A 144,179-nucleotide genomic window follows, 5' to 3' on the forward strand; every position below is an offset into this window, starting at 1 on the left:
CACAGAGAAACTTTGGCTTCGAAAGAAATGAGTTTTGGTTTGAATATTGTGTTAACTACAGTTATAACCGTAGTAAATTATATAAAAATGAGACCCCTGAAATCGAGAATCTTTTCCGCACTTTGTGAAGACATGGGTTCAGTACATTCAGCGTTACTATTTTATTGCGAGGCAAGATGGTCATCACGTGGGAAATTTTTGCAACGTGTTTATGAATTAAGAGAAGAAATCGCCATTTCCTAGAAGAAGAAAACAGACAGGAGACCGAGAATTTTCGCGATAGTTTATTTGTGATGAAATTGAGGTACTTGGTCGACATATTCGAGAACTGAGACTGGCTATTTCTAATATTAAGCCTTCGAAAAACTTTGCTCTGCAAGACAGGCCCTAGGAAATCACTAATAATTATTAAATTTGTTTTTAATTTAGTATATTTTGATTAAGTAAGTTCTTTTACTTCAATAAGTTATTAAATATGTCGAAATGTATTTTGTTTTCTATGTGTATGTGTAGTTTCCTTTCAGTCATAATATTTTCTCTTTTTCTCTTTTAAATAATATTTTCTCTTGGATATTCTCGCGCCCCCCTAGGGGGTCGCGCCCCACAGGTTGAGAATCACTGTTCTACATATTACATACCCAAAAAGGGATTAAATTTATTTACTGAATTATATTTCCTCGTGCTGTCGAATTTCAGTTTTGTGTCGACATAATAAAATCAAACTGTATTGATACCGATTCGCATTTGAGGACTATTTATATCAATGTGGAATCTCTTTGAAAACTTGACAAATGCACTTACAGCTTCTTCAAATTTTAACTACCTATAATAAATGCATCCACAACAAAAAAAAAAGCATATCTGCATTTTCCATCGAAAATTTATAAATTTCAATTTTTTAAAAAAGTCAATTTAGGTTTCATAAATACAATCATAATAATTTTTTTCTTTCAAAAATGATATTGACAAAATACCTGTCTAAAAGTACTCACCAATCTTCTCTTCGCTTCTGTTTTCAATATAAAAAAAAAAAAATTAAGCCTCAAATAAAAAGTATGTACATGAATTCTGTTATATTTTAACCCTTTAAAGGACCATTTTTTTCCAGTCATATTATGTTAAAATATTTTTAGGCTTGAAATTAGAATAAGAAAAGGGATTCATTTAGCTTATTAGATAAATTTAATTTGATTAATTTATTAATTTTGTTAATTAATAATTAAGTAACAAATAAAGACACACCATTTTGTCTGAGATAAAGAACTGACGCATCTAATTTTCTGATTTACTAAAAAAATTTGTCAGAACTTATGCCAACCTACATAATTTCATACAAAGATTGATAAATTTGGTGGCCTAGAAAGCGGCCCTAGAAAGGGTTAACAGATTCAGTTAAGTCTTAATTTAATGATTTTTTGTCTTTTTAATTAGTCGTAATGTCTTTTTAGATTTAGAATTCACAAAAAAATGTTTTCTTTGTATGATAAAGTTAAACATCATTGTTTCTATTTTAATACTATGACTCACTAATCCTAGATAATTGAAAGTTATGCATCTATGATAACTTTTAATTGCTGCTTAAATCACACAACATCATTGTTAACTTGTTTGCACCAAATATCTCACAGTTTTATGCATTATTGAATTCAGATTGTGAGCCTTACCGATCCTTATAAGTCACCAGTCAATAAAAAATATGACTCCTGATCCATATGGAAAATATGGAACTATATTTCTTAAATTATGTCTTCCGATCTCAAATGGGCCATGAAAGCCTACAGATTGAATACTTGTATCCATTTCTTTAATATATACACTTAAAAATAGTTTTAAAAAACTCATCTTGATTTGGAAAACTTTTCTATAGTTTTGCAGAATAATATGTTCAGGGTGAAGTTTACTATCATATATAAATGATTATCACTGTGATAACTGATAGTAGTTATGTGCGGATTATTTCGCTTATGGATTCAGTTCGATAAATCAATTTAATAATTATCTTTTTTATAAAATTTCAATTGTGCTTATTGTTAATTAATTAATTACTGTTTGTTTTATTTTCCTATTAATAGAATGTCATATTCAAATGCAAAAACACTGGCCAAATAAACAAGGTAAGGCTTACATAGTTTATGTGGGAAAATATGCCAAAATGATTTAATAAAAAAAACAAAATTTTATAGAAACATGAGTTTACTTCGAAAATACGGGTTAAAAAAAAAAGACATCGGCAAAGTTACTGTTTTCTTCCTGATACCTGGCGTCTCTTCTTTGCTACCATCTTTCCTCCTTTAAAGAACATCTTGTCCACTTGTTACTTTCAAAATTAATCCATGATGAATATCTGTAATTCGGTATCTTACCAGAGATTTATTTCCTTTCACAAATGAAAACAATTTCTTTCGCTGTTAAATACTTCCAAACATGGAAATAATTTCATATGGTAATTTTCGCATGTTTTTTTAAACTTAGCTGACAAATATTTGTGAAATTCAGTCATTTAAATTTACTGAATACTGAAACATGAACAACGCTATATTTTGATTACTTCCATTTTCAAATTTGCGAATTATTCCATTATTGACTCCTAAAATCAGGGCTGAATAACTCCCTAGGGACCCCACAACACTAGGGCACCCCTAAAATTTTGAAATATTTTTTGCAATATTTTCTGATTAATTTTATTTTATACTTTAATTTAATTTACAAGGCGCCATGCACTCCAATTAACTCAAATACAAATCAGTATAGAATAAAGTCATTTATTCTATAATGAAAGAAAGCATTAACATTATCTTTATATATGTAAAGAAAACATTATCTTTATATATTTAATTATTGTCGATTACAAATTATATATTATTCTGTTTACAAACTTTGAAAAAATATCTTTCAATATATTTTTAAAAAAATTCCGATTCTATAATTATATCATGTTTAATCTTAAAGCAATCTATCTGTTAAATGCCTCAAATTTCTTTTAATAAAAACTCAAAAAATGAGTTGAGCTATTGCTATATATTATAATTAATTTCGTCTACATTTCCCAAGGAAGGAGAAAAAACAATAAGTACAAATGTTAATGGTATCTAAAAACATATAATATTAATAATATGGAGTTTTCCGGCAATATCAGAAATAACAGAATATGTAACACATATTAAAATATAATCATTGAATAAATAGACAACAAAATTCTTAGAACAATAAATAAATGAAACTATTCATTCTGAACAAAGTATTTATAAAGAAAACATAGAAACATTCAATGAAAACTGAAGTTATATGAACTGAAATCTAGAAAATAATAATCGATTAGCAACATCAAATTTTCCAGTAAAAAAACATAAAAGACAGGAATTCTTCTATATTAGTTTCCTGAAGCTAAAATTTAAATTGATCAACGACAGTGAAGCGATTATTTAATTAAATAATACACTAGCAGTTTTCTACCAGTCCTTCCAGTTTCAAAGACACCGATCGATCGATTTTTAAAAATAGCTTTTCAAAAATAGAAAATGGAATACACGTGCTTTTCCCAGGGAGAGGCAAATCCCCACGCTTTAAAAATTTTGTATTTATAATGCAGTAGAATACGATACGTTTTATCGATTTAATTTTAAGCTGCTATCAATGGTGGATTAGGTCTAAATGTCTTCGCTGTCAGAAAGCAATGGTGGTCCACTCATATCTACATTGCTATCGTTTAGTTTTTACAAAGAGTAGATAAAATTTTTAAAAGATATACGAATTGGAAGAAAAGTTACTAATATAATTTTTGCGATTTTGTATCAATTAATAATCTAATTATATAAATAAAAATGAAACTTAGAAATATTTTGTACGATTTAGAAATCCATATATTTTCAAAAACTTCGGTCGCAAATACTGTGAAGCATAAGAAAGATTTTAGTTAATGTTTTGTAACAATTAATGAAACTGCTCTTTTTTTATTTAATTAATTAAATTTCCATACAGTGAATTCATTAATGTATCTTCCATTATGAATTCTAGAAGAATGTAAATAATCTTTCTTTTTCTTCACATCTACGAGATTTGAAAGATGCTTGTTGCGAATAATATTTACAATAAATAATAACATTAACAATTTTTTTTAATTAATATAAGAGAAGGTTGTATGAAATAATTACACATTTTTTAAAATCGTCAGTTTGCATAATAACATTTTTCAAATAAAAATATTATATATACTTTTAAAAAATATGTATTTGCTTGTGAATTTGCATTTCGACAGACGTTATTGTTAAATATATTTTTAATTACATGCATAAGAAATTTGCTTTACGCATTCTGCAACAATTGGTCTGATGTAATAATTATAACCTAAAGGGAAACTTTTAAAATAATTATGTAGTTAATTTTTTATTAATAAACTAATCGCCTTTAGCGACCAACTAGTTCACCGTAAACATTACTTATGTTCAATTTCGATTTAATCTCTTATACATTGTTTGAGATTTTAGGATTACTTCAATACAGCATTTTCAAGTGTCAAGTCATGTTTCAATTTGATAATTAATCCCCATGGCAATTAAAACTATGTTATTTTAATAGCCTCATGTCTTGTGTGTATTTCTATCCTAATGGAGTCGAGCAACATAACACCTTTGTGGCATAAGTATCTGGGTTTAAAAAAGCAAGTGTATGCCAAATTGCTCATCGTCTTTTGCGAAGTTATTAAAAAAATTTAAAAATTGCCAAAATTCTGGAAAAATTTGATCGAAAATTATGTTAGTATCAATGAAGATATTAAAAAAATAGTGTAAAAATTAATTTTGTGCTTTAATATTTTTGAAAGTTATCGGGGGGAAAACGGCAAATTCTCAAGTAATTTTTTATTAATTAAATTTCTGATTAAAATTTCAAAGAAAAAAAAATCGCTTCTAGATGCATACTCTCATTTTTTCTATGTATAAGTCAAATGCTGATTTAGGTCACAAAATCCATCATGTAGAATGCTTACACATCACAAGCATACATTCTTCTTTATTATTAGTAGAGATAGAAAAGATATGAAAATATTTTTTATCTCGAACATTGCCGGTGTATGAGCTACTAAGTAATATAGCAAATTAATTATATATAATAATAATGTATTTTAGATTTCGTTCTTTCAAATATTTAAACATCAATTTTAATTTTAAAAAACATACTTATGAAAATTTTGTGCGTGTTCTTAAAAATTTTTCTAAAAAAGTAACTTTTAATTCAAATTACAAAATCATACCCAGTTTTTTCCAAATTGATATAGGATAATAAAAAGAAAAATTAATTGAAAAAATTAAAAAATAAATTGCCTAAAATATGTCAAAATTCTTAAAAATTAAATATTTTTTAATTTAAAAAATGATATATTCCATTTTAAAGCGTTTTTTAAAGGTGACGTATTTATATTTTGAAACATATGCATAAAAAATTTCATTACTTAAAGTAAATAATTCGCAAAAATGTTAATAGCGTGCTAAATTTCACTGCAATTGGGATGCAATCAATACCTCCTGACGAAAATATGAAGTACGAAGCATATAGTACGAAGGTTTTCCGTAGCAGATAGTATATGATAGATCTCAGATTTAATCGGGTTTCGAACTCTTGGTCCTGTAAACGAAGTGTTTTCTTTAAATATGAAATGTACGCATCATCTAAAATACAATTCCTGCATAAATTTTGCACCAACTCGTTATTTTGACCTCATAATACGCAGGTAGTGGTTATAAGTTGTCCTTTTTATGTCATTTTACTTCGTTTAATTTATAATAATGAATTAAATAGGAATGCAATAAAAAAGTGATAGAAAAATTGCTTAAAGTATGTTAGCTACAACTTTTATTAAGTACTGTTAGTATTTTCACGCAATTATTTTCAGAAATAATTAGAGTAAAGCTAAATTTCATTCCATTGATAATCATTGCATGAAGAGCACTTTTATAAAATCCTCAAAGCTTCTCGCAATCCTTGGAACTTCTTCTCCTCTCCTTTCCGCTAGATATTTTTAAAAATACAAAATATTACTATTTATGGAGTTGCCATGATATCTGTAACTAAAGTTTGGGTTGGGTTTCATTCGTCTAAGGCACGTGTCGCACGTGTCTGCCTCAAATAACACACTCAGGTAATGCCCCAAACATAGAACGCGCTCAGCTTGATAATCAAAGACAAATATTTATTTATAACATATGTAAGGATATGTGTATTAAGCTGCAGAAAAAAATATGTAAAATTCTAATAGAGCTCAGAAGTAACGTCTTTTTATGGTAAACGTCAAAAAACCAATTGAAAAAAATTATACTTTGAATTTTTTATTTTGCTTAAAAGGCTTCAATTTTGTAAAATACGTTTTAAAAAATACCGGTTTGAATCAAAACTAGCAAAAGCATTCAAAATCGCATAAAAATAATTTTATTTTGTTTTATATCATATTTGTATTTCCTCAGTGAAACCACTTTAGAGATGCAGATTTAATATTCATAATCCCATTAATCTACATTACATCTTGCGATCCCGTTACATCTACTTGATTCACAAATATCATGATCAATTATCCAAATCTTAGTATCGTAATTATCACTACTCGCTAAGATTGAGCAATAGGGTCAAAATCAAAAACTGATTTTGAAAAAAAAAATCCTTTTTAAATCAAAAATTGATCAATTTCAATTCTTCAATCTTTAAAAAAAACAATTTTAAATTAAAAATTGATTAATTTCAATTTTTAATCTTTTAAAAAAATCAATTTTAAACCACAAATTGATTTTTTATTAAAACATTTTTTGAATAACAAAAAAAATCCATTATTTTTTATGTCTCAGTACTGCGAAGATGTTGCCAAGTGGTAAGTATGATGAGGAAAAAAAATTTAAAAAATGATTGATTTTTTTTATGAATTTTAATCCAGCATGGGGATTAAAAATCATAAAAAGCAGCAAAAATCGACTATTTATTATCAATTATTAAAATTCAAAATTTTCTCCTTTTGCTTATTATAACATTGACTGTTAAGTATTCAATTTTTTAAGAGTAATAAAAGTTTATTTATTAAAATTGGTCTATAAACTTATTCAAAGTACATAAAGCGCGAAATTACTTCAATACGTAATTTTTCGTTTCTGAATCATCACCATTACCTTAATTCAGTAACAATTATCATCTTGTCGTTGAATTACAATAATTCGACGTGTGTACATAGCAAAAAGTTAATTGAGTCTAAAAAATATCAACTTGATTTAGGTTTTTTGTTTATAGAAACAAATTGTAAAATTAAGTTTCAAAATACGTGTATCATTTGTTAACAACGAACAAAAGGCAAGAATACAGAAAATGACAAAATTAAGAGATTTCTAAGAAAACATTTTAGTTGTTAAAAATTCTCCATGCCTTTACATTTTTTTATGCATTTTATTCTTTCTTTTCGCCAGATGATACTAACTCGGACATTAAGAGCAAAAGCTTCGTTTCTGGAATCAGATTCATAAACTGTTAATTACTTACTGATCAATGATATCCTTTGGATTTTTGAGGGCCGGGTTATATGTAATGGAGCCTCTTTCTTCAAGCTAAAATTATTTTTTTTATATAGTTTGTGAATGTGGTTTCTCAACAAAAAAGAAAAAATTGGGGGTAAATGGGAAATTGAGAATATCAATGAATGAAAAAACAAGTTATTTAAAACTGTAACGGGACAACTTGTCCTAATATTGTTTTGTGTATTATGTCCTTTAATGTTTCATTAAAAAGATTTAAATCATTTAAGCTTCTTTCCTTAAGAGTTTTGTTTTTCCCTAGCAGGAATAGTTCTTGGCGCCAACGGTAACTAGTTTTGTTTAAAGTTACAAAAATGGCGCCCATCTTGGGGCCTGAATGATTTTCCCCACTGAAAACATCCATGTTTAGACTCCAGAGCAGAGGCTCGTTTTCCTTTTTAGGTTATTATTGCAAATTCATCCTGCAATTTTCGTAATATATATATATATATATATATATATATATATATATATATATATATATATATATATATATATATATATATATATATATATATATATATATATATAAACACTGTTTTCATTCAAGTAATTTTTCATTTTAATAATATAAAATTCTATACCGTATCGACGTCAATCCTGACATATATAAAATTATGAATATTTGTTGTTGAAGAATTAGTATAAATAGTATTGATACTTTATGTAATTTTGTATTTATAAGCATTTATAAAAATAGAAATAACCAGTGTTTTCATTAAATATTTTCGAACGGAAGTGGCAGGTGAAATTATTTCTGTTTTATGTCTACTTTTTTTTTTTTTTTCCTTCTTCTTCTTCTTCTTCTTTTTCTTCTTTCTCGAGCAAATAAATTTTTTTTATAGAGAATAAAACTCTGCAAGTGTTCACCGGAAATAAAAAGGATTCTTTTCATTTGAGAATTAAGTATATCAGTCGTATTAAATTAAAACTAATCATTTATATTCAAGAAGTGCTGCAAGAGTTTTTGTTTTTAGAAGAAAAAGTACGAATGCATATTCAGGAATTGTGAAATTTTATTTTTGCTTGTATATGTATTTTTTCAGATGGATTTCTAACGTTTTGAAAAGAAGAATTTTATTTCTTTGTAATTAAAAAATATTCTACTGTTGTATTTTATTGCATAAATATAGTATTTTAAATATTTCTATTATGGTATTATTCACATGGTATTATTATCACATCTATAATTTTAGTGCAAATAAATATGAAATTTAGTTGAAATCTTATTTAAATAAAAGGAAATTTCATTACTTTCTAATAATAAAATTTGAGATTGCATTCTTATTTTATTGTCGTAAATTAGAAGTTATAACTATTTTATTGATATTCAGTGAAAGCTTGTATTTAAATTTTGTCTTGTCAACTAGTGAATACATATTGTTACAAATCTGTGATGCTGCTTTCCAGCATAGTTGGTTCCATCATCAGAAAGACTGTTTTACAGTCATCTGTATTGGACGGAGTCCGGGTGTCACGTCGGAGGTCCCAGAGCTTGGCGACGAATTTGGCGACTTTGGCGCCAAAATAGATTATACCCGAAACATCGAGAATTTTCCCGATCCGTCCATTGGGAACCGAGATACGCCCCGAAAGTTCCTGATTGGTTTAGAGGTTTCTAGCCCCGCCTCCTGAGACCTATAAAAGGAGGCAGTCTGCAGCTGCCGTAGTAGTAGTCGGAATCGACGGGGAAGAACGAGTCTTCCAGAGATTAGCAGAGCAGCGACGGAGTCAAGCTAGTGCTGTCTGCAGTAGAGTGTTGTTGTGTGCACGTCTCGGCTGAAGATAATTGTCTTCTCTATGCTGTATATAGCTGTCGTCTTTGTGCTGTCCTGTGTGTCTTCGTGTAAATAAACGTCGTTGTGTTTTTTTCTACTGCCGCCTGCTGATTGAGCGTTCTCCACACCATATAACTTCCACTATCCAAATGAACCCGGAAATTTCGTAACAATATATACATATTCTGTGATTCTATAAAGTGTTTGGTATCATTTCCTTCTTGCAATTGATTCGCAATATGAAATGAAAATGTGGTTAAGTGTAAATACATTTTTATATTAGGAGAAAACATTGTGTAAATATATACATTTTTGCTTATCAATTATAACTTTGTAATTGACTGCATCGTAAAAGAACTCTTATAATAATTTAAAGACATTTGGTGCCTCAAGATAAGAACTCATTTATACTCCCTCTCTGGTTCCACTTTGATTCATTTAGACCATGGCCTTCCTGGCTCCAATCACCAGTGTGAAGTGTCTGAACTTACATTTCTTCGTTTGTAACTTCATGAGTAGTTTCGGAGGACAGTTTGAATCATACCTCTTATTTTCATTTTAGTTATTATTCAGCAGAATAACTGGAAAGGTGAAGAAGTTTAGGAAGTATAACTTAATTTTTTTGTTTTGCTTTCAAGAATATAAAATATCTTTTTTTCCCCATACTTTTGAAATAAAGGATAGCAAAAGCTAGAAAAGTTTTTAAAAAAAATCTCAATGTTATATATAGTTAATATATTGCATAATATCGGAAAGTTATATGTAGAAGATATCATGCAAGAAGTTTAGCTTAACTTTATTGTGTTCATCTACATAAGTTGAATAACCTATCTCAGAAATTGAAACGGCTGACGAGATTTCGAAGAATAGAATAATTGCCCCAATAGTGAGAAATCATAAATGTGGAGAATTAAACAACTTATGAAAAACAATGACTCCAACTTATAGTTTTAATTTTTCAATGATCCATAATTTGATTTTAAATCAAGAAAATGTTCCCAAAGGACAAGTTAATAGGGATGACGAATATTTTACGACCGGTTATTACGTAACCAATATCAAAAAGTCACAAATACCAGTGATCAATACTTTTCAAAGAGGGGTGTGATTCAAATCCTTGATACGATCTTACTGGTGATATTCCGATTACAGGTCTTGGATCACGATAGAAAGTAACAATCAATACGATTTGTCCAATGGAAGCTCTCGAACAAAACAGAAAAGGAGAAATCTGTGAATGGGTTAAAAAGTGAACGGACTGGTTATTCTTGGAATTATCGTATCATTGAATTGCATATCACTGAAATTTATCAGAGTGGTGACTTCACTGGAAAGTGCGAAGTCACCGCTCCACTTTATGGGAGTGACCTTGACTTTCCGATATTGTCATTTGATGATGCACTATTCCATAAAGATCATTTTTAATTGCTTGTGACATGATGGTGATTGCATAGATTCTGTTTACTGCTGGCGCTATCTATTGGTAGAATAGAGAACTAAAGTAAACATTTTAAAAAAATGACATATATATTTAATCCAAATTTTTTCAGAAAATGGTTTACTCCAATAAAGAAATTAAATAAATAGTTATTAATTAAAATTAATAAATTTTATGTTTAATACTAATTAATAATTTTTAATTAATAATATGATTGAGATAACAGATATTTGGGACATATATTTAAAAATAACAACAGCAAAATTATTTGTTATTCAAAAAATCTTGGATTATGCATCTCTACAAGTTAAAGGATTTAGAAAAACGTTGTGACTCTAGCTGGTTTTAAAACAAAATTGGCTTATTAGATTGGCTTTGTGCTAATAAATTGGCTTTTGTGCTAATAGGACAAAGTATTAATTACAGAGCATTTACATTTTTTTTTGTCCTCAACCTTTTGATTTGATTGGTATTTCCGTTTAGCCACAAGCTCTAAAATTTATAACCGCCTTTCTTACGAAAGCAAAAAACAAACAAACAAAAAAAAAACAAAACACTGTAACCCTGAGTGACCAACTTTATTAAAACGGCTATGATTATATCATGGGGTATAAAAGATTTCGAGAAGGGAAGTTTTGAATATATAGGTACGAAAAATTTGTTACATTTTAGTTGTCACTTTCATATAAAATTACTTCGTTTATAGCAGAGGTGGCGGTAGAGATTTGCCGACTGGGGGGCAAGACAAATCCGATAGGGGGGCAAGCACAATATCTTTAATTTAGCTTCAAAATAACTCATAATAATTAATTTTACATTTAATTAAAGAAAATCAAGTATTATTTAATTCTTTTTTATTCAAATGCTGATCCTTTTTTCATTGTTAAAACTTTATAAAAGTATTTGTAAAAAAACAGGTTCTCAGTTTCTTCTCAGACTCTTGAGATTTAATTTCTCTGCGATCTAATTTTAGAAAAAATATAGTCATATTCCATTCTAGAATGTACTATATAGATAGAAACACAGATAGTACCAGAATGACGTGTCATGCTAAATGGACAAATGCATACTCTTACTATTTTATATCAGAAGCTATATAAAATGAATGTCGAAACAAAAAGTTTTATAAAAGCAACTGTTTTAGAAATCCAGAATAATAAATAAAAAATCTTCGATGTTTTCTCCAAAAACCGATTTTTCTGCTTAGTCCCCTACCTAAAATATTTGTAAAGTGAGGATTGCAACAACCAGCAAGAATTAAGATGTGTTCCGAATCCGAGGAAAATAAGTGCGCGAACTCAACAAAAATTCACTATAGTTTAGAGATGCATAATCCACGATTTTTTGAATAACAAATAATATTGCTATTGTTATTTTTAAATATGCGTTCCAAATATCTGTTATTTAAATCATATTATTAATTAAAAATTATTAAATATAAAATAATATTAAATATAAAATTTATTAATTGAAATTAATACTTAATTTACTAATTTGATTAAAGTGTGATTGAATTAATTTATCTGTTTGAGCTTACTTCTTAAGTTTTATTTTTTTTCTCAAAACTATTTATTTAATTTATTTATTAGAGTGAACCATTTTCTGGCAAAGATGAGTTAAAAATATATGTCAATTCTTTAAAATGTTTACTTTAGTCCTATATTCTAACAATAGATGGCGCCAGCAGTAAACAGAGTACATGTAATCAAAGTCAATCATGTCACGAGCAATTAAAAATGATCTGTATGGAATAGCGCATCATCAAATACAAATATCGGTCACTCCCGTAAAGTGGAGCGGTGACTTCGCACTTTCCAGTGAAGCCTCGCACTTTCCGATGAAATTACCGCTCCTATAAATTTCAGTGATATGCAATTCAATGATAAGATACGATAATTCCAATAACCGGTCCGTTCACTTTTCAATCCAATCACAGATTTCTTTCGAGAGCTTCCATTGGACAGATCGTATCGATTGTTACTTTCTATCGTGAGCCAAAACCTGCAATCGAAATATCATCAGTAAGATCGTATCAAGGATTCGAATCACACCCCTCTTTGAAAAGTATTGATCACTTGTATTTGTGACTTTTTGATATTGATTACGTAATAACCGCTCTGAAAATATTCGTCATCCCTACTATAGTTCGGACACGAACAATACAGAATGCAGAAAAGATACAACATGTTGTTTTTTAAGAAGGCTGGAGAAAATATTTTGTAAATATATGTACAAACTTACTATTTTATGTAAGATATGAAAAATATTCTTATGAAAAATGGACTGTTTAAACGTTAGATCCCTCTTGTATTTATTTTTTATATATATTTAAGCCTAAAAAAACCAATACATTTTATTTGAAAAAAAATTAGATCTTGAATTCACCTATCTTTATTTTTATTTATGCACTTTCTGACTATTCTATGTACTATTAAGTACTTTCTTAATTCGAAGTTATTACAAGCTAATATTCTTACCAAAAGGTGAGTTTTATCCCCTCAGTTGCATGAATAGTTTTTTTTTTAACCCCTTCATATACAATGGCGAGTCTAACTCGCGTATGGAATTATTTAATTTTTAATTTTAAATCTGCTATTAAGTGAAAGTATTAAGTAATTTAAAACCCTAAAATCACTTGAAAGCGCATCATTACCTCAAATGCCCTTATATTTTTCAGGGGATTAAGATAACGACAATTGCCCCAAATAAGATCTGCCATCTAATTAAGAAATTAAGCAAATTCGTATATCAAGGGGTTAATGTGTTATTTATGAATATTCTAAGAATAACTATTTTAATCATCTTTTTAACAAGACATCTTTATTCAAAGTCTATTAAAAATTTAGGAGCATCTGAAATTATATTCTTTTTGCCGATAATAGTAATTGGAAGAAAAGTATATATAAATGATACGTTCTCCGATTACATAGTCATAATATTGAATGCAGAGCCTTAAGCATTTAGGTAGTAAATCATTTTTTAAAAAAATTAGTGCATACTTGGATATCTTTTTTAGTTAGCTAAAAAGCTACCATACCAAAAATATTTTTTTGCCGTCAACTGCAGTCGGTAATATTTCTTTAGTGTAGCATGATAAATTAGATTACAAAAGAAAACAGATGTTTTATTGTAAAATGGATTTAATTTACAATTATACAATTTACTTACTCCAGTGATTTACAATGAATTCACATAATTTGGTTACAGCAAAATAACTCTTCTTAGCATGCATATTGCAGGTTTTTACTCCCGGTAGTAAGTCTATTGGCACGCTGCCAAAAGTGACGGAGTTGTCCTACCGAGGTTATAAAACGAAATCGCAGTTTGTTATCGTTATCATAACGTGTTAATCATTCTGTCACAGAGTGGGCCGATTCATTAGTATTCGTTCTTTGTTTCAAGAGGAAAGAAGGATTAACGATTGTCAGCGAGTGATTCACTTTGAAGAAAACTCTTACAGGCCTTATTTTTATTTATTTTCTTATTTAACCTCTTTAAGAAAATTTGTTATAATTTTTTTCGTTTACTTAAAACTGTTGTTTTTAAAATAGTGCTAATTAGGGTTAATAGTAAACGTGCTAATTAGGGTTAATAGTAAACGAGGAGTTTGATTAGTGTTATTTGATATTTTGTTTTTTCATGTAATAAGTGTATCTAAATTTAATTCCATAGCCTTAAATATTTATTTCTCATTGATTGTTTGTCATATTTTTCTGTTTAATTATAGTGTTAATTAGGGTTAAATTGTGAGAGGAATTTTACTAGTACTTTTGTCATTTTATTTATTGTCATTCATAAATTTTTTTGAGTACATTGTATAGAAATGTTTTTTAGTGACTAGTTATTTATTGTCTTACAGTAGAAAGTGTATCATTCATGTGGTAGCTAGTAGAATTTGGAAATATCTCAGTATTGTATTGACTTTGCTCTATTTGATCTTGGATTAGCTTATCTGTGTGCATATTATTCAGATGTTTATTGCTATTAGTCATTTGTTATAAGGAAATCAGTTTAGAATATATAACTGTGTCACAATGAATATTCTTTTGATTGGAGATTCGATGATTAAACGCTTGGAAGCGCATTTATCTGAGGATTTGGATGTTATTTTTCACCGAGGAACAACCATTGAGAGGTTAACCAGTAGAATTTCTAAAATAAAGAATGATGGATTGATTGGATTTTAGTGCATGTGGGCACCAATAACATATCAGTTGATAGTGTAGAAATAATACTTCAAAAGTATAGGTCACTGGCTAATGAGATTTTACGAGTCAATCCAAAGGCAAGAATTATTTTCTCCAGTATCATTCCTAGAGATTTTAATTACTTTGAAAATGATTACTGGAAAACTGTTGAACATATAAAAATCTTAAACCATAAGATTGAAGCTGTAAATAAAGCATTAGAAAGGTTGTGCTATAATGAAGATGCTTTTATCTTTTGCAGTTCTAACAAGCCATCCTGGTCTGGTTTCCTGGGAAAAGATGGTTTACATCCTAATAAAAGTGGTGATCTTCGCTTGGCCAATTATTTCTGTAGGTTTTTAAAGAAATGCATTTCTTCAGATAATGCAACTCGAAAGGTATGTATGAATATTATTGTTTATATGCAATTTATAATAATATATATTTTTTAAGTACTGATGAAAGTTGGAAAAATATTTGTATTTATTTTGACTTTTGTTTAACTTTTGTAGAGGAAAAATTGCCAGTTGATCACCTCGGGATATATTTTGGATTCTTTGGAGTTTCCTCCATTGCCTTCCTGTGATCAGCCTTCATTTTTATCATCATGGCCACAGCATTCTGGTTCTGCTGTGCCTTGTAGCGAGGTACCAACTTTTGTTGACCCAGTTCCTTCATATGTTTTTTCTTTTCCATCAGCTTCTCAAAAGGTATGTGTGTGTATATATATAAATGCATCTGTTATCTGATTATTTTTTATAATTTATATTGATATTTTTAATGTCCAGAGTTATTTTAAAAGATCTGTTATTCATTTTTCTTATATAATTTTCATAGGATCAAAAATGCCAATCAATTGCTCCTAAATTCATTTTGGATTCTACTGAGTTTCCTGCATTGTCTTCCTCAAGGCAATCTTCATTTTTATCATCTAGGTCTAAACATCCTGCTTCTTGGCCTTTGGCACGGCCATCTGTTTCAGCTTGTGCAGTCTCAACCGCTTCTTGCTCTCTTCCACCCTCTCCGCCTGTGCCTCACTCTCTTCCACCCTCTCCGCCTGTGCCTCACTCTCTTCCAGCCTCTCCGCCTGTGCCTCACTCTCTTCCAGCCTCTCCGCCTGTGCCTCCTACTCTCTTCCAGCCTCTCTGCCTGTGCCTCCTACTCTCCCAGCCTCTCTGCCTGTGCCTCCTACTCTCCCAGCCTCTCTGCCTGTGCCTCCTACTCTCCCAGCCTCTCTGCCTGTGCCTCCTACTCTCCCAGCCTCTCTGAATGTGCCTCCTACTCTCCCAGCCTCTCTGCCTGTGCCTCCTACTCTCCCAGCCTCTCTGCCTGTGCCTCCTACTCTCCCAGCCTCTCTGCCTGTGCCTCCTACTCTCCCAGTCTCTCTGCCTGTGCCTCCTACTCTCCCAGCCTCTCTGCCTGTGCCTCCTACTCTCCCAGCCTCTCTGCCTGTGCCTCCTACTGGTCATGTTCAATTTCTTGTACCTATTGTTTCTTATATGCCTATGGTTCAGTTCTTGCCATTTCATTCTGTTGCTGTGTCCTATCCTCCATTTTATGTACCTGTTGTTCCACCATTTCTACCTGCTGCTGTTTCCTCTCTTCCAACATGCAGTCAGTCAGTTGTTGCATGCACTCTGCCAACCCACTCTGAACCAAAACCTGCTTGCACATCCCCAGTCCACTCTAAACCAAAACCTGCTTGCACATCCCCAGTCCACTGTAAACCAGAACCTGCTCGCACATCTCCAGTCCACTCTGAACCAGAACCTGCTCACACATCTCCAGTCCACTCTGAACCAGGAGCTCCTCGCACATCTCCAGTCCACTCTGAACCAGGAGCTCCTCGCATTTCGCCACTCCTCGCCACTGGCAGATTGTTTTTCCACCTCATGTAAAACAAATAGATGATTTTAATTGTGGTGTTTATATTAGTTACTATGTGTATCAAAAATTAAACAATTTATCATTGACTGAAAATTTTGATATAGTTGCTTTTAGAGCATTAATGTTTGTACAAATAACTGCAGGCTTAAATTTTTAAAATGCTAGTTTCGTTTTGAATACACATTTTCAGCATTGTATGCTCACTACATTTCTTTAAGTAATTTTTAAAAAATGGGGAATTGAACTGTACACCATTAACTTTAACTTTAAATTTTAAATTAATAAAATTCCCAATGGTTGGTTTTAGGTGATTGTCTAAACATTTTCTGGCTTTCATTTAAGCTCTTAACTTTTAGGAAAATTCCTTGTTTATTTCAGTTTCAGTAACAATCAAATGCGAATTATCAATGTTGCATTGGGGTAAGAATGGAGAACCTGACTTCCTGGTAAGTATATGAAATTTAAATCTGTAATATAAATTAAAAGATTATGATGTGAATTCTAGATATTGAGATGTGTGCTTTGAAGGGTTTAAAAAATTGTTAACTATTCATGTTTTTGCTTATATTATTAAAAATCCCATTTTATTTATTTTGTTTTCTAATAAAGGAATAACATTCCCAATGGTTAGGTTTAAGTGATTGTCTAGATATTTTCTAGCTTTCTCTTAAGCTTTTAACTTTTAGGAAAGTTCCTTTTAATATTTTACATTCAGCTGAAGTAATCAATTCTGCATTGAAATTGAAATGGAGAACTAATTTTCATGGATGTTCAAGAACCTTTCAGATATGCAAAGCTTTATTTAATGTAAGCTGAAATGTACTGTAAATTTTTTTGAGTAATAGGAAATGAAAATTCAATTAAAAGTGTTTTTCATATGCATCTGAAATAATCCTCTTATAGGAATTAAAAATGTTGCATTTTTTTTATTATTATTTATAAACTTATTAATTAACAGCTAACTTAAAAGCCTTATTCACTTTGTTAATCTTATTTCTAGATATTTTTTTTTGTTGCTGTCTTTGTTTTTGGCAATAACCTTTGAATATTACTACAACATAAAATAATTGTTTTCAATCTTCAGTCAGTTTTTAAATAATTTAAACATGTGTTTCAACAATATGTTTGTGTACATACATACACACACACATACAAGCCATATAACATGCAAAAATGCATTATGCTTGTATGAAAAAAAAAATGATCTTTCTATGTTTTGTTATCATGTTAACAAAAGCTGAAATTAATAGGTTAACTCTCACAAAAAAACTAAATCTAGGAAAATGTAATTCTTAACATGTATCTATGAAATAAAATATGAAACATATTTTTTAGAAGAACAAATGCAAGAAAAGGATTTCTGTAACTTAAAATATCTTTTATTAATTTGATAGTTATAGTCAGCTCAATGCCTTTGGAGTTTTCTTTGACCTATTAATGTTTATGATTGCAATATAAATATTTACTGATATATAAACTGAGATTTTATGATTTGAAATGATAATGTTTTAGAACTCTAAATATTAATGTATAATCAGAATTTGATCATTGTAAAATCAAGTACATGTAAATCAAGTATAAATGCCAAAAGGTGTGATTTTATTCATCTAAATTTAGTAATAAATTAGCCAATAAAAAAATCATGTTGGAATTTAAAATTGTCAACTTTATTATTTATTTGATGTCTTTGCCAACATGGAGATTTGTCAGGATATTGGTTGTACTTAATTTCAATTATATCTCATATTTGACACTGTAGGTCAAATGATGTGGGCTGTAGAGAGTTAACACACATTCATTCATCTTTATTATTATTATAATAGATATTATTTTTTTAAAAAAAGGGATCAAAAGTGATAAATCTTGTGCTTCCTCCTTATCTGACAGTAAAATAATTTTAATAGTATGTAAATATATAATATATTAAATGAAAAAAAATGTTTACATCAAATGATACTTAGTTATATATTATAAAAGAAACAATAAAAAAAAAGAAAGAAATGTATCTTTATGATTATGAGAGGTGTCTTTTTTTTAAATTTAAAATCTATAAAATACTTTATTTAAAGATTTATATCAGTATATGTTTTGCTACCTGAAGTATGCAAGGAAGATTGGCAAAAAATCATTACTCCTCTTTTATTTCTGTATAATGTAACTAAGTTTATATGTCTGTACTATTCTAAATGGTATGGCATGAAATAAGAAAGGTGAAATATTAAGAGAAAACTTCTGCACACATGCTAACAAATAACAGAAATCCGACTTAATTTTAGAAAATATGTTCTCATAAGCACATCTATCAATAATTGTCTTGTAAAAATGTTTATATTAATAACATAAAATTTTAATAAAATCACTAAGAAAGAGACTACATATATATATATGTTCATTACTTTTTAATTTCTTTCAACACTCAGGATGAGAAACACCATTAAATAATATAGAACATTATTAGTAATAACAATTTTTGTGTATGGCAAAAGCAGTGGTAGTGATAATCATTACAATAATTTTATTTGCTTTGAATACCATTTTTGATGAGAATTTTTAGAAATATACAAGTATACATTTATCATACAAGTTTGTAATTATATTATTGAATGATTTTAGAAATTTGAGGGAAGAAAATGTGAAAAAAATTATTCATTTTTAAGCTATCACATATCTTATTCCTCAAAACAACAGTCTGAGCCACAGTAAATATGTTAATGGTCCAGTAGCCATAACACTATATAATAAAATTGTAAATAATACATTTTTACTGTAATTTTTAAAATTCATAATTAAACTCTTTTAACAGATCAAGTTCAGTAGAAACTGCATGGTATCAGAAATATACAGGGGGAAAAACATTTTAAGGCTGAGAGTTGTATATGGAATAAGTTTCAGGATTTAAAATCCTTGGAATCATAGTTTTATTCATTTCTTAAAATTTTTTCCATAGACATAGAATGTATATTTCGCAGACAGATTTGAAACTTGAAATATAAAATTATTTCCTTCTTCTGAAGTAATTGTAGACATGAGCAATTATTTTCGCTTGACATGAAATAAGTTCACTGTCAGATAGAGAATTACTGATATTCACCTTGTATCATTTTGAAATTAATACTATTCACAACTTATTTCCTGAAATAGGAATGAGGGTAGTTGAAGATTCCTCGTGCAAAGAAGGAAGCATTGATATCAGTTTGTCTTTCTTCTTTTATATGACATTTTTGAAATAGGCCAACATTTCCAGAAAGATTTTTTTTTTTTTTGTCTTCTATATAAACCTTATTTAATATGAGTTTGATATATTTGCTATAAAGAATGAGTGGAATTTATGATAGAGTTAATCACTTTACAATGCAATTGGAACAAGATTTTGTATAAATATTTCAAATAAATTATTGAATCCATGAATCAAGAATCCTTTTAATTAAATAAATGTTGGTTTGATGATACCTATAATTTGATGTCACCTAACTGATACTGATAATTTGATTTCAGCTAATTACATATTTCATTGTTTTTTATTATGTACAAGTTAAAATTTTTGAATGTTGATTCAAAAGAAATATTTCACCCTATGAGCCCTGCCCGCCCGATATCGCCCCATTCGATAGGCGCCTTCTTCAGGCGCCTATCGACTGGGGCGGTCAGGACTCATAGGATTAAAGCAGATTGTAGGCAAAACTGGTAATGCAAAATATCATATGTGCATATATGTATTGTAAAGTATAAGCATATAATTTAAACGCATCAAATATTTTAATAAATTTAACCTTGAAGTTATGACTAAGATAGTTGTGAAAGGATAAAACTACAGGGTTGTGTAAAAATATTTTTTTATGCAAAATAAAATTTTCTATTTATAAAGTCTACAATAGAATAAGAATTTCAGAAAAATAATTTTAATTTCAAAATTATCTTTATATAAGAATTTAAAACAGGGAACACATACTAATATTAACTGTTACTGAATAACTATTACTTAATTATTGCATAATTTAAGCAAACAAAATTAATTTATAACGCAAGAACTACTGAAAATTTCGGAATGGAATTTGACACTCACTTGTATATAAAGGCATATTGGGCCCAAAATTTTGAAAAATCTGTTTCCGTAATGGAAAAATTCCGTGATACTAACACTATGTTAATCATCTTTATTAATTACTTTTTCGCCCTATATAAACCTGTTTTCTTGAATAATTTTCATCGACACCAAATATAACATGAAAAGTCATAAACATCACGAAAACTCATATTTTTATTTTCAGAGGTCCGTATATGAAAGTAATGAGAAACCGTATACGCATTTTTGGAGATAATTTCTTCTAACGATTGAAACCAGAATTCGAATTATAACATAAAAAAGAAAGGATTACAATTTTAGTAATAAAATAATCTATCAATTTAATTTATTTAAATTGTTGCGACTTATTGCATTTATATGTATGTTAAAGTAAAGACATATAGTTAATTTCCTGATGGACTCAGCTCTAAATATGATACGTATCTATATTTTATGTGCTGAATCTTTCTATCACAATTCATCTATCTAGCTTTTTATGTTTTGAATTGTCGTGTTCACCTGCACCTTTCAGTAAAATCAATTTTATTTCCAGTCAATTCTATAATTTTTCAAGATTTTAATGTTATAGTAATACTTTTTATTACTTCAGTCATTTTATTTATTTTCAGGCACTTAGTGACTATACTAAATACATTTATTTTCGTACATATTTATTGCTATTTATTTTAATTAGGAGAAAATTTTCAAAATAATAACTAATCAAGTTTAATAAATTGTCATGCACTCAGTTTTTGAATTAGAAGTATGAATATTCTTTAAATTTTCTAAGCCTTGCTTGTGACAATTCTTTAGAATATTTATGCTATTTACATTCTCTCTCATCTTCTTTCATTTTCGTAGCTCTATTTTTATAAAGTTGGTGGGAAAATGACGGAAGAGCTGTATTTTTTATTACTTTATTGCTTAGTAAACAAAATTTTTCAACGTCTTCTAGTTTACCGACTAAAATTTTTAAAAACCAAAAATGTGAAAATTAAAATTCGCATCTTTGCAAATATTCTCTTCATAACCTGTCAAATGGAAAATGAAATTTTTTTCTGAAGAGACAAATATTTGCATGAAAGTCAATTTAAAGTATTAATTTAAAGTCTTATCAGTGGTTTTCAAGTATTACGATTTCTTCAAACTTCCACATCATATAAATGGAGATATTTTATTCTAATTCGAGGAATTTTGTCGATTTTCACTGTAATATTCATACTAATCAAAATATTTTTTTAAGTTGCAATCTTAACTTCAAAATAAAAAATAAAAAACGCAGCTAAACTTAATGTTAACAGAAATAGTCTCCCTGAAACTTTTTCATATACTCTCTAATAATGATGTTATCATCCCTCCTCCTACCACAAAAATGGACCTTAATAAAGGTCGTATACATCACGAGTATTCAAATTTTTATCTTCAGAGCCCCGTAAATGAGACCATTGTGCTTCTTAATACAGCTATGCAAACTGCGTATGTATTTTAGGAACGGTTTCTTCTACCGATTGTACCCCGAATCCCAATGTTTAGATATCTATCTCATTCGAAACCAAATCAGTCAAGGGGTTGACCGTCTGTTGTTCCATATATTAAAAATAGAATTTTCACAAGCACTCTATGAATTTGTGACAACAATTGTAGTTTTGTATAAAATTTTGTTTTCAATGGATTTTGGAAAAAATTCGTCTCAAACCCAAGTTTAGTTTTCGGTTTCTATTAACAGCATGCTATGGAGTAATCCTTCTAAAAAAACCGTCGAAAATCACTCGATAGATTCAGTAAAAACACTAAATTTACGCCAAAGATTTATATTTCATAACCGTTCTTTGCGAATATTATAATAAAAATACAAACCTTTATCCAAGATCCGCAATTTTATGTGGGAATAGGGAAAGTGATGACGCTCTTATTAAAACATAACGATGAAGTTTTGGGAAGATCACTCCAGCTGGCTTATTTAATTTCAAAATAAGATTTAATTTAAAAGAATGTTTTTTATTAGCCAGGGCCCTGTCTATATAGTTTACTAGTATTCTTAAGTCCAATACTCAGATTGTATTACAAACTTTCCATACTTTTACCTTTACTTTAAAATTACTTTTTACCCGATTATCTGAAAGACATTGTAATGTTTCCTTAGTAAATACCCCCCCCCCCATCCTCGTCCTCAAAAAAAGTCACAAATGTAAATGTCCTAATTTTGGAGTAACTCCGAAATACATTTTTTATATTTCGGAAGCAAAAACTTGGTTTTTAAAAATTATTGGAAAAAATAGAATATTTTGAAGTATTTATTTATTTGGAGAGTTTTAAAATATGTTGCAGATTACATTTTCATATGTTTACCTTCATTTTCAGCGTTATTTTAAACAAATATTGTAACAATCAGTAATTAATAAATGAAAATGTTTGATGTTTCTATTTAAAGAGTCAGTTACAAAACAAGTATTGAAATAATACATATAATTATTAGTATAATCAAAAATATTAATTTATTGTCATCGAAAGATATTGTTCTAAACTAATGGAGTTCGCTGAAATTTTTAGTTTAAAAAACTTTGTTTCTTGTCTATAAATAATTTAATGGATAAAACTTTATCAAAGTAGATGTTAAAAATATTAAATATTTTTGATTAAAAGTCGACATTCAATTGTTTCTTTGACGATCTATGCTTTTTTTTTTTTGCATGTGTTATTCATTAATTTTTTAAAAGAAATTATAAATTTAAGGAATTTATTTTTAGTTTCATTAAAAAGTTAAAATTAATTGACTATGAGTTATTTTATTGTTTGAATTAATCACATGATTATAAATTAAATTGGAAAAAACTGAGTATCAAAATTTCTATCTCGAATTAAATCATCGAAATCTTCTGCCCGGCGTGTAAAATTTCAATTTATTCTGACTTTCCAATTATTTTTTTAAAAGAAAAAAAAAGTCCTCATCAAATTCACAATAATATCACTCATCTATTTTCCTTAACTACTGTTGGCTTCATCTCGCTCTCCGGTATTTTTTTTTTTTTTTTTTTTTGTTAAAATAAGTATTATCTACTTAAGAAGTGACCTTTTTTTACTTTTTATAAAGATATATACGAACCCTCAATCCTTACGCATGCGCAGAAAAGAGGACAACTTCGTCACTTTTACTTATTATACGAACCCTCAAGCATAGCCACGCCTCCTCCAGGATGATTGACACGGACAACTTCGTCACCGGTCTGGATAGTTTTCCTACCGGGAGGGTCGTTCCATATTGCACATAAGTGTCAAAAGAAAACAGTGTTTTTTTTTTTATTTAGTTTAACCATTAACTAGATTTTAGTCAGGCAATTCTCATAGTGAAATGAATAAAATAAATTTATCAATTCGTTACCGAGGAAGTAACAATTATATGAATAAGATGATGATTAATTTTAGAACTTGGATTTGAATTATGATTTATGAATTATGGAAAACAACTCTATCGTCCTATTCATGAATAATATAAAAGCTTCAATTTCTCTAATAATTTCACTGGCGGGTAATCGAAGTGCCCGATGAAAACAATTATTTTTTCATAATCTATGATAAAATCTTAGCCAAAGGATAAAGATTAGTCGGAAAAAATGTGACGTCGTGTTAATTTCCCAGATTATTGACTATTCAGCTAAACATAGTATAAATTATATGCTGAATGAACATTATGACATTTAAATAAAATGACTGAGAATTGGGACTCGTCGACATCCCTTAGCATTGAATTCTTAGTCCACTGATCAAAATTTTTTGACAAAATGCGACATGTCTTATGTTTTATACACATGTCATCTTGTCGGTTATAGTGCCAAAAGTAGTGCAAATTAAAAGCTTGATGAACGACATTTGAATCAAATGTCTGAAAATCTGTCGATACATTCTTCGACATTCATCATATTTAGTTCATAGTGGGCCGCCCAAAAGTTATCGGCAGAATGCGGTATGTGAATCACCCGACGGAATAAATTGCCAAATCTAATGCAAATTATAAGGTAAGTGAACGACATTTCAATCAAATGTCTGAAAATCTGCAGATTTAACATCTTCAGCACTCACCGCATTGAGTTTAGTCGACCAACCAAAAATTGCTAGCAAAATGAGAATACCACCTTGTCAATATCTTATTCACTTGTTACCTTGTCGGTTATATTGCCTGCCCAAAGTAGTACAAATTATAAGCTTAATGAAAGACATTTGAATCAGATGTCTGAAAATCTGCGAACTTAACGTCTTTGACATCCATTGCATGCAGTTATTAGTTTGGTCTATCAAAAATTGTCCGTAAAATACGGCATATTATTGACCTACCGCCCTAACCGTTATTGACCTACCCCCACTTGATTTTGCCAAATATAGCCAAAACGCTGTAACCATTACTTGGATATTTTGATTGTTTACAATACATTAACTTTAAGGTGGATTTTAAATAATCATATTCTATAATGCTCAATTATCTACAACTATTATGAAATGGTGAACACTTTTGCCGACGAAACTGAATTTCTCGCCGACGGGGGGGGGCAAGAGGCTGCCGACAGGGGGACAATTGCCCCCCCCCTGCTGCCGCCGCCTCTGGTTTATAGTGCTTCGTCCTTCTATTTTTAACAATCTCAATGCAATTTGAATTTATTATTAAAAACTATTTCTGTAACAAAAACTAAAAGGGTTTGATGTTTTATGACACAAGACCAATAAAAACTAGATAAACAATATCAAGACTAGAAAATTGAAATCATTTTACCAGATATTCTGAAATTTTTGTTTTCTTGAATATCAAACGTTCAATACCAACCACTCTTTTTTATATTATTTTTCCATACAATACTTATTAATATAAAACTCACTGAAATATAATAAAATTATTTTGCTTTTTTAAAAAGGTAATGAAATGTGAAATGAAAATCTGAATAAAAGCTTATGATCGTTTAATCAGAAAAGATTTAAAACATTGCTGTTCTGAAACATTCATTTCGATTTTGCAGAAACATTTGTCTTTTAGTTTCTCTCTCTCTCTTTTTTTTAGAATTGTGAATTGACTTCTACTGATAATAATGCACACAATTTCCTTTTTATAATGGTCTAAGAAAAGGCGTAGCTAAAGTATGAGGCGCCCGGGTATAATATGATTTGTTCACTTCCAGGCTTCATCGATGATTTCTCAAGAATAGATGGTGTCATTAATTTTTACATCCCCCGTGACGTGATATTTCTTAATAGAAGGTGACATAAACGCTCTAATGATTTGTCTCCATGGTGGCTCCTAATCCTGGTGCCCAGGACACCCATATCCCCCTCTCCCTGTCTCCCAATCGCTACTCTATTGCTGAGCATTAAAAAAATACATTTTCAAAGTGACTGACATCGGCAAGTGAGTGGGAGAGGCTGATGATTCACGAACTATCATGCAATATGCATTGATCCAGACCTACATGACAAACTTTTTTTGAAAACTGGAGTCTCATACTAATCTCAATCATAAAAAAGTATTAAATTTTTTTCATTCTTTCAAAGAAAAAAGAAATAAAAGAATAACTTTATTTAATTTTCTAGCGTCATTTCAGTTAGATTTTTTTATTTTTTATTTTCCGAGGTGTCAAACTAGAGAATTGAAATCGGAAACCGTAACTGTTTACTAAAAAATAACAACCACTACACATCACTTAACAGTTTCTGTTTATGTCCGGGCAAAATATATTTTTTTTAATGTAGAAATGTTATATGTTAACTTTAAATAGAATGTGATTTAACTTTTCAGACATTTAATGCTCAATTTAATTTTTATGTTATGAAGTTGGTAAGATAGATATGAACGTGCTTAATCTCGCTGATTGCCCTCAAAAGTTTTTGGCTGTCATATTACTTCAGTGGTATTTTGAGCAATTTTATTGTAATCGAATTTAAGAGTAATACAGCCAGCCAGTGGTTTTCAATTAAATGGTTTGTTTCTTTGCTTTGTAATTATGAACCATTTCATTTAATAATTTGAAAGTATATTTTTCTTAGTTATTTTTAACTTCATATTAATAAAATGTGCAAATATTCTTTATCGAATTGTCAATTCTATTTAAAAATATCTTTTAAAAATTCGTGATATGAATTTTTGCTATAATTTCATCAATTCAATTTTACAATATTTTGCATAAATCCTTTTTATTTGCATACATGTACAATATTTAAATCAGAATCATAAAATAAAGTTTTACTTTTGAAGCACACTTTGTTTTCGGATTACTATTATTTATATGGTTAAATTTAAAAATATTTCAGTTGCATAATGATGAAATATTAAGAAATTCCATAATCCATCTTCTGAGCATTCAATGAAATGTATGTTTATATTTGTGAACATGCATTGTAATCAAATTAAAACACTGCTCAGTAATAAAATGAAGCAAAATTAAAATTTGCTGAAAGTAATTGCTTAATTGTAATCAAATTAAAACACTGCTCAGTAATAAAATGAAGCAAAATTAAAATTTGCTGAAAGTAATTGCTTAATTGTAATCAAATTAAAACACTACTCAGTAATAAAATGAAGCAAAATTAAAATTTACTGAAAGTTATTAATATACTTCAAATTATTTTAATATTTAGAATTTTTGAAGCAGAGTGATTGTATGATTTATTTATATGTTTTGATATGTTCATTGATATGCTTGTTGAATGAGGTCTTCTATATTTTTAAACGTATGATGTAACATTGAGGAAAAGATACCACTATATTCATGTTGCTCGTTTATGCCCTTTTAGTTTTGTTTTCTAATTTTATGAATATACTCTTGAAAGTTTGATTATAAAGGTGGTAGTTATAAAAATGTATTAATGAATGCTGATATAAAATATGTTTTGAGGAATATTTTGGCTAAAATATGCTAGCTAGTGATTTCTGATTAATATGCATATGTGTATATGGATTTTATGGGATGAAAGAAAAATCCTACTTTAGATTTTAATGAATAATTTGGATTGATAAAACATCAATATTTGATTGAACTTAAAAGTTACAAAAAAGACATAGAAATGTTTTATGATATAGAAAAGACATAGAATGTCAGTATGATATACTTTAATTCTGGAATAATATTTTTTGATGTCTAAGAACATTAGAAATTTTGATTCCACATAAGTTTTGCAAAGTTTTTGATCTTTAATTTATTTTAAATACTAAAAACTGAATATGCTTGTATGATCTAACATTCTTTGTAAATTGTTTGTCTAACATGTACTTATGATGGCAAGTGAATCAGACAGAATACTACATTGAGCTAATTGTGTGTAACTTGATTTTTTACCCAAATTTAGGCTTTAATAAGATTTTTAAAAAGATAAATTTTTGGAAGCAAAGTAGTCTGTATGATTTGTGCCTTCATATTGACTTAATATATATTAAATAAAAAGGCATTATTTTTATTCTAATTATATTTTGTAAAATATAATTTTAAATTCTAATTCATTTGGATAAATTCTTTGCCCAATCTTTTTTTTAAAGAAATTTTACTCTTTAAAATTGTAGAAATTTTTGATATCTTTTAAATAGTGAACACAGTTGAGGAAACTTGCTTTTCAAAGTATTTGCAATTAGTAGTTAGTGTTTCCTGAACAAAAATTATATGATTTTATTGCTTGAACAAAATTTGAATAATCTTTCTGCATGCCTTGAAGGTCAGTAGCAATAAAGTATAGAATTCAGTCTGTGCACAGATTATAGTTTTCTACTTTAGTGTAAAATATCTATTATTTTTTAAATTACATGCATTTTTTATTTTTACATTAATGCCATAATCATTCCATTTATTCATGATTAATTATGTTTAATTTTAATTTTGTTGGTGTTGAAGATTTTTGTCATTAACAAACTATTTTATTAAAAACTTTATAAAGTATTGATTTTTCTTTATTTTCAATTTTTGTGTGCATTTCATTGGTTTTTAATGTCATATCTTATCATTGAAATGAAAAATTTTGTTAAAAACTTCTGTGAGATAATTGTCCAGAAGATTTAATATCTATAATTAAAAACATTTAAAAGATGGAGCAAGTTGGTTACATTCATGCCTTGTAAAAATCTTGACATATTAAAAAAATGCTTTATATGTTTAAAAAAAAATCATGCACTTTGATGAATATTAATTTTTTTCTGTAAGTATAAATGTAAAGGCAATTTTAGTCCAAGAAAAATTTTCAGGGTATAATAATTTTGAATAATTAAATTTATTGTTTTGCAAAACAAATAAAAATCAGAAAGCAGCATGAATATTCAACAGCCTCTATATTTGTTAAATTTCCATAATAATATTTTGCAATCATATGTGGTGATAGTTATAATATCTACATATCAGCTTTATATAACTTTGCAAAGCCTAATACACTATTTTGAATTTATTATAGAATATGTTTATTTTTAATTTGAATTAAAAAAAAAATTTTCATCTCATTTTCCATCCAATAAAGATGGTCATTTTTTCTCTCCCTCTCATCATAGTTACTTCTTCTGACATCAATGATATTTCTTGAAAGTGAGAATATTATTGCATAAAATAAAAACAGAATAATTTTATCAAAGTTTAACTATCTATACTAATGATAACCTATTAATGGAAATAGTAAATACTTAAGGAAAGGTGAATACTGATACTTGCAGGTATATTTAGGGAGACACTTCAAAGGGAAAAAAAAAATTCCTCTGGTATATATATATATATGTTTGTGTGTGTAAGCATTATTTAATGTGAAGCAGAATGCAGTTACGAAGACAGTGAATAGACTTTCGATTTCGTGACCTCATTTTATTTCATCTTGGAGAAGCACACATTATTTAAAAGCAGGAGTGACGAGCAACACACACAACACAGAAAGAAATGAGAAAAAAGCTCTTGAATATTTTATCCCTGGTCTTATATAATCTGAGATATTGATAGGGAAAATATTTCTCCATAGTGCTTATATACAATGAGATTTCAATAGAGATTTTCGCTACATGTGCGAAAGAGGCAGGAAAAACACAGGGCTCTTTTAAAAAAGAATGTGCTTATTGGGCATTTTTCTTGCCCTTCACACGGAGTGTGGGAAAGTTAGGCTTTTAGCTGATTCAGCAATTTTACATAGCTTCTCTTGAATTAATTAAGTAGAGACAGTGGAATTGGATCAGGAAATAAGAGAATATTTTAGAATGAAGTTACTATGGGCTAAATTAAGATAAAACCTTGGAAATTAATTAAATTAAAATTAGAGTTAAAATATCATTATATATATATATATATATATATATATATATATATATATATATATATATATATATATAAATGAATAAAAATAATGAATAAAATTACTTTGCTGTCTGATTAATCTATATTTATATTGTTTTCGGTGGTAGGAAGAAAGCTGCTGTTTTCCATTTGGTAGGATCAGATTTTGAAAATATTCTGCTTCAAATCATAGTTCAGATATTAGAAAAATACCACCCTAAACCTTTTTATTATATTTTGCATATTGTGAAATAAATTATATCTTTTTATTCAAAATGATCAGAGAAATTATTGTTATGAAACATTTTTGAAACATGATATTTTGAATCTTATTAGCATTAGTATAAAACTAATTATTAATACTTAAGCTAGACTTCTCTGTAACCAGTCAATCATTTTAAAATGGTGGCATGATAAGAAGTTATGTCAACCAAAAATGATCATAATTAAGTTTGCTGTTTTCAAGGCATTTGCTTATTATTAGCGGCTTGAAAATTTGCTTCAAGATTTTTGCACATCCATTAAGATGGAAAAAAAGGAAAAACATGTCTAAAAATTACATCTACTAGGGAAGGGGGGTTATAAACATACAAAGTCTAATAAATTATATTAATGAAAATAATTATTTATGTGTCTAGGAAAACAATTACCAATAATATTTAAGAGATTTGTGGGACCATATTGTATAATATTAAGATGGAAATATGAATTTAAGTGCATGAGTTATATGTATGATCTCACAATAAAATGTATACTTGTTATGGATAGTTACCGTTTTAAAAAAAAAAGTCGTATACATCAAATCTTCTCTCTTGGAAACTTACATTTTTCACAAGAAAAATTATGCTGCTTATGATGGGAAAATATAATAATAAAAAAACAAAAATGTATCTGTCAAATCTTCTCTTTTGGAAACTTACATTTTTTATAAGAAAAAATTAAACTGATTATCATGGGAAAATATAATAATAAAAAAAAACATTTTAATTGAAATAATACCCTGGCTTGAGTTTACATTTGCAGTAGAATTAATGTAAGGAAAATTCATTTCCAGGTTTATTACCAAAACTTGTGAAATTTTCAGTTCCAAGCCAAATTCAATTCATTTCAAGCCCAATGTGCTTCTATTTTTAAAATTGCTTTTGTGAAAATATTAAAAAGGATAAATATAGAGATAAGTTAAATATAAAAATAGCCATAGTCTTCAGTTTATAATAGAAAACTATGATAGTTATTATTCTCAGTTTTTTTTTTTTTTTGACAGTCTAATATTTGCTGAGAGTTCATTAAATAGTGTATGCATTTTGAAAGACAGTTTCATGGGTAATTAATAATACATACCAAAGTTTCATGATCCTGTTAAAAAAAAATTGATTTTTTTTTCTCAGAGTTTTGAAGACGTGTTGCAATTTTTCATATTGATAATATAATTTCTTTTATAAAAAAATTCCAGTCTCTAGAGAGCCGAAATAATAAACCGAAACCAATTAAAACCGAAATAATAAACTTTCTGAATTAATAAAAAATTTCAGTAATAGTAAAATTTAAAATAATAAAAGCCAAAAATATGAATTTAGTCTTTCTTCTTGATAAGTTTATTCAGCTAAATTATTCAAATAAAGCTTGATATATGTGTGTGTTAGATTGCCTTTCTTTTTACATTTTATTTTTAAAATGTAAGCAGATTTTATTTTTATTGTGTGTGTGTATTTTATATTTAAGTATTACGTAAGTAAAACTTGAACCTTTTATATTTAAGTATTACGTAAGTAATCTCTAATTTTTATCAGTTCATATATGATAATATTTTTATTTAAGAGAGTATTTATGAAATGTGACTTATTTTCTTACTTGCTCGAATATAATTTTTATTAATAATAATTTTTTTTCCTTATTATATCACAGATCTAATACAATGTTTATAATTTTTGGCAATTTTTGGGATATTCCTTTCATTTAAAGTTTTGTTGTTTGATAATGTCCTAATTTTGCAACTTATGTTAAAGCAAAATCTGCATTCACTATTTAAATTATGTATCAATTATAACTAGAAATTTCTTTTAATTATTTTTTAACTTCTGTTGTATAGTAATAAGCACAAAAGTGAAGACTGTCACTCAGTTCTGATATATTTTGTTTGCAATGTTTTTGAAATATATTCACAAAGAAAAGCTTTACGGAAATTTGAGGATAAGCTAATGGTTTTTCTTATTCACATAGAGTAGAGAAATGAGCTTGTCACATTATAACTAGTCTTTGAAGTTATTAAGTAAGTGCTGGTCATTTTATATGTTGGGAATTCCCAAATTTCGTATGAAAGTAAGTAAAAAGATAAATATATGTAATTAATCCTTTCCCCCCCCATCTTACAAAGTTAAATCACTATAATTTTTACCATCTTGATTTAATATCCAGATTCCAGTGCACATTGCAAATTTACTTAGGTTACCAGCTGTTTCTTATTTTTCTACTTTAAATTAAGAGTATTTCAAAGTTATAAAAAGTCCCCTCACTAGTTTGATGTCTTCTTTTCTATTATTTTATGGTTCCAAGAGATATATGCAGTTTCATGCTGTATTGTTCACAATGCTTATAGGTTGGCCATGGCTGAATTTTCATTTAAGGAGTTAAATCTAATATTATTAGTTTCTCAAACTATTGTAGAGGTTGCAGTAAAGTTTTTTAATGCTTATTAGAAGGAATTTTTTTTTTTTCCTTCAAAAATTGGCAGTTACCGAAATTGGCAGCCCATTACATATATGTAAATGAACAAAGGCCATACATATTTTTGCAGCTACCTTGTTCTTTTTTTATTGCTTTCATCTCTTTCCTTCCTTCTTCCTTTTTTTTTTTTTTTACATTTCAGATTTTGTTCTAGATGTTTGATATGTGTATGTACAATTTCATTCATTGAAATTTCAACATTTATTCTTTGAAATATTTTATTTATGCTGCATGATTTTAAATAGCTTTATTTTATGACTTCTGATCTCAATTACATTAATTGCTATTCTGCTCATCATCTAAGACTAGAAGCAGATATATTTAGATAGTCCTAAGAGATAATTCTGAATCAAAATTTTAATCATTAATAGATGCATAGTTTTGTTGGAGCACTCATTTGCTCACTTATTTTTTAGTTTATCTCATATAGTTTTTTATATGATGCAGAATCCTTCCTACTTAAAAAAAGTACTCTTGTTTCCTAAGGTCCCCTTTCTTTTTTTTCTTTTCTTTCCAGGATTGAGTTGCCTTGCTCTTGAAAGATTTTGTTATTAATTATGTTTTTCTCACTGTTTTAATGGTTCCATAACTACTTTGTGACTTTGTAAAAACTGTTAGATTGCTCTTCAAGAACTGGTCTTACTGGATTAAGAAAAAAGTTAGATAAGCCAAAATTAAGATATAAGATATTGAAGTAAGAGATAAAACCAGTTGACATTTTAAAAATTAAGCATTATTCAAAAAAAAAAAAAAAAAAAAAAACTTCTGCTATTATTAATAAAAGTTAGTAATTTTATAGTGCACTTAATTTTTTAATAATTGATTTTTTCTTTTAGGTTTGGATTTATGTATGTGATACTCTTTCACAGATTGCTAATGATTTTACCTACAATTTTTATGTTTCATGAGCTGCTTCCTGCTTTGAATAGATAAGGATAACATTTTAGTCTGATATTCTATTGTCTTCATCAAGTAAGTAATATTTTGTATTAATTTTTGATCAGCACAATAAATATTATGCATTAATCTGAGAAATGTGTTAAATTCTGAAATAAGTCAATATATTTCTTTTATTATAATATAATAATAGCAATGCGAGGTAGTACTGTCCCTGGTGAATAACAATTTTTAGAAAATATTCCAAAAAGATTTATCAATATTTCAAAAACTGTTTTTTGCTTTATTTATTTTAGTTAAAAATTTTTTTTTTGTATTTGAAATTTTCTTGATTTGTTATTTATAATTTGTTTTGTATTCTTAGCAAATTTTCTTGACATATATTTTTTATTCTATTTATAGTTTAAAAATTTTAACATGGTTTGAATGATTTAATTGTCCTCCATTTTTTAAAATTTTATAAGAATCTGTGTAATTTGGAATGCATACTTTTATATTTGTGTTTTCTCTTCTCTTGATTTTCTCTGTTCAACTTTTCTAGCATTATTATTCTGCAATTAAATTTTTTTTTTTTTTGGAACTAAATACTTCAAGGTAAACTAACTTTTGTTATTGGCCCTTCTTAAACTAGCTTGATGGAAGCTGAAAATTGAAAACAGCATACATAAATTTTCTTCATAAAAATGTGCTATTTCTCTGGAATGATTTTATTGATTGTGATTTTTAATGTAAAAATGCAAAAAAAAAAAAAAAAAAGAAACCATCATAGAAGTGATTGCTATAAAATCACACTACCCAGGTGAGTAGTATTTTTCTGTTTTAATTAAGAAATGATCCCTTTCTCCATTAAAAATTTTAAACACTATATCAGCAGATTTTTATTTAAGGAAGAAATCCATTAAGCCATCTTTGAATTATCTTAATATTCTCTTGAATAAGATGTTTTAATTTAAAAATATTCTAAAGCAAGTTGTGTAGTTTTTGAAAAGCTAACTATTACAAGTTTTTTGAATTTCAACCAGAAAAAAATGTAATTGGATGATAATCACATAGCATGATTATTAAAATAGAATGACTTACTATAGCATAATTAGTGGATAATTTGCAGATTTTGCATTAAAAAAATAAATGAAAAGTTAATGTTAGAGCAAGGTTTGATTCAATATCATCAAATTATCAAAGAAAATATTATCTCTCATATTAAAAGATTTTAAATGCTCTTTGTGGCTTTCTCCTGTGTATATCTCCACAAGGCTTTGGAATTGAGCTTTTCGGATATTAATCCATTTCTCCATTAAAGGTTAAAATTTCCTTATGCTCTAGATCCTTAAATTGCATCCCAAGCTTATTCTGTGTTAATTTTTATGTACTCATTATTTGTACTTAGGAGTTATTCTGATATCATTGTTTGCTAGCTTTCTTGACCAATTTTGCATATTCAGATTCCATTATGCTCAAAAGGAAGAAATTTCTATCGAATTTTGTTAATCCTCTATGCATAATAATTATACAAATTGCATAATAGCCACTTTTACATGTATTTTCTATTCTCTTTTCAGTAAGCTGCCCATATTAACAGTGTAAAAAATATTTTAAGGCTCAAATAATTGTAATTTTTATTTGCCTTATTTATTTAATTTCAGAAGACACTAGTTTATTTTCTCAGTCATGGCTGATAATGGAATAGATGATATTACCTATTGTGAATGTATACAAATATTACTGAGAATGACCTAACTGATACATATCTTTCACTAGTCTCAAATGCATTAGAAACTTTTAAACATTGTTAGGAAAAGAATTTCTTCCTCATGTAACTGAAACAAATTAAAATAATCTTGAACTCTTGTACTTCTTTGTATGACTGATTTTGTTCTTAAGGAAGAAATATTTTTAAAACAAGACATAACTCTTAAATGCATACACATTGTTTTTAACATTTCATTATATATTTTTCTTTCCTTTCAGTTTAATTGCTCTCCCCCAATGTCATAAGTTTTCTTGGACATTTCATTTCTTTCTCAGACATTTCATTACATGCATTAATTAAAATGTTTCTTTTAAAATAAATTTTCTTTTCAGATATTCAAAATAATTAAAGAATTTTGGTTGAGTTGTAATTTTTCAAATTTGCTCTTGTTATCAGCTGCTTTGTTTCTATTTCAGGGTCAATGTGGTTTGAAACCTGAAAGATAAAAGATGACTTTAGAAGTTTTTTTCAAATGCAAATGAAAGATATTTTTTAAAATCATTGAATGCAGTTAAATCTCTTGCTTGATGATTCTAATTGATTCATGATTCACTCAAAGGACAGTGGGACTATTCCTAAATTTATTGGAACATTTCAGAGTTGGTTGTGTATTGTTTCAAATTTTCTACAAATATAGAAGACATTTACTTCAGTTTTAATTTTCTTGCAAAAAGTATGTGTTGGAGACAGTAATAAATGACACCTGAATAATTTTTTATTATGGAAAAGGTTTGAGTTTGAAAACGGGAGTGGATAACACCTTACTTTGGTTTTAAAAGAAACAGAATAGAATTTATCTGGAAAAAGATTTAGATGATTTAATTTTATCAATTATGGCTTTCTTCTTATTCTGATAGTTTAGTGAGAAAAATAATTAGATCTTTGGATAAAATTCAAGGGTGGAATTGATTGTATAGAATTGCTTTTGAATGCTCATTTGTTACTTAATTTTCTTCGATGCCTTTATTGCCTGGTGTCCGTATGAATCTGAACAAATGGATTTAGTTATTTGATTGAATCAAATAGTTTGCATTGAAGATGAATAATCCATGGAGAGTTGTGATTAAAATTTCTTTCAGTTGGAAAGATTACACAAAAGTGTTAAGTACTGTTCTTCCCTGTGAATTTAGGCTACAAAATTATCCAAGATTTCTCTTTGAAAAAAAGCTGTTGGGGCTGGAAATTGATCTGAAATTTTTTCGTGGATGAGAAATTTGTTCTTGTGTTCATACTTGGTGGAATCTGTTGCAGTCAGAATTTTTTTGATGAATTTCTTTGTAATCTTTAAATAAGACATTATTATCAGATAGTTTTTTTTTTTTTTTGAAATTATAATCTGATTGATGAAATTCACATTTCAAGTTTTTGCTATTTCTATTTGGAAGAAGATAAGGTTTCTGTTTTTGAAGGTTAATCTGTTTATAAAACCAAAAGGCGTGTCTTTAAAGTGACAGTGCGCTTTAGGCTTGGGATCTCTTCTCTTTCCTTGAGTATGAGAGTTAAAGAAGACTTTAATTCCATGGAGACATATTAAAAAAATGTTAACAAGAATGGGACATGTTAATATTTAATGAGGAAATCACATTTGGAATGTTCACTGAAAATCAGTAGTTTGAGTATTTGCCAGTTCTTATTTATATTGTATGGTGTTCCTGTCTTCTTTTTTTCTTTGTCCATGCAAAAATAAAGTTTCATATAATGATCATTGAACAGTGTACCATCTTAGTAGTAAAATAAAAAAAATACTCCCTCCTATATATTTTTAATATGTCTTTCATGATCTGATGATCTGTAATGAGATTGATTTTTTCTGTATACTTGTTTATAATATAAAATGATTTTGTAATTTTCAAAGAAAATGGCTGTTACTGAGAAACCAGCTTTTGATAAAAAGCTACTAGAGAATATACAAAATGATTTGAAAGTTCTGTCAATTGAGGCACGGAAGCGTCATCCACATCTGAAGGAAGTAAGTCATCACATCATGTTTAACATAGAAAATGCCTTTATTATCTTTGCCTCTCAGCTAAGTAACTAATTTTGAAGATGTTAATAGCTAAAAGAAAGCTTTGTTCAAAATTTTGACATCTTTATATTAAATTTTGACCTTTCCTCTTGACTATTTAAATTTTATTTAAATAATTTAAATTTACTAAATTTTAATTTAATTAGTACAAAAAGTCATTGACTGAATGTGTTCAGAAAAAAAATCTATTTCATGATTCCATTTGAAAATAACATTCTTAATAGAATTTTGTACAACTTTTGTATCTACAATGATTACCTAAAGTTTTAAATTTGATTTTTATGATTTGTGCTTTTAATATCTTATTAGCATTCTCATGTGTTAAATCTTTTTAATGTGTAAACAACATATAGCAAGATACAATGTTCAAAATAATAGCAAGAATTTGCTTAAAATTTGTAAATTCTAAATAACATTATGTAATGATCCTAATGAAATAAATAATAATAATAATTAAAAAAAATTCTCATCTCAAAAAATATTGTTACAGGAAATTCGATTAGTTAATTTTTATGACACTTGTATTTATCAAACCTTGAAATACTCTGCAAATCAAAAGCCCACTTATAATTAAACCTTTCCAAGATAATGAAAAATAAATAAGTAAAAGTTATGTAATTGAATTAATCTTACTTTTAGTTGAAACAAATGGCAGAAACTTTATTCTATTGTTATTAAATGAATTACAGCGATGCTTTGATCTGATACATATACCATTTATTGCATGAAACATGGTTGTTTAGTTTGATTTAAGCAAATATAGCTCATACATGATTTTCATCTGAGTCTTTAATAACTAAATTGTTATACACATTCATCTTTTTCTGTTTATATCAATCGATTGAATGACCAGCTGATGATAGTCTGCAGAAAACAAAGCAATATTGATGGCTGATATCATGTAAAATAATATATAGAATGCACTCAGAAAATAAATTTGTCTTTTTGCAATTAAATGTTTTCATCTGTTTGAATGTTTAACCCTTTCATTATAGGCAAAACTATAAATATTCACTATGCAAAATGCAAGAAAAAAAAAGTATATTAAAATATAAAATTATTGGATACATGTATCTTTGTTGGTGCCTGCCATATTTAATAATAAAATAAAAAATACAGATTGCTTATTGTTGACAGCTGGAGTTGTAAGCTTAAACATTGCAGTTTTATTGGAAATTCGATTATGCATCACTTGTACATAAAAATATTGCATTACTTACTGTATCTGTAACAAGTTCTTACGTTCGGTAGAATGAATATAAATAAAATTGCATTGTATATATTATGTATATAAATTTAAAATTACTATATTGAAATTAAATAAAATATTTCAGTTATTATCATCGAAGTTTTATCGGATTTTGGGAAAATTTGTGCAGATGTTTAGTGTTGTATATGTAGTTAATTAAATTTTGCAGGCTGCAGAATCTGGAATTGTTAAAATTCAAAATACTGTCTCAAAATATGATGACATACGTTTAGGTAAGTAACTATGTTTATTTTCCAAGAGTTTTTGCTTTTTTCTATTTTATTTTTATTAGTTTTCTTGTATATCTATGTAATACATTAAATATATTTGCTTTCTTAAAATTATTTTCTTACTACTTGAATTCAAACTTTATTCTTACTGGCTTTCAAACACTTCTCAAAGTATAATTTTTGTAATTTTAATGATCAAGTTGCAGTATTATGCAATGTAAAATAAATGCTTGCTAAGTTAAATTTCGGTAACACTTTGAATTTAGTAAACCTGTTTAAAAATTCAAAATTTTGATAAGCTTGTTTGAATCTAATATAAGTTTCAAATGCATTCCCGCCCTCTTTTTCTGATTAGTGTCTTTCTGTGGTAAGTGTGTCATTTGAGTTTCTGCTCATGGATTTAATAACAAAACTTTTGCTTAATCATGAAAAATAAAGCTGTAATTTAAAGAAAACTTATCTCCTGCTCATTTACCTGAAGTTTAATTATCATAATATGCATGTATGTATGTATGATTTACAAAATTCTCTTTATTACTTCCTAAATTGAGAGATAAAAACACTTTAATTTCTGAATCGTGCATACTTTTTTCATGATTTCTAATTTAATAGCTGTAACTTCACTGTCTTGAACCTCTTGTTTCCTTGATTTCGCTTTACATTTAAAGTGAATATTTTTCAGAATTGATAAAAATTTTGGATGCATCAACAACTGTATCTTTCTGCTTTAAATTTTTACTGGTGAATTTTGTACATAGCATTTTACTTCTTTTGTTTTTTGGTTGCTTCACAGATGGCATGTTATTTTATTTTCTGGGCAGTCCAGAATTATGATTTCTAATTTTTTTTAAGGTCAGAGATTCATCCTAACTGCTAAGAAGAAAATAAAGGATGATTAAACGGAAAATTTTCTTTTTTATTTATGATTTTTATAACATATATATTATTGTATTGTTATATTTTATAAAATTTAGATTGATATTTTGTCTTTGTGGACATTGATTGTTGGCTTTCCTTTATAATTATAAGATTTGTTTGTGCATAATGAGACAGAAATCAAGATTTATTTATGAGATATTTGAATCAGAATCACAATGAAAATTTTTCTATCAGTAAGAAATAATTTTAATAATTTATTGGCATTTTTGCTCATTTTCATTTTATAGGAAGTCTTGATTGTTTTAACTATTATGGATTGAGGATTACTTGTTTTTTAAAACAAAAATAGAATTCTATTTACAACGAATATTTTAGGATGAGGAAATAAATGGATTAAAGATTTACTAATAAGGCTATTCAATGTAAAATTCCTCAACTGCATTAATCAGTATATATGCTTAAGCTGATAAAATACTGTGATACAAACTTTTTTGTTTTATATATTTCTTAGTGTAATTAATAGATTTTGAAAAAACTTTTTTACTAGTGAACTTTTGAGCTATTTTACCTTCATTAATTTGTTCAGTGTTTTAACTAATCGCTATAGTGAAATGTTTATGAGTTTATGTTCTGAATTCAGTGAGGCATTTTTTTAGAGAATTAAGAATATGATTGAGACGTCCAATAAAGTTTTAAACTGAATTCTTGAACTTGAATGGTCAGAGCTAGAAAAATAGGTTTTATTGACAAACTAATATTTTAAAAAAAATCATACCTGCTTATTGAAGTCATATTAATCAGGGTTGTCAAAAGTTGTAATAAAGTGTCATAATTAGTGCATACATACTTTGAAAATTTCTGTTTATATGGAGTTCCACAATGTGTCCTTATCAACATCCAGATTTTTTTTTTACCTTTCTTATTATTTTTGTATGATTATTAATATGATGATTGTATTATATTTCTATGATTATTTAATAGGCATAGTTTGTGTTGAAATTTTTTAAATGTTTCAGAAAATAATTATTAAATAATTACAATTTTTTAAAAATATGTTAATCTGTTGCAATATAAATTTACTAGTCTAATGCACCTTATCACAACTTCTCTGCTTTTCTCTGTAGCTTTTCTGTCTGAGAGTCCTGAAATTCTGGAACCTTTCTTTATTGGTTGTGACACAAAGACTACAAAAATCGTACAGATGTCTTTAACTTCTATACAGCGATTAATTACTTTAGAAGCTGTCTCAGCAGTAAGTTAAAAACTTTCTTTCATCACATCTGGACAAAACAACTGTTTTTGCAATTGTTCATCTTGTACTGATTTGATTTAAATTGAAATTTTGTTTAAGGCATTGATTGCTTTTTTTTTATATTTGTCGTCCAAAAGTTTTTACTTATTTTGCTTCTCTTTTAATACCACAAATTGTCATCAAACTAGTTTTATAATGAAATTGTTATTAACTTTTATCTATTTTTTCATTATCCCATTGTGGTTCATGCGACTCAAAAGCACTTGCATTGCAACTAGTAAATCTTTCAACCACATTTCTCATCTTAGAATTTGAAATAATGAGAAAACCAGTAGCTTCTAGTCTGTTCTGTTTTTATGTGTTTGTAAATTCAATTTTGCAGGTGCGGGCCGAAAATAAGAAACGTATGAAATTTTAACTTAGAATTTATTTCATCGTAACAAACATAATTTGTACAAGGGAAAAACGATGATAAAACAGTGTTTACATTGCAGTACTAGAGCAATGTGACAGAAAAGTTTCCCTTCAGTGATTTTACTGTTAGATTCTGATAAGAATTTCTTTGACACATGTAGATTTAGGAAAAAGGATTTGAAACAAATATGTTGGTGTTAGGAATTTTTATTCCTTCATTCTGAGTGTGGGAAATGCATAGGTCATCAATTTTTTACAGCACATATTAAAATAATTAAATGAAAAAGTAGGATTCATGTCAGAAAATATGAGAATATTTTAGAAAAAATTTTGCTAATTTAAGATAAAAATCAGAAAATTAATTAAAATTTAAATTAGATTAAAAGTGCCATTACTCATATATAACATTTAAAAAAAATTCAAGCTGCAAGTTTACTTCATCTTTATGTGACCGTATCTCAAATCATAAGAGTAGATAGTTTCATGATTCTATACCAGTATTGCATCAAACCGAAAGTTAAAACTTTTTTGGATCTCTGTCTTTTGAATAGAAAATCAATGAAATTAAACCAGTATTTTCCTTCCATTATTTATTTTTATTTCCTAGAGTTTGGAAATTACTTCAGCTGGGTAACACAACTTTTGTATTCCAATTGGGTAGCTGAATCTAGTGGTGTAGTAAAGTGAAATGGCATCTGAGGCCAATTATTATATTTTCATCATATTGGGAGGATGAAGTAACTACTTTGATATTTTTTCTCAGTGATGTTTGTCCTGACTAGCATGCTAAACATTATGCCCCTTCACCCCTTGATTTTCATTTTGCAATATTACATAGTCAGTTTTGCACTATATAATTGGTGACAAATGAATTTTCTTTTTTTTATTGTTTAGACGGCTGCCAACAACATCATCACTTGTTTGTGGTCTTTAATGGAAAGTGGTACGGAGGAACTTAAATTGCTTCAAACTGTCACTCTTTTAATCACTACCAATTCAATTGTACAAGGAGAAACTCTGGCAAAGGTATATTGTTAAAATTTTTTAAATTTAAGCTGACAAATTATAAGTTTTATATAAAAGTATTCATCGATAATAGTACATTGTGAGTACTCTTTGAAACAATCTAATATTATATTTTTAAAACGTTTGAATGATCATATTAAAAAAAAAAAATGGTTTCATTTATACGTTTATGAAAACATCAATGGACAGCTTCTTTTTGAAATTATTTTAACACTGTTTGGCAAATTTTTTTTTATATGAATTCATTTTATGTTGCATTTTTGTTACTTGGTTTCTGTAATTTTTATCATATAAATAATTATCTTTTAAAATAATTTTCTGCTTACATCTTGTTTATATTCATTTTCAATTTACTCCAAACTTTTTAACTTACTCTTTTGAATCATACGCTCATATCATTTAGTTTGTTTTCTAGTCAGCAATTAATTAATTATTATTTATAACTTAATTGATATGCCGTATATTTACACACTTTTATTAATGTGACTTGTTTCATATTTGTAATAATGATATTCTGTAATCGATTGTTCACTCATTTCTTAATGTGCTGGAAATTTAGAAATTCTTGAACATGTATATGATGGAAATACATTACTATAATTTTGCAAAACTTAAATATTAATTAATAGTCCCTGGTTATAGATTAATTATATTTTGATTTTATATGAGTAGTTCCACTAGGTAATGAATATGGGAAAAGGCTACTTTCATGATTTCACAATATTTTTAATAAATAATTAGTGAATAAAGCCTAAAATGAAATTAAAAAATGCTTTTGAAACTTATAAAATATTTAACCTGTATTAAAATCAAGGTGCTCATTTTATAATGTATTTGCTTTGATTCACTAAGTCTTTATACTGTTTAGGTTATTTACATATCCAGAATTTTAACCTTGATATTTCTCTTTGTCACTGATTGATTACATTTTTCTTTGCTAAATTGTTTAGAGACTTATATTTTGAATGGAGATCAATATTTCAAAATCCTGTTTGATTGAAGGATATATGTTTCTTTTTTTAGGCAATTGTATTATGTTTCAGACTTCACTTTACTAAAAACAGTACTACAAATAATACAGCATCTGCAACTGTGCGTCAGCTGGTTTCTGCAGTTTTTGAAAGAATTATTGCTGAAGATTATTCACCACCAGATAGTAAGTAATGATAAATGTGATAAAATTTTCATGTTTTCTCATTTTTTATAAATAATTTTTTCACCAATCTCTCTTAGGACCTAATGCACAGTCTAATCTTCAACTTGAGGAATTGAAAGGAGGCAGTCGCATTCCACCAAAATCTTTACCTAACCATGCTGCCGATGGCTTTATGTTATTTCAAGTATGATATTATTTGTACTTTTTTTTGTTAACTTGCTCTTGTAAAGAAAAGAATTTGCATGATTTTATGTGAGAAATACTAGCCTTCTAAAAAATTATCATTGCAATGAATATGCATTCGGAATTATTTGCCTTTAAATTTTTTGTATTAAAATATTTTAGTGTTTTCTTCTTTGTAATAAATAGTTTTATAAGATATTTGAATGTTCTATTTCACCAGAATAAGTGAACCAGTGATTTACACCAAAAAATTTTTTAACCATCAGCTGTTGAATTGCACTTATTTCAGATCCTCGAGTATTTGATTATTTCACTAACAGAAATGTCAGTAAAACTATGGAAACTACTGAAATATCTATCATATACATATTTGGATTTTTTTGTGACATATAGCAGAATTCTGTAACATACTTAGTTTGTTTTTTTTAAATTTGATTTTGTGTTTACTGAATTCAATTTTTTTTATAGGATTTGGTACAGTTAGTAAATGCAGATCAACCATTTTGGTTAATAGGACTTACGGAAATGACTAGGACTTTTGGTTTAGAATTATTAGAATCTATTCTATCATCATTTCCAGAGGTTTTCTTCAAGGTAACAATTTTATTTTTGATTGTGCTTTGTCAGTATTTCTATTGAAATAATGCATTTTATGCACTTGTTCATATTTATTTATTTTTGAAAATTGGATTGAATTTATTAGATTTGAAGTAATATTTCTATAAATTTAATTTAATAAATTGATTATTAAATAAATGCCATTTTTTTCAAAATAACAGCAGCTAACAAATTTGTTAATTATTATTTTGTGTTGCAATTTCCATGTTAGGGAAAAAAAATATGTCCTTTCATTGAAAAAGTTATTAACATGTATACAGTTCCCAAGTTAATATTCTTAATTAGAATGAAAATATCAGAATTCATTTTATCTATCTATACTATATTTTTCTGAATTCAAACGTCCTTTAAGAACTATAATAGAATGTATTTCAAATTGTCGGATAAAGCATGTCATGAATAAGTTTTAAGCTTAATTTTTTTTGTAGTTTTATGAATTTATTATTTATTTTCTTGTGCAATTCTTCATTTTTTGTAATGTTAACTCGAATTCTTGGATTTTTTTTATTGCTTTGGGCTCATTATAATGATTTGCATATTACAAATTTTCCCATATTTTTACCCCTATTTTCAGGGTGTGTAGCATTATGAAAAGAAGCTTAAATTTGAAATTTTTTTTAAAGTCTTAAATGTGCTTAATTTTGAAATAAGGTCCTTAAAAAGGGCTTAATTATCTGGAGAAATGCAAACACAGTATCCCCCCCCCATATGTTGAACGCGATAACTTGAAAGTATAATTGTAAAGGCTGATTTATTATATGCCTAAAAAAAACGAGAAAAAAGTGACAATGTGGGAAAGGAATCCAGAGCGAATTAGATCCAGGGCTTCCAACACATATTAAGATAACGCTTAATAATTCTTTTATTTCGTTCCCTCATTCTTCATCGACATGCCATGCCGTTTATTAAAATACACGGGATAGTTATAAAGAATAGTTAATAAGGGCAGTACAAAAAATGTTCTGTTCCATACATGTTGCGGCTAGTAAAATGATCGGATTTTTTTTCAAAAAAATTTAATAGTAAAAATTTTTTAATGTTTGAGATATTGTTAAATTATGCCTGGTAAGTGTATGCTTAACCATTTATGAGTTGTAAAAGAAGAATACGCAAATTGGTCCTATCAAAGGTAAATAAGAATACAGCACGATGAAATTAGTGCGCGGAAGAGATTTATCGAACATGATAGAAGCTACTGTAAAAACACTTGCAGTGCAGCTTCTTTAATATGTTACACTTCGATCATCATTTTCATTAATATGCTGCTTTGGAGCAATCCCTTGCATGACTTAATAGAGGGATTTTAATGTACTATACTGAATTGTAATTAAATTCGGTATGAAATTATGTTAGTCGATCGGGTAAAATCTAGTATGATGAAGCCGCAAGTTTCCAATATGATCGTGATTTCTTTCACGGTGTATTTTTTAAATGATCCATCCATTTGAAATTTATTATTATTTGAAAGTAATTATTATTTGAAAATTATTAAATAATGCCGAAGATATCCTATACTTAGAAAATATGCAAGTTTATTTATAAATACATGTACAAAGATGCTTTTTTTTTTTTTTTGGCTAAAGTGCTTAAAAGTACTTAATTTTTACAGCAATTTCTCAATACGCACTCTGGTAATTTTTAAATCCTGACTGGTATTTTATACTTACAACTCCTAGTAATATCTATTTGTATTTGTATATTTTTGATGCTATTTTGATGTTGCTTATTTTTTTGCAGTATTCTGAATTCAATTTTTTATTGAAAGAAAGAGTGTGCCCTCTTATTATTAAATTGTTTTCTCCAAATATTAAATATCGCCAAGGAGGACAAAATGCTGGACCAGCAGCTACTGCATCTGATAAACCATACTTTCCTATTTCAATGCGATTACTACGTATCGTTTCTGTTTTAATTCAGAGATATTATAAGATGTTGGTAAGCAAAATAGATCTTTTAAATAATTTTTAATGTTTTTAAAGAAAATTTGTTAAATTGAAAGTATTGCCAGAAAAAACTTTTAAAAGATTTCATTTTCATTGTTTTAAAAACAGTGGGTTTATAAAGTTTTGATATCTGTTGAAAAATTAGAGACTTTATATGAATTAATAGAAAGAATGCTTATATAAAAATAATTTCTATTGTAAAAAAAGTTAATGCTGATTGAACTTGATACTTGTAAGATACAGAATGCAATTTATCAATCTGAAAATTTCTTATCTTTGTAACTTGAAAAAATTGCATTTGATTTTAAATGAAATAGAATAAAATCCTCTTTGTCAAAAATGCTTTTAAACATTCATCTGTATATTAAATTTAAAGTAATTCCCAAACACTTGTTAAAAACTTACAGATTGTATTGTTTTGCATTTATTGATAATTAAAAAATAAGTGAATTTTATATAAGTGCCACATATTTTTTCTTCTTTTTTGATGATTATTCTATGAATAAATAATTTTTAGAGACGAAAAATTTAACAAAAAATACAAGAAAAAATTAACTTTATTAATAATTACTTAATTGCAAAAAAATTATAAAAATGTATGTTATTCTTTCATTAAATAACAATTATCTGTCAATAAATATCAGCAGTCCGAGTAATAACTTCATTTGATTATTCTACTTCCAAAGTATAAACCTTGATAGATTCCCCCAATGCATGTGAATGGAAATTACAAGTGTTTTTGTGATTTTGATGTAAAGTTAATGAATTTCGATGTTTGCTATTTTTTTTATTGAAATATTTTGTGTTCAGTTTTAAAAAAACAAACAGGATTTACAAAAGTTTTAATACAGGACTTGTGAATTGTGATATATGTACAGTAAAACTTTCTTTTACAGGAATAATAATAGTAGAAGCAGAAAGTATTTTTGTTCTCTTCCCCCTTTCCCTACTCTCTTTCGCTTTCCAGTCCCCATACCATTTTTTTTAAACAATTGGAATCAACCCAGTGGCATAACCAGATCGTGACAGGCAGGTGCAATTATCAGAGGATGTAAAGTTTAGAATAACTTTATTGAAAAAAGTACTTTTTTCATTCTTATTTCTCAAAACTAAAATAAAATTTCTTGCAACAAAATGACATTTTCATTTTTCGATTTATTTATATATTTTCTCAAATGAAACTATTAATTAAATTCTTTACGCAAATATCGTTTCTGACATAGTCAAACGAGCCATGAACATTTTTGGAAACACTTTTCATTAATTAGTAAAGGCAAATATATCTCCATAATATAAGAGAATTATGCGAGTAGTAGGTGATAAACACGGTTAACTCGAACTTTATATAAATATGCTCGGAAGGTCGTATTTCTATTCACAAAACAAGGTAAACGATTGATGGTGTTTTCAAATGTCTGATAGATTGTTTAGAATTGATATAAATAGGATGAGAATAACCTGGAATAAAATTCATATATTATAGATATGCCAAGCATAAAAATTAAAAACAAAAAACTTTTGTGATTGAGGAAGCGCGGATAGAGTAACCAGCAATTAATGGGATATTTTTGCTACTTGTTAAGGTAGGAATGAATTTATTCGATTGTAAATTCTTATCTGAATTTCCAAGAAAGAATCCTTTACTCCTCCTTCCCATAATAGAGTGTTTAAAAACGTTTCTTTCAAAACCACCTGTGAGATGCGCCAATTTTAAAATATACTTCGAATTTATATCGAATTAATTTTAAGAAAATAGCTCGGCAATTATATCCACAGTCATTGAAAATATAAAAAATAGTGTAAAATACTAATTAAAATCTTTACTTTTATTATAACATTTACTAATAAAAAATTTAAAAAATGTTACTCTGAAATTAAATGAAGACATTGAGTTAATATACTGCATTAAACTATGAACCTGACACTAAACTTACACAAATGAAAATATTTCAAATTTTATGAAATTTATATTTTTCTGGAGTTAAATGAGATTATGTAATAGTATAGAAGTATAGATTATGTAATAGTATAATAGTATAGATTATGTAATTAGCATTGATTCATTAATTTTTCAATGCTAATTACTGTACATGTATAGTTAAAGATACCTTATTAATCTAACCTGAAATAAAAGTTATCTTAATGCTCAAAATGAAGTATTTTTTTAAAAAATTTTTAAGGTGATAGAGTTGGCAACTATCTATGTGTGAGATGATATTTTCACAAGTTATCACTAAAACCATTGAAATTTCACTTCATTTTTGATTATTTAAAACTAATTCTAGTGTCGAATAGTGCTTTGAAGTGCATGTTCCCATCTTTCAAACAAAATATATACATGTCAGGTTTGATGATTAATTTTTAACAGTTTGGTCTGCCATCACAGAAAAACGAGTGACACATTTCTGCTTTTAACATTAATAAATATGTATGTATACTAACATTAAATACAGACGGCTCTTTATCTGCAAGGCTTTATAAATGTTAAAAAAAAATTATAATTGTTTCCAAAGTTTTTAATGACATTTTGCATTCCTTGTTTAGGAAATATTTGATATATTAATAATTTAAACTACACACGCAAAAAAAGAGTTTGGTAAGAAATTTGAATCATTTTTTATGTGAAAATCTTGATGTATATAAAAATATATAATTAGTATGCATTCTTTTGGTCATGGCTGGAATGACTTTGCTGAAAGCTTCAGGTGCTGATGTCATTAGAGGCCCTCTCTGAAATAATCATATATAATGTATATTTCGATTTTTCAGTCATTACATTTTAAAACATAATTTCAATTGCTTTTACTCATTTTAATTATATTTTTGTTAACAATTGCCTTTTTAAGTTCTATATTATTTTTTAAAAATAATTTAATTAATATATATTTTACAAGCTGTTAGGCCGTATTAGTGAATTTTTTTTTTATGTATAATTATTTTGGGTTAACTTCTACTCCCATCCCAGCATGACATTTTTTGTTCTCAGGGATATGAAAATTGTAGCTTAAAAGATTGTGAGAGTCGCTATTCTGGTATTTGCTCTGGGAACCATTGTTTGGAAGTATGCCTCAGAACCAAGCTACGAAAGCAAACAAAATTAGTTTTTGTTATGAATAATTTATATGATTTTTGATATGGTGGTGTAATACAGGACATTATTTTTCTATTGTTTTTATTAAGTAATTTGTGTAAAACATTGTATTTTATATTTATGCTAATATACATTGAAATTGCTGAAAGTCAAGGTATACTTCTTTAATGTTGTATGGGACATTCTTCAACTTGGCAGAGGATGGTTGTTGCAATTTTTTTGAAGTCACATAAAGAAGTGCTCTATCTTGTTTTCTTAAGGACAACTGATAGTTCCAAGATTGTAGTAGATGGTAGATTTTGTACATAAATGACTCATTTAAGTCATAGGTGCTCTGCACAGAATTCATGCTTAGTGATAGTGAAAAATCATGTGTTGACACTTTTGAAAAAGATATCCTTGTCATGAACAGTATGGGCTTGGTGATTTGAAATGCTATAATCCTGGTACATTTCATTGTTATTTGTAAAGTTCCACCTTAAACGTTTTGAATTTTCAAAAGCCATTTTTTTTTGTAGTACTTGAAAGTTTAGTTTTTTATCCTTTAACTCGCTCCGAAATGCATTATATCGTCCGTATTTTTAATTTTTAATATTTTTAGAATTATTCGATAGTTCCACACGAATTTTTTTAAACAAACCTAGAGAATGGTGCGACATGTTTTTTTTTGTCACAGTTGAGTATAATGCAAAAAAAACCATGCAATATACCATTGCTGCTCAGTGAAATCCATAAGGGTATACAGATAATTGAAGCTAGGCTGGGGTGAATATGGTTATTTTCTGTAAATGATTGCTCAGGTTAATAAGATGGTCCAAACAATTTTGAAATCGCTGTTGCTTTCACAGTGTTTTTTTGATTCGTAACTTCATTGGATTTGCCTTTGCTACAATTTAGTCTAGCTGATTCTAACAGGTGGAAACAAGACTCTTATGCCCATATTTTTTCCAGTCATATAGAGTTCAGCGCAAGTGAATGTGAGCCCAAGTCAGCTCCTAACAATGGTGATCTGTTATGATAAAAGAAACTCGTTTCAATATTCGACTTCCAATTATCATTAATACCGCATCCCTTTGCTTAGATTTTTCTAGTTCAATATTCATTGAATATAGCTGTTTATTTAAGAATTGTCATTTGTTCATATGGATGCTTCTGCCTATGGTCTCAGTCTTTCAGTAGATCGGAACGGCCGCTAATTTATCACTTCTGAAAAGTAATGATTTTTTTTTGAGGACTTCTGTGTACACTCATAACACTAAGGAGAAGGAAATCTGAAATAACTTCTAAAATACAGTATCCATGTTTGGTACCCTTTACAATAATTCCACATTGAAAGTAGGATTAATTGAATATCCCATAAAATATAGTGTTTTCTGCATTTTATGGGATATTCAATTGTCTAACAAAGTAGGCTACTGTCCATTTCTTTATACTCTTTTCATGTGGTAAACTTGTAAGTTTGTGAATTTTCTTACTACTTAGACATGACATTTGATATTTAACTGCAGTTTCTAATATGCATAGCATAAAATATGCTTTCGCCAAACAATTAAGGATTATTTCTTTTTTAAAGGTGACAGAATGTGAAATATTTTTATCACTGGTAGTAAAATTTCTAGATGTTGACAAACCTCCTTGGCAGCGTGCTTTGGCCTTAGAAGTATTACATAAGATGTGCATTCAACCGGAACTTTTGAAGTAAATATTTTAATAATTTCCTTTTGTTGCCAGATTTTTTTGTGATTTTTTTTATACATTTGTATCATACTAATTATTTTTTTCCCCTTTTATATGTGGTGAATTGATTTTTTTTTAGAAAATTCCCAATATTTTAAACTGTGCAACATATTAAGTTATTTTTTTTTTGTTTCTTTTCTTAAATTATTAAAATTATGCCTTCTGATTTTTTTTTTGACATTGTTAAGTGTAATTTTTAAAATGGTGTTTTGAAATGTAATGGTATTTTTGTTCCATGTTAAAAAATTTGTATTTTATTATAAAAACAAGCGAAATTTGCTTTGTTTATCATACAAATGCACCACTGAGTCATTATTATTGCACAATTTAAAAGTTCTTTTGAACTTGCTGTGTTCTTATGCATAAATCAATGCACATAGAGAAAGCTGATAATTTTCTTATAGTGACATGATAAAGGGATGGTTTTAAAATGTAAACTAAAAATTAAGTTTTTCTGCAATTATAATACTTGTTCACCAATAGGTTAATATTTGTACTAAATTCTCTTGAGTAACATTGTGCTGCTTTATCTTCTATAGAGTTATTTATTGTAACACATATATAATTCTTAGCATTTTTATTCTGTTGCTTTATTTCAAAAGCAGGAGTAGTGTTAGCAGCAGAGCGACGGTTCCATCCTCCCTGATGAGGGTGAGGGGACTCTGTATAGAGGATGGGGTGTAATAATGACCCTCTTAAATTTTCACCAGATCTATATTTTTCTTCTAGTTGAATAGTCCATTGCTTAAATAGGGTGTATTATTGTCAAAATCTGTAGAGGATTTTTTTTAATGTAGAGATTGCTACTCTAATTGTTCTCATTTCAAAGAAAATAATTACTCTTGCCACTGATGTAGTTACTTTCAAATCATGGAATTTTGTTTCCTTAATTACAGGTTTTTTTAAAAATTTAACTCAATTTAAAAAAAAAAAAAAACCCTTAGAATTCAATGGCTAAATTATAAGTCTTTGAATTCAGTTGAGATAACATGCATTATTTTTATATCTCAACAACTTTTAAAAACGTTTTAACATTTTTCTTACTACACTCATTTCAAAGATTTTGCATATAAGAATATTAGAGTGTCTACAAATTTGTAGTGCAATTTTGCATCAATTCCCAGATATTCAATGGTACATTTCACATTACTAAAATAGAGCTGATAAATTTTAATAAAAATATTACAAAACGGTCATAATCAAAAGTATGCAAACTCGTTATGTTTAATTGTAAAATCTGATAAATCAGCTAATATGGATACAGGCCTACTGCAGTCCTTGAAAATCCTTTAAAACTGAATGAATTGTTATTATTTGTGAACGCGGGTCCCCGGGGAAGTACTTGATACCTCTTTTTACTTAATGTGTATTATTTACTTAGAAGTTTGTCAGAAGCAAGAGAAGAATGTATTTCCCATTTTTAGAGAATGAGAAGTAAAAATTACTAAGAAGTTTTGAAGAACCAGATGATTTATGACTTACAGAATAACTTCAAAATGCTTCAAATTATAGAGAATGCAGTTGCTGCTGAATAAGCAGTCAAAATGAGGAACAATTTGATATTATGTGTTGAAAACAGTACATTTATAACACAAGATTCTAAATCATATAAATTTGTTGCTAAATGCAACAAAGATCCTCCCAATCAAACAGAGGTTTCTCTTATCATTAGCCGAACTTTTCCTACAATTTTTATATTAATTTAAATAGACTATATACTTTTACAGTTTTTAGCTTGGTACATGAAAAAGATGGTTATTGGCTGTTTGAAAGCTTTCATTGTCAGGAAAATTAATGTTCTTAAAGGCCTGAAAACTGCAAAGAGCATTTTTTTTTAAAAAAAATTTCAAATAAAGATTCTTATTCTGGTATACTGATATCAGATAATTTTTAAATAAAAATAAGTTAAGGATTCTTTGGGAACAAAATACTAAAAAGACTTATTAATCAGAAGAAAAAAAGAAAAAAAAATCAGAAAAGCTGACAGCAGATTTGAAACATGAGTGTCCGAATTTTATATGTATCTTTATTCATAAAGTTTTGGATGAATTTTTCTCGACTATATACTTGCCAGATGTATGAATGTTTAGATTCAAGAAGAATAGCCAAACAAGCCCTGCAGTAGCAAGATGAAAGTTATTTTTTCTGTTTTTGAAAGAATTGCTTTCATCTTTTCACTTGCAAGAAAAAGAATGTGATTTTATTTTAAACATTCAGCAGCATTCAGAACAGCGTTGTGAATGCTGTGCCTTGCAATTCATAATTGGAGAAGTTTGAAATATGCGAAAGTCAAATTATTAAATTTTAGTCAAAATATTGAAAAAGTCACAAGTCTTACTAGAAAGTGTGGGAAATAAATAAGATTGGGATGATACAATCCCATGGCTAGATTATACTTGTAAGTGAGTTGTCTTTAAATAAAAATATTTAGTTTGAAAATATTACAGGAGAAATGTAAGAGGCAAAACATTTGGTTTCAACTGAATTGAAAAAAATGCTGTAGAGTGAAGAATTTTCAAATCACAAAGAACTTAAATATGTAGAAAAATGCACAAACGGAGATTACAACCTGAAAATGGTTAATTCATAAGAAAATACACACATGCAGAGATCTTGCCACCCCATTAGCTCCATTCCTGTTCAGAAATAATATTAAAAACTTATCTGCTTTAATCATTTTTGTCTTTAATGGATTATGCATTAACAGTTGCATTTCTTAAAATTTCATTATATAACTTCATTAGCATGGATAATTAAGTATTTTAAAATTCTCTGAACTTTTGTGGACATTCTGCTTATTATTAATTACCATTGAAGGAATTACATTTATAGGTTTAGAAAATCAGAATGATGAATGAAAAATACATTTCAGGATAAATTTATTTTGTTGTTACTATTATATATGTTATGCTGCATTTCAAGTGTATCAAAGATTGTTTATTTTTGCTGATAGTGTTCTTGAGAGAATAAATTTTATTCCTGACGATTTTTTTTAATATCATCAAATTTAGCGTTCATATAAAAGTAAATAAATAAAAAAATAAGCTGTGTTGTTTTGCATTTAGTTTTAAGAGAATGAGTAAATGAATTGTCATTTTACATTCGCCACATTTGATTGTACACATCAAATTTAGCATTCATATAAAAGTAAATAAAAAAATAAGATGTGTTGTTTTTCATTTTGTTTTAAGAGAATGAGTAAATGAATTGTTATTTTACATTCGCCACATTTGATTGTAGTATATGTTGTCCCATATTTTAGGGTTTCTATTTGGAAGTAACTAAATAAAAAGTATCAGTTACAAAATCATGCTGAAGATGCTTAGGATTTCTTACATACTGTTTGATAAGTTACTGTTGATATTGCTCTACTGTTTGATATTACAATGAGTAATTTTTACATTGGAATAGATTTACATCTAAGTTTAACTATTTTTTTGCCCTCTGTATAATGCTTTACTTTTCTTTGAATTATTATTTGATACATATTGCTTGGATGAAGTAGTGTAGCATTTAGTGCCCAAGGTATATTTCTTTAATAATTTTTTTATATTTGTACAATATATTTCCTTTAAAATCCAGAAAAGGATTGGAAAGATTTATATTTTAGTTTTGATCTATATTCAGTTAACTATGTAAGTACAGTAACAGAAAAAAAAAAAAAAAAGGAACCACTCATTTTTATTGTGCCTTCAATAATCATATATGAAAAATAAAAATGCGCTTTTTAAAGGTAGTATTTTATTCTAAAAGACACTGTTCCTAAAATGCTCTTAGAGGATTGTCTACATATTTAAAATAGTACAGACTTTGAAATTTTCTCTGGAAACACCGTATTTTGATATCATGTATAGATTCCCCTTGGAAAATTACCCAGAATGCAAATTTTTGTCAATACACCATTATGTCACAAGGTATTTAATATTTTCTATTAAAGGGTCGTTTCCATACTTAGATGTGTAAGATGCAGATATACTTTTGGGTGTCAGTTATAGAAGTTTTTAACGTTGCGACACTTTAAAAGCATCTGTAATGTTAAAATCTATTTATTAAAGTCGATTGCTACTTCATATATGACAGAAAGTGAAAAATTCTGGGTTAGTTCTTTTAGAAGTTGGTTCTTTTCTGCTAAGAAATATTCAAGAACATTAAAAGTTTTGCTTAAATTGCATTAAATTCTGAATCGCCATTACGCTGAAAGCATAAAAATGTAAAGTTAAGTTCTATGAGTGAAAGAAATAAAATTCAACTGTGTATTCTTAGTGTTTAAAATGAATATTAATTTTAGTGTTAAAAGTAATACTGACAGAGAGGGAGAAAAATATTAACTGATTTTTATTCTTTTTGTGTTTTATTCCTGCATTTATTTTATCAGTATATACTATTGCTATCATTATTGCTTACTACTCATAACATGAATGATACAAACTTTATTTTACTAGCATATGAAAAAAGAAGTGCATTTCATTCACAAATAAATGTAAATCAATTTTCTTTTATGTCTTACTAGCAATTTAGTGCTCTATGCAAATACTTTTTTGATTGCTAAAGATTTCATTATATGAAGACATGTATAGAGGATAAATACCTATTACAAACATGGAACACAAATAGCTGAGCATCACTCTAATGTTCATTCATTTATTCTACGTAGTTTTAATTTTCATTATTGTTGCACTTTTCTTCATCATTTATTTTGCTACTTATAATATGAAGACAAAGAAAGCAGGCATAATTTTAGGAATAATTGTTATATATATAATTATGAAAATTATTCTGCAAGATGTGTTTAAGAAGCATCCAGTTTTATAATCAAAAATTTATGTTGGAAATTTTATGATTAAATACAACAAAATTAATTCAATTTAATTGTTATTTATCAACTAAATATATTAAACGGAGTAATAAAATGCATAAAGAAAGTTACAAATTTCAATAATGTATCTGAATTTAATTTATCAAAAAAAGGTCATTAATATACATAATATTTAGACAATAGATATATGTTTAATTTTTACATTTGTACTTGAAAGTTTTTTTCTCTCAAAAGGATACAAGAACTGTCGGGAATAAATATAAGATACATTTTGAATTAAAAAAATTAATAATAAATATGTTACCTGGTAATGTCTTTTTGCCTGATTTTTTTAAATTCCATTTATAAATAATAATCCAATATATATATAATTCCATCCACATTATTGTAATAATTGCAGTTATAGCAGATTAACTTTATGAAATTTCAGACTTTTATAAGAAATATTGAGCTTATAAGCTAACATTAATAAATTTATACAAATATAAATGGCTGATTTCTTGTTACAAAGTATTTATTAAGAAATAAAATTCCCATTTTCGACAATTTCTAATATTCTCTTTGAGCTGACAAGTAAAAATTCTAGCATGCTTCATGGATTGAGTCTGTCTTCCACATTTAATAGTACTGACTATAAATAAAATGTTATGACATTTTTTTACTCTGATATCGTATTTTTTGCAACTGATGAAAATTTTTATATGCATTCTTACTTTACAACTACATGGAAAATGATATTTGTGTCAAGAAATATATGATCAGTAACTTTCAATTGTCAATTAAAATGCTGTCAACATTTTTAAATTTTTGAATGCTTCCTTGATTGCATCGCTTTAGAGGGAATACAGAAATCTTAATGCAGTGGAAAAACTACTCTGCGAAATGAGCTGAAACTTTGCATAACCCCATAAAATTGCCTTGTTCCTCGATTTATGTCTAAATTTAAATGCATTGCCATTTAAAAACCTCTAAACTCTTAATTTTGAATTTTTTCACATATTAAATATTATTTCTTAATGATAAATATATGTGTAAAATGTGTAGAATACCTTACATTTTCATAGAAAGAGTTAAAGTCTATGACTATAGTTTTTAAAATATAAATAAAATTCCAGAACTTTATTTTAGCATTAGAAAGTAGGTCAAAATTTTGATAGCTCATAATTTCAAAACGAATAGCCCTAGACGAATGAAATTTTGTTTCCAGGTAGAACTTGTGATGTAATTTTGAAACTTGATGAGGAAAACGAGTGTTGCCATTCGAAATTTTGAAGTTTGTTCTTATTTTAACATATAGATGACTCTTTGCGAAATTTTTACTTAAAAAAAGTCTTTAAGAATACGTAAATTTCTTTCGAATGATACTTTTGTTCATGATTGTACGATAAACAATATCAGAATAAAGCTTGTTCACTCCTTTTATTTTTTCCCACGACTATACTTCCATTTGTGTTTTATTTAAAATAATTAATATCCTTTTAACGTTTTACCGATTCTTTTTTTAGGTCATTTTGCCAATCATATGATATGAAGCCGCATAGCACTAAAATATTTAAAGATATTGTGAATGCTCTTGGGTCATATGTGCAGTCAATGTTTGTTGTTTCAAACACGAACAACCCTGTTCTCTCTTCAAGTTTGTCTAGTGGCTGTGGTGCACCACCTACAGCTGCTGTTCAGGGTCAGCCCCCAGCTTTACTGGCTGGAATGCCAGTTGGACCTGGCATTACTCCTCAAGCTGGATTTTTATATCGAGGTATTTGGCTATCTATCACCCCTATTCCAGCTGGAACTTGCAAGCCAGTATTGTAAGTAATTCAAATCATTATTTATGTATTTCATAAAATTTAAATTTTAAAAAGAGATATGATTATGTAGCAAACATTGTATCATCATCATTAAAGTATAACTCTTGCTGATAGCTTATTGCCTCTTTGAAAGACTGAGTTTTATTTGCATAGTAACTTTTACCAAAACTGTTAATAATTGTTATTATCAAATATCAAGATAATACCAGATGTCTGCAAATTCTTGACATATAGTGAACCATATTATAAATAAATATTTATGGGAAAAGTTTGATTAACTATTTCTGCATTTTCAGCAATTATAAGTATGAAATAAATAAAAAGCACTGATGATTAATATTTTCTTTATATTGTTAGAATAATTTTAAAAGATGTTGACTGAATAATTAACATATTTATTTGTTGAATAGAGTTCAATTCGGGTAACAGAACAGCTTCCAAAATACCAAATGTAGGCTATCTTAACAATTTATCCTCTTCATGTACCCAATAAATTCTTTATTTTGTATGTGATCATGTAAAAAAAAATCAGCAGTACATAGTATTCTTTCTGTCCTCACTTTTCATTCTATGCCATTTGTAAGAAACTATCTAAAAAAAATTAATGATTTACTGATTGATTTCAATTTATGAGCATTTATATCCAACATTATCAAAACATATTTTTATAGAAAAATGTAAAAATTGCATATTCTTATGCAAAATAAATTTCATTTGAAATTATTTAATTGAACAAAAATAAAGTAGGAGAAGAACGCTCTTCGTAGAGACTAGAATTAATACAAAAGTGGATTGTGTAAAATTAATATCTAAAATTAAATTTAGTATTAGATTCTTCAGGAATAATGTTTTTTAAAAAAATTGAAAAATCTTCATTTAATTATTAAGATTTGAAAAAGAAACTATTTGAAAGTAACTTTTGGAGTTTGAATATTTGTTTTAATTAAATATTCATTTAAAGTTTATGATCTACAAAAAGTTATGTTAATATTCTCCAAAAAGTTCCATTTTGAATATTATTGTTAATTTTAATAGTTTTGTATTAGTTTTAATCTTGTGTCCTAGTTTTAGATCAAGACTTTATATTCATTATGCCAGTTTACCAAATGTTTTAATTGCATTTTTTTTTTAGTTTAGAATTATTAGACAGACTAGAGGCACCTGGTGTTCCGGAAGGCTATGGGATTTCAGTGGCATATTCTTGTCTTCTTGATGTCATAAACAGTATTGGTTCAATTATATGCTATCCTAAAAAGACCGAATCTTTATTGACTAATGCGAATGATATTCTTCCTCAAAGCAATGAAGAGATTGTTTCAACAAATATCAAACCTCTAGTAGTTGCAGAACTAAGATCTGAAACTTCTGCATGTGATAAATTATGTGATAATGACTGTCCAACAGAGCTTTCAGAACAAATCATAAATTCAACATGGTGTGGACTTCTGGCAGCATTTACATTATTGATTGAAGCTAGGTAATTACTTTCATTACGAATTTTGCTAATATTAATTTTAATTATCATTAGCTTGTAAAACATCTATTTGCCCAAAAAATGATGTAATTTATGAATGTTGGGCAACATTATTTTGCCATTATACATTTTGTCTCATTGAGAATTTTTTAAATCATATTTTATAATTTCCCGCAGCAAAAAGTGCATTTATTACTTAAATTTTTTATATCTTATAACTTTAAATGTGCAATTCTTGTATATATATATATATATATATATAATATAAATGTATTTCGTGGATCTCGGGAACGATTCTATCGGTTTGGGGGAAATTTTATATTTAGGTAAGGTTTTAGTTTTTAAGGTGCCTTTCCTGGGGAAAACGCGATCACACACACACGCACGCAGACTTTTTTATAATTATTAGAGCCTTTTTCTATCTGCTCTCCTGCTAGAAATATCTTATTGCGCCATATTCTAAATTTTTGTGGTACTTGCATGATGTGAAGACCTGATTTCACCATGGTAAAACTAAGTTCAAAAATTTAAGTAATGATAGATAAACTCTAAAATGAATACAATAATATGGCAGTTGTTTCGAATAACATGTTAAACTAAGTGCATTCATTATTTTTTATTTCATTTAAATAATCAGTTCATATGTAGGTAAAATTAAAAAAATATTAATATATAATCAGTATGTGATTCGTGTCTAAATATTTTCTTCGATAAAACACAATTAAAAAAACTCTACCGAGTGAAGCTTGGTTTTCCAGGTACTACTACTTAAACATACAGTATGCGACTGAAGCGTGTTTTCAGTGTTTAGAAATTTAATGAAAAAGTATAATTTTAATTTGGTCATAATAATATACTTAATGAATGAAAGCTTTTCTTTTTTCTTTCATCTTAATATAGGACTGACAGTGAATATATTATTATGTTCTTGTCATTCGTAAATTATTATTGAGTGCGTAAACTATTTGTTTGGTGAGCAAATTAAAATTATGAGTAATTAAATATAATGACATTTTTTATTGACAAAAACATGTGTTTACTATAAGTTTTTTAATGTTTGTGCTTCGTCAATAACTGCATATATATTTATTTTATTACAGTACTGATGAAACAGCAACTGAAAATATCCTTAAAGCTATGCAGATTTACAGCAGCTTATGTGGTACTTTGAATATGACCATACCTCGAGATGCATTCATTACTGCTATGTGTAAAGCTTCACTTCCCCCACATTATACGTTAACTGTTCTTAACACCAATTTGCTCAAATCCGATAATAAAGGTGAGATTTCTAAAATTATTACTTTCGTTTTAAAAGTCAGTGAATTTCTAGAAATGAAGTTGATTGTATTTAGCAATATTTTAGCAGAAATGAAAAAACAACTAAACATGATTCCCATTGACATGACCCGCTTTCTTTTATTAGTGCTCTATTGATCTATACTAATTTGCACATATAGTGTATATTCTTTAGAGTATTGATAAGAAAATTCATTGAAGAATATATATTGCCGAGCTAGTTTTTCTAATTGAATTTAAATATAGTGAAGAAAAGGAGGCTTTACTCTTGATTTTAATAATTTATTAACAATGAGTCTCTATTGACTCCCCAATCTCATTGGGATCACCTGATATCTGAAACATGAATAATTAGAATATAACTTTATATTGGAAAGGAGAAGTTGGTTATCTTGGATTTTATGTGAAACTACTGTTGTGTTAAATAATTTGAAATAACAATTTGCTGATAAATAAGCATGAAATTTCTAATTTATTTGCAGAAATTAAGGAATTGATGTAGCATGAAACTACATAAAAGTTATATAGAAATTAATGCAAATAATTGCTTATATTTGAAAGATGTGATGTTAAACTTCAATTTGAGTAGTAATGAATCCAAGTTAATCTAGACACTTCCCTCCTTTGTTAATCTTAGGCAGTTAAGAGTTCTTTATTCTACTTGCTTTTTATCCTTGATGACATAATCCAAATATTTGCATCATTTTTGTATTAAGATTATTTATTTTATTTTCTCTTGAATTCTAAATTTACACAGATGTTTCTAGATATTTCTCTATTTTGTCAAATGTATCTTGACAAGTCAGTATCAATGTAACTGGGTACTACTTAGAATATAGCACTATAAATTTTGTTTATGTATCTTGAATGTCGAATATTTATTTTTGTACTGAACCTGACAAATATTCAAAACCAGATTACATAACCATTAGTTGAACTATTATATTTTTAAATCTAAATGAGCTGTTGAAGGATTAAATCAGCAACTTCTCATAATATCAACTTAAAAATAATATGGCTTTCAGAAATTGATTTGAATGATAATAATATTTGAAGTGACTGGTGAATACATTTGTCTTTCTGGATATTCTACAATAATAAAAGTTAAAGAAGCATGTAATGATGATTACAGATAATCTTGTTTTTAGTTCCAGATAAGTTCTAAACTAATGCGGTTGGATAAGAATTGAGGTTTTGTTTAAATAAAAAGTTGAAAGTAATTGTGTCTATGTTAATAAAATTATGCAATTTTTCATTCATGATTTGAAATATATATAACAACTCTGTTACAAAATTTTTACAACTTCAGCGATTCAGCGATTTCTGCAATACGTTTTTGATATTTCCGTCTTTCCCATACTGCTTCTTTATTAAAAGGACTATCTTCATTACTCAATTTCCATATAACATTTTCAGTGTCCAACATTCACTTTGTCACTTATTTCGTCTGAAAGCTTTAGATATTATCCAGGTTCTGTCTTTACTTCACCCTCGTATTGTTCTTTTTGCAGTTTCTGCAGACGAAAATTGTAACTTTCTAGGAGGACATAATATATTTTACATCTTTATAAATAGAGATGAAATTTTTCCTTAGATAGATTGTCATCCCTTAGATTGAGATAGATCTTTTTCCTTATGTGCATGTCATTTTTGAACAAAATGGATAAAAATGTATATCTGAAACTTTAACAGTTTTTCAAAATCATTTAAGGGGAAAAAAAAATTGGAGATTGGAGAATTAGGGAAATATTAATACATTGAAAAATATGAAAATAAGACTATGAGGATGGCTTCTTACTGTAATGTGATTTATATATGAGCCGTTTAATTTGAAATTAATACAAGTCCAATTTTTGTTATTGCGAGATATTTAAGGTTTTGCATTTCAATAAATTTAAAAATATTGGTAAGTATTAATAGATATATTTTTTGTATTTTGTGGAGCCAGATAATGTAAGTCTATAATCCAACAGTGTTTACAGTGCTCACTAAAAAAATAAAAGTTCCATTATAACTAAATGAACTTGCCTCACTTTCAAAATTAAAGAATTATTGCAATAATTTATTTAATTGTGAAATAATATTTCAGTTGTACCAGTTATCTTTTAAGAATAAAAACAAAATACTATTCAAATTTTTATAAATATTTATTCATTTGATAAAAAGGGAAACAAAACCAAGAATATTCTAGTAGAAAATTTAACATAACAACAAACAATTCAGTTTTATTAAGAATTTGAATGGAATTATATATTTCAGTTTATACGCATGTATAATCAATTTGAATTTTATTCAAGATTTAACATTTTGAAAAAATTGATGATGAACGGGAGGTATATACGGTAATAAATTCATCATATCCTTGTATTTTTCAGATGTAATTTATCACTTTTTTTTTCTTACATAAAAAATAATTTTATATTTCTGAAATTACTTGAATTATTTACCTTCCTCGTTGTGTTGACAAATCGATAATTTTAAATTCAAAATCTCTTTTGATCGAAGTTTTGTTGAACATTTTGTATGGTGCGTCCCTTGTAAATCTGGTCCAGCCTATAGTTAATCAATTCACAGTTTCTCCATCAGTATTTTTCTTTCTTTTTAAAACCGTTTTTTCCAAAGGTTGAGTTGAAAATAAATTTCCATGTTTAATTTCATATACTAAAAATTTATTAGGTTTTCGACAATTTTGTATTACTTTATAGTAATCCTGGGGAATATGCAAGGAACTAGTTTCTGGATTGAATAGTTACTGGATAGTTCCATTCCAAAATCACGATCTTTCGGTAGAAATGAATGTCCTGACAATAAAAATTTGTGATAAATGATATTTATTTCGTTGTCACTGGACTGAATAATCGGTGATGGAAGTAAACATTATTATCTGCACACAAAATTAAGATATACTTTTTATTATTTATAAAATACTGTACAACCACCGATTTTCAATATCAAAAATAGATAAATAGAAACACCCTAGATTTCAGACATGATGTCAAACGGCCTCATTTCCTTCACCATAGGGCAACCGGAGCTAAATTTTGCCGTAATATATTCGGTCAAATATATTACGGCAATCTAAGATGGACTTGCCCCACTTTCAAAATAAACAGATTTTCAATACTGTTAATAGCTAAAACTTCCATCTCCAAAATACTAGAATCTAAATAATTTCTTACTATAAATTTTTTACTCATAAAACGATTACAACAAGTTTTATCTATAACTGCCATTATCTCCATTTTTTTTCAAAAATGGACTTGCCCCACTTTTAAAATAAATGGCATATATATATATATATATATATATATATATATATATATATATATATATATATATATATATATATATATATATATATATATATATACATTGCAAAGAGACAATTCCAAATAAAATAACATATTTTTCTTAAATTTAAACTTTGTTGATTAAATAATTAAAGGTCTTTCATTAGTTGTTTGTACAAATTTTTGAAATTTAAATTCAATATGTTAAAATTTTTGTCATGTTAAGTAATAATAATATTACATGTGATGCAGATCTTACTTTTGCAGGGGATCGTAGAAGAGAATGTGATGATGTTAGCCATTCTGGTCTTAATTGCAATAATTTATCTGGTGCATCTCAGCTTCCTTTAGGTCTTTATTTAGGCAGTTGCGAGGGACATGAAATGAGACAACAAGTTGTGGCTGTTGGAACTCCCCTCCCCACAGCCTCTTTGCCTCTTGGTGCTCAGCAAGGTCCTGTTATGGTAAGAAATTCAAGTTTTGAACGCTTGTCATTGTTTTCATTCTGAAGCTGTTACAAGGGGACAATTTATTTCACAAATCAATGCCTTTTCTTTCTATGTTTGTAAAAAAATTAATGACAATGAACTTATCATTTTATATATTCCTTATTGATGCAAATTTTTAATTACAAATACTTCTGCTCATTATTTTTTGATACTGATCAGTATTTTTAATCTCTAATAATTAAATGTTTTAAAAAGGACTCTTATCTATTTTGTATTCACTAACTGATATCCACAGTTTTTCCGATTATTTGATATTGCTTAAACACAATGGAATCGCCATATATTGAAAATCTCCATGCTTTGACTTTTCCAAGAGTCTTGGATTTTCAATTTAAAACAGTTTTTGTATATTGAATGAAATTTAGATATATTGGACAAAAATTTTCGCGTAAAGAATTACGTTGATCTATTGTAGTCAGAAAGCAACCATTAAAAAAAATTATTACAGATTAAAGAGAACCCTCCCCCCCCTAAAAAAGATTAATCAGCATTATGATTTTAAGGGAATAACAGAGCATATTAATCCTTTACCACACTTGAGAGGTTCATCGCAGCTGCCGTTATAGATGATTAATCGTTTTGGCATTTCTTGATTTTAAAAGTTAAAAATTACTAATAGAATTAAAAGCCAAAAATCAATTATTTAGAAAAAAATTCAGATTACACAATTATATTATTCAATAAAAGCAATAAAAGGAACTGTAGCATTTAGTGAATAATTACACATCTATTTACTTTTCTGAATATAAAGAATAAATAAATAACGGCTGAATTAAGGGTTAAAACTTATAACATTAACAATCAAATATATAGTACTCTAATAATTTTGTTTGGAACAAATTATAAAAATATTCTTTAATTTTTTTTATCATATGATTAAAATGCATACGGAATTAAATCTTATATACAAAGGATATTATTAATTATGATATATAATGCCCCACTTCATTACTTTGAGCCGTTGTTAAACAGCAAGGAGTAAATCAACACTTCAGTTCTTGAACTCCCACACTGTATCAAATTTCAGGAAATTTGATTTACAACATCAGATTTTGCATACATACAAATAGATCATGACCTTCCGTAAAATTGTATCTTAAATTCCTGATTTTTCAAACTTAATTCTGAAATTGACACCGAGTTCGTTAGATGAAATTCTTAAAATATTTATGAGCATTTTCCGTTTTATAATTTAATAAGAAAATGAAAAACTTTAAACTAGCAATGATCTAATAAATTCGTACTCCTCTAAAAATTATGATAATTTTGCCAACAAATTTTCAGCTATATTAATGTAAAAATGGTAAAAATGACTACTTAATGGCGCATTAATATTTTTACGGAAAGTATTCTGCACTCAAAATTCTGTAAACTCGACGAATTCATTGTAGTAGGTGTATGGTGACACAGTTAGCAGACCTCAATATCAAATAATGTTCATTAATACGAAGGTTTGAATACAGCCGAAACGTGCACAAGCAATAAACAGTACTCCGTAAGTAGTAGTAAACAACCACGGCACCACACAAAGCGGTCAGACAGAACTCAGCAGGAAGAGCGAGTTCACTAGCTATTCACTAAGATCTCTCCAAACGCCTGTTATTCTCCACTGTCTTCTCGCTTTAGCTGTACTTAACTGCGGTCTCACTACTATGCAAATAACTATTTAGCGCTCGGCTACTTGCCAACGACTTGCTTAAGAAATGTTCAGTGTACTGTCAGCCGTTTTCTCCTATGAGTTGAAAGCGCCAAACAGCACGTTCTACGACAGATCGTAGTGTTTCACTGGTGATATTGTGATGTGTTTCGTAATGCGTGTTTTCAGTTCTCCAAAATTCGTAATCGGACCGCCGTACACAACATCTTTTAGCTGGACTCCCCCAGCCGGGAGTCGTGTAAGATGTTGTTCAGGGCAGGTGATCGTGGCGAAGTTATTGGGAAAGGACAGCTGATAATTCTGTCATTTCCAAATTGCAGATTCAACAGCTGCTTGAATGATGTTGCAATGCGTGGAGGAACGCTTTTCATAAAAATTCTGTTATTCATATATTCGCTCTGTTTCAGTGCTAGAATGATCTGGTTGAGCAGAAGAGATTCATAACTTGTCCCGTTGATTATACAGGTTACAGGACCCCATGGATCAATCTCTTCGAAAAAGAAAGGGCAACGATAAATGCTGTTGTAAACCCACACCGTGCAGTGAACTTTTGAGGACGAAAAAGTAATGGTTACATTTGGGACGGAATCTGTTGCCCATATTCTTCAATTTTGAATATTAACTCAACCTTCGAGATGGAAATGAGCTTCGTCTATCCACAAAATGTTCCATGGTCATATATTGTCTACTTCCATTCGAGCTAGAAATTGCAGAGTGAAAAATTCTCGTTACGGCAGGTCAACAATAAGCAACTCCTGAACATGATTTAATTTGAATGGATATCATTGCAGGATGTTTCTTAAAATTTTACTAACTGTGTTGACAGACATATCTAAAGTTCGGGAAATTCTCTCTGCACTAGACATTTCTAAAGCACTTCTTGACACTTCCTACATTAATGTAGTCACATCTTCCAGTGATGTCGAAACAATTTCTTTCCACCCTTTGCCACATTTCACGTCTACTGAACCCGTCTCTTCGAATTCATCAATCATCATCTTCAGACCGAATGCAGTCATCAGGTCAGAGTCGCTTCTAAACCCCTCTAATGTCCTTAATTTCTTCAATGCAGCTGCTGCACAATCATCGTTCTTGTACAAAAGCTACTCAAGCAGAGCCCGATCTTTCAATGATAAAGTCATGACTGCTTTCTCAAACGCAAAATAACAGGAAATACATGTTCCCCACCTTTTTATCACAAGTATAATATGTGGTGCGCATGTTTTAATTAGCATCTCATCCTATCTTTTAAAGCAATCGTTTTTACCATCTTATGACGAGTACAGTGGCATCTATCGGTCTACTTTAGAAATATATTTTTTTTTCTTTCTCAAGACAAATTTCCATTGCTCATGTATAAGTCGATGAAATATCCGGCCATTCTGACCAGTGTTTTTTTTCTTCATCATTTTGAAAGGGCAGTGTTAATTTTAATCATTATTATCAAATATAAGTTGCTCTTCATTCGTGTCATTTTATGTATCTAGAATACTTCAGTTATGTAAGTTTGAGTTTATTGGCGAGGCTATTAATGTTGCCCAAATTGACTGTAATTTTCTTGTTCATTCATTTAATATGTTTTTTCAGCTGACTGCAAAAAATTTGCAATGTATGAGAGCTGTCTTGAGTTTAGCTCATTGCCATGGGGCTGTATTAGGTACAGCATGGCATCTTGTACTTACCACACTGCAGGTAAATTCTTTATTAAATTCCAGTTCTTATATTGGCTTTGAATCTAATACAAATGCTGCACATATTTTAAATTGTCATATTTGATACGTTTTTAATAAATATTAAAACTAGCTAATAATGCAGGAAACTTGTGTGCTAGGTGTTCAAAAAAGTTTAAACATGTTTTGATCTTTTACCTATTGAAGATAAATAGGAACTTAAAGTGTTCAAAATAAAGAGAGAAATGAATTTATTTTAATGAAGTAGCTGTGCTATAAGTTTTCACAAAGTTTTGAAGATTTTTTCACAACTAGATCATTATACAAAACTGCATACTTATAGCTTTAAAACTGAGTATATTTTAAAGAAGCAAAAAAAAAAAAAAAAAAAAAAAAAGATGCCTTATTGCCATTTTCTATAACTGTTTCTTAACCATCTTCTTTTATTGTTATTCCTTAAATTAGTCACAAGATAGCTTAAAACATACAGAACATATTTTTCAACTGTGAGACATTTCAACCTTTATCAAAGATTGAACCAGGAAATTTTTCAAATTTGTTGCCATGGGAAAAAAGAAAATTTGTGCATGAAAATAAATTATTATTCCTGTTGTGATTTTCTTATAAGCATTTATCAGCCCAAAAAATGTTCTTCACAAAATTTGATTATATGTTCTGTTTGTTTATAATGACTAGCTGCAGAAAGCTTCATTAAAACTTAATGGCTACTTGCATGACAGCTTCTTCATAGATCAGTAGGATAGCTAGTACAAATACTGACAGTTTACTGAATGCATTGACATTTTTTCCTCATAATAAGAAAGTTATTCAGCAGATTATCACTGATGTAATTAAATAAATGTAAAAGAAAATAATTGTTTGAAATTTGTTATTTCTATTACAATAATTAATTCGATATAAATAGTAGAAATAAAGGGAAATGGAATTCACTTATATGATGCCACTCATATTGCAGACTTAGCTGCACTTTAACAAATCTATTGACATCATTTTGTGTCTGTCATTAATATACAGGGCTTTATTTACATTTTGAGTAAAATTTTGCAGTAAAGACAACAAAACAGAATCTTTTCAATTTTAACTTTAATAATGTGAATATCAATTGACATATTTTGCATCACAACTTTTTACAACATTTAGCAATTATAAGTAATATGATCTGTGAAATTTTGAACCTCTTAATTTGAAATTTTTAGCTTATATCAGATTATGAATTTTGCTCTGAAGCAACAGTGCTAACAAATTGATGTGTATAGTTTGTAATTAACTTATTAAATTAAAAAGTTATTACTAATATTAATGTAAAAGTAAGTAAATATATTATCAATTAATACAGAGCCAGTATAATTTAAGTTTATTAATGACTTGAGTTTATTAATGTGAATGCAGTGAATGATTCCAATATAAACTATTTTTTAAAAAAAGAAAAAAATCAGAAAGACGATAAAACTCAATTAAAATTTCTATTTACGAATGAAATTAACTTGCCAAAGTGAACATGAAGTAAAAAAAAATAAAAATATTTCAACAAAAGATTATTTATTACCATTTAAAATAAATGATTTACATGATGCATAGTAAATACAAAATTTCAATTGTCACTTGTCATTTTATTCTTATCATTTAAGTATGAACTGACTTATATATTTTAAAAAAAATTGTCATTGAATTCATCGTATAAGAACTCTATTGTGATGATTTTCAGCCCAGTGCAGATATGTAATTTTGCTCAATATGAAATGGGGCATGGCTCAATATGAAAGTACTAAACACTCATCAATGCATTTTGATTCTGGGCAGAATTAACATTTTTCTTTCCATATCTTGAATCACTTTAAAAAATATTAACTTCTGATTAATGCATAGTTCCCATCATTTTCAATGACACATAATTCAACCAATTTAAAAGACACATGTTTGCAGTTTTTTGGAATGATTTAGTTGCAGTAGAAGGAAAAATTTCTTATTTAACCAATTTTGTCTTGGAGAAACATATGAAAAGTACTACAATACTACAATTTTTTAAAAAATTAATAGTATGGCTCTTTTGCCAACATAATCTGATTTTCTATTTTATTTTTATGTTTTTGCAATTTACATGCCTACTTATCCCCTATTTGTAAAAATTTAAACTTTGTTTCTACTTTTTAGGTACTCTGTATATGCTAACTGCTTATTAATTCTAAATTTTTATTATGTCTTAGACTGTTAGAGATTATATTAAAAACATTTGTTTTGGTAAATTTTTTCTTAGGATATTATGGGAAGGAATTTTAATTCAATCATCTACATGAAAGAAATTTTTTATTATTTTGAATTTATAAAATTGTGGAATACTTAAAATTTTATTGTTTATTCTTATTCTAAATCTAAAAATCAAATCTGCTATTCAGTTTTATGAAAAAAGTAACATCTCTTAATGTAATAATTACATACATCAATTCTATTTGAATAGATGGGCAATTTTGTTTATTTTTGCATTTTCGCCTTTGAAACAAAAACAGATATGGCGGTACAGATTTCATGAAGTTGATCCCTCATTTCATTAGAGGTCCAATGTCAAATGTACATTTAAGAGAGTGATTATACTGAATTTGTCTAACTAGACTAGTTTTTTGGAATAAGAGCATTATTTACGTTCTTTCGATCATAACTTATTAGAGATGTCTGGTGTAAAGTTATTAGACATTTGAAATATGAAGAGCTAAAAAATTTACATTACGTATCACCAACAATATATTTGAAACACAGTGCTGTAATGATAAAAAATTATTCTCAAACAATTATCTGGAGCATTGAGGCTTTAATGATCATGTTCTTAGGCACCTGAATTGTATCTTATACACCTTCTGAAGCCAGATTCTTTTAAATTATTATTTAGCTCTGTAGGTAGTCTGTTCTTCATTGTATCGGTATCGGTTTAAAAGGAAAAGGTGTTCAAATTCGATGCGAGGCATAACCCTCATGCTTGCATTTAAGAAAATATTGTCTTTGAATTAGTGTATATAAAAAAAGATGAATTATCCAGTTAGCACCATATAAATATTGCTGGACTTAAAAGTAACAAATTCTATATGTTAAATTATAGTTATAGTAGATTATAGAGAGTTCATAAAAGTTCTGGAATATTTTTTTTTTCAAAATCCCTAGACGTTTTTTTAATTTTATTACATCTGCCTTTTCTCCTGTGTAGATTTTTGATGCGGATTTTTCTTGGTGACCATCTGTATTGGGTTTTGTTCTTTGACTCCTGATTGAAATGAAATGTTATGGCAGAATAGCTGATGTGATAGCTTCTTGATCCCAGAGGGGGAAAAAAAATGTATATGCCTCAGTGAAAAATTTGTTACTTGTTTTGAATTTATCTTCTGTAAACCATGATTTATATCTGTAGGGTACTATTTCAGATGGAGATAAAATTCTTTATCAGTGAATTTTGTTTATCTGTTAGCAGTGTACTTGTGTGGAAAAGTCATTTGAATTGTATTGCATTTGCCTTTTAATGCTATGAAGAATGTTCAAGGAGCTAAAACTAATTTCTTACAGGATTCGTAATTCAATTTTATATTGTATGATTTTGAAATTTCTAGCAACAAAAAGTAAATTTTTTTATTAATGAAAAGAATTTTTCAATACAGCATCTTGTTTGGATTCTTGGATTAAAACCATCGACTGGTGGTAGTTTAAAAGCTAGTCGTTCAAGTGATTCGACTAATGCCGTAATAACTACTGCTGTTATGGCTGATTTACCTGTGCTGTCAGCTATGTTATCTAGATTATTTGAAAGTTCCCAGTAAGTATTTTTATATCTATTCTTATTTTATGTACAAAATAATAATAAAACTAAAACTACTGAAGTTAACTAGTAAATGGCACATTTTTAATTGAATAGATTATAAATATGAAGTTAATAAAAATTTTACAATTCTAATATTATTTTAAAAATCATTTTAAAAGTAAGTAATTTAAACAGCAGAACAGAACGATATGCCTTGTCAGCATACTGCTGAAACCTCCAGGATTGTATGAAGATGACATGGACTAGTTTCTTGAAACATCTGTAATATGACTTGTTAGAAAGCTTAAATACTATATAATATAAGCTTTGAATATATCAGGAAAAATCTTCTTTGAAATTTAGTTAATTTTGTAAGTTAATTTGAAGATATTAGAGATAAGGGGGAGGGGAGGATATTTTTATTTAAAAAAGGTTTCATTTTTCTTTTTTTTTTATTTCTTGCCCCCTAGTAAACGATTTTTGTGAGGCTTTGTTAGTTCTGTTTATGTGTTGTCGTAATAAATAATTTATAGTATAATTTGATGCTTTTTTGTTTTTTCCTTGGTCTGGTATGATTATCTTTTTTTCTGATTCCTGTTATGAACTGTGTATTATTTTGCACATTTATATTGTATACTTTTATACGATTACTTCCCGCTTTTATTCTATTACTTTACATTTTTATACACTTTTTATAGTAATTTTGGAGTTGTTTACCAGTGGAATTTCATTTTTGTTAATCTAATTTCGTTAATGAAGAATCCACATTTTTCTGATGTCTACCTTCGGATCAACAAATAAAATTAAAAATCGACAGTTAGGAAAAAACTTGATTAAAATAAGGCTTCATAATGAAAGCACTTGAACAGAAAAAGTTAATTTTGCTGCTGCTGATGCAGAGTATGATTTTTTAAAAATTATTAAAATAAGATTTATTCAGTTATGACATTTTTACCTGTTAGTAATTAATTAATTTATAGATTAAATTAAATCTACAAAATAAAATTCTTGACAGGTGTTATTGGGGAAAAACAGTTAAAGTGTAGGATTGTCTTGGCAGACTAAAATAAATAAATTTAAAATTAAGAAAGTCTATAATTCATTTTATAGTTTTATTTCCTTTTTTTAAAAAACAATCTTCTTAGACAGTGCTTCATTTCATTTGTCCTACTAATATACATTTTATGTTTCTTGGTTGCATCATTTTGATTAAACATGTTTCAGATATTTTCATTTTTGTACTTCAAAATGTTATGTGAATGTTATTCCCATTTTTGGTATGAGTATGAGATAATGTCACTGAAACTTGCCTTTTTTAGTAGGAAAAAGTGCTGAGTTGTGTAAAAGAACTGATATGTTGCAAAATTGTTTTCATTATTAAAGATTTTAGTTTGACACATTTCATTTCATCCCTAAAAGTTGTAGCTTTATGATAATAGTTGCTTTGTAATGCTTGTTAGGTTCTGATCATATTTAGGAAGTGTTCTAAATCACACTCATTTTGTTATATGCATCTTAATGTTTTTTGTGATATTGCCACTTGATACTCTTTTTCTTTGCTAGTTTAAAAATGGATTTCCTAAAATGAAATTTTGATAAAGCTTTTGCAAAAAACATAGCTTTATCATGTGTTATTTATTAAACTTTCCACATTTCTCTTTTTATTGCAGTATGGGAACTGTGTTTTGCTTCCTTTTCTGTTATAGCATTTTATTTGTTTGATTCAGCAAAATCAAGAAAAAATTGCCATTCCTGTATCATGATATATTGTTTTAAATTACTTTTCTTTGTTTTATTTGAATCTTTTGCTATTAAATATGTCATGTATTTTTTCTCTAGTGTTAGTATTTATTGGTCATAAGTTGCTTCACTTATTGAAAGTATTAGTAAATATTTATATATTTTATCAATCCACCACATCTATTTAAAGGATAAAAATTCTGTTGAATAAAATATTTAATATTAACTCAGCACTGTTATTAATTAAATATCATTATTTTGAATCTTAAAACAATTTTTTAAAAAATTATATTTGATAGAGATGTGGTGTATTCTCTTTTAAATATTTGAAGTTATTATTGTATTATTCAATAATTTTTGGTGGTATAATTCATAAATTCATTTTTACTTTTGTATGCCTGAGCATACAATAATAATTGCATCTACTGTACCACACTTTTTGCATTCCATTAATAAAAAATATTTTATAATTGTAAATAGAAAAATTCTTTGACTAAATATTTTGACTACTGGAACATTTTTGGAGTTAAAGAATTAAACATTTATGTACTTTGAATTCTAGAATACCAATAATAGGTAAATTTTACTTCGATAGATGAAAAATAGCATATAATTAATGGTGATGTTTAATTGGAGATCCAGTTAGCTTTAATGAAAAATTAATCAGCGATGTAAAAATAATTTGATATTATTTTACGTTTAAAGAATATAATAAATCAATCTTATACTGTATTTAATTGCTAAATCTTGATTTTCCATTTCACCATTCTGCTTTTGAATTATTTAACTTTTTAGAAATGTTGCTTCCTGCTGTAATTCAATAGTATGCTCTTCACACCATATGATTTTAAGGGAGAGATAATTGAACTATGGGTGAAAAGAAATGACAATAATTATTCTTAACATAAGCATTTGGAAAAAGTAATTTTTTTAATATAAACGATTCAATAGTCTAATTTTCTCATTAGTTTGCATGAAGAAATAAGTTTTTGAGGAAGCAAAACACCTTAATGTATTATTAAAAATATGACGTCTGATTTGTGTGAAAGTGGCAGTTTGATTAATAAGATAATATTTTAATATTCGTAATGCCTTAATTCATTTAATTAATGAAAAAATATGTGATATTTTTTGTATTATTATAGCGATTATTTCAATTTTAAGGAACAGCATCCCTTATCGGGATTTGCTCACTTTATACTAGTATCAATTTCCAACAGTACAAACAGATCCTGTCGATACCGCTACGTTCAGTGGTGACGGGGTGGTCGATTGTACACAAGAAGTGCAAACAGATTATTTTGATTACATTTCTTATTTATTTATGAATACTAATGGAAATATTTTTTAAATTGAATTTATTATTGTATGAAAGAATAAGTAATTTTTTTTTAAATTTCCGGATTTGAATGATTTGATCAAGAAAAAGTATAAAATATTTAATTTGTCTTTGAAGAAGTGGAGCTTAAAGATATCGCCATATTTCAAAATCATTTCAGTGATTCACATGCTCTTTCTTATGTATGCGTCCCGCTTTCTTTAGTATTTTTAAAGAGATTGTAATGTATTGGATATATCGGTTATGTATTCGCTTAGGAAAAATTTTGTTTTAAACTCTTTTGTGAATAAATGAGTTATATTTATTAATTCTAAAAGCTATGCAAAGTGTGTTGAAATTTCTATTTCATGATTGTTTAAATGTCGTAAAATATTGCTGACATTTCAAATTTAATTATTGTAATCTCTTCAAATCAAGTATATCAATTATGCTTGTATTGCTCAAATATTAGTTTGAATCATTAGAAAAATAGTAAAATGTTCTTAATTTTAGAGTCAAGATTACATGATTGGAGTAACACTTATAACTTAGTGAATGTTATTTATTGCTACTTCTCTGTTACAAGGTTCTGTACCATAAAGACAAACACAAACAATTTCATAGTAAACTTGTAAAATTAATATCCCCCAACTTTTTTTGATGTGATTTGAGACTGCTATTAACTTTCTCATGCATGATCTATGTTTTTATTTAGATCATTATTAATTATTTTTTCTTGAAAAAAATAATTAATTATGTCTTATTTGGCTATTTGTTTTGTAGAATTTTGTAAGATTGTTTCTCATTGAAATTATAACAATTCAGTCTTCAATTTCTTCGTTTGTAATTATATTTTTTGTTTTTCTTTTGAAGGCTCTGTTTGATTTCAAAGCTTTCAAAGTATTTTTGTTCATTCATTATGTTTGTAAAGCTTTTGAATTTTCTTTAGTGACGAAATTCTTTTTTATTATATTATTTATTTTATTTTTTATGTGAAGTGCTGCTTTTGTGTTTCTCCATTTTCAAGTATTATGTTTTTGAGCACTAAAAGTATAATTTTTTATATTGCTCTTATAAATTTTTCTAATTACTATTTCTCTAATCCAGTAAATAGGGCAGTTGATTTTTAATTGGGGAATTTTGATTGTCTTTTTGGTCTTTCTAATGTATTTATCAAATATTTTTTATTCCTCGTGAAACAGTTGCAGTCCTTATCCTATTGCATATATTTTATAGCTAGTCAATGAGAACTTTTATTTCAGTTTTATCAATTGCTATGAACGAATTAATTGAATGCAGTCACTTTGAAAATTTGAAATTAAGAGAAAATTAGAAATGCATTCCTAAGATCATATTCTGAACCAATTATTCTCACCCAAGAATATATTCTCTGATTACAGGCATGTGAAATATTCTGCTTCTGAATGTGTAATTGGTTCTGAATGTGTTATATTCATTCCACATAACTTGTCAGTCCTATTTCTTGTATTTTTTTTATTTAACAAATTCTGTAATTCTGTGGTTCTTTTGCTTAGAATTACATCTATCATCATTCCATAGAACTTGAAAATAGTAGGGCAAGTGTATGTGCCTACTGGCTCATGTTCTTGATTTCTGTTGCCAGAGCTTTTTTGTCAAAAAATGGCGAGGGTTGAGATTATGTGTCCTTTTTCTGATTCAGCATTCCATTGTTTCTGGCCAGTGGTTATTGCTGTTCGTTTGTAGGCATATATAGAGAAAAAATATTAATATTCTACATAATGGTTTACTCAGGATTTGTTAATATTGTATGCAGATTTTTTTTCTTCCTAATTTCCATTATATTGAATTATGTTGGATTTTTTCATGAATTCAGTTTGTCTTGGAAATTTTTTTATTTTCTTATGTTCAGTTCAACTTTTAGGTATCAAGACTGTGTTTTCTATTAAAGATAATCTTAAAACAGCATTCCAAGCAGTTTGTGTGAAAGTAATTAATATAGATTGAGAAGAGTTTGTTTTTATCTATCTTTAAATCAAGTAATAATTCATATAAGGAAATTTTAATTTATATAAATTAACATATTTACCTATTTTAATGAAGAAGTATGTAACAAATGTTACTTATTTGTGTAGCATTATTTGCATTGCTAAAAAGAAGAAAAAAATCATTTTCCTTTACAAAATTGAAAATAAAATTGAAATTAAATAGTGCTTATGCTTTTATTAAGCTGTGCAATATTGTGAATTTGAAATTTATATTTTACTTTAGAATTGCTTTTCTTTTGCTTTCAAGTTAATATTGTAAATTTTGTTGAATACATTCTCTCTCAATAATTCTTAGATTGTAGTGTGAAGTTAATAATTTAAAATATGTATGCTTGCTTTTAGCGCTTGCTGTTGCATAAATAGTTGCTCTTTAAATCTTGTAATTATGCTTTTTTGGGGGGAACAAAGCTTTTGAGTTATTCTTTAACTTTCTGCTTCCTTTTCTGGTAAATAGTAGTTGTACTTTATAGAAGTTTTCATGTGTGAACATTAATTGTTGCTGTTGTTTCTTTTCTTTTAAACTGCCTCCAGTTATGTGCCATTGGCTGGCACCTTGTCACGTGTCTTTCACAGCTCTCAGTAAGTGACAGCTCACTCTTACTCCAAAATGCTTCTTTTACTTATTGTTTCCTCTGACAAGGCATATCTATCTTCCTGCTGCTCCCATTTTAATTTTATTTTGCTCTCTGTATTACATATGTTTATTAATTTTTTGAAGTAGTGTAGGAAACCAGGCAATTTTCTCAACCTTAGTTTGAAATACATAGAAACCACATTTTTTTTTTATTTATGTAGATAAGTTGGAGTTTCCATTTTTTGAAATATAAATTTATTAAATTTAGATAATAAATATGCTTATGAGATAACAATATTAAAGCATTCACTTATAAAACCACAAGCAGTTAAAACAAATTTTAGGACTGAAAGTGACAATCCAGGGGGAAAAAAATCTTAGATATTGCTTTATGCCAATGTAAACTTTAATTTTATAGCTTCTTAGACTGGTTACTTTAAAACAAATTGATAAGAATTTAAGGTTTTTCAAAAAGATTAATATAGTTTAATAACAAAATAATATGCATTTTAACCACTTGTTAACATATAGAAAACCATTTATGTAATTTTATATTTCTTTGGATTTTAGTTATACTTAAAAAAAAAAATAATGGAAATATAATCTATATGACATTTTACCTTTACTTTCTTCTATAGAAACTATTATTTCAATTAAAAAGAATATGAAGTTTAAAGAAGAATCTTATCCGTTTAAGCAATAGAAGCAGCTAATTGTGTGAAATGCTAAATGTTTTTATTGCATACTTGAAAATCATTTTGTGCTAAATTGAGAATATTAAGAAGTAATGTTGCTTAAATGATATTCCGATTGTTACTGACTATAAAGGCCACTTGGTATTCTTGGCTTGGTTACCAAAGGGTTTTCGGTTCGAGAGTCGATTCCATGAAAGATCTGAGATGTTTTAGGATCTTGTGCACCATCAGCCAATCGTGATCTGGTGACCGTATTTTAAAAATGATGAGGTCCATTCCAGAATAGCATTAATGTAGATTCTAAACGAAGCGTTAATATAATTAAGCTATAACTGACTATATTATTGAACTCATTGATTTCGTGACTAATTGATTTCGTGACTATTTGCTTCCTTTAAATAATAACTGTTCCTAATTTGTTATCATGTTCTTTGAAATAGCAGCAAAGTAAAATATTTTGGATAGAAAAAAGATTATTTTTATTTTCTGCGTTTCTGTAAATAACAGTATGGTTTAAAATCCGTGGGTGGTACAAATTTCGTATTAAAGATTATCAGTATATTTATGAGACGTTTTAAATAGCAATATTCTTGATTGGTTTAATTGCTACCTTTAAAACTCAGAAGATAAATGTTTATAGAAAATGAATAATTCATTGTTATTTAGTTAGCTGTTTGTCACAAAACAAAGGTAATCTCTAAGTTTCATATCAAGTTTTGCTGAGCTTTAGATATAAATTCTAATAAAATACATTTGCAATGTAAAATGATGTTTAAGATCTAAATATTCGTCATTTTCTTCTATCATTAAAATTTTTTACTGTCATGCATGCTTGTAAGGGGAAATGCAATTAAAAATTACCTAGCATTTCATACAACTAAATACTTTTGTTTCTACATACATCAAATGTTGTACGTTGCATAATTTAAATATTTTACAACAGTTTTTTAGAATTCGATGTTAAATAAATATTTCTGCAATATAAAATTAAACTGGAAGGAAAAAAATTGGTAGCATTGAATGGCGGTTTTGTAACTGAAACAGATTAACAAAATATGCATTAATTTTTTTTCCTCTTGCAGTACACTAACTCACGATTTTAGCGCTACAGATTTATTTAAGTCTTTGCATATTTCTTGTGGAAATACTACGTATAAAAATTTACAGTTTCCTTACAGTTAGAATTCTTGAAAAGTAATTTCTCTCTTCTATGATTTAATTTAAAAGTCTTTGTAATTTACGTCTTTTTTCTTTCTATTGATTTGTAGGGTAATGTTACTTTTCAAATGAATTTTTCTTTTAAATCTCTCATTCGTTTCATCTATTCAACAAATGAGAAGTAATTCAGTTGCTGTTGGAATTAGAAGAGTTATTTATTTGTAATTTTACTTTAAAATCACAACTGATTATTGCATGTGTCCTAAACTTAACACCCACTTCCCCTGTTCCAGTAAACGAATATTATCACTCGGCATATTAATATCTGTTGTTAATATACAAATGGTCTTTTCCCTAGATAAATGCGTAAATTTTTCTTTTTGCACTCTGGCCTTTGCAATGCATTTTCTGGTTCATGCTTTTCTGCTAAGGCTATATATCTGTTAGATCTTATTCATTTGCGACTTGTGTATGTATTTTGACTGATATTTGCTTATTTTCAATTTTATTTCATAACTAATTGAATTTGACAATTAATTTCTTTTACCTTTGCATTTCTCGGGCTTTTCTTCAAATGATTTCTATTTTGGATTTTAAGATAATCCCCCCACGCACTTATTTTAAGTAAAAATAAACAGCCTATCATTTGATTATCCAGAATCTACGCTTTAAGAATTACTTAGTGGATATTAGAATATACAGGGTGTCCCAGGATTATTGGGATAGACTTTAAAAGTAGGTATGGGACATCACAAGGATTCAGATTTGCGTAGCAACCCATGGGCGGAAACGTCGTGCGAAAATAGTATAACAAGTACAAGAGACACAAGATTGAGATCATCTGAAATATTTATTGGTCAAAGATATTACATGTGCTGTGGTAGCTGGTATGTGAAAAGGTCACAAAAGTTGTTCAAATTTTCCACCATTCATGCGTTACACCGCCAGACCAGGGATTGGCGGACTCGCTTAAATACATCTGGATTTTGTTGGATATCCGTAGTACAGACGATTCTTGCAACCAGATCCATTTCGGAATCCACAGGTGTTGCGCACACAGCATTTTTCAGTGCTCTACAAAGGAAGAAATCCATGCTGCTTAAATCAGGAGAGCGAACCACGCCAAATCCTTCGGTGACCAAACACCTGATTCAAATGTTCACGAATACATCTGCCACAATGAGGAGGTGCCCCATCATGTTGAAATTACGAATGGTATTTGACATATTGTAGCGCAGAGTCAAGTAAGCTTGGTAGCACATCTTGCAAATAGATGCGATAATCTGCAGATGTAAGAGATGCTGGCAGCAAGTAAGGTCGGATTAAGAGGTCTCCAACCACACCAGGCCAAACATTCACTGAAAAGCGATGTTGGACAGCTTGTGGTCTCATGCCATTGGGATTCTCGCCATCCCATAAATGTGCATTGTGGTGGATGAACAAACCATCATGCATCATCAGTAAATAAAACGTAAGATGGAAATTTCGCTTCTTGGCGACATTGGTGGAGATGCCACCGTACAAAACGTACTGGATGATCTGTGGGAAGCAGTGACGGTACTTTTTGAAGATTATATGGGTGTAAGCCTTCACGTTGCAAAACACGATGAACGCTTTTCCCAGAACCACTAATGGTAGCAGCGAAGATTCGTACGCTTGTACTGGGATTCCTTCAACACATTTTATTCCATGCTGGGAGTTCGAATCACTCATGGCCCGCCCACACTGTGCCTATTACCTCGTAATGATTCCTATCCACTCAAATTGTGATGCAAATTAGTAACATCCGGCGGTCCGATGCATTTCTCTGTGGGTACCTTTCGTGATATAATCCTCCTGCTGCTCGTGCATTTCCTTCTGCCAATCCGTAAATCAGGTGCATATCTGCCAGCTCAGTGTTTGTAAAGCGTTCCATACTCCTCTGCGGGTGATGACAACTCAAATGACTGCGGCAATGCGGTCTGTTTCCTCCAGTGCTCTTGTAAACACCACCACCTACCCCTGAACGAAGACTTTTCCGACAATAAGTTGCTAAGCAAATCAAAATCCTTGTGATTTCCGCTACCTTCCCTTAAAGTTTGTCCCAATAATCCTGGGACATCCTGTATAAAGTTATCCTTACATAATTTGTTTTATAAACATCTGTGTACTACTAAATAACTGTCGTTGATGTTTCCTGTTTTTTAAGTAGTTTCATTCATACAATATAAGGTTTCACTAATCAAGTTTATTCATTCTTATTATAATTCTTTTTGTTTGTGAAAGTAATCAAATTTGTTTACAAAGAATGTTGTCCGAAAAAAAGTAGCTTCTTTTATTTATTATTATGGTAGTGAATTAAAAATAATTTACCCTGTATTTAGTTTGTTTAAAGATTACATTTTTGTTACATGTACAAATTGATTTCAGTCTTTATTTGAAGGTTATAACCAGTTTCCTCATTCTGAGTAAAAAAAAAAAAAAAAAAAAAAAAAATATTTGGATTTTAAAATACTGCTTGGCATTTTTTTAAACATTTTTCTAAAAATGAGATTATATTCATTTACTTATTATATTCATGTATATTATTATATTTGTATATTATATCATGATTATATTCACTTGTATTTGAGCTTATTTTACAGGAAAGTTGTTCATAGTGTAACATTTTCAGCTTTGTTTATTGATTCGCTCTTAAGTGGTCACTGCATTTTGAAGTGCTTTTAAATTTGTATAAAAATAACTGTGATTTATCAGAAAAAGTGATTTTACTGATAACTTTTATTTAAAAACCATACCATAAAAAAGTAGAATTAGAAGGTGATTTGTTCCAATCCAGTGATAATCAAACTTAAATGTTCATCTAATTGTAAGAAAGAATATACAAATTTCTTTTAGATTTATGCTTTTATTCTTGTAACGTCCAACACATTATGGGATATATATTTTTTTTTTGCCGCTTTGTTTTTTATGTGATGTCTTGCAATATTAAGAATGGAGGATAATCATTCTAATGTAACATAAACACTATCAATGATATTCTCCCTCCATCTTTATAGGTTAATATAAATCTGTTGTTTCATAATCATGTATCCAAGGTAAACTAATAACATGTGACTATTAGGCAAGAATATGCACTAAATATGTAGTTCAAAGCTTTTTTATGGAGCTAATTATATTGTGCTTGTAATTAGTTTAAATGTAAGCTTGAGATATTCTTTGTATGACGAAGACAGGGTCTCTGATGTTAATAATTGTTTTAAGTTTTAATCAACAATTTAAAAAAATTCTATTGAGAATATTTTAAGTTTGTTTCAACAGGATAAATGGAAAACAGGGAAAATTGAATATTGGAAAGAAATAAAAATTTTAAATCCACTATACTATTTTGCTATCTGAAAATAAAATATTTTTTTTCATAAACTAATGTACGATTTAGGAATTAAATAATAATATTCCTTTTGCTTTTACTAACTTTTGAGCATTGAACTGTACTTAATTTTTTTAAAATGTTTTAATACTGTGTTTCAAATTTTTATTCAACTTTACTTACTTCTTATGCAGCTTGCAATATAATGATATTATGTTAATTTGAGAAGTTTGGAAACTATTTACCTTTAGCTTCAAGCATACATATTGTTATTAAAAAGCTTAAAATATCGTTTATTTTTTAAAATTCTTTTATTACTTGAAGTCCAAAGTTCACTAGAAAGACGTGCTATTTTTAAACTTGACATGCATAATTTTTCTCTTATTTTTCAAACGCACTTTTTGTTATTCCTTATTCTTTATAAATTAAGAAATATGAGAAAATTAATATTGAAAATTTCTTTATTAAGACTTCCTTTTCTTTTATTTCAGCTCAAAATTGTAATTCTTTAATGTAGAAAGTAAATGATTTTCTAATTATTTTTTTCAAACTTAAAAAGACAAAACTGTGATTCAAATGTGCATAATTATGCAAGGCAAGATTACATTTCAATGGAGGGGCAGTGATTGCTAAAATTAACAGCAGAAATTTGCAAATTTTTATATTGTAATAATAACGATATCAGTTTGTTTTAATTACATTTTTGTGTATTGATCTAAATCTTTTGAAATAGTTTTCTACAAGTATATGTCCAAACTACGAATACATTCGGATGATTGATTTAAGACTTATGAAAATGAGTTGGACACATTACAGATATGAATTTTTTGAACTTGTATGTTGTGAATGAAAGCACCATTTATCACAGATACTTATGTGTAAAGCAGAAATCCGATTAAAAGTGCTGTTCAAATGAAATGATTCACAATCTATAAAAAGCTTCCACTGATTGGTGATTTGTTGTATTTTTCTTGTTATCACATTATTTATCCTTTAGTTTTGGACATTTCAGTGTTCTCCACATTATATTAATTTTGAAATAAAAGTTTTTATTAGCATTTTAAGTAAAAAGTTCAAAATATTGTATAAGTTTTATATTTGTAATTAATTTCTATTGTGTGTGGGTAGATATATATCTGAAATGTTATTTTTACAGATGAATCTAACTTCGGAAACATTGAAATTAATTTAGCTTATAGATCCAGAAAAAAAAAAAAAAAAAAAAAAGGAAAGGAAAGAAACGCTTGATATTATTTCGATACTTTTCATTGTTTATATAAAGATAAAATGCCCTTTGAAAGAACATATGATGTTTTAGAGGTCAGCATAATAAAATATTTCATAATGGTTATTTGCATATTGAAATATATGCTATCTTCACATATTTCAGTGCCAACTTTTATTTTAGATTTCATAAAGAGAGCATTAAAAATGCCATTATTATATCAAAAACTAATGAACTTCTTGCAGTTTCATAAATGAGGTTATTTCCATGCCGAGCAGTAGGTTTATCATGTAAATGAGGCTTTAAGAGTCATTTTAAATTATGTGATCTATTTTTTACTGTAAAGGGCCGCGGTGGGCTGGTGGTAAGGTCTCGGCTTCGGAATCGGAGTGTTTCAGGTTCGTGACCCGATTCCACCAAAGAACCGTCGTGTAAGGGGGTCTGTTGCACGTTAAATCCGTCATGACCAAACGTCCTTCCGCTTGCGTGGTGTGGTGTGGAGAGTGGGGTGCCAGCTCAGGTGTCGTCCTCGTCATCTGATCACGGTTCAAAATTACAAGGTCCGTCCCAAAATAGCCCTAGTGTTGCTTCAAACTGGACGTTAATATAACCAAAACTATTTTTTACTGTTGATTACTTCATAAACTAAGGCAAATATTTGTCCTACTTTATGAAATTATTAGCAAAAATTCAGATTTTGTTTTAAAGTAAATAGTTTTATATAAATTATTTTGAACCTGAGTCAATTTAAAATGATAAAATAGGGGTAAAAAACATCCCTTTTAGTTCCAGGTGTCTGTGTGAGAGGAAATACAGATAAAATAAATTAATAGTTCTTGCAAAGTAATTTTATAAATCAAACCAAATTATCATATTTTCCTTTTTGACTTAGAGAGATACAGATTTTTGAACGGTATCATCGATACTTATATAAAGCTCAATGTGTGTGTGTGTGTGTGTGTGTGTGTGTGTGTGTGTTGGCGCTCTACAGGCCAGACCATTTGACCTACAGCTACCAAATTTAGTTCATGTATAACTTGGAGGTCGGGAATGTGCACCTGGGGTCCCTTTTTTTGAATTTTTAATTAGAATTTTAATTATTAATTAAAAACTAACTTTCTCGCCAAAAAAATCTTTTCATTTTCCCCACCGCCAAATGAGTAAGGCTTCAATTTTTCCCCCCACACTAATGAAGCTAGGGTTAACATTTTTTGGCCGATTATTTCAAACGATTCTGTTATTTTCTTAATTTTTGATTCATTTAAAATTAAACATTATTAATTAATCAATCTTTCAGATTCATTCTGAAGTACTTTTGAATTAAAATAAAACAGAATAAAGGAAATTAAAAATTAATCTGTATAGCGTTACCCCAACTGGCGTAGAAAAATTCACGCATTTGCGTTACCGTAACTAGCGTTGTAAATTCACGCATGCGCATTGTGTTCTGATTGTTGACATGACAACCAATATCAACGGACAATTTAAATTATTTTTAGATTAGTTGCATGCTTTTAATTAAAGTGTATTTATGTTAGTTATATATTTTTTGTGTATGCTTATACTTTTAAGACCATCGTCTTTTAAGTAGTTTTTTTTTAACCTGTTTTCAACCGATTATTTTAAACGATTCGTTTTTTTTTTTTTTTTAGTGTTTGATGCATTTAAAATTAAACATTGTTAAATAATCAATCTGCTCATGATGAATCTGAGAAAATTTTGTTGACAAATTCTTGAGATATTACATAAATTAAAATATATAATCTTTAGTGCCCATAAAGTTTAAACGCTCAGTGACTCTGTTTTCAGTAATTATATTATAAAAAAATGCTTTTTTTTTCAGTAAAAAATATTATTATATTAATTGCAGATGCATCCTTTCCACTTTAATTTAAAGCATAAATTCTACGGGAGCTAACAGAAACTAAGAGAGATACATAGTACGTTATGACTGAAGGTCTTTATAATATTATGAGTGAATTATATGACTATCAAAATTTGAAGTTTTAAAATATTTTGATGAAGAAGTTATTAAAGTAGGAATTGCATAAAATATTTAATTATTAAAATTTTAACGGACATTAAGATTGGCGAACCGGCTGGTCGCCAAATGCGGCTAGTTGAACAAGGTTTCTTTAAGTTTACATAGTTACGAGGTTTCTTTAAGTTTTTACATAGTTTTATGGAAGACAAGTCATGTTAGCTAAAAACTGTTCTTGAATTATAATAAGGGGAGTTTGTTACATAAAAGCTTTTTGTAAAATTTGGGTTTTTATTTTCGAAGACACTGAAAATAATATAGAATCTTGTTTCACAGAAAGAATATTAATCATAAATTCATTTTTGCTAAACAAAGATTACTTTTCGCGTTCAGCGTTTTAAAAGAATGACTAATAACCAGTTTTGTTATTATTTCGTTGGAACCTTGAATTTTTGCAATTTTAACAATTATTTTTGGATGCATCTGTAAATGCTATTGATTCATCTTATTTCTAATACTTTATATCGGAAATTTTGTGGAACGAAATTATTTTAAGAATAAAAAAAAAAAAAAATCTTCGCATGCATTTTTTAATAGCATATCGCCATTAGCCAATATATCATTTTTTTAACTGAATATACAGTAACTGTAAGTAATGACATAATAGATTTCTTTCATATTGATTCGTTTTTTTTTCTTTAGATATCGTGTTATTTCCTTTGTTAAGTCTACGGCATACTTTCTTGGATTTTTGTCTTTTTTTTTTTTTTGAGAATTTTAAAAAAAATGTAATTTTGTCCTTTGCATTTTAGTACAGATATGCTGAAAAATGATGTTAGCTAAGCGATTATTTGATCTGTAGTTTACTTTAATGAGTTAACTGTTATGATAAAATTATTTGTTAAAATTATTTGTATTGTTTATATTTGTTGAAATAATTTACTTTTGTGTTTTGTTTGTAATTAATCACTTTAAAGCTTAAATATATTAAATAAACTTTCTTATTATTATTTGTGTTTGGCAATGTTTCAGTGAGAGAACTGTCAGTTAGATATGCATTTGTCAATTTATTTTTTAAAATTTATTTTTTCAAGTTCTCTTGATGATTTTTTTTCCTTTTTAATTTAGCTCACTTAATTACGTTTATTGCTGTAACTTTAATATAAAAGAAGATGGAATTGCCGAATTTCCTAAAATGCCAAATAATTCATTCTCCAATCCATAAAAAAATAGTGATTTAACAGTTTTATCAAAATCTAATAGTGATATGGTGTGTTACTAATTAAAATTGTTAAACCCTTATACAGAGCACTGGTGAAAAAACTATCTAATTCTTAAGTCATGTAGATTTTTTTTAATTGGTGCATTTGACAACTGCTTTCAGCTGTAGTTGTTCTCGATTTTAACGAAACATTTTTCTAAAGAATTACACTTTTCAATTTGGTTATAGGGATTTTAAAATATTAAGATTACTTTTTTCATATACAATATTTTATGCATTAAAATTGATCATCTTTCTGAACTAATTTAACTTGCATGTCCTAATATTTTATTTTAGAAATAAGATAAAATGTAAACGTTTCATGTTAAACTGCATTTATGTTAAAACTGTTCATGTTAAACTGTCTTGTTTCCTGCTTTTACATGCTTTGTCTGTTATTATTTTTACACTTTCTATTTAAATTTGCTGTAAATGAAGTAAGTGAAGTGTAAAATGTTAAGTGAAGACATGACATCACATTAGTTTTAAAAATGGAAACTCAGAGAGGAGAAAGTTTGCCCGTATTCGCTCAATTTGACCGAGATCCAGATTTCGTAAATTTTATCAAATGTATTATTCTGGGATACTGATCTCATACTATTTTATATTGCGTAGTCTTCAAAGAAAAAAAAACCCCTCTGTAACTTGAACATTTATTATTGCATCTTCACTAATCTGGCGCCGGCGGAAATGGCTCAAAAGGATAGGTTTATTTTGATCGAAAAACTGATTACCGAATTAATAAACATAGTCAGTGAATTAGTATCTTGGAATTTTCCTATTACCGAAACTAAGAATTTTTGTTAATTCGATCCCGTATGCCTTTTTTCATATGTGTTTTAAACTTCGTTCCAAAATTCGCAGTAGTTCTTGATATATAATCAGTTTTGCAGAATAAAACTTAATCTAAAAAAAGCCAACCTACTAAGGGCCAAATATTAAGTAAATCTCAAATTATTAAAAGGAAAAAGCGTTTTTTTTTTTGTTTTATTTTATAGAGATTTCGAAAGATTTTTCGAACATGATTCAGGTTGATCCTCAGCATGGGCATTCGATTTCAAAATCTTATTATTATAGTTTTTTTTATAGGAAATGTAAGCGTTTCATTAGTTTTCAAATTATTTTAGAATCCATCTTTATGATTGATCTAGTCTTAGATATTTCAGTAACATACAGAAATTTTTATTGTGAACGAAATACATTGGTACATATATATTTAAGTGATCTTTTGCTTTGTTGGTAAGAAGTTAATTCACATAATGACATTTTAAGTCAATAAATTTATCAACTTTATTTAAATGAGGAAATTTTTCTTTGAGATGGAAGCGATTATTAATCAGATAGGAAATTCGTTAAATTGCGAAGGATTTTTTGGTAGTAAAATATGTTACACATTTGGTTTTAAACAATTTCAACAATAATTTATTCATATCAATAAAAGAAGAGTAAATTGTAGATTTTTAAATTTCAGAAATAAAGGTTAATTTCCGGAAGAATATTCAGATGACGTCATCTGTTTGAAACAACTGCATGTGGGTGATATTTATGGTGTTAAAAAAATCTATCCTAGGAATTAACATTTAAAAAAAATCACCAGAATTTTTTTTTATTTTCTTGTATGCGAAGTAAAGTATACTAAGTATAGTAATCGTCTACTAATGTGGACCATTGAATTTACTGCAGTCTCATGTTATTAACCTCTTTGAAGTAAAAATTATGCCTTGAAGTAAAAACAAGTTTTTCAGAATTATGCTCACCTGTCTGGAAAAAGGGAAACTCAAAGTTGGAGCGAACTAGAGCTATGAAATGTCGTATGTAGTCTTGACACAACAATAGTCTTGTACCAGCTATGTCAAGTTGTTGATCACCTGTTAGTTTGTCAGTTCTGATTGCGCAGAAATGTAATACACTTAATATATGAAATTTGATATATAGTTTTGACCTAAAACTGCAGTCTTCTATCGAATTTTCGATTCAGTCAATTAATGTCGAAAAGGCGAGTTTTTATTACTACAAATTAACTAACATATCATTTACTTTTTTTTAATATTTTAAGTTACCGTTACAGTAATAGTGCAAATGCAATGTGTATACAACTATGCGGACACGTTGAAGGGGAAAAAATAGAATTAAGTGACTATTAATTGTATACAAATTTTGTGATATTGGAGCATTGTTTTCGAATCTGATTGCATATGCAAAAAACCATAGAAAGAATCTTGAGAATGCACGCGATTAGCAGGATTGTATTAGAAATAAAATATAATAATCGATTTTTGTTAATATATTGCTTTAAGATTATAACTTTTCTTTTTTAAATTTGATTTCAGTTATCTTCGGTCTGCAATGTTATGCGATGAACGCAATAGATTTAGTGTCTAGTTTGAATGAGAATAACTTTGAGTTAACATTGTTTATCACACATAACCAAATTAACATGAGTGAATAAAAGGCTCTGTTTTAATAATATAAAACGAGAGATTCAATATCAATAGATGGTTGGATGAGCCTCAGAAAGGATATAACACTAAATATATTTGAATGGAACACATTCACACCACAAGCGAGGATAACACCGGTTTATCGATAGGGACTTAGATTGACACCATATGTGGTACTTGCATTCCAAATTTCTGAAGCATAGTTATCTACATATGTAGTCTAGTTCAAAACGAAACTGCGACATAAAAGAAACATCTTATTACTGCGACATAAAAGAAAGTTGCAAAATTTTAACACTTCAATCCTTATGGTAATTAGTTGACCGCTATTTAATTTGAATTCTATTATTAAATTTCATAGAGTTCCATAAATTGATGCCTATTTCAGGTGCAGTTAGATATTTCAGGAAAAATATAAAATTATATTTGAAGATAAGGCAGTAATTCCAAGAAATAGAGTTTCTTAAGTAAATATAAATAAACTTTCTTTTTGATGCTTTATTAAAAAACATGGAAGCAAACATTTGTGATTGTCTTTGGCTTTATTTATCGCCTTTATTTGAAATCCTTATTTCAAACGAATTCTGAAGCTTAGCAACAATATGATTAATGCTTAAATTTCATAAATATGCTTTACTTCTATAACTAGCCACTGATAATTAAATCTTAACAAAAAACAGTTAATGAAATATAAATAATTTGTTAAAAAGTGCAATCCAGTAACATAAATATTCTTTCTTTTAATAAGAAATTCTGCTTAACATTGAACATCTTTTATATCAACTGATTAAATATATATTTTTTCCATAAGAAAAGACATTCCATTTTAGATAATTTCCTGATCAGATTATTCTAATTTAATCTCTATTTTCTAATATCTGTTAAAACTCATATATCACGTTGAGTAGATGAATAGAAATAGTAAGAAATGATACACTAACCCTCAATAAGTAGATGTATCAAGGCGTTAGCTCTCGACAGTCGAAAATTTTCAGTTTTTGTAAATATTTCAAAAATTATTACAGATTTTTTAGGATTACGGTGTTTTAGAACCTTAGCGTAAAAGTTTCTCTATATCATAATTCATTTTTTTTCTCTCATTTTTGTTTAGAAATTGTAAGAAATGTTAACTATTTTTATTTATGAATTTATTTCATGCATTTGTGTTGTAAAATTATGTTCTTTCAATATATTTATAGTTTCCGAGATATTGCCAACAAATTTTATGATTTATCATTTTTTGAATCTTTATTTCACGATGATTGAAAAAATTAGCAGTCGCAATAGGAAAATTTCTAGATGCTAACTAATTAACATTATTACTTAATTAGCATCTGGAAATTAACAGGGTTAATTAACTCTGTTGATCACTTTTTCGATCGAAATATACGTGTTCTTTTGGGGCATTTCTGTCGATACAGGTTTTACGAAGATGCGACAATAAATGCTTGAGGTGTTCCATTTTTTTTTGTTGTCGACTCTACATTGTCTGCTGCATCATTTCCAACATTGATTAAATCAGAAAATTCATTCAGGTGTTTTTTAGAGTCTGAAAATAAATAATTATCGATATTGGCTCTTTTTAAATGAATCAAGAGGACATTCCGCATTTTTTAATGCTATCTGCTGAATTGTTTAATTACTATTTTCTCCTTTGATATAAGTGCAGTTGTTTTGGGGTATATCCTGGTGCATTTGCATCTTTACATCTTTGCTTCGTTTTCTCCTGGTGAATGTCTATTTGATCATGACTAAATAATATCGGGGAAGAGAATTTTTCATAGAAATGTGGTTCACTTAATATTTAATCAATGTTTCAATTGAGTTATTCTAATACCCATAGAGACGAATTTGCTGATGATATACTATGTTTGCATTCTTTGTTAAAAATTAAGAAACTTGGCGTGTGATTACATATGAGAAATGTAGCAAAGTGTTTGAAATAAATAAAATTTTTCTTTTCTGGTAAAATTTCTGGGATACTTTTGTGCAAAGCTTATGCATACACATTTCATAGCATAATTAGTTAAAAAATTTCTTTATGGATTATATTCTTAATAGGTTTATCTCATATGTGACGTAATATTTTTTTTGTGTATATGGTATAAAAATACATCATTTAAAGTCTTTATTTTTTTAAAAAAAGTCCTTGTTTGCTTTGTTGTGAGTATTGAAATGTAATTATTAATTGAGTGTTTCTTAATATTTTTTTTTTGAAATATTTCTTACATTTTTCTTCTTCAAGTATATATAATTAATGCTTTATAAATCAGATTTAACATTACACAATCGAGAAAACTGTCATAAGAACACTTAATTTTCGTAAAATAAATATAAGCCAATTACTGCTTGCAAACTCGGTAGTTATTTAGACTAAATCGCACCTCATTATTTCATGACTTGAATTAATTTATGCAGTATTCTGTCAAGCTCATTCTCACTCGTCCATTAGAGAAGCATACAAAACAAATCTGCTTTATTATTATTTTTTTAAATGATTGTTCACTCATTTATTTTGAATATAGTTTCCAATAATCGGAAGCAAAAAGTTTGACAGGCTATTCAAATATTTTTGTTAAAATATGTATTTACCAGCAAACTGAATTCATTTCTAATGCAAGTTATTGACGATTAACTTTATATAATTTGGCATTTGACACATTTTTTGGTATTATATTTAATGGAAATAATTGGTATTATATTTAATGCCTTTGAAAGAACTTTAGAAAATCTATTCACAAAATATTTAAGCTAAGTTTGGAAAAAATTAATATTAATTAATTTATTAGGGCTTTTTATAATTATGCATTTGGTACATTGTATGGCTCTATATTTAATTGAAAAATCGTCTTTGAAACATATTTAGAAAATGTATTTACAAAATATTTGAGCTAAGTTTGAAAAAATGTACATATTTATTCATATTGAGGGAATGAATGAAATTATTTTGCTGCCTATCAGTTACTTTCCCATGTTACTCCTTCATATAACCAGCTGAACAATAAAGATTATTGCAAGAATGAACCAGAAGTTTTTAAAGTAGCTTGAACTCTTCACTGTTCATTATAATTTTTCAATTATTTTTAATTTCTTATGTTCCTGTCTGACTTCTGTCCCCCCCCCTCTCTCTACTTTGCATTAGCTAGCAATTTTTACTCACAAAAAAGTATTCAGTTTCCATCTTGTTTGTTTGATTCATTATTGTACCAGCTGACATAGTTGTTGATATTCTTTCTTTTAAAAATGTTTCATAAGCAAAATGATTCTGAAAATATTTAACCGAAATGGGGGAAAAAAAAAGAAAATCCCTTGTGCGATTTGAGAAACAATATGACGCTATACTTTTTATACTTTTTTCTTCTATCGATGCATTATGTTGATCTTTTTAAATTGAATTTTGACTTATACTTAAATTGGATTAATATCTGATGTAAGAGTAAGAGATTTGAAGTGACTTTCTTTACCAGACATTTATTCTTTTAATATGAAGGTAATAATTTTTCTTAATATAATTTCTATAGCATTTGGTGTGCATATTTTGTTGATTTATTTCTTCTTTATTCATGACACTTTTAATTAAAAGATACATCAGTCGCGGGTTATTTTTCTACAGTGACTCTAACTATATCGTTTTCGGATTTGTGTATTTATTCTTAAAATCTCGTTTAGTGTATATAAATGATTAATTGAATTTGGAGTAATTGCCTGGTTCCTATGTATGCTTTAAATGCAATATAATTTTTTTTTTCAAATTAGAATTCTTAATAATTTGCTTTTAAATAGGAATTTAGGTATACATTTTCCGGTTTTAATATTTGCTTTAAAATTTTGACTAATTCATAATTCAATTTAAAAGTGTATTTTATTTATGCTTTACTCAGTTTTTCTAAATTTTTTTCCGTCTAGGTACTTGGACGAAGTTGCCTTACATCATCTCATTGATGCTCTCTGTAAATTGTCCTCTGAATCTATGGAGCTTGCTTACACAAATAGGGTAAGATATTTTTCACTTTTAAGTTTTCTTTATACTGAAATATACATTTACATAAGTCATATATGCTTAACAGTTTAAATGCCCTTTTATTTACTAGGAGCCATCATTGTTTGCTGTCGCAAAGTTACTAGAAACTGGCCTTGTTAATTTATTTCGTGTTGAAGTACTTTGGAGACCTGTTACAAACCATCTTCTTGAAGTATGGCGATTTAGCTTTTTCGAGACCACTTAATTATTTTCGCCTTTCTGTAATGCACAATTTTATAAATATTCCAAAAATACTTTATTGTGTATTAGATTAATTCGTATTTTATTTACTTTTGGTGTTTGATTATATTTCCTACTTTTCGCTGAAAGTTTGTTAACTCATTGCTTTTTTAATGAAAACAGTACTTATAATTCTTGTATGAAAATAAAACAAATGTATTTAGATTTCTTTAAATATTTGTTTGGGGAGAAGAAATGATTGCATTTATCTTTTGTGGCGCTTTATATTACTTTTTTAGATTTTTACAGTTGTCTGCTATATTCGGTAATTTAATGTAGGAAAAATAATGTTTTCTTTTACTTCAAAGTATGGTCTATATTTAATTGTAAATAGTTTTAGTAAAATTGTGATTTTCTAATATGATTATTAATCATAAACATATTCTTATTCATAATGTTGAACTCGTAAACATATTCTTAAATCAAAAGCTATCGGGGAAAAAATGCCACAAAATTAATAGGATTGAAGAACAACAACAACAACAACAACAAAAAAAAAGCGTGTAATTTTCATGTTCAAAAGTAAACATTTTAGAAGTAAAAAGTTTACTGGAAGGACTGTTTTCATAATTTTTTTCCAATAATTTAATTAATTAAAATCGATGTAACTGGATCCTCAAATTTTTATTTATACAAGATGCAGGAATTCCTTCATTTTCAGAATTAATTGGGATGAAAGAGTGTCCATAAAATTAGAAGACCGCTATATCTTTAATTATGTTATTAACATTATTTAGGATATTACTCTTAAAATCTCCTGTATAAGAAAAATGTAAAATATTTTTATAAACATGACATATTAAAAAAAAACTTTTCCTTATGATTGTGTATTAAATCTTGTGGAAATATTTTTCATACATTTGATACATCGTCATATGCTGTCTTTTAAATCAATGGTTCACTATGTACGAATATCAAAAATATTAATTTTTGGTGTTAGAACAAGATTTTATTGCATATTCTTATTATTTTTCTTCATCATTTTTGATTAGATACTAAAATATATTTGATTAAATTTAAAGTATAAAGTATGTGATTTATTCTGTTTTTCAAATTTCTTAGGTGTGTCAACATCCACATATCAGAATGAGGGAATGGGGTGCTGAAGCAGTTACATTCTTAGTAAAAGCTGCTTTGTATCACAAATACACGCCTTCTTTAAAAGACAATAAAGTAAGAATTGTTAAGTTTGATGTGATGTATCAGAAATGTTTTTTTTTTTTTTTTGTCAAACTAAAAATATATCCCTTAACAGAAGACAGCATGCAAATACAAAAATAAGTATTAAAAAAAACGTATTTAGAATTAAAAAAAACATTTTTTAAGTGATAATTCTATGGTTAGAAAACACATAAGTCTAGTATACATGCATGTTCAAAGGTGCTGATTTTTTTTTTTTTTTTGGCTAAAGTACCGAAAAAGTGCTTAATTTTCGCATCAGCTTCTTGCTATGTATCTTGATTTTGATCTTCGTAATATTATTCTGTTGAAATTTTACCTCTTGATCATTTTCATTTCTAAGCACATAATTCTTAAACTTCCACTTTTTTTTTTTTTTTTTGGAAAATATGATTTTTGAAAAGCTTATAGAAATCGTTTTGTGAACTTCACTCATATATAGACTGATTTACAATGTTGAAATAAATTTCTTTTTAAAAATAGTTATATTATGCATTTTGTAATGTTGCTTTCTATTTTGAAACTTTTAAAGTGCAATTGATTTGAAATATTTAAGACTGAACCTTAGAATTGTTTCTGAATTATTATTTAAATATTAATTTTTTGTGCTGATATTATCTAAACACTGAATGCATTATTCTGTAATTGTTATGAAATTTCTCCCTCATTTCAGTATTTTTCTTTTGATTGCTTTGTTGGAGAAAAAAATCGGGTTTATATTCTTTTGGTTAGGCACTGTCATTTTTCAAAATAAGGTGTTTTAATTATCTCTACTTGTGTCAAAGCAAGGATTATGCAATGCTTGAGATAATTTTTTTTTGCTTTGTTTGTCCGGACTTGTCTCTTAAAAATGAATAAATTTTCCAACGTTTTTCTGTCTTTGTTTTTTTAAGTGTGGCGCTTGAGGCATGTGCACATCTTTAGGCGCTCCTTCGTTATTGATCGCAACACTAATTGCATGGCATAATTCTTGTTCAATATACTCGTTAGATTCGCAGCCTATCCTCCGTACTTTTTTGCTGCTGCCTTGCATTCTTAGGATTTGTAATAGTGATATAAAATTCCGTATGTTTGCTGTGCATCAAATTTTTAAGATGCCGTTCTCAGCTTCTAGCCCTTTTGTTGGTGCGAAGACGATGTAAGAGATTCAATGATTTCGCTCTGATATTTAGCTGTAAAATTTAAATAGGAATAAATCTTAGTATCAGGATCAAAATGTATTTTTTAAGCAGTCCATAATAAAAATAGCAACAGTTCAAGGCCAGCTAACAATTTAAAACAAAAGCATTTAAATATACATTTAATCGTATATTTATAAAGTGCTTGTGAAATTACATAACCATTGTAACTGTTGAGCCATATAAGAGAATAATTTTGAATAGGAATTTCTATTAAAATAAAAACAAATGCGTTTCTGTTGAAGTGCTTGAGTTCTTAGTTTGTTGAACAAGTTAAGAAATTCATTTAGGTATGTTTTGCATATAAATTACGTTTTCTCTTTAGAAGTTGCAGACCATGTTACTGAGCCCATTGCAGGAGTTGTCATCCATTCCTCATCCAGATATAAGGCAAAAGCAGTTAGACTGTGCTCTTCAAGTTCTTCATAGCAGTGGTGATATCATATCTAGTGGCTGGCCGCAGTTATTGGACGTCATCAGTGCTATTAATGAAGATCAAGGGTAATTCCCCCCCCCCCCCAGTAAAATTGTATGTGTAGAAATAACTTCTTGTGAGCTGTAACATAAAGAACCTGATTACTTTTAAGATTTGAAAGTTAAAATCTTTCAAGTTGTTAAGAATCTATCTTTTGTTGTATACTTTTAGGCTTATATGATGCCTTTTTCTGTGAGTTGTAAATAAATTCTCTTTGAAATATTCACATTTGAATAGGTTCCACATAATTACTCATAGAGATTTGACGAATAAGAAAAACAAAGGTATTAAGGTGGATTTGAAGTTACGACAACTATGGCAAATAATCCACTACATATTGCAGCTTAAATTTTAATGAATATACAACGAAATAGCAGTAACAATGTTATTGATTCAGAAGATATATGTGATGATTGAAATTTTACCTCACTTTTATGCGTCTGTAAAAGTCTAAAATTATTCAGGAGTTCAAATAATAAAATTTGAAGAAAAACTGCATTATGCTCAAACAGTCGTAATCATCTTCTAATTTTATCTTTGATATACTTGAGAATGATTTTTAAAATGTTAGGAGGTATAATTAATGCCATAAAAATGGAATTGTCTGAGAAATGATTTTTACAAAAGCTTTGTCAGTGAAATCGTCTATATCTTGTTGTTTTATTAACAATTTTATTTAATTTTATGATAATTTTCTTCCATAGTTATGCATGTTCTGCCATCATTTTAAAATTATTCCTCGTATGAAGTTGTGATTAATATTCTTGTATGATATATTGAGTTGGAAAATGGTTCGCTCTATTTTCTTGTGTATGTTGAAATGAACTATGCTTTTATTTACATTTTTAGGAAATTTGAAACATAATTTTGAAAATTCCTTTTCCACTGAAATTGCAAATTTCTCATAAAAAGTTTTTACCCTTGATCTAACTGCAAAAAAATCTTAAGATATTTGATTATGTAATTATTAGAGTATTTTTAAAGATTAGCTAGTATGCTATCTATTGATTATATATTTTGATTGTGAATAAATGGTTATTTTCCATTCTTTTAGCCATGTAAATAAAATAATTTTTAGGCTTCAAAGCATTTTTCTCATTGGTAATATATGTAATTGTTTCTTTGTCATTATAGAAATTTACTTAAAGGTTTCTACTTTTCAGTGACTAAAACAATGACTTAGTTATTGTAAAATTATTTTTATGGGACTCATTCAAATATGCAAAATAGTTGGAAATGTGTCATAAAGTCATTCATTATTCACATTCTAATTATGACATGTTTTAATTAAAAACTACTCGAATGTTTTAGATTTTCCTTGTTTTATGATTTCAACATCTCTAATAATTTATTACTTATAGATATTAGTTCTTAACTAAAGAGCATTGTTTTAATTTTTCCGCTGACATAAATGTTATGTCATTTATTTTCATTGTGATGCACTTTGGCATGAATGTTTTAACGTTCAGAATTATTTGCCATATCTTCTATCACATATTGTATCCTATATATTCTTATTTTTTTAAAGTATTATATGCTTTAAATTAATGATCAGCTTGCTCACTGAATGTTTTCATTTGGTTTTGTCTTTTATTTTATTGTCTGCAAGCATGTTAATAATTTTTTTGCTGTTAAAAATTTTTCAAATACTAGGTTTTTTTTAAATATATAAGTGTTGTTAAGAGTTATATTGATAAATTATTACATTATGTCAGCTCCTTATTTACAAAGATCAATATTTCTAAAGAATTATAGGTAATGTTATTGTAAGTTATACAATAATGTGTATGTTTCCTTTAGATTCTTGATAGAGCATTAAGATAATAATATTAATAGAAATAATTAATATTTTATATTTGTAGTGGTGACAAATTGTTGGAAATGAAATTCTGCAGAATTTATGTGTAGGATATGGATTGTGCTTGGAGTGAATTTTTTTTCATGCTAAAATAGCAAATGCTTTTCAGAAGAGTTATATAGTTGAACAAAACTAGTTAAATGTCTTACATTTTTATGCGTCGAAGAGGAAAAAGGATTCTTTCATGTTTCTTGCAGTCTTCATTAATTATTTTAAAAAGAAAGTGACAGCATCTTCAAATGCACACAACATAAATTGTGAAGGATGTAATGAATTATGTCACAGCACACAATTAATCATAGCCTTTAATCTAATAGACTTATCTCTCTCATGATGGTGATGGCACTATACTGACTCTGTAGAATCGGCTGGTTGGTTTTTAAACTTCCAAAATCACAAAGATTAGATTGTAAGTGATCAGAAGAACATAGATTGGCTCAAAAATTTAAAATTCTTGTTATATCATCTTCATAGTTGTATGTGAATAGCCTATATACAAGAGGGAGATGGTCTGTGGAATGACAGCTACCAATTTAGATATTCAAAGTGATGTTTTTTTTACTCTTGTCATCATCAATAATGTTAGTTTTCAGGTATTTGAATGTTGCTGCAAATTAGTTGGTTGTCTGAATGGTTGGTTGGAATCTCCTAAAACTTGATATAGTATAAAAACAGTTGCTTTCCATTTTAACACAGTCACATCATGTCATGAATTATGTAGTATATACCTGCTGCTGTCTTCATTTTGTGTATCATTGTTGCATCATCAAAAGAGTGTATTGCCAGATGTTAATAACATTAATCTGATTCCTTCTTTTAATGATTGATTGCAAATGATTTGGTGTACAGGCATTAGGAGTTTTGACTATACAGGCAAACTCTGGTTATAAGATGATAAAGCCACTATAAGTGTAATACTTATGTATTGAGCTATATTTAATTTAAGCCCTGTCAGTATCTTAATTTGCTTGACTTGATTCGTATTCATTACTTGTTAGACATATAGAAGCTTGTATAGCTGTTTTACTCTGATAGTAAAACTAAGCCATATTAAATATTCAGTTACTTATGGTATCTTTAACTGAATCTGTTCTATGTTGAATGTCTCAGCTTTTAAAACTGAAAAATTCCAGTTGGTTTTTTCACAATGTAATGAACCATTATTGCATATGCAGCTTTGTATTAAATAACCTATGTGTACTTATTAATATGTAAGCTTATATGTAATATTTATCATGTCGCATATCTATTGAATTATTTTATCTTTTTTTATAGTGAATCTTTAATAAGGTCTGCTTTCCAGTGCCTTCAACTAGTAGTTGCTGATTATCCACCAGTTATGCCTTGTACCTGCTTACAGCTTTGTGTGGATGCAGCTGCTAAATTTGGATCTCAAACTCAAGAATTAAATGTTTCTTTAGCAGCTGTTGGTCTACTTGTATGTTTATACTTTTCAGTTTATATTAACAACATTTATTGTTTTTTATGTAATTTGGTGAAACTTAGCACATTTGAATTTTAGAATATTTGAATTAATTTTTTTATAAACAAGCATTTAAAACCAGTGAATAAGTATTTGTCGATTATATTTCAGAATTAATTTTAAAAGGATTAAATTATCTGTTAAATATGAAGCATTTTTTTGGTCTTTACTAAGTACTGACACATTTACAGTAAAAGCGGAGCCACTGACTGTGGGTGTAAACTCACAGAAAAATACTTTAAATTTGTTATTGATTAAAATATGACAACTAAAGCTTTAAATAATTATATTTAAAGTAATTTCCAAAATGAATTGGTTCAAATTTCTCAGGTTTCTGTTAATAAAATTGTTCTTTTTTAATAGAATAAGTTATTAATAATTATTGTATTTAGTAAATAATTTGATAGTATCATCCTTTTTGTTTCAGTTTAATCCATTACATATTTTTTTGCTCTTAAAGAAATGATTATGCATTTTCTCATGAGACATTTTTTTTTTGTGTGTATTCTGTCTAATCTACTTACTGTTATTTTATGTAAAATGTATTACATGGTTCTGAACGTTATTAGAAAATCATATTATTCTTAGACAAATTTAATAATTTATGAATCTATGTGTATGTTAGTAAATAATAATAATAATAATAACATGATACATTTTTAAAGTTTTAAAAAAAGGAAGTAAAAGCCAATATCGATAATGATGTAGTTGCTAAAAAATTAATATAAAGGCTGTTTGTTTTAAATGCTTTTAAGAGACTCCTCAAAGCAACACTCAATGAGTGCAGATGCAAGTAATTAAAATATGCTTCTATGATTGATATGTTGCTTTCCTGCTTTTAAATTTCTTTATTATATTCATTATTTGTGGTAGCACTGTGTCTGGAAAACTATGTTTGTTATTATATTATTAATTTTAAAAAGGCTGTAGTCTCTAATGTGAAAAAGTTAAAGTGTTGAAATTACTAGAGAATCGTTATATATTTTTGATCATCGTTCATTGATTTTTTTCTCCAAATCTAACTTAATAGGTTAAGAATACAGTAATTCAAATCCCATAGTATAAAAAGTTCTGTAATTAATTGTGAAGCAAAAATTTTACTATTGCTTTTAGGTGTATCACTTGGTTCTAAATTTAAATAATGGTTGAATAGAATCGAATTTATATTGTGGTTACTAATTTATTGCTATTGAAAATGATTTATGCTAATGTCTATTAACAATACACCAATATGTATGGGTTGAAATTGTGAATTTATCAGCAAAAAGATAAAGTTTACTTGAACACCTCCTCCGTTTTTTAAAAATTTTGATTAAGAATAATATTGATTAAATAAATATCAAGATATTATTTTCTTCTGGGAGTGAATCCAAAATTTTAAAGTACTCAGGTGATCCTTGTCCCATACATTAAAAAGTTACATGAAAGAAAAGAGGGAAAAAAGCACGTATCAATTGTGGAAAGTATTTTAGACGGTCACCTATGTCCTTTTTTGTTTATTTAATCGGTTTTTCTAGCGGATACTGCATTTGTTGATGAATATTTGGCTGAGATGAGGGCAAATCAGCCTGTGCCATTCATAAATTAAGCATAGCGATTGCATATAATCATTCAGTGTTTCTTTATACAAAATAGCTAAGAAGATGCATCAAATTCTTGGTCCATAGGATCGTCAGCTTATGGTTAGGTAATCCTAAAGCCTAAATCTAAGTTAGAGTAACTGGTGTATAGAGTCCAATGAGTTCTTTCTAGCTTTGATTTTGACTACATTTCCCTCATTTCTTCATTCCGTCTACTCTAAAAGGAACATCTCTTGTATAAGATGGATTTATCTAATATAATTTTTGATAACAGATTCGTCATGTATAAATTTAAAATCTTCCTTTTAAGTTTTATGAAGAAAGTAGCTCATGTTATAAATTTCATTTTAATTTTTTTTCTTCTTTTTCTGTTTTCAAGAATCGCATTAAAATAACTGCGTGGAAACTTGAAGCCGAAAATAGAAAAATGGCTTGCCTTATTGCCTGTTGCACTTTCGTAATTTCGAGGGTTAACAGGGTTATTGTTCTCATTTTTCTTTTCACATGAGAAGAAATGTATCATGTTATCAACATATTTGAAGTTATCATATTCCATTTTGGTCAACATGAATACCCCCCCCCCCCTCCTCCATTCCAGATTACCAATCAAGAGTATAAATCAATATATTCTTTGCATATAATCTGAATTCTATATTTGGAAGTAAGAGCAGCCATATACCGTAACGGTACATAATGGGATGTAATGATTCCTGTAGATTTTTTATTGCTCTCTACAACGTCATTAAATATAGTAGTGGAGATTTCAGGTTATTATTTTGAGTGAGCATGCACCACTGTTCTTGATAATGTGCTGTAATGACAAAAATAAACTTGCTTTCTGTTTTGGAGGATCTCTGTTTCATTTGAGACTTCTTTTCAACACTAGTCTCAAAGTTGTTTAATGATTGTTAAATACTTCGGAATCCATTCTTTTGTATAGAATGGATTCTATACAAAAGAAGCTTCTATCCTGAAGGACCGTGCAAACACAATGGCTTAAGTCTGACTCTTACCAGATTGTTGTTAAGCTAGATTGGCGTTTCCTTTATTATTAAAACCTCCTAGAAACAGAGAACATACTTTACGTTTTCTGTTAACTGACTGATTTATCTAAATATAGTTTTTGTGTCGTTTTTTAAAAAAAGTGATTTACATTATTGTAATTTTAACCCGCCCATTTGTTGAATTTTATTTACCAGTATTCATTTCATTTGTTTATTTATAGTGGAATATTGCCGACCATTTATATCAGAATGAAGAAAAAATATCTCATGGTTTATCATCTGCGACTGAGGAGGAGCTATCAGTTTTGAACTCCTTACAAATTTCAAATTATGATTTTCCTTTATTGCCGTTTGATCGTCTTTGGTTAAGTTTGTTTTGCAGACTAGGCGATCTGTGTGTAGATTCAAGGCCTGCTGTGCGAAAAAGTGCTGGACAAACTCTGTTTTCTACTCTAGGTGCTCATGGGTCTCTTTTACAGCAAACTACATGGCAAGTTGTATTATGGCAGGTTTGTGTTACACTCTTCCTTACTTATAAAAGTGATTTCGTAAATTGATTTACTGAATATCTGGATTAATAATTCTCATATAATAATAATACTTTTTAAAATTATTTTCTTGGGGATATTCATATTATTAGCTAAAATTTTAATTATTTAAGAGTAGAGTTTGGCTAGGATTTGAAAGTTTTGGAATAACATAATAATAACGGCATGATCACTTAATAAATTTCATGAATCTAATTTTAAAAAAAATTGAGAATCCAATCAAAAAACTGTTTCTATATTTCTGAACGATCCATTTTAAAGGCAAACTTTATTGAACTAAATTTTTAATTTTGAAGTAATTTTTATAATTTTTTTCTTTGTTTGTTTATAGCTTATTCTAATTTTTTTATTGAAAGCTAAATTTATTATTATTTTGTTCAGTTAAATTAAGATATATAAAATTATTTTTTTAAGAATTTATAATTGGAAATTCAGTTAAGTTCTATTACTCATTTTCTTTTAATATGAATAAATTTATTCATTCATGACGATTTTTTTTTTTTTTCCAATTTCGAAGTTCTGCATTAAAATAAAATCTAATTTCTAGGTTCTCTTCCCACTTTTGGATAGAGTGAGATCACTTTCAGGGACTGCTTCTACTGATAAAATAACCGACATGGGTGGCAATATTCTTATTCATCATTCCAGGAATACAGCTCAGAAACAATGGGCAGAAACACAAGTGAGAATATGTAGAATTTTTAACTTTTAGTAAAATGTTTTGATTTCGAAATCTATTAATTATAGTTAATGGTTTTAATTATTCAAATTAAGAAAATGTCTGTTTTAATATTTCTGTTAATAGTTCTCTCTGCCATTCTACTTCAAAATGTAAATATATGTATAGATTTAACATGAAACAGTCCGGTTTTAAATATCCAGGTTTCTTTCTAATTTAAGGTTCTTACTTTGTCTGGAGTTGCAAGGATTTTTCATACGAAACGCGATGTTCTTCAAACTTTAGGAGATTTCCCAAGAGCATGGGCATTACTTCTTGAATTCATTGAAAGCTCATCACTAAGCAAGAATAATGAAGTAAATATAATTGTTTCTTGTTTGTGATTCAGTAAAATAGCCAAAATATATTTCATTTCTTGTTTATATTTTATTTCTTGTATTATAGTTCTGTTTTATAAACCTATAAATCACAACGGAGTTTTCTCTTTTTTTGCCATATTAATTCGTAGATTTACCTTTTATTTCTGATCTATTAACTGAATGAATTTAAATTTTATACGTTCCTTAAAGCTTCCAAATGATTAATGAATGATTCGTAATTTATTCGCAACGCCTGTTTAGCGAAGCAGCCCTCTGATTGTTTATTAGCTATTAAAATTACCTTTTAACTTGCTCTGGTTAAGTATTAAAAAGTTAATGATGAATTAATGCCATAACATAAATGGGACTCGAAAAGGAAAGAGGGCAGTGTAGCGTTATGATTTCAGGGTGTAAGGAGATTAATATTTTTTCTGAAGGCAAGGTTAATTATTTTTTTGTTGGTAGAAAGAATAAAAGGGTAACAGGGTTAATAGGAATAAAGGATGAGTTTTTTTAGGTTCTTGGAATTTAATTCTTTCAATTTTCATTAAAATTGTAATATAATGGGCATTATTGTGATAAAAATGCCCTTTCTGTGGGGTTTTAAAGTGCTGATGATGTTAAGAAATATATATTATGTGGATTTTTAGCTGCATGCAGCAATTATTTAAGCTACAACATATTTTAAATTACTTCTTACTATAGTTTTACACTTGTTTCTGCAGGTTTCTTTCTCAGCCCTGAAAAGTTTTCAAGAAATTTTAAATATCAGCAGATTTCAAGAAGGGAAAGTTGGAAAATCTGAAGTTGTTTCTGCAATAGATAAAGAATCTCTTTCACAAAGGTTGATATTCTATAAAACATATGTCTGTCATTTTGGTAACTTTTTTATTACTTTATTGAAGAAGTGATACATTGGCAACCAAATTATGAACAGTTTGTTATGATGCAGATTATTTTAACATAATTTCTATTCATGGTAAGGTTTATTGGTTGAAGGAACATTCGGGTTTCAATCATGATCTGAAACACTGTTTCTACTTTGTAAAGTTTAATTAACATTATATGGATTTAGAATTCTTGCAGAGTTAACCAAGAGAGATTTGCGTATTTTCTCAGCAATTGAATTCTTTCTTTGGAATATGCAATAAGTTTTGCAACACACTGTCTTCATATTTGAAAATAATGTTTGTTGTTTAAATGGTTATTGGGAGACAATTTAAAAAAAAATCGGTTTTGATGTTATATATATATATATATATATATATATATATATATATATATATATAATATAAAATTGGGAAATTCGAATTGTAGCTGGCAGTTAATCAGTGAACTTGCAGTAATTCCTTTATACATAATAATTTTAACCACTTTTTAATTGTTTTTAATGTTTAGTTGTAATGTTTTTTTAAGTAAATTTCTATTGAAGACTGATTTTTTTTATAAATTATTAATTTGAAATGTGTGCTGCCTTATTTATTAATAAGATATATAAAAAATATCGGAATTTGGAACGAAGTGTTATAAAAGAAATAGAAAAGGTAAAATAATACTTTAACTAAATGAATCTTTTGCACTCGAAAGGTTCGCCTGAGGTGCTATTCAAGGTGATGTTTCATTTTGATAATGCTTGATTTCGATACTTAAAAAAACCATCGCAAAATTATCAAAAGTTGCTGTTTAGTTTTTTTCGGAAAACATCCTATAAAATTATATTTCTCATGCCATGAAGTATTAAAATGTCTTTACATTTTCTCGAATAATTATGCATATAATATTGTGTCCTAAATCTTTACGTAGTGAAAAATGTGAAAATTCAATGACTTTTTGCAAAGTGCAATAAAAAAATCAGTTTTAATTGGAAATATTTTTCTAATTATTTTATATTCAACAATCTTCAAACTTTGCCAATTGTAGGAATTTGAAGCTGTTAGCTATAATTAAAATGATAAAATCTTTTTACCTAGAATTTTAAGAATATAGAATTATCGAGATTGTGAAATCAAACTAAGGTTCTTTTCTCGAGATTTAAGAATCAACAATTAAGAAACAATCAACCTTAAACAACCTAAAATAAACCTTAATACTTATAAACGAGAGTTAGATACACATACAAATAATTGGGAGGATTTATTATCATTATCATAATTCCTACGATTTTTTTAAAAACTGCCCTCGTAAAAAGTCGTTTCAAAAGCCATCGTATGTTTGGTACAGCATGGTTAAAGGCTCTTGAGCCCCCCCCCCTCTAAAAAACAGCAACTCAAAAAGTAGCTTTTTAAAAGCCAATTATATCTTTCCATCCAAGATCGATACCAACCTTTACATTGCACATGTGGCGCATGAACTCCCGTGACTTTACCTACCATATTACAATCTTCCTTGGGATTCACATGAATAAAATTATTAACATTGGCTTTATTTTCGCAGTTTTTTTTTTTTCAGTATTGAATACTTGTATGCATTAAAAATTTCCCATGATTATGAAAAATTTGTGATTTCTGCCTCGGCTATTAAAGTAAAGTTGAGAATTAAAATGCATTATCTTTAAAATGATTTCAATATCTAGGGGTGATAAAACATTTTTTTTTTTTTTGGTATTTGAATAATTTGACAGAAATGAAAGTCATTCTCTTTTTACTGCCTTAATTCTTGTTTTATAAAGATTTTTTTTTATTGTTTTGCTTATTTATATGTATATAATATATGTTAATTTTTAACTTCACATAACATTCAAATTACAAACTTTATACATCTTGAGTTTACATGGGTGATATTTAAAAGGTCACATCAATTACCAAAATAAATAAAAATTAAAAGCTTCTGAAACATTTCATAAATAGTTTTAATATAGATTTCATTTTTTTGTGACACTCTGATAATGTTTGTTGAAATATAATACAACACCAAGAAAGTTAAATTCTGGACTGTTTTAGGAACAACATTTGCCCCAGAGATACCAGAACAATGCTAAAATGCTTGAGGAATCATACTTGCAATATGTCGATAATTTTTATAATATAGAAATATAAGATAATTTTTTACATTTGATGACGCATAATTCTCTTTATTTTGCAAATTATCGTGGAAAGATCAGAGAAAATGCTAAATATTTGTTTGAATTTAATTAGATAAAGTGAGATTAAAATTTCGAAAAAAAGAAGTGCCCCCAACTTATATATATCATCTCCATTCAAAATCGATGCATAGCAGTTTCTCTAGTGGCCTAATTTGTTGGAATACATCGTTATTATTATTGATCGAGGTTATTGCTGTAACATCTGAAATGGATTAGAATAGGAAGAAGTTGAAATATTTGAGTTATCTGAGCACTGAGTAGTAACTATAGTGATGAATTAAACAAATTTAGTTTGTACTGTTTTAATTATAGTGTTAGTGCTAATGAAATTTGTCTGCGATGCAGTTGACATATGAAAATTACATACAATACTGAAAATTCTGGGCTTTGTGATGTACTTTTGCTGTGATAGTTATTATTCATTTCATCAAATGCCATTTACCTCCATCATGGACTGTTATTGTTGTTATTATTATTATTTTGTTAATATGCATCTTTCAAACTTTTGGTTAAATTGAATTTCAGTGACACTGCTTTATGGAGTGCTGCTTGGAAAGTTTGGCACAATATTGGTGTTGAAAGTACAAAACCTCCTCCTGAACGAATTATTGATACTGCTCATGCCAAGAATGATTACTCTTTACTTTATGTACCAGCTCAACAATTTTTGACTGCTCTGATTCAGATTTTTCCGTCACTTTTTCAACATATTAAGGAAAGGTTAGTATATATTTTTTGTATTTGTGTAATTTATAATATTTTTTTAAATTTTTTTTTATTGCTGATATGTATTTTTGGGAATTTTTGTATTAACTAGCTGAAATGTCTGTTTTCTGTTCTGGAATCAAGTATTATTGAAACATGCTTTTAAACTTTTTCTTTAGGTTTGTTGCTGCTGATTTTCAAAAGTTGGCTACTGTTTTACAAAATGCTGTTGCAGTTCCTATTCATGGCGAGACATCTCCTTTTATTTTACCTTCTTTAACTGAAGTTGTATTGACACCATTGCAAGATTCTGTTTTACAATCTATGCATATTTTACTTAAGGTAAATTTAATGTTTAATAAAGTAAATATTTCATATAGAAAATTAAATTCTGCTGTTAACTAATATTAGAAGTACTAATGGCTTTTTCTGGTAATGACATAGAAAATGAAGTAAAATTTTTTCTGTCAAAAAATTTTAACTGAATTTTTAATCTGTTTATTATTTTATCTGTTCAATATTCATATTAATTTGTTTAAATATTAATATAGTTTTTGCATTTGATACAATGTAAGAAGTATTTTCTTTAATTTATGAATTTGCTTTAAAGAATGCATTTGTAAGTATTTAATAAAATTAAGAAGCTACATCTTGTTTACGATTTTGATTAATTATGATGGCTTATAAAACTATTGTATATTAAAGGAAGATTTTTTTTATTGAGGTTTAGTTCAGTGTATAATATAGACTATATCAAATAATGTATACCATATTTCAGTCAAATTTTAAAGAGACACATTTGTGAAATGCAATGTCATATAGTAAAAATAAAAAAATAGTGATGCCTTACGGTTGAACCAGTGTTAATAAAATAATTATCAAGAACTTTGAACTATGCCCATTTAAAAGTAGACGATATTATTATTGAGATTGCCTTACAATTTATTAAATTGCTGTCCGCCATCGACAACCTTCTGATTCACTTTTATGGTTAGTTATTATACTTGAAAATTGTTTACAATTATCATTATTGTATATTAAAATAATAATTTAAAACTAAGGCTATCTGGTGAGATAATTTTTATATGATTTTTCTGAAAGTGAAAAAAAATTAAGTTATTTGTGAAGAAAAGGTCGTAAATATCGAAATTTACTTTAAAACTTGAATAAAAATTAAAAAGACTCCGAAATGCAAATTCCCACATTTCAAAATTTATGTACATCAAATTTGGCTGCTTTTAAGTATAACAGCCTATTTCATAGATCACGAACAGACAGGCCAGGCTTTCATCTTTAGTATTGAAGATACTAAGATATTTGAATCTAAATAATTTTTCAGAAAACAGTAACAAAATGGAATTACTTACAAAACATAATTGCTTTTAATTAAATATGCCATTTTGTACCTTTTGCATATTAATGAAATAAATAGTGTGGCTCTGATGGAAAAAAAAAAAAATATTTTCTTGGTATTAGGAGGACAATTCTGTTTCTTCCTTTCTCATTTTTAAATTATATTTTTTCTCTTTAGCCCAGCATTTTTCTATTGAATCAATCTTTTTATATTTGGGTGGGAATAATTTAACTTTTATTTCCTAATAAATAAGTTAATGAATATATGTCATCTTTTTTATTGAACTGTCTGTTTTCCCTCCTGGGAAGAAGTCACAAATTTGGAAGGCATTAAAGTCCATTGATTCAGATTTTACACATAAGAAACGAGGAGAAATGTTATACTACTTTTTTTTTGCTTCAGTCGCACCAGGAAGAATTTTTCTGTGTCTTCTAAACTAAAATCTGACAAAATCAACTGGTTCTTTGCTTATTTTTATGTGTTTGTATTTTTTTTTGTTTTTTTATTAAAGTTTCTCAGATAAGACTTATCGTACAAATTAAGAATATTCATTGTTTGAAATGATGTAAAATACTGCCATAATGCTTTCTTTTCACGTTTCAAGCGAATTCTTTGTCATTTCCTTCAAATGTACTGTGTTATAAAAGCAGTCTAAGCTTGTTTCAAACATATTATCGAATTTTAATTAACTTTAAATGATAAAATTCATGGTCATTTATCCTACTTCTGAAGTATTTTGTATAAGCATAAAACCTGATAACGTTTTTAGATTATTATTAAAGTTGTTGTGCAAAATATTTAAAACGTCAATTTTTTTATATATTTTTTCTTATTCCTATTTAAAGCAGTATTAATGAAACAGGTATGAAAACAAAATAGTTTGCTCAGCACTAGAAAATTTTATTTAAATAGTGTCTTTGGTGTTTCAATTATTTAAATAATCTTATTTTTGTATTTTCTGACTTTTGTATTTTTATGGTATTATCAAATTCCGTAAATATAAATTTCAAACTTAATAATGCCAAATGAATTGCTACCTGACATTTTTCTTATGGTTAATTTTTTTGAAGTGGCAACTGCAAAATTAAAGAGCATTAAAAGAGTGATTGCATAGTGCTTATGAAAATTTCACATTTACTAGGATTTCTCAGAATATGGTAAACTTTGTTCAAACTCAAATTGTTATTGATGGAACATTATTGAATTCTGATTTATAAATAGGCATGACACAATAACTTTTAAAATTTTTTAGGTGTCTCAGATTAGGGTATTACTGTGTACTGCTTGTATAAAAAATTGTTATAAAAATTTTGTCAGTTGTTCCTTCATTTTGATTTGAAGTTTTTTGAAGGTTGACATTCTATACACTAAGGTGTAAAGTTAGCTTAGTGACATTTTCCATTTAGATGAACTGTGTTCGTAATAATACTTACGCACTCAACGATTCTTTATGTAATAATTTCATTCTACTGTTTTCTGTTAACAAAACTATTTTTTAATTACAGGAAGCCTTGAATGACAATCAGAATATCGTATCACTTTTACCTGCTATTTTCAATCAATTGCTTGTGTTTTCCACATATGCCTGTAATGCTCCACCATATGGTCAGCTGAGAACTCGAACTTTTGTAAATATAAAACTTTCTACGGTATGTTATGAACTTTTTATTCTGTTTTTTCCCCAGGAAATTATCATTAAGTCACATAGTATTTGACATTTAACAAAGATAACAGTCTTCTTTTATTAAAGTTAAATGCCAATATTAAGGTATAAATTTTTTGAAAATTAATTTTTCTATATGATTGTAAATATTTTTTGCATTTATAATAATTTTATTGCAAAAAAGCAAATCTGGTTGACTAAAATTGCATTAGTCATTTACATTCTGCATGCAGTTATTTGTGCTATTATAAATCTAGATTAAAAATTTAAATTAACATATCATAACTTTAAATTCATTAAAATTTCAGTTATTTAGGATTTTGAAAAATGTTAATCATAAAATGTTCTGACTATAGTAGACATTTTTTGTTCCTAGACTGATTGGGTGACTATGAATTTTGTACCGTTTGGTGAAAAAGCATTGGAAATGGTTGTTAATGCTTATCAGCAAACTGCTCAACAGTCGAATGTTATAAACTCACAAGTTTTGCATTCCATTATAAAGGTGTGTATGAATCCTTGAATAATTTTCTCTTAGAATTTTATTGTCAGTATAACTTATTACAGCAGATTGCTGTGCTGTATTTTATGAATTTTGTCATATAGGATGAGTTAAAAGATTATTTTGTCAAATTTTGTATACAATGAGATCTTTTGCAATTATTATTAGACGAGTATTTAGTTTTTTTTTGTGTCATATTCACTTGTATCTATATGTTTTATTGCGTATCGATACAAGCAAGTGAAAAATTTAATGTTTTATTTTACTAAGCCTTATTCAGCTACTTCTTAACTAATTCCTTAAACTGCCATTTCTTTATATTATGATTTTGAATAAAGGTTTCAGTTATTGCACTGTTATGATTTATCTTTATTTATTTCAAAAACGTAGAAGGGATATAATGATTAATGTATTTTTTATAGTCATTAAGAATTCCACTGAGTATGAAATATTCGTGTCCTTCTCATATGACATGGAAATTGGCTGTTAATGCTTTATTGAAAGTTCTTCATGCAGGATTACCAGTTGCGAGACAATATCGTAAGTATAATTTTTAAAAAAAAATGTTTTTATTATTGAATATGGGAATGTATTTTTTCAGAAAATAAAATTTACATAATTGATTTTTTGTTTTCTTTAAATGAATGTCGAGTAACAATTATCTTCATTGTTTAAATATTATATTATTTTAGCTGCGCAGTTCCAAGGAATGTGGATTGATCTTGCATACGCACTAGAAGATTTCTTATTTCCTGCAAGGTGAGTTTTTGGTGTTTTAAAATTTTGTTGTGAATTAATTTCTTTATTTGTATGTATTTATAAATCATTTTTTACATCTTTTCATCACATTCTTTGTAATAAAAGTTCAAAATGATTCCTGTTAATGAAGTTTAATTCTGTGAAAGTTAACTTTATTTTTTACCTTTCTATTCCATGAGAGATAACACCAAAACAATGTAGTTTCTTGTCATTAAAATTTGTTAATTTTTAATGCCTTTAAAATTTAGAACGTGAATTCAACTATCTTTGAATCGAATATCAATATTGGGTTTCAATTAATGACTAACAAAGAAGGAAGATATCAAGAAAAATGAAATTTTCACTGTTTAATACCATATTATCCTTATTCTTTTGTATCCAAGATGGATAATATGTAACTGAATTCTGTAATTTTGTGTTATTTTATAAAACGTATATTTTATAGTTCACCATCACCTACACAGAGCCTTGAAGATCAGCAGTGTGATGAAGCTTTAGATTGTAAAGTATGATGCTGTTTTACTAAGTTTTCTTTCATTAAAACTTTTTTTATCAGTGAGATTATTTAGTTTGGGCGTTTTATCTGCTCGTTAGTTAAGATTAGTAATTTTTTTTTCAGGTTATCCTTTTAATACGTGATGGAATTTTACCTTATGCTAACCAACTGCCTCGTGAATTCATTATAAGAATCGTCACATTACTTAATAAAGGTTCCATACATTCAGCTACAAATAACAGTCCAGTTGGTAAGAATACTTAAATATTTTTCCGTTTTTTAGTGAAGCTAAATTATTATACTTTCTTCATAAATTTTCATATTAAAAAAATTAAATGATCAATTAAAATGAACTAAATTCTTTGTTAATATAAATCTGTAATGTTTCGGTTGACGTACTGTATTTTTAAAATTTAAATTGCATGTAAATTACGTGGTATAATATGGTCAGATATCTGGGAAAAAGTCAATTTAAAGGAATTGAAACATTTTTAAATATATCTTTAAAATTATTCAAATGTCATAAAAATTGGTTTAATACATTTTTTAGGCATGTTTAATATTAAAGAAAAAATTTATAAAAAAAGGAAAATTAACTTATTTAAAAAGAGTTATAATGGCATTGTTTTCAATATAACTGCTTATATATGAGAGTAGGAAAGTTCTTTATTTATTCATCACGTTTTTCTTTTATTTCCTTCTTTCTTTTAAAAATTATTTCTTTTTAATATCCCTGAAATAGTTTAAATGCATCGCTTCATGTTTATTTTGTGGCTTCAAAATGTACATTGCATGTATAGGAAATATTAAAATTGTGAATGGATTAAAATGTTAGAAATATAGATTACATTGAAATATAAATAATGCGTCCTTTTCATTTTCCAGATATTGATTCAAGCCGGAAACTTCGCGAGGAATTTGCAAAATCTTGTTTTGAAACACTATTACAGTTCTCATTTTTAGAAAGTGGAATTGATATTGATGATGATGGGGTTGTTAATTTATTAGCTGTAACATCACTTCTTCACAGATTTAAAGAAGTTATTCATAAATATGCTGAAGACGAAAGACTTAGTGGAAAGTGCCCTCTACCAAGGTAACAATTAGAAGTGGGAATTGCATCCCCCCCGCTTTTTCTTCGGTAGCGCTTTTAAATTTACAAAATAAGTTTAACATAAGAATCCAGTTATTTTATTTTCCGTAACTTGCATGTTTCTTGCTTCAGTTTTTATTTTTTATGTAGTGCTCATACTATATTGCTGTAGATATTTGTCATTTGTATCCAAAAATTAAAATACAATTTACGCATTTAAGATAGCTTGTAGATGTTCTCTAACAGAATTATACAACAATATAAAAATTAATACAGTCATTAGTGTCCCATTTAATTTTGTTTTCATGGACAACTTCCATTTTTGCTTTTTCGTATGCGAAATATAGAGAAAGCATTGTAATGATGAAAAAAAATGATAAGAAAATTGAAAATACTTTTATGTTTACAATAAATACACTTAAAAATGGATATTTTTAAACTTACATTGCATAAAATATGATTTGTAATGACGCTTTTATATTGGTGACATTCAATGCATATTTGGGATGCAAGTATCGCTTAATGTTTTGTTCCAGTTTCTGGTATTGTATTTTTTTCAGAAATTAATTGGTAAAGATTGTAATCAATAGTAGATTTTAATTTTAACTCTGGAATATTAAGGATTAAAAAATGTTTCTAAATCAAACTTTGAATTGAATTCTACGAATTACGGAAAGTATTTTAAAATGTTCGGTGAATGAAATGTACTCTTTCAGAATAGTTGATGTATAGATTTCTTAGCTGAGCTTATGTTCATTTAGTTTTTATTCTAATGCTTCCATGCTAAGTGAAAAGGGGGGAGGGATAAAATAAATGTGCATTTTTAAATAAAACAAACACACTAAACTAATTCAAGCAATGTATAATATAATAAAAATAATTATCATTTAAATACAAAAAAAAAAAAAAAAATATTTGATATATGTGCTGTTTAAATTTTCACTATAACCAGACTTTCAAAATATTGCTTTCCTTGTTTTTGAGACCCTCCATAGTTTCATTATTCAAACCACTGAAAAGGCGATCATCAAGCAGTCTACCATTAAATTTTATAATCACTTCAGCTTTTAACTATAATTTGTTATAATAGTTATATGAAATAACTACTAGTAATAAGAACTAATATATTTAACTATAATAACTAATATATTTGAATACAAGTAGAGATAGTTTTGGTGATATAAACTTTGAATAAAATTACTGTAAACTAGTTATTTAACTTATCGTGTTTCCTGTTACTGAATTGCTGTTGAATCTTATAGATCTTAATATGATGCTTTTTTGATGTATTACAATTTTTGAGATTTTATATATTTTTATATTTATAACTTTTTTTACTTCGTATACTTTCTGGAATGTTAGTTTTTAAAATGATGTAAAAGTGCATGCGAAAAACTAGTGTGCTAATTTGTTTTTTAAAACAAGTTCAATTGTATACAAAGTTTTTTGTTGTATTCTTATGATCTTTTTATTTTAAAATTGCAGGCATAGAATGTCCGAAATTTCTTTCGTTCTTAAAGCAGTAGCAACTCTGGCTAAATCATTGAAAAAGGCTGATCCTGAAAAAGGTATATTGGTCATATTAGAATTTCGTGTTCGAGACTTTTTTTAAAAAAGAAAATCGGATTGCATTTGTTTAGTTGCTGTAAATGTTATAATTATTTACTTTTTATTCTGAATTAATGTTAATGAAAAAATTCAATGTTTTGCTGTATTTGTGTTTTTGGCAAGAGGTTTTCAGTGTTCTAAAAGTTAAAGATCAAAATTTTTGTATAATATGAAGCGGACTACATTTTACTCTGATTATCTCAAACACTGTTTACTTGGGTTTTCTGTTTCTGCATTACTGAGAAGCAGATTTTTGTTGACTTTCGTGAGTTAACATGATGTTTAATCCCTTTCTTTAGAAGTTTATTGAATTGCAGTTTAAAAGAGGAATGCTATCTCACTGGCAAAACAAAATATCATGCATATAAATAATTTAATTTTACTATGCAGTTATTCAGTTTTTACATTGAAAGATTAATTTCTTTTCAATTGATTGCTTTTTACATATAGTTTTTTTGCAAAATGAAGTAAAGCCAATTTTAAGAGTTGAATTTCATAATTTTTCTAACTTTCTAATTGAAATGCAGAGTTTCCCCCTCCATTATTTCAGATGCTATTTTTTGCATGATGTGCAATAAATAAAGACACAGTATTAATATTTTCTTTGTGTTTAGCTGAATAATTTCTGAATTAAAGTTTGAAGAGAAAATAAATGGGCAGTGTCAAGACAGATACTTATGTGGAGAGTATTTGTTTACTATTGACTTGTAATTGTGTCTTTTTTATTATTTTCTTTTCTAAATTTATTTTATGAAAGGTTTTAAAGTGTCCATATTTTGTTGTTGCTGCTATTTGCTTACGTGATGTAATTTCTTGACTAATTTTATACTATGAGGATTTGTGAAAAGTATTTGAATTTAAAAATAGAGCCTGTTCTGGTGATGTTATTTTAAATATTGTCCTCATTTTTCATAAATGAAATTGCATAGCTTAAATTTTCTTTTCGTGCAGAGCAAGGAAGTTATTAGTCTATTGTATTGAGTACATAACACTTCCATTCTTTTTTATTAAAAAATAATGATTATTTTTCAATATAAAAACTTTCTCTCTATATATGTTACGAACAAATATGTTGAAATCTATTCTTATAAATTTTATTTCCTATCTATTGTAACAGTTATAGCCAAATTTTATGAAACCAGTAAATTCATTAGACAAATTTTTGGAACATTACTGATGACGAATTTTGGTGTGAAAGTAATCACTTTAAGCACTAAAATAATAAATTTCTACATTACATATATTTTTCGAACTTTTGGAAAAGTTATTTTTGCCTTTCTATGCAATTTATTTTGGTAGGTAGATCAAAACCTAAAATTTAGGAAATTAAAATTGCTGCTCTGTTTTTATTAATACTAAATAGTTCATGTTTGGGGAATGACTAAAATTTAGTAATTTCCGGTAACGTTATGATGTTTCATTATATATGTATAAAGATTTTATTTAATAAACATTGATAAATTTTCTAAAACATGTGCACATTTGAAATTTACAAAAAAACTCGAGTAGCTATAATTTTATGAAAAAGAATTCTTGTGCTGTGTAGAGATTCGATTATTTTTAAAAAAATGTTCTATCTTGCACATTAAAAAATCCATAACAAAAAATATCTCTTTACCAGTCTAATGCTATTGCATGATTAAATGTTGGATATATTCTTTCAGTATTTACCTTGATTTGTTTTAAATCTTGCTGTATAAATTGAATGCAGTTTATAAATGTTCATTGTTCATATGTTCAGTATGAAAACTTGTCGAAGTATAGTAAAAAAAATGTGATGCATTTTGATGAATCAAAAATGTAACGAGTTTACATAATTTGATTTTTAGCTAATGTATAAGTGCAGTAATATTAAGCGCATCTTATGTTTCAAAATTAATTCATTAGTGTAAGAGTGAGATTTAAGGAATTTCTTTCTTCATTTTATAATATGTTGTTTCCTTTAATTTTTCCAAAAATATAAATTAATCATAATTATATTTTCATGTATAGTTGAATGGACTGTGTGGGAACAACTTATTTCTCTCTATCCAAGTCTTGTTGACTGTACAACTTCCACCTCAGCTCAAGTTTGCTGTTCTTTGAGGGAGGCTTTACATGAATATGCTGATCTTTTGGAACCACCTAAGAACGTGCTCAATGGCAGTTCATGATATTAGCAATAATGATAATACTTAAAGGATTTTGTAAGGATGTGTTCACTTTATAAGTGATTCTTTTGTAAGTTGTGTCTGGCTGAAGCATTTTATTGCCAACTATGAATTAGAATTTTTGGGGTCCACTGTTAAAATGTGACATCTGTTGTAATTGATTTCATGGATTTAAGAGTAGTTTACAGCTGACATAACTTAAGAAGTGTGAGATCATAACTTTTCAAGGCAATAATTTTATTCATTTAATTCGAGTTATCAGATTTATATTCAGATCAATCAATTTTTCATATCAGATTTCTCAAGTCATAAATATCCATTATCACAAACTGTATGAACTTACACAAAGTTGAATTTTTTAATTAAAATTTCATTCTGAGCATAAATTGATATATACTGAATTGGATAATTGGAATTATTACATACCGTGTGTAAGTTATGGAGCATTTGAAACATCTGTGAAGTTATTGAAATTTTGTAACTGTTTCATCTGACTGCTCAAATTTTTATATCAGAATATTGGTTTTCTGACAGATGATTTTGTTGTTTTTGAATGAAGGTATTTTTGTTGAGCTTATATAATTTTCAATCTATTTTGAAATCATATATTTGAAATTAGTGGCATACATATTTGAGGTTAAGTTTTGCCTTGCAGTTCGATTAATTTTTTTATTGCGCAATGTATAAGAGTAGGGCTATGCAATTTTCTATCATGTTTACCTGTGAATCGAAGAAAATGAATTCTATTTATGCACCAGTGTGTTATGTACATAATGGTTTTTGTCAAAAAATCATATAGCTGTTTATTTTGATTTCGTTGCATGTAATACATATATATATATAGATATTTAATGAAAGATTGTCTGAAATTTATTGAATTTATCATGAATTGCATTTTTTAAATAATTACAGGCAGATAATGTATATTACTATTTATAATACTCTGATTCTGCTGTATAAACATGACAAAATAATAAAAAAAAAAGATTGTTTTATATATGACAGCTTTTCTTTCATTTAAGTGAGTTTCATAATTTAATATAAGTCCCTTTTCTTATGGCCGTGATTGTATAAAACAGGATAAACAGTAAAAATAAATAAATTAATCAAAAAAGAGTATTTTTTATTAATTGATGGCAAAGAGAAGATCGCCTTAAGGTTTTTGTTTATTTCCTTCTCTATATACACGAGGGTTAACCAAAAAGTGAAGAAAATTTAGTTATACAAAATGGAAACACACTATTTATTGGAAAAAACAATATTTGTATATACTTGACGCTTTCCTCACTACTCTACATTCAACATTTGTCGTATCTGGTCACATATTTAGAATTCCCATGTTATATTCCTTTATCGCCAGTTCATTAATCCAGGTGGTCACTGCATTCTCTTTCATCACTTTCAAAATGTTTATCGCCCAGAAGCTTTCAGTTGAGGAAAAAGATGGAAATCGCTAGAAGCAAGGCTCGGACTGTAAAGTGGATGAGCAAAAATTTCCCATTCGAATTGATCCAACAAATCTTGAATTGCAGCAGAAGTGCAAAGACAGGTATTGTCCTAAAGAAGCATAATTCTCCGAGGAAGCAAACGAGGATTCCTCATTTCCTGTTTTCTATGACTCGCTGTAATTTAATTAGAGTCTCACAAAAACGATTTTAGTTCTGCCTTGTAGCATGAAAACCATCTTGTCTTTTGTTTCAATGTAGCATTTCGGATCTAATAGATCTGTAATTGTGTGAAGAATAAAATATATTTCTCGGGCTGGATTTGCAACATTCAATCTGCGGAAGTAGCACGGAAGTGTATAGTCTGCCATACTTGAGTTTATTGAATGGTTTGCCATTATTTGAGAAACTGTGAGCCTATTCAAAGTAGATAAGATATTTTTTTAAAACAATGAGCTGCTCAAAATTCGTATTTAATACGAATCGGATGGATAAAAAATTCAATCCTGATTTTGCTGAATAGATTCGAAATGTTCCACAACATCCATTTGATTACTGCTCGCTTTGTAAGAAGACAATAAACTTAAGTAAAATGGGAAATCAGGCACTACTAATGATGCCAAAAAGAGACAAACATACAAGTATGTGTGCTAGTTTGAAAAGAGCTTTTTAGTTCATAAACAATAATTTAAAGATGAATTTTTATGGACATTAAAGCCTGTTGTGTCACATTCATCCTTTAATATATTCAATGATATATCGGAAATATATTTACATATGTTCACTGAAAGTAAACTAGCAAAAAAAAAAAAAAAAAATGTACGTTAGGCTGTGCAGCAATGTCGTACCTTATTTGTTGCGAATTAGGTCCATTAGCTCCATGAAACTGATGGCCGAAAAATCTGCAGAAGTTGATGATTGATGCCCAAATACTTGAATTGGCAAAAATAAATTAAAAAAAAAAGTCATTTTGCTTTGTAATGTTTTTGTTAAGTAATCAGTAAATGATTTGTATCATGACAACAAAAATGTTTTGAGCAGCTCATTGTCCTTAATTTTATGTGACTAACAGTTAAAGAACATGAAAGGTAATATATTCCTTCCCTTAATAAATCCAATTCTAGATAATAAATAAACACTTTTTTTTATATGTAAATATTAACTTTCTTTTAATATGCTATTTCGAATAATGCGATATTGTTGCTTCCTTTCCTTTCTTTTTCCACTTCTTGAAACCGTATTCCGTTATAACTAGCACATGAGTGCTGTTCGCGCTTTCCTCGTATCTTGAATTTACGTACAAGGAAAGCGCAGAGAATTTTCTTCCAGATTTCAGTAGTAACACTGTTTGAGTGTTTCTCTCTTATATAATGTAGTGTACTTTTTTGTTAGGTCATAACCAGTGGCAAATATGTGACTAGGCTGTAAGCTGCCTCTTACTGTGGGACTGAAGAGACTCATAAATAAATTAAAAAGGCGATATTAGCCAATCTGCCGTATGAAAACTACAAATTCTATGAATTACAAGAATTTTATGATGATATGAACATTTTTTCAAACATAATTGGTCTCGTTACCACCTGTGGCTCAAAAGCATTTACTGCAGTGCATCGAGTGTCAACTGACATAATATTGCGTATAAAAGTGGATACCTTGCAATCATGATAAATAATTTTCATAATGTAACATAATAAACATTTTCACCAAGTTATTAAAATAGAATTTAACTTAAATTATTAATATATTGATTAGGTTAAATATGTGTTGAAACATGCGACTAAATTAAATAATTTATTAATGAGCACTTCCTAAAAAATTTTAAAATGCGTAAAATTTAATGTTTTAAATGATTCTCTAGTTAGTTTTGTTCGTCCATGTAAACCTGGAAAAGAAGCCACAATTGCTGATAGGATGAGTCGTCTGTACTGTTGTAATATGAAATGAAATATAATCTCTGATGGTGGTTGAATTTCTTTGGAGTTGAAATTAGAGCTTTGGATCCTACTTATAATGAAGGATGTGATATTTTATCTTCCGATATGTTTCTTCAAAGTTATAAATTTATTTCAAGAAGGTTCGCAAAAATAATTTTCTTTATTAATTAGACGAAACAAGTGAAATACAGCTATTTAAATGTACATGTATCTTATAATCTCAAGTACAATTATTCCCATTTGTTCTATTCCTTACTAATCGACACTGTACACGGTTTATAAACATGATTATTTCATCTCTTGCATTGAGACAATAATTGAAAGATAGATCACTGAGCTTCATTACAGTTTTCGATTAAATATACCAAATTTTTATTATTTCATAATGTACAACAATGTTCTCTCCCCCCCCCTCCAAAAAAATCTGAATGAGAAAAAGTTTTTCCTTTGCCTTAAGAACTCTCAACCGATTTATTTATTCCATTACATAACACTTAGTTTGGATTGCTGGATAACTATTAACGTGATTCATATTTTTGAAAATAGCCTCAAACCCCTCCAGTTTTTTATGAGTTCAATTTTCAATAATATTGAAGAATTTATAATGAAATCTTTTTTCATCTGTTTTTTTCTGAAGCTTTATTTGAACTAATGCTCTTAATTTTTTTTTTTTTTTTAATCTTGTAGAGATCTTGAAAGATGGATTGGCTGAAGAAAAGAGTTTGTAATTTTAAAAATGTCTCGATGATAGGTTCATCATCGTCAAATACAACCAATTCAAATTAGTTGATTGCCGTGTTTATGGAGGTAATTACGACAATAAATACCTTCTGGTCAGAGTAACCTCTTGCACAGAACTGGCTGTAGCTTTCGTTTCCTATTGACGGAAACAGACTATGCAGTTTAATTAGCATGGTCTATTTCAAATTAATTTATTGCCCTTTGATGAATGAGTCAATAGATTTATGTTCTAATTGCTCCAATGCAATATTCCAACTGTTGCAAGCGAACAGCTTATAGGTGAGATTCTGAGTAAGTGGATGCAAGTGATAACTGATCAGTTTAATTTAAACTTTGTGAGAAATGAAAGATTTTAAAGTAATTTCCTGAACTGCATGTTTTAAAAGTGTACTGAGTACTCTTAACAATACTCTGTAATCTTAACAATTTATTTAATATGGTTCTCTTCGGTATATTTCTTGACTTTGTACCCCTTTCCTCCAAGGACTTAAGTTTGAATCTTCAGAGCAGTGAATGCAGGAGCCATACATATAAACTACTTATGCAATTTATTAAACAGTTCTCTCATTTCTTTTTATAAAAGAAATAAATATTTAATATATACATATATATATATAATATGTGTGGGTGTGTGTAACATTATTTGTTGTGTGAAGCAGAATGCAGTTTGAAGACAGTGAAGAGACTTTTTATCTTTTTAAATTCTTTTTAATCCATCGGGAAAGCATAATTATTTACAAGCAGAAACGCGGACAAGACGTCCGCCACAGTGCAGACAAAAGCCGAAGTGGGGAAGAAGGGACGAAATAAATTATCCCTCGTCTTATATAACCTTAGATTTTGATAGGGAAAATATTTCTCCACAGTGCTAATATATTAATAAGATTCTGATAGGGATTTCTGACGCATGTCAATCACATGTAAGGGAAACACAGGGATCTTTTAAGAAAGAATGTGCTTACTGGACATTTTTTACCCCTTCATGCCGAGCGTGTGAAAGTATCGGCAGTTTTCAGTTTTATAAAGTTTATCTTGAATTAATTAAGTAGAGAAAGTGGAATTGGATCACGAAATAAGAGAATATTTTTAGAATGAAGTTACTATGGGCTAAACTAAAATGAAATCTTGGAAATTAATTAAATTGAAATTAAGAGTTTAAAATATCATTACACACACACACACACACACACACACACACACACACACACACACACACACACACACACACACACACACACACACACACACACACACACACACACACACACACACACACACACACACACACACACACACACAATTTCATTCATTTTAAAATAAGCACGAATAAAAAAAGTTGTTATAGAATGTTGACTTTAAATAAATATAAATTATATTGCTAAGTCGAAATCTTTAATATGAAGGATCAGATAGCATCTCACTTAAAAATTTCAATTATGTTTTAAATCTATGTTTTCCAAAGGTTTTCAGAGCTGTTTTTTGATGAGGTAAGACAATAATTTTTTTAAAGAAATAAGTGGCTAGTTATAAAAAGGTTTAATTATGAATAATTAGCTAGTTATAAAAGTGTTTGATGAATAAGTAGCTAGTTTAAAGTGTTTGTTAAGGGAATATCATGGATTTCGAAAAATAAAATAAAATAAAAACTGTTTTTCAAGTGAGTTCGAAAGCCTATTTTTCAAAGCACCATCATTGGAATATAAAAAATTTCCAGGTATTCACGGATCACAACTTATAAAGGCTTATTGTAGAAGAGGACTTCCTAAACTGTATATCGAGTGGGACATCAATGAGTTGCTAAAATTTTCGAGATATCTTCTTCTTTACTTTTTCAAAATAATTAACAAAAATAGAAAAAACATTTGACCAAAATTTGCTAAATAACTAAATAATTGAATTTCGTTTGATTTACTTTATGTTAATGCCGCATTGTCTTATTTGTTTTTCGAATTCGTGATTGTTATAAGCTTTTTTTTTTGGATGAGAAAAGCGCCACCAAATTTTTTTTCCACCATGAAAGAATTAAAAACAAAGTTTCTGAAACTCAGCCTTCAAAATGGGCATTTAATATATCAAAATGTATTTATTGAAAGTTGCAATAGTCCCCGAATAAGAACAGTATAAAAATAACTGTTTTTAAAATTTTTTATTAATAATAGGTTAAAGTAATTAACAAGCTTATTAATGATAACATTTTTGTTCAGAGTCTATGATTTATTAAAAGTTTAAATAACCTTTTGTTTTTCGACGAATCAAGCATATCTGGATTCTTACTTAATTTTGATATATTATTATTTATACTTGACACCGAGCAGTAAAATATTTCTTTTACTCTATGTCTTGACTATACGTTAAGTCTTTTAAATGTATAAACGTAATATAACAGCAAAAATTATGTTGCATTATTGATATAAAATTTATTTCCGTTATTGATATTAAACTTTCCTTTACAGCTGTTAAGTTTTAAAATGACTGCTTAGTGATACCGATATAGAAAATTCTAAACTTTTTGTTTATAACTTTAGCTGAATTCCTATTTTAATTTTGTTCTATTTGAAGCAAAAAACAAAACAAAAATATTACCAAGTTTGAATATAATATTTATAAATAAGTTTGTTAAAAATATATCCTATATTAGAAAATATATTTGTTCATTTAGAATCTATTCGTGTCTTAATTTTAAATATAATATGGCGCATCGAATGTAGTAGCTGTATTTTATTTATTTTTCGATATTTTTATTTAAAGAAAAACAGTTTAAACCACAAAATTATTTTTTCACAAGAATAGCACCACTGATTGCATGGTATTTTATGGTATTATTCAATTATTTCAATTTGGGATTATCAGAACCATTATAATTCATAAATATGACCATTAATTAAGTAATACAATTATCACATGTCAAAATAATCATTATAATGTAAAACACTTTTTAAAATTGCAATTACCTTTTCAAGAATTTTTACCAAGAACAATAAGACCTCAGGTTATAAAGAAATGTTAGATAAAAATTACTGGCAACTTCTAATAAATAATGTTCATGTATATTTTATTATTGTATTATGATTTAAATGAATATGCAAGTATTTGTAATTAATAATGGAAACCTACTGTTTTACTTTGAATCATGTTTGATTTTCGCTAGTATCCTAGAGAGTGAAATAAGATAATCACAAATGATTTTTTTTTCTGAAATCATATTAAGAGGAATTAAATTTTTATTTCCCTGTTAGGAAAATATGGCTTTAAAAAAAGATGATTTTATTAAATTTTTTTATTCTCGGTACGTAGCTTTAAATTGTTATATAAAGAGGAATTTTATGGTATATGCTGCTATTTTCACAATTTAATATTTAGATTATTTAAAGCTATTTTAAACCTATATTTAATAAGCTTGTGACAGAAATTTACGAAATTCAAAAGTACCTTCTTAGTGTCTGTGCTGCGGAATAAAGGGGTTAAAAAAACACTGAGTTGAAAGAAGCGAAGGAAAAAAAATGACATTAGATAAATCAACAGGTTATTTTACACTAAGGTCAAAACTGAGTGGAATTATAATTATGAAATATAAAAAATATTTAATTCTTTTTTTAATTAATGCTGAGGGATTTACAAATGAGAAATCATATCAACTGAATTGTTGATCTGATTTGTCATTTCGGCTCTCCAAATTTTAAAAACCGAAATTAAACTATGACTATGTTGCATCAACTCTTAATGCATGATAGCGTAGTAGATGATGATTTTGTAGGAACAAGATGCAAATCCGTGACATTCTTTCTTTGAAGCCGATAGTTTACCATCAGACAAGTCAAGTCAAAAATTAGGTAACATAATATATTTATATAATTATAACTTAGGAATTATCAAACTAAATGTAATTATGGGTTTCCCTACTTTTATTATGACCTGTTATACTGAAGAAGCTTTGAGTAACTTTTTGCTCACCATGACGGCATATCCATAATTTCTTGAATAAATAAATAAACTGATAACTCAAATTACAATTAATTTTTTAAATTCAAGAGTAAGTCAATAATTACTTGCCTTTTCTTTTTGAGTAGCAGGCAAGCAAAGCTATGGATTCGAATCAAACTTTATTTCTCAAGATTATTTTTTTTCTTTAAAGATGCAGTTAGTCCAATAGTCCACAAGTGCGTGTATTTCAAGAGCGAAAATTGTTTTCAGTTAGGTAGCAGACCACTTCTATTCCATAAAGAGGCTTAAATGTATAAAGCATGACGTGCTATTTATTTTCGAGGAGTAGAATTTTTCGTAGTAGAGCATTTTATAGTATTGTGAGTCTCTGATTAATTTCCATTTTACAAAACCTTCAAACCAGAATAAAGGGGTGACTGCTGGCTGTTTCTTATTGGTTCATTCTTCTAACGGTACAACTATGTTTACACCTCAATAGAACAAAGAGAAATGACACTATAACGATCAATCTTTCCTCAAGTGACCACAATATTAGAAATTCTGCAGAAGTTGTAGTACTCAGATTTCTCATTAAAAGCAATTTTTTATGGTTAATGGGCGGATAATTTTTCACTTATCTACATACTTTCACATTTTATATTTTTTGATATTATTTCTTTATTTAAATGAAAATTTACAACCATGTTCGATTAATGACACGATATGAAAAATAATAGTAAAATATCGCATTCTCGGGTATAATCATCGACTTACTTTCGAAAAACATGCCTCAATGTTAAAAAAAGTATCTACATATTTTTAAAGGAAGATTGAAATGTCTTATTATGCAATGCTGGAGATGATAACTAATCTTTGTTACTTCTGAAACCTTGTTCTTATTTAAACATATTTCTTTCGAAAATAAAATAAAATCTCGAATGAAGTTGAACTTTCACAAGAGCATGTTAATTTTAGCCCCCTTGTTTTATAGTTCTGCGAAAAAAATGAACACTCAAAAATAGTTACAAGAAGGCTCTGTGAGAATTATGATAGAAAAAACAAACAACAACCATATATAAATTAGAGTCTTAAGGTCGAGGAAACAAACCAATGCAATCAATCAAGAGAAAAACGAGATAAAAATGGTATTTCAGACAAAAATGAAAAGAACTCTGTTTTGCCATTTTCTTGTTTTCTTGAGGTCACATCTCTGTTTTTGTCAGTTGAAAGGTGGACAAAAATTGCTTTCTCACTGGAGCGTCTATGATTTTGAGTTACATTGGTCAGTAACATAACAAAGAATGATAAGTTTTTCGAAATTTGGAAAGAAGCATTATTTTTCTTTCCATGTAGTTGGATATATTTCCAAAATCCACCGATATTTTTCCTATTCTCGGAACATTCATTTCCTTAGCGAGGATTCGACTGATCATAAATTACAAGTTTGAAACACGAAGATAGATTTATCATGTGTCTCTTCACTATGCAAATTAAGGCTAAGAATTCAAAGTTTCTTGATTTTTAAGAGAAAGAGGCTAGATACGAAACCGCAAGTGGGATTACAACAGCCGCTACATAATCTTTCTTTTTGGTTGCATTTATGTTGCTGCCAAAGAGTATTAGCGTGTGTATCAGAAAAAAACCCTGACCATATGAGAATTTGAATCTTAAACAGGGTTGATGCTTTAGATCTTTTAAGATACTAAACAATAGTTTAGTTGATATACAGACAAGAGAAAATAAGCTATCGGTTTGCTTTATTTTCTCTGTCGAAATCAAATTGTTGTATTTTTTTTATATCTTATTATAAAATCAAACGTACTTTCCGTTAGAACTTAAGTGGATATTTGATAGTGTGTTTTGACTAATTATTTGAACTACGATATCAACTAAAAGATCTACATGAGATCTACATGTGTATTACCGAATTCTTAAAATTTGTGCCTATATTTAAAACAACATTGTAATAGCTTGCAAACACAAAAGTACACATATTTGGATAATTTTAATAATAACTAACTTTTGTAGAAAATGGCTATCCACTTCATTTATTTAAAGAAACCAGATGAAACTGATTTTCACTTTTTAAATAGGAGTTAAAGAATAACTCATTTTTCCATATTTACTTGTTTGACGTAAATAATTATCATTACATATTCTGAAATATATTAATATTAAATGATGAAAAAGTTTGAAATTTGAGGATTTTCATTACAATAAATAAAAACATTTAATGAAGTTAAGAACAGATGATAAGAAATAAATGTTAATCTCAAATGATATTCATGGCAAGAGAGAAAAATAGAAATGAAACAAAAATTTAATAATAAATAATCAAGAATACATTGGATAATATATACAAAATAGAAATGAAGTTAAGCAGGGAAAAATCGGTAAAATCACAAACAAATTTACTAGGATTACAGGTTGTAATTAATGAAGATTTTTTAAAGTGTAATATTAAAAACTTACGATCTTTTAAATATCTAATCACTTTTCCATATTATTCGAAATATAAAAATATTATGAGATTCAATTTATCCTTTTTTGAGTTTCAATAGTTATTGAAAATTCTGAGAGCCATTGTGAGTGACTGACTTTGAATTTTTAATAATTTCTTTAGAATTCTGACGCTATGAGTTTGGTATATTTAGGATAAATTTTGGATGTGCAAACTGGAAATTGTATGTAAGTGAATCGATATGAAAGTGGATGTTGTGAAAGGTTATTTTCAAGACAGCAAAACAAGATAATTTTTATGTTTAATTTATGCTCTTGTCTGAAAGGGTTTATTGAGAATTTTCTCTCATAATTTTAAGGAAATATTTAATGAAATTTTAAAAAATGCAATCATTAACTTCGAGGAAGAGTAAAACTTGCCTTTAATAAATGATACATTCAGTGACTCTCTCCAAATATAATAATAACAAAAATAAGCAAATAGTTTAAGTAAGTTTTGAATTTTATAAAGCATTTTAATGAGGAATTTGTGTATTAAAATTATGCATTAATATAACAAAAGGAGAAACTAGTAAACTTATTTAAACTACTGCAAGATCATTTAAAAGCATTTTTCATTCAGTTGCTTGATTTGCTTCGCTTCGCTTCGCCAAATTTATAAATTACTCCTTATTTTTGAGGCTCTTGAATTAATTACTCAATAAGTAAAGCACAAAATTTTTTTTCCAGAAACACTATTTCCTTGTGTAGCTCATCTAGGAATAAAAAACATTTAAGAACGAAGTCTGATGATTGCACTTTGAAAAAATGATAGTCAAATTCGTTTATACATGAAAGTATTCAAAGTTAAACAATCTTTGGAAACTCTGGTTAACTTTTACCTGAAAAGCTACTTTCAAGAGGTACGGAACATATTTGGAAACTATAGTAGTTGCCACCTGGTTTCCTGTAGATTTACACAGCAAGGTTTCTTCTTCAACTTTTCACATTACAAAAAAACCGGCTGACTAGAAAAAGAAAAATAACGCGGGCTGAAAATTTCTTTTATATATTTTTATAATTTTTGTTTATGAGACCAGAAGTATGCATTAATTTATCTCAGATTTAGTTGAACTAATTTTTTAATAGATTCTAAAGGCTTTGACCTAAAAGAGAAAGAGAGAGAGAGCTTTCTTAAATTTTTAACAATTTTAAGCCTCTTGTAATGGAGCTCAGGCTACTTGTCCGGCCTGCCATCTTATTTAGTCATTTAACTAAGCCAAGAATATATTGTATTCTGACGTTGGGCTCCTTAGGAGTGGGGAGTAATCGGACCAATTGGCTAAAGGCCCTGTTTTTTCTGAAACCAACTATGTTTTTAAGTGCTGTCATATTACTTGATACTAAATTCGATTTCGTTTCAGCATATGAATTATTGAAGTTACAGAGAAATAAATTAAGGACTAATATTGAAAATGCTTGCACCTCGTTTCGCAAATTTTATAGCCAACCACTACTACAAATTGTCTATCGCATGTGTGGTAGGGTGTCTTCTCCCATTTAAATTCCGGGTTAAGGAGGATTCATTTAATTGATAAAAAGGGCGGTTTATGTATTAGGAGGAGATAAACCCAAGGTCAGTAGCTTTGAGGAGCTGCATAAAAAGCTTTCGCCCCAGGAAATAAAGTATCTTATTCAGAGCCTTTAAATTTTCATTACCGCCAGTTCATTAATTACTTTTCGCGATGTCTTTATTTTGGGGATCATTGTTTCCCCCTCCCCTTTAGCAGCTGATTTCTTTTATCAGCTAAGTAGTTTAGATGTGCACAAAAAATCAAAGAAGAAAAGCGAGTTAATTAATCTCTACTTTTCTGCCGTCTCCTCCGATGGGTTTGGGTTACAAGTACACATTCTTAAGCAATTGTTTTGTCATTTAATTAATAAAAAAGGTATCGCGTTAAAATATGAATGCCATCCCTTTAAAGAGAGAGAATTTAGGGTTGCAAGACTTGGAATTTTTTATTTAAAATTTTGTAAAGAGTCTCGATTATTTTTCGAAAGAAACGTTCGTCTAATACGCTCTAGTCTACTGCTAATTAGCAGAAGATAAGCTAATGCAGTGTGAAGGCGAATAAAAATGGCAGATTACATTCTAAGCTGCTTTCGTGATGTCTTCTGCGCTTTTGCATTACTCTGTGAAGTAATAAATTATCTGCCAGAAAGCGTGCTGCCAGATTAACTCATGCATCTTCACAGACATGGATAGTGATATGGCGTAAAAAGGAAGAAAATCCTATAACTTTTAAATTGGTGTTGAGTACGAATGAATGAAAAAGAGAATTACGTGCCTTCTGTCGTAAGAAGTTGTAGAAATTAGAAAAGCACCTCTTTGATTAATGGCGACAAAAGAAGTTCTAAAAAGGAAGGAAAAAATAAATTAAAAAGAAAAAAAGGGAAACGAATTTTATCTTTATGCACTTATTCCCACCAATAGTTTGCGTTGATAAACAAAGAAGAATTCAAATTTCGGTAGTTTTGAATTAAAATCCAAGAATATTTTTTTCGCTGTCACCTATCTCTCCCTCTTTCTTCTCTTTTACCAAAGAAAGCAAGCGGTAATTCTTAAATAAGATTGAAAATGCCGAGTGTTTTCATGAATAGATTGAAAGTGGAATATTTTCGGGAAATGTAATCTGCACAGGCACACGATTCATCATGCAAAGTTTAGATTGCAAAAATTTTCTATTTGAATTTATGCATTATAATTAAACCACGGAAGAAACAGAATTATAGATTTAATGATATTTCAGAATATTAGATTTCTGATAGATGAAAAGCTTAGCTTCAAAGGGGAATATGCATTTTATTTAGGGTTTTGCCTTTTTAATTTGTGCAATGCTTTTTAAATTTTTATTTATTTTTTCAGCGTTGACTTAAATGAATGATATTATATGAGAAATGAAATAAAGCTCAGCCATTAGAAGCATTTTCAGTCCAGTGAGTATTCTAATGCTGCATGAATAGAAGTATGTGGGTTTTCACACCTTGAGCAGCATTTTCTTGATAAAGCCTTTAGGGGCATAAATGAATCGCAGAAAATATGCAAAATTAAAATGAAGAATATGTTAATATTTTAAATCTCACTGGGGGGGGGGACCTCGTAACCGAGGAGGCGAAGCTTTCGACATGGTGGTTGGTTCTTTCCACCTTGGTGGGTACACGAAAAAAGGTGGGAGTCTGGCTCCTCCCATTGCTGACGGGATGTACTTCTTTAGGGAAGGGTTGTACCGTTGAAGGTGATGGTCCTTAGGACTCAACCACAGTTCCTGCCAGTGCTGCTATTGCGGCCGTCCGGTCATTCAGATTTTCCTGTGTGCCTTCCGGCGGGTCGGAGTAGCCAATTTGGGGTTATAATAACGTTAAAAGAAGTTTTCATCATTGTGAAAACTTTAATTTAAAGCTGTAGTCCCTTGGTAGAGTGTGGTCATTCGGAGCCTTATTGCATGAGAAAAATTGAGCTTCAACTCTCAGCATGTCTAGAGCAGAATTGTTCAGGGGGTTAAGCAGCGAAATCATAAGCTGACCAGTCACTCTATGTCATTGAATGGTCAGTTTTGCCTACTATATTGAGGGGGTTTGACCCATCATAATAAATTTTATATGCACCACACCCACATAACAAAAAAGGATCTCGATCCTTTTAAATTGAAATTTTGTTTCCATCTGCTATACAGAACAGCTATATCTGTAATTAACATCTTCAAAGAGTTTTTTTTTAAATAAAAAAAGGATTTAATTTTATGTTTAATTTCATGTTACTTTAATTCGTACACCAGAAAACCCCGAACCAGAAAAAAAATCCGAATATTTATCGAACAGAATTTAGTTCCTTTTCATTTTATTTTTCGCAAAAAAACTAGAGATAAATGTTAAACTGGTATTCAAATTTAAAAGAAATTTATCATTTTGAGTGATTTAAAGAACAGCATGAATATGGTCAGGTGTTTCTTAGTAAATGAAACCCACTGATTACAAAAATGATATTCGTTTTATCTATCGCACACAGATATTCCACAAATAATAAAAAAAAAGTTGGGAGTCTATTTAACAAAGTAAAGCGAAATATTATCAAATAAAATTCAGTGTTATTAAATTATAAAATTCCTTTTTGATTAAAATGAAAATAATAAATATAAGATACTAAAATAAAGGTAAAATTATAAAATTGATAAATAGTTAAATAATTTAGAGCATTTAAATCTTTCAAAAGAAAGCGCTCAAGTTTTAAGATCGCTTTTAAAAGTGAAAAATTACTTGCGAGAATAACAGCATTTTCTCGATACAGAAATCCAGAAAAGGAATTTACCGGGTATTTTTCTCAAACAGAATAAGTTGTGTAGATATTCTTGAACTTATAATTCATTTATTTCTTTCACTAATTACGATCCATCTAAGTGAATATTATTTATGATTTTGACAAGAAGCTTAAGCAGTGACTTACTGTATAATTATCATTATGCAGTAAATTATATTATACAGTTCTTGCTTCAATTCTTTAATCCATTCAGTAATTTTAGAAGTGTCATGCAAAAAACATGCTTTTATCCTTTCTAATATAAAATATCAAGATTTCAAATGGTAAATGTGTGAGAAATTTTAAAATTTAACTATTTTATCTGGTCAGGAAAATGGTTATTCAAAAACGCCCTGTTTCCTATGTGAATGGAATACAAGATCTACAAAACTTATAATGCATCGTATAAGGAAAGAATGGCTTTCTAAAGAAAAAATTAAATCTAGGGTCAAGGAATATAATTCGGCAGAACTTTATGGATCCAATAAAAGTTCCATTACCAATTTTACACATAAAATTAGAGTTGATAAAAAAAGCTTTGCATACAGATTTTGATTGTTTTTCAATTTTATTTAACAGATTTTTTCTGCATTTTTTCGGAAGGTAAAAACCAAAAGAGGTATATTTGTCGGCCCAAATATAAGACGGTTAATGAAGGATAAAAATTTGTAGAAAAAGAGGAATCAATCTAGAAGAAATCACGGATTAGCTACAAAGACACCACTCAAAAATTATAAGAAATTACAGGTATCGTAATTATACAATTATACTGGAAAAAAGGCTTCCATACTCTAAAGAATACTTTTGTAACATGAAATAAATAATATACTTTTTCTCTTCTGTACTGAACGTTTTCCTAAAACTCTTGGTACGTAGAGTGAGGAACAGCATGAGGGATTTCAAAAATGTACAAAATGTGTGGGAAAGCGATATCAAAGACATTGGAAAGCGAATATGATGATGGATAACTGTTGAGGGTTAAAAGAGACATTCTTCTAATTTCAAAATACAAAGAAGAAAATAGTTTCTTTGCAGGGAAAGTAAAATAAATTTGCCTAATTTTTATAATTTAATATCTTTTTAGATATATATCTGATTGTATTATTATTCATTTGTTTTTCCAAGTTCTTTTGTAAGTAAATTTTATTAAAAAGGAATATTTTGTAAATTTTATGTACTAAATTTTTCAAATAGACTGAAATTCAAAATTTTCAGTTTTTAAATTGAAGATAATCCATATATTACTCAGAAAAATATACATTATTTTTGAAAAGCGACATAACAAACATCATTCTATTTGCAAGACTTTATGTGAATCCCAAATGAAAGCTTATAGTTAAATTTTGTAGCCTTGTATTTTCTGTAGAACAAATGGGCATATTTTAATCGAATTTGGTTCGCTCATAGACTGAATTAATACAAAAATCGTACAACAATAATGGTACACACGTATGAGCGTGTACAGGACTCATCAGCGTAAGAAATTCTACAACCGAGGTTACAATGCCGAACAAAAAATGATTTATTAAGGGATATAGTTTCCTCTTAAAGTTATATAACTCTAAGTGCTTTCATACTAGAAATGAGGCAGTAAATGAGCTCTTGGGGCACTTTATCTCATTGCTCCAATGATACTATTTAGAACGATTCTAGTTGTAATTTTCCTATCTACAGCTTCTTGATATGTTTATAATATTTAGGTTAGAGATCTTGCTGGACAATTTATTCAGTGAATATCTTAGCTTTACAAAAATTCACCGATAAAATAAACCTTATGAGGACGATTATTATCATCCAAAAAATATAGAAATCAAGATCAAATATAACACTGAAAAACTAAACTTGTGACTCCCAAATTTCATCCCTATACCTAACAACAATCAGAGCGTTTTCCAAACACATGAAGGTATGTTCACTGAACCAAAATGATGCCAAGCCCGAGCTATTCATAGGGGGTTGTCTACATATTTAAAATTGTATAAATTTTGAAATTTCTTATGGAAACACCCATTTTTGATGCCATGAATAGATACCTTACAGAAAAAATACCCAGAGTACAACTTTTGGTTAGTTAATATACCCTGATTAAAGCGGGAGATATTTGACATTTTTTGTTAAGGGGTTATTTTCATATTTAGATGTGTAAGATTAGATATTCTCTTTGTTTTTATATACTTTAATACCATCTGAAAGCTATAATCTACATGTTAAAATCGGTTGCTACTTCATTCATGACAAAATATTCATACTGAAAATTTTTGGAAGAATTGTGTTTATTTTCTGAACAGAAATATTCAAGAGCATTGAAAGTTTTTATTGTACCTCAGCCTGATTCTCTATTATACTGAAAACACCAAAATGGGAAGTTTTATTGTATGAAGAAATAAAATTAAACATATTTTTTATTATTTAGAAATGCCAATTTTAGTATCAAAATTAATATCTTATCGATTGGGAGAGAAAAAAAAGTAACGGATATTTATTCTTTTTGCATTTTATTCCTGCATTTCTTTATCAGTATATACTAGTCCTAGTATCTCGGCTTACTACTCATAAATAGGCGTAAAATGATATACCGCTTTAATTTATGACAAAGCAGTGCATTTCATTCACTAATAAATTCTTCCGTGCTTTACCGACAACTTAGTATTCCATATAAATCCTTTTTACCTCCGGAAGATTTCATTATATGAAAACACTTAAACACGATATATGCATGTTACAGACGTGGAAAGCTGATTGCAGAACATCACTCTAAATGTTCATTCATGTCTTTAATTACCATTAATGTAAGCTATAATTCATATTGTATAATTGTTCATATTGTAGAATTCATATTGTAGAATGATTTTATAGAATTAGAAGAATAATTATATATAACTATAAGAGTCATTATTATATATAGATAATTATAAGAATAATTATATATTACTATAAGAGTCATTATTATATATAGATAATTATAAGAATAATTATATATTACTATAAGAGTCATTATTATATATAGATAATTATAAGAATAATTATATATTACTATAAGAGTCATTATTATATATAGATAATTATAAGAATAATTATTCCTTTCGATTTTTTTAAGCAATAACCAACTTAATAATCGAAAATTTATATTAGAACTATTTGAGTAAACAGAACAATATTAATTTAATTAAGATGGCATAGAAAAAATATATATTATTACGAAATATTAATACTAAATGTTTTATTAAATAATGTTTTGATGTTTGATTTTTTAATTCCATTTGTGATTATATATTACAATAGTTATAATTACTGTAATTAATCTTATGAAATTAAGATTAATATTATGAAATTTGAGACTTCTGTTAGTAATATTGTGTACTTAAAGAAACCAATAAATTCAGACAAACACAAATCGACCTTTTCTTGTTAGAAAATATTGAATTCGTTATTTAAAGGCTGTCCCAAAATTAATCTAAAATTTGAATTTGCCACCATTGGTGCAGTAAAGTGTTGGCAATCCTATTAAAAAAGCATTTGACAGCTGATAGTTTAAGAATAGTAAAAATTTAGCGTTACCCGAAGAACAGCGTGATAATGCATGATTTGAATTAAATAAAAAGCAAAATTTTTTTCCTTTCAAATGCTATATTTTTATTGAATCGTAAAGTACACAGGATAGGGTTATGTATGGAATAACGTATTGGCCAAATGGCCTCTGCGGCATAGCTGGCGCATACACACTCTTTTGTCGAAATTTTCCATGACCATTTTGTATAAATGTTGTTTAATTTCGTTGATGCACCATTGGATTTCCTCCTTCAATGTACGCGTGCTTGTGGGCTTGTTGGCATAAATCGTTTACTTCAAATAACGCCATAAAAAGAAATCCAATGGTGTTAAATCACAAAATCTAGGGGGCCGATTCTTAGATTTTCGAATTGTGGCTACCAGACTTTCATCAGAATGTTTGTAAAATTAAATAGTTAAATCTTACAAAGTATTTATTACGAAATAAAATTCCAATTTTTCTGGACATTCTAGGTTTTTTCAAGGACAGAGACTATCCACCTCATTTTTTGTCGCAGACGAATATTTTTATATATTCTTATATTACAACAATGTAGAAAAAGCTATTTGTTTCACGGAATGCATGAAAAGCAACATTTCAAAGTCAAATAAAAAACTGAATATTTTGAAATTTGGAAATGCGCCTCTAAATGCTTCGTTTTAGGTGCCATACAGAAAACTTAATATAAAGAAAAAACTATTCGTAGGAATGAAGTGAAATTTTGCATTTTCAAAAAATATTAATAATTTTTTCATGTTAAATATGTATGCAAAATGTGGAGAATTGTTCTATTTTCATAACAAACAGAGTTTAGGTCAATTACTTTATAAATTCTTAAGATATGAATAAAAATTTGAAATTTAATTTTAATGTTAGTAAGTTAAAATTTTACTAGCTAACCATTTTGAAATGAACAGATAAACTAATGCAACTCAGTTTCAGGAAATAACTTTTGAAGTAATTTTAAAATCTGATGAGAAAAACAGGCATTGTCATTGGAAATTTTGAATTTTGCTCTTATTTTAATATATAGACGTCTCCTTACGAAATTAAAAAATCTTTAATAGTACATTAAGCCTTTCAAATGGCACCTGTTTTATGACTAGACATTGAATAATGCCAAAATAAAACTCGTTTTTTAGGACGATTTGAATGAATCGTAATACATTTTGTTTATTCCAGGGTGGATTGTTTTTTCTCCACCATTGTACACTATTCATAGGTTTTCGAACCCAACACTAAAGATTTGTATGGAGTATTATTATTACAGTTAGTCTAAATTACCTTGTATATTTTTAATTTTAAATCCCGTTACTATTGTTATCGAAGAGGCTAAAACTTTTTTGATTTAATGAGTGTTTTATCCCATGACATACTCTATATCTGCATTTCTTTAAAAACCAGAATGTACATGTAGTCAATATCTGAAATGAATTAAATAACACAATCTGATTATGTTTATAAGAGATTGCAAGTTTATCAGAGCACGACTTCGCTCAGCATTGATCGCTACTCAATTTGAAAATGGAAATTTTTTTTTTCTTTGCTGAAAAAATTTATTCTGAAACTGAATAAAGCATGTTAAAGAAAAGGATCTGTAAATTTGAAGCTTTCACTAAATAAAATTCCAACAATTTATTAAAATCGCATGAATGATTTTTATTTTGTGATTACAAAAACTAGAAGTGAAAGAAGAAAAATAGTTTAAAAAATAAGCTTGAGGTGAAAATAAATAATGAAATTAGAATATATTTTCTGAGAATGCTTGAAAATATTTCTAGTAAAGCATCACTTACTTAGTTTTGCAATTAAGTAATGGAAGAATATTTTCTAACATAATTGCAAAGCCGAAAAGTAGAATTTTCATACTGTTTTTTTTTTTGTTTTGTTTTACAGTAGCAACAAAGTTAGGTTTAGCAATCAACAGAATTATTTTTAGCACTCTATTTTGTGACACTCAGTGAAAGAGTGGTGTCGTAAATGTGTCACGAAGCAGAAAATGAAAATTTGTTTCTGTGAAAGTAAATTCTGCAGAATTGCTGCTAAAGAAAATAATTGTTATGTAAAGCAAACCAGTAATTGCTTTTATAGTGCACTGTATATCAATAGTGTCATCGATTCGAAGATAAATGCTTAGGTATAGAACTGGAAGCAATTCTTCAACGCATTTTGGTTTGGAATATATCTATTAGCTTTTATTAATAATAAAACTCTTTTTCTAGATTGATTGATGAAAATGCTCAGTTATACAAAAATAAAAGTTCTTAAGTAATAACCAGAGAGATAAATCAACTATAAAAAGATATAAGTGTAAAATTTCATTACCACGTTTACTTTAATCGTAAACGTTTTTCTCTCAGAAAAAGCAATAAAAATGCATGAATTTAAAATTTGAAAAAACTATTTCGCCATTTAGATAATTCTGAAGGTAGAAAATCCTCATTTCAATTCATTATAGAAAACTCATTTAATGTTTAAATGTATTGTTTGTAATTATTTAAAGTGAGTGTAAGCATATGAGCTTTATTTCTTTCATTACTTTCGATTTTAAAGTAGATTACTTTCCTTTTTAACTTAAGTACTTTTTTGTGCTGTTCTGAAAATTCTTTCACTCCCGTTTTGATTATTCAGATACTTCCCATCCCCTCTCATATGGTATTTTTCTTTATTTTCTTTTTTTAAAATGATTATTAAAAGATAACAACAAGGGAAGACTTTTTAATCTTAAATTTCAAGTAACATTTAGAACAATGATTTCATGTTTCATTAGCTTACGATTAGTCCTAAAGGAATTAATTATAATGCTAAATTATAAGCTTTTGTTTGGTTTGTATAGCAATTTCTTTGCATAACATAATATTCTAAATATTTCTTCGAACAATCATTTAAAAAAAATGTTTTAGTTATATTTTTCTTTTATTTTAATACACAAAGTGATCATAAAATAACTTTTAGCATTCCTAGTTCTTACAATAGCAAAGTGAGCGAATGAGATTAGTCATATTGTCATTGTTATATCAAAATATCGCAAGGAAAACTCATCAGAACATTTTTCTTGATGCAAAATACTTGTACAGGTAAGTTAATTAAGCTATCAAATTGTTATATGTGTTGTTTGATTGTTGCATTCTGTTACCAAATGGTATATGTCACCAGTGGTTTCGTTAGAACAAAATGCCGCATGTTTTCCTACGTGTGTTTTTTATATTCTACATTTGAATATATAAGCGTCGATATAGGCTCAGTACGTATTCAAAAATAAGAGGAAGAAGAACAAAATCTGAAATTTTATTTAATGTGTTGAAGCGATATCCATAAGTTTAGGAACAAAAGCTAAACGCATCTCCTTATTTCAAAAATCGTTTGCATACTTTCAATTATTTATAATTTATTAATTTAAAAAAAATTCATGAAAATGAGGAAAAAACTACACGGAAATCAAAATGATATTAAAAAGATATAAGTTTTAATTTTAAAATGATACAAAAATATCTCTTGTGGGATAATTTTGTTCGAAGTTACTGCATGAAATCTGTTTTCGGATAATTTCTAATTAGTTGAATATTTAATTAAGTTCTGTAAACTGAAAAGTTTACAGTATCCACATTTCTTTTATGTTAAATAACATGTGCTAAGTTTGATTGAATGTGGACCAATTGTTTAGAAAGAAATGCAGAGCATACATGTATATATAGTCTGCATAATATAATATGCATATATAGTATGCATATATAGCTGATTTCTATTTATATTAAGACCCACTTCGTTTCAAAAGTATTTGAGTCTATTTACAAACGTTGCAACTATGTGTCGAATCGCAAAATTTTGCAATTGGAGGATAAATAACTTTCCATATATTTGATTACCTTATTAAAAGAACGGAGATAAATGTGAAAATATTTATATCAGTGCAATCTCTTTTGTTTATATAACTTAATAAAATTAGTTATCCTTATAAGTTTTGAGCAATATTCATATTAATAGTTTCATAAGCATGAATAAAATTCCAGTAAAGCGCCTTAAACTGTAAATGCATAATACTGCATACATTAAAGCAGATTTCTTTAAGTAATTATATTTATGAAATAATTAGTTAAAGCAATTACTTTTCCATTTAAATTAATAATTTCTGCTTTTATTTAAAACTGGCCTTTCATTTCTAAGAATAAAAATAAAAATTTTTGTTTGCTCTTTCTATGAATCTAAAACAGCAACAAAAAGAATTCTGTAGAAATCTGTTTTCATTTAATAGGCTTCATCAAAAAGAGCTGAATTTCAGGGAATATTTCGAATGTTATTTGTTTAAAAGTCTGTTTTGTAAATCACGACTAAAGATTAATTAACTTTTTACATTTTTAATCATGAAATAAGTTTTTCATTTTCAAAGAAATACATTTTGTTCTTGCTAAGTCGAATTCGTAAATCCCTTAATGCTTCGATTTAATTCTTTTCAAATGTTTTTTCCTAATTAAAAAGAACTAAATGATTTCATTTTTTAAATCCATTTTACAGTTAATACTTAGAACATTATTGATTTTTTTTTATTTGAATGCTTCAAATATTTTACTTTTTCTAATTACGGAACAATGCAACATGTCATTGTCTAAAGTTTGCTATAAGTATTTGTTGAAAATTAAATGTGATAATAAGGCGGTGATCATGCTATTATTGAAGAAATTAAAGATAGCAAAAAATGAATTCTTTGTAAAAAAAGTAGTTTAGTTGTAATTTAGCGAATATTTACTTTCTCATATGCGAAGAAAGGAGGTCTAAGAGACCTCGCATGAAAACAAAAATCTTAATCAGAAAAAATATGGTCTTGAAAGCTTGAAGACTCCCTTGAGCCCCAAAATATTAATTGGGAATTATGTCTGTCTATTTTTGAATACTATAACTAAAACCAGAACATGAAGAACGAAATTTGGCATATGGCATTTACATAAAAATTGTCTATTTTTATAAAAGCTTGGACAAAATCTGTCCATGAGAAGTCTTTTAGTCCGTTTACCTCTGAATGCAATAATTTAAAAGCCCAATAATCTAGAAAAATGAAATTTCATATATTGTCTTAATATAAAAATGGTTGACTTTTTTATAAAATGTTGGACGAAATAAATCCATCTACAGGACATCTGATTGTCAGTCAATCAATGTGTATGAGAATACGTTAACTGAAAAAAGCATGGCGCAGTATAGATGAAATTTGGCATATGATCTTATTTCTAGAACTGCACATCCGAGTCAAATCTTGAATCAAATCTTTCTATGGATTTCTCATTTTTCAATTTATATCTTCATGTGCATGTGAAAGCTGTAATTCAAAAACGCAGAAAGCTAGATAAATGAAACTTGGTGCGAGGTTTTTATATCAAAACGGTAGATCTGTATCTGATTTTACACTTAATTGGTGGAAAGGAAAACGATCAGAAAGAATACACGATTTATTTCTCTATATAGCAAAATTAAACACAAATTGCGCCATATTGTGCGAGTATACGAGAAAGTCGAGAGGAGCACACTGTCGATAGTTTTTACTCAGATCTGAATATCACAAAAATATCTGATCTGAAAAAGTTCAGATAAATCGAAGAGATATAGAATTTTCAAACTGAATAGTTGCTTCCTTATATTGGTCTAAATTTATTACAATTTTGGCTTACAATGTGTGAATTACATCGCCACTAATAATAAAGGAGAATATATTTGTTTGTGGTAGATCTCGACAGGACCGACCGTCTGACCCAGAGGTACCAAATTTGGCGCAGAAATACTTTGAAAGGCTGGAAGGTGCAGCAATTATTTGAAGTTTTATGTAACAAAAACTCAAGTGGGATTTTGAAGTCTTTCCACGATAATTCCCCTGAATAATATTGCACAAAACTAGTTTTTACATTAATTAAAATAAAAAAGTGTATTTTATAATACCAATTTGGTTTTCATGCAATTTTTTTCTAAGTTTCAGCAGTTTTTCAAAATTATTTTTTTATTAGTTTCCAATAACAGCTTTCTTTAATGCAGGGAAATGCAAACCGTTTTTATTGTATCATTAGATATTTAATCGTATAATTTTCTTTCGCTGTATAAAGCAAAGAAAAAAAAGCTTCGGTTAATTATCTTATTAGTTTACACGAGGAATAAGAAATTAAGTGACAGTACCTCGAAAATTAGAAGATGGATGAACCGAATAGCTACATTTTTAATAACGCTATGATGTCATGGGGACTCCATTAGAAAGGTTCATTTACCCAATAAATTGAACATGTATAAAGCGATTAAAATTTTACGTCTCTAATGTACATCACTATACCATGACTAAAAATACCTTTTTGAGGGAATCATGAATATCAAAGTTATGCATAAGAGATTTAATTGAAATAAAACACAAAAAATACTCCCAGGGAATCAGTTGGTCATCAAAAGCAGCTAAGAGTAAAAAACTATAAATTAGAAGATATACTACTCTACTATAGTGTTAAGGTAATATAAAAAATAATAGCTTCAACATGGTTAGAAAAAAATATATTTAACCATTTCAATGTAATTAAGAGGTCATGAAGTGAAAAAAAAATGTGTAAATGGACTATATAATAAAAGCCAAATCATTAGATCTGTGGCAATGGCTCATTTCCATAATCAAAAGGATTCAATCCCGTGATGTTACAGTCACATTACAAACGTAACTGAGGAAGTAGTCATCTAATATCTATGCTAGGACCTCACGCCCTTTTTCCTCTTTAAGACAATTAATGGATTTCAAAATTAAATAAGCTTAGTTCATTTGCGTTGCGTTGCACTAACGAGGAATTATTTCTTATTTATATAAAACATTATTTTTATCTCTCATTATTTTTACTGAAGAACATGAATTCAATAAACAATTGTTGTAATTTCAATAGAACTCCACTTATTCAAACTCTATTTATCCGGATCTTCAATGATCCGAATCGCTTTGAGGGGAAAAAAAAAAGAAACCCCAAAACAAAATCTTCCTTAGTGATAAAGAGTAAAGGCAGCAAAACAAATTTATTACATAAATGTAAAAAAATATCAATTTCATTGTCATTAAATTAATATGATATAAGCAAACTACTGAAACTAACGAATCTCCAAACAACACTGATTTTGTAGTCATTAATTAATACTTTTTGATCAAACTGCATTGAATCAAATTGATTTAAAACAACACTGATTTTGTAATTAAATTAAAACGTTTGTTAAAGAAATACGTTTTGTAACTATGCTAAATCCCCCCCCCCCTTCAAAAAATAATTTCTTTTGTCAACCATTCAATTATCCAGATATTCGTATAAACGGATGGTGCATGATCCCAATTAATTCGGATGATTGTTGTTATACTATAATTAAGAAATTAACACAAAATGAAAAAAATCTCACGTTTTATAACTCTTTGCTTTTTATATTTAAAATCAAAGGTTTTGCGTGAATTTATTTCTAAACCCGTGGTGATAAAAAATATTCAGAAACTCCCTCTAAAAGCAGAATTTATCTGGCTTATCCAATTCCCACCCTGTAGAGCAGTCAATTTCAATCTATCACGCAGAATCCTCCTAAATATAGGCTCCAGTCCTCAAGTCAAAAGTATTTTAATATAAAAGATCGACTCGTCTGAAAAGACGAAGGAGTTTTCTTTCCTTTAAGGTACATCAGGCTGTAATGGTTTTCGGCCGTCTCGGAAAGAGCATCTTCGAATGATATAAAGTTTTCTGATCAAATTTACAAGCAAAAGTGATAAATGCAACTCCCATGATAAAATCACAAATGAGAAAACTTTCGCTGAAGTTTCCGAACATAAATTCTCCGTTTGTATTTGCGAATCGGACCGGCGAGCAACGAAACACGCTCCGGCGAAAAGTTTTCCGTTTTTGTTAGTGATGTTAATGGTTTAAATTTCAGCCTCGATGAAGATAAATCGCAATTAGTAGTTATTTTTGCGAATTTCATTTCGTCGCTTCGCCCGGCAGAAATACTCTGGAACATATTAGTGATAAGAGCCCGTTTCTCTCTTTCGCTTTCTCCTTTTTGGGGAGTCTCGCTTCAAAATTACCCGGAGAAGGCTAATATTACAGAGGCCATGTTCTTTTAATTGGTTTATGAATATTCTCATTTCCGAGTAGTTACGCGAGGCAAGTATTTGAGCAGCGAATCAAATCCATTTATTTTATTGCGCTTTGTATTTAATTACGTTTCTCGTCACATCAATTAAATGATTAAGTACCGAGATTAGGAATGTTATGTTTGATTTTATTTCAACCTCACAATTGTCAAAAGGACGTAAATTGCAATTAACATTTCTGAACTGTGCTGAAGATAGGGTACCTGAGTGCTATGATTT

General features: G+C 28.0%; 1 protein-coding gene across 2 annotated transcripts; it reads left to right on the plus strand.

The window, feature by feature from the left end:
• Positions 1 to 26,557: 26,557 nt before the first annotated feature.
• Positions 26,558 to 118,374, plus strand: LOC129960013 (protein MON2 homolog). Of its 2 annotated transcripts, none has more exons than XM_056073012.1 (37): positions 26,558 to 26,852; positions 33,721 to 33,856; positions 37,387 to 37,500; positions 38,976 to 39,039; positions 41,040 to 41,167; positions 42,476 to 42,607; positions 43,631 to 43,763; positions 43,841 to 43,947; positions 44,415 to 44,540; positions 46,302 to 46,499; positions 51,172 to 51,296; positions 57,657 to 57,959; positions 59,092 to 59,436; positions 60,534 to 60,715; positions 64,275 to 64,486; positions 67,776 to 67,880; positions 71,518 to 71,672; positions 93,333 to 93,420; positions 93,518 to 93,619; positions 94,750 to 94,860; positions 96,370 to 96,545; positions 99,653 to 99,815; positions 102,666 to 102,953; positions 103,540 to 103,674; positions 103,893 to 104,027; positions 104,756 to 104,874; positions 107,638 to 107,832; positions 107,997 to 108,159; positions 110,677 to 110,820; positions 111,211 to 111,339; positions 111,759 to 111,876; positions 112,029 to 112,095; positions 112,541 to 112,601; positions 112,715 to 112,841; positions 113,477 to 113,687; positions 115,170 to 115,252; positions 117,285 to 118,374. In XM_056073012.1, exons 3-37 carry the CDS (start codon positions 37,390 to 37,392, stop codon positions 117,443 to 117,445), a joined length of 5,202 nt encoding a protein of 1,733 aa, XP_055928987.1. In that variant the 5' UTR covers positions 26,558 to 26,852; positions 33,721 to 33,856; positions 37,387 to 37,389; the 3' UTR covers positions 117,446 to 118,374. The 2 variants fall into 2 exon arrangements, with proteins under 2 accessions (XP_055928987.1, XP_055928988.1); XM_056073013.1 differs by having other exon boundaries at positions 64,290 to 64,486; positions 117,285 to 118,373.
• Positions 118,375 to 144,179: the final 25,805 nt, after the last annotated feature.

The sequence above is a fragment of the Argiope bruennichi genome, chromosome X2, assembly GCF_947563725.1.
Source record: "Argiope bruennichi chromosome X2, qqArgBrue1.1, whole genome shotgun sequence".
Classification (NCBI taxonomy): Eukaryota; Metazoa; Arthropoda; class Arachnida; order Araneae; family Araneidae; genus Argiope; species Argiope bruennichi.

Excerpts from the sequence above, each read along its gene's own strand:
- LOC129960013 (XM_056073012.1), top strand. The coding sequence starts at position 37,390 with ATGGCTGTTACTGAGAAACCAGCTTTTGATAAAAAGCTACTAGAGAAT. Across the intron at positions 99,816-102,665 it reads TAGCAGCTGTTGGTCTACTT|TGGAATATTGCCGACCATTT; the intron begins GTATGTTTATAC and ends GTTTATTTATAG. Across the intron at positions 102,954-103,539 it reads GGCAAGTTGTATTATGGCAG|GTTCTCTTCCCACTTTTGGA; the intron begins GTTTGTGTTACA and ends TCTAATTTCTAG.